The 124,820-nt window shown below is 39.8% G+C and overlaps 1 long non-coding RNA gene across 1 annotated transcript; it reads left to right on the top strand.

The window, feature by feature from the left end:
• Nucleotides 1-70,894: 70,894 nt before the first annotated feature.
• Nucleotides 70,895-92,985, top strand: LOC138741917 (uncharacterized). The gene is made up of 3 exons (XR_011343879.1): nt 70,895-70,982; nt 91,038-91,177; nt 92,899-92,985. It is a non-coding gene; the product is annotated as an uncharacterized lncRNA (long non-coding RNA).
• The last annotated feature ends 31,835 nt before the right edge of the window (nt 92,986-124,820 follow it).

Raw genomic sequence — 124,820 nt, 5'->3', positions numbered from 1 at the left:
TCATCTAATTACCAATAGATGAATTTGTTACTACATACTCTTCTGTCTTAATGACTGCTACTTAACATATATGGTTTCATACCAAAGGATACTGCTGACAATAGAGACCAGTTTAATATCTGACACCATTTTACTTCTGTGCGCATCATCTACATTATTTCAACATGTGGACATTGTGCAAGAATAATTAAATTAGTTTATATGAAAAAAACAAAAATGAATTAAGGGTTGAAACATTATACTATCAGACTGTTCCCTGTATTGACTAAACTGTTGGAAGTGTGCTTTATCTTTAAGTGCATTTATGATAAGTTTATTCAATTTTGTTGTGAACAAATACTTAGCAGTATACATTTTAGTGTGAATTATTGTTGAGTTCATATTCCCTGATAAGTAAATATTACTTCTCTTGTAAACTGAATATAATGCCTTAATGTAAGTGAATACATGAATCCGTGGCTGAGTGCTCGATGTCAGCGATTTTGTTAGATATGTGGCAATCCTTCACTGAGGATAAAATAATGAACAGGTAGTAAAAGCACTAATATCTGGTCATTAACAGTTATTTGAGCTGTCGAGATACGCATTCCTATGAAACTTGCTGCAGCCAAGGCAGTCAGTTCACCGATTTGTCCTTTAATAATCTGAAATGTTTATGAAGCTGTGATTCAATTGGTTTATGCTGAAACCTGCTGAGCCCGTCAGCAAATATCACTCAATTAACAGATGTGTTTTCTTAATCTACAAATGTGGACAAAAGACATTGCATGCTATTTTAATTTCAGTAATTTGTCAGGCTAATAACTTGCTTACACCCATTACAAAAAAAAATTACTCTCAATTACACAAAAAATGTAGATGATGGATTTACTTAAAAAAACAAACACAAATGAGTACTTGAATTTTTCCTCGTGTTTAAAAAGTATTCCAAGTGAGATTAAACATCAAGTATATTACAGACAACCTATTAATACTGCAACAAATATGCTGAAGGATAACCAGACTCTCTCATTAAGATTGATGGTGTCAAACGGAGCAAGTTTATTTGGAGGCAAATCATCCACTGAGATACATGTAGATATACTGGAGGATAAGCATGTAATCCAGATTTAGGCTTAAACACAATCTGATGGAAGAACTCAATGGATCAAACAGCAGCAGTGGGAGGAAAGTAATGATCGACATTCGGTCTGGAGCTCTGGCCCAAAATGTCAGCCATTCTTTTTCCTCCCACTCATGCTGCTCAACTGCTGTTCCGCCAACATATATTTAGCCTCGGATTTCAGAATCTGTAGTCTCCTGTGTTTCTCCAGTCTTTGGTATAATCTTCCATTCAGCAGGACTCCTCACAAACCAAAAGGCAGAAAACACTTCAGTAGATTTCCTGGCTTGAGAGCCAGGAAGTTGGTTTGCTGAGCTCAGTACATCATAGCCTGGTGCAGGTACAATGGCTCATTAAAATGAATAGGAGGAAAAAGCTACAAGATGAAATGCAAGTAAATGGTTTTTAAACTTTTTAATGTGTTATATATGTTTATCAGTGTCCATGACTGCCTGTGCCTTTGGGACAGAGTGATTTTAAATGTTGAGACATTCCCAATTCAATTTAAAAAGGCCGTTTGATTTCCAGCTTCAACTGTCAAAATGGCACAGCTGGATACTAAGTTTACAGAGGTCCTCTACTACCCTAGATCTTGTCAATAAACATCCAAATAGTAAATGACATAGAGCATGCTCAATTTAACAAAATGGCCGGGGAAAAGTGCTATGACAGTGAAAATTCGACAGCAAAGTTTTAATATTGTATCCTATTCCCTTGATTAAACCAATCATTTGCATTGCCACCTTGTTCTCTGATGTATCTTGGGCTTAGGAATAAAAGAGCAGACTTTGCCTCAGGATGTTGGAAAGAGTAAAGAAAATGAGCCTCAACTCTGACTGATATATTGAATGAAAATGCTGCAGTATTAACACGTTGTGTATAATAGGTGTTCTTGAAGTTTAACGTCTTTTGGAATGCTTTTAACGTCAAACCTTATCCACGCTGGGGAGTTGATTCGAATGCTGTTTTAGTGTTAATGTGATTTGGCCCAATGAAAAAGAAAGGGCTAATAAGCAACATAATTTTGTTTAAATCCTAATTGAATTACTTGGGTGCAATCATCATGGATGACCCAGTAAAGATATCCAAATACACTTCATGTAGAAAGAAAATACTGTAGATGTGTTTGAGGTTTTTGTTTTATTTTGACCCAATCTTAGACCTTGTGCTTCAATGAACATTAAATTAAATTCTTCAGATGCTGGCGCTAGTGAAAGATTTTAAAATGACCTGAAGTTAGTGTGGTGGACCTTCAATTCACTCATGTAATGATTGCCGTTGCCAATAAAAGCCACTAATTGGACCTCTCTCCCTCCATCTCTCCTTGTAATAGGACATGTAAACCTGGAAATTACTTTTGGCAATAATAGCAGATGAACACTTAACATGTTTGAAAGATGTTCCTGTCTGCTTCTTTGAAAAGATGTTAACCCATCTATTTTAAATGGGGTAATGCTTCAATTAAAATGGCAGACAATGGAATAACAACTGGCATTTATGTAGTGCCTTTAATGTACAAAATCGTCCCAAGATGTTTCACAGAAACATAATAAGACAAAAATTGACATTGAGCCAAAGAAGATGTTAAGAGGTTTGACTAAAAGCTTGTTCCAAGATATAGATTTTAAGAGAGAGAGAGAGAGAGAGAGAGAGAGAAAGAATTTGAATGCTGAAGGGAAACACTAAAGTTAATAGGGAGGATAATGTGATGTAGGGTCAGGGTACACGTAACCCCAGATTTAATAAGTAGCTTCTAGAGCAGATGTGGGCGTCCTTTTTCTTGAACTCACATTCCACCTTAAGTAATCCCTATGTCATCGGTGCTCTGTGATTAGTAAGAGATTGCTTAAGGTGGTATGTGAGTCGGAAGGGAAGGTTGAGAACCACTGCTCTAGACCTAATTGTTAATGAAATATCTTGCTTGAGAAAAACTGTCATTGGCCCATTTCCTTTGGAGTTCTGAAACCATGCACATAACGAGTCAGTTAGGTACAATTAAAATAGTGGTTTTCAAACCTTTTTATTTCCATCCACATATCACCTTAAGCAATACTATTCACAGAGCATATGGAATAAGGTGTGAGTTATTTTTGAAAAAAGGTTGCCTGCCCCTGTTCTAGAGGTTTGTATATATTTATCATAACAAAGTGTAAAAGGCAACAAGTCCTCAGTTGAAAGGGCCAAGTAAATAATCGATCATGACCTATTCCTGAAAACTTCAACATATCAGTAGCAAATTTTCCCCCTTTTCAATTCACTATGAACAGGACCCAGCAAGACGTGAGGCAAATCTTAGCCGGACAGTGGAAGACATGTTCAGTTCAAGTTCACTATCAATTGTACTAAGATACAGATAGAAAGTTTGTTTTGTGTGGAGTCCAGTTCGTCATAGTACATCAATAAAAAACAGTAAAAAGTTATAAAAAGAGATCAGTTAGAACAGGACATGTTCCAGAATGGTTGTACCCTTGCCTATTCATGACAACTATCTGACAAAATGGACAGAAAGCAGGTCTCCTCCAAATGTGGCCCCCCAGCAGCCTATTCTTAACTAAACCAAAGATATTAGATATCACTTTGGAGCTCCTGCTATCATTATAGCTTTGATTGAGCTTGGAGAAAAACCAGAGGCTATATTTCACAGTGTGTGACATCAAGGGGCTCTAGTTATTGCATGTCTAGTTGAACCAAACTCTGACACTGATTGGTGGCCCACACAGCAAACACCAAGAAGATTGTGGATTGGAGTTCAGTCGTGACATCTCTGATGCAAGCTACGACATTGCATCCTTTACATCAGCACTGAATTCTGCTTACAATCACTGTAGGACGAGAGTAAATGGATGCTTGACGTTCAGCGGGGCCTCAATGGGACAAAAGGCCTTTTCCTCCACACCCAATGTTTATGACACTTCATTTTAAAAACATTTAAATTCACAGTTAAAACAGACAGGCACCTTTACCTTTCTTGCAGCAGCCAATTCCTTCCATTCATTTCAATGGGGCAGCCCTGACAGAGGACAACTCTGAAGGTTGATGCCTCCATTGAAGACTCCACTAGCACAGCAGAACCACCATTCTGAGTAAGTAACTGCGCTTCAGGCCGTGTTTCCACTGATAACTTGTCTTTAAATTCCCTTATCCATTGTAGCCTCTTGACATGGATAGTGACTCTTTGAAAAAGTATGCTGATTGGTTGGTTCAATTTTTCCTCCAGATTTAATCTCTGCAATCAAGCCCTCAGCTATCCCTCCACTGCCACCAATTTTTGTAACCATCTCATGTTATCTGCATAAATTTTGCTGAATTTTGTGCCCTTCTGAAGGTACACCTCCCACTGACAGCACCTAATATCATGAATGACACCTAATAGCCTGAATACACCTGAGATTGTCTGATCTCAGAAGCTAAGTAGGGTCAGGACTGGTCAATATTTGGATGGGAGGCCAGCTAGGAACACCATGTGCTGTAAGTTTCTGTGTGGGGCGTTGGACAAAGTAATGACTCTCTGCCTTACGGTATACAAGAGTCAAAGAATTTCATGTTCGTTACATTCTAAATGTAGTATTTATTATGTGACAATAATGGAACCTTTACCTTTACTATTGTTGCCAAGAGCCATGAATGTGACTTTATCCAATGTTTTTTGTACACATTTCCCAAACTCTATTCTTGTTCATCAGATTTATTTTCTGTTTCAAATATTTTCTACCCTCCCTGCACTACCTAGTATTGACTTAAGGCTAAGAATGCAGGGTTCTTCTTCCAATGTTATTTTCCAGGATCTTACAACTATGGATCTTCTTAGCTAAACTTGAATTTCTGCAATTTCTGGGGTTTTAACACTTGGAAAAAAAGCAACATTCCTACCTGTATGCCTCACAGAGTCCTGTATCCTTTTCAACATCGGAGGCATTCTGCACAGTTAAACTCGGCATTGATCTTGTTTGGTCAATTTGAGAAAAGGTCAAAATAATGTACTTTTTTTTTAAGATTAATGCAACACTTTATCAATACAGTCAGCTAGTGGTTGAATCAAGCTCACAATATAATTAGTTTGGAAGCACAGACCAAGTGCAGGCAAATGGTATTAGTATGGATGGGCACTTGATGAACAGCATTGACATCATGGGCAGAAGTGCCTGTTTCTGTGCTGATTAGCGATACAATTCCAAAGATGGTAGAGCACTGATAAAGATGCATAACTTCAGGCAATTGTTTCAACGTTGCTTTATTCTGCACACTTTTTAATTTCTAAAGTTAATTTAATTTCCGAAGTTCAGAAGATCAGAAACTAGTTTAAAAATAAACTTTGTGTATCTATAAAATATCATGGACAGCTGTAAGTTAATTACAGGAGTAAACGCACACTTTACAACCTTTCTAATCAGTCTGTTCAGACCTTGCCATTTTAATAGGCTGTTGAACAATCAGAACAGACAACTAGAACAGAAAAAGATTGTAGTTTCTTGACTTTATTTTAAGATTTTAAATTTAACATGATTCTGTGGCAGCAGCTGCACTGCTACTGAAAGAACACACAACCAGACGGGTTGAGCTCAGTGAGCAGAACTGATTTATTGCAGGGTGCTGGGCTGGACTTATACTCCCAGCCCAGACCTGGCTGAGGACCGCGCTGGGGGGCGCTGACGTCACCCGGGCATCACATGGTCCGCCAGCACGGGCTTCTGAGCCCTGTGCTGAGAAGAAGGGGAAACCCCCGACGGCGCCATTATGGCAGGCTGCCCCGCCACGTAAAGGTAAGGCATTGGTCTGCACATTGCTTCTTTTTAAACCATTGTCAGAATTAAGAGAAGTTCATTTTGAAAGTGGAGCTTACTTATTTTTGTATCCAAATGGTTAAGTATTTTTATTATTGAAAGTAAAAGGCGTCTAATGCCTCTAGAGACAGTGCAGCCATGTACAAGTCAACCTTCTACATCTAACAAGTTTTGACCTTCCTCCATATATAGTTAAAAGACTTGTTAATTGACTTGAAGAGCCAGTATTCTAAAAGCACTTATTATAAGTCTGTGTGGAGTATTACCTCCTTCAGAATTGTATTTCCCCTGCAACAGTTTATGATTGTTGCTAATTCTGAGTTAAGTAGTTTCAATCTGAAGATAGCACAGGTTATACTTAAACTAAAGATAAAATGTTTCCATTATTATTCCAGCAGGAAGTAATGAAAAGTGGAGTCCATTATCTGATGAAAATAATTTATATAAGATAATGACAGGTTTTTGCTCCTTAAATTAACTTCTCACACTTGCTAAGGTGTTTGGTAATAAGAAACTTTGCCTAATCACCCCAGATCTAATTCTTCACCAATATTCACCAAAGGTATCTGCAATATTGGAAGATGTGCCAGAAAGGAAAGCAGGGGAAAAAATTAAATCAGCTGATCCTAAAATATTATCCCCAATCTCTCCTGAGAAAAATCTATATCTTTGGATATTGTGTAAATTATCTTAGCTTTAAGTTCCATGAGTGTCAAATAGTCTGTCAACGTTCATTAAAAACTAAAAAAAAATTGTGGAATCTGAACCTAAAGCAGAAGTTCTTGAAGATCTGTGGATTGAAGCCATGAGGAAAGGTCATTTACCCAAAACATTGACTGATTTCTCTTTTCACAGATGTTACTTGACTGGCGGAATCTTCCTGCTCTTCAATTTTGTTGCATTAATATTAATGGAGTTATGGCACCCATGGGATTGGCATCCTAGCCCCAGAAAATCTGGCAAATATAGACTTTTATACAAGAAGTGCTGGAATCTATCAGCCTATCTTCTATCTCAATTTGTTACATTCTACATCATTAGACTTTATTTTCCACTATAATCTCTCTTATGGCATCTTATCAAATGTCTTCTGGAAATCTTCTCATTCCTTTTCATCCTTGACATATGCACCCATCTTCACCACCTTCTTGGGTAACAAACTGCAAATAGCAGTATTGTTCCAAGCAAAATAAGATCCTCTCTAATTCTTTTACTCTTCCCTTTAAACCTATATCTTCTGAATTTATAAACTTCTCTGTAATGGTGAAAAGTTTTTCACAATCCACTTATTCCATGCCCATCATAATTATGAACAGAATTATGTTCCCACTCAGCTTGAAAGAAAGCAAATCCAGCCCATCCAGCTTCTCCTCACGTGAAGCATTCTTACCCAGGCAATATCCTGGTCAATTTCCTCTACTCCCTTTTCAGGCCAATCACATTCTTATTGTATTGTTAATTTGTAGTGCCAGACCCACCCTATGAGGTGCCTGAAGCAGCCCCCAGAGGTGCTCTGGAGAACTACAGCACCATTGCACCCCTGATTGAGGCGACTAGAACTGTACACCGTATTCCAGCTGTGGCCTCAGCAACACTTTATAAAGTTGCACCATGACCTTGTTCTTATATTCTTTTCCCTGCTAATAAAAGCTAGCATCTCATATGTCCTCTCTTCCCCACCACCCCCCCCCCCCCCCCCACCACCACCCCACCCCACCCCCAACACCTTCTTACTCCAAATCTACTCAAAACACAATTGTGGGGGGAAAAAAGTGCTGGGCAGTTAGGAATTTCTGGGCTTCATTTGACTTTAGTTATAAACCTGAGGTGAAACATAAAAGTCTGCAGATGCTGTGATTGTAGTCTAAACACAGAAATGGTGGAGGAACTCAGACGGTCTTACAGTTGTCCAAAGGAGATAAATATTTATTACCAATGTTTTGGGCCTCACTCATACCTTGAGTAAGGGCTCCGGTGCTACGAGATCAGCTAAATTCCTCCAGCATTTCTGCAATGTAGTTATATATCTACCCAACATCAGATTTACAAAAAGCATTTTAGCTGTTCTGGAGACAGACTTGGGTGACTTTAGCCAAGAACATGTAATTCAAATAAACTTTAAGTCATTCTACTGTGTTTGTGGTACTTTTGGTATGCCAAGAGTGGCCTGACCTCAGAAAACCATCAAAGACAAACCTCTCCTTGACAGCAGATGATGAAATTCACTACCACCTTCAATGCACTAGCAGTTTTCAGGGAGCCACAAGTTCATTGTTGAATTCATGTGGAGATCATTATGAACTAAAAAATCACTATAGCAGGTTGAGTCCCACCTGGAGAAGAAGGATGCATAAGTTTTGTATGAGGAAATCTATCACTCAACGTAAATTCTATAGAGCACTCTAAATTTCCCCATCGCCAAAACAATCTAACCCTCTTGTAAAAATATATGGAATTTGATTATACAGCAAAAGTTCTCACCTCAGAGACAATATCAGCAATTTGTGGCACTGGGAATTTAAAATTGACAAGTCATGGAAGAGATATGACATTTGCAAAGTTTAAATCAGTCAAAATATTTTAAAAGGTGTTTGGGGGAGGGAAAAAAACTAGTAGATTCTCTTACCAAGGATTACAATTTTAAACAGACTCTCATGTTTAAGTCAGACATTTACACCACAGTTGTCATTGTGGCACTAATGTTAGGATTTAATCCAGTGGAAGCTGATGGATCCAGTTAATTCAAGCAGATGCTAAAACAATAACATTCTGCAGTTTATTGGAACAGGGTTAATAGTCATTATAAACTGAATTAGCAATAAGGATTGATTATAATTAACTTTGTCTCAGAGATCCAATCTAATAACTGCAAATGTATGTCAAAAGTAGGAATGTCTGTTATATTCCATGTGGTTTATAGGCTCGCTGTGCTATATTGGACAATGAGATGATTCCTAATTTTGCCATGATGATTTTAAATATTCACCATTTTGTAAAAACTCCCTTTTCCTGTCAAATTTTCCTCTAAAAACAGGAACAGAATCTGCACAGGAGACTGCAGATCTTGGAATCTGAAGCTACACACATTACACATTGGACAAGCAGCATCACTGGGGGAGAAAAAAAAGAATGGTTGATGTTTCTGGCTGGAGCATTTCATCAAGACTGAGAGCCTTGAGAAGAGAAGCCAGTGCCAGAATGGTAACAAGATTTTTATTCTTAGCTCTTAACCTCATCCCCACTAACCTGGACCCTCTCTGCCTCAGCTAATTTCAGAGACCTCAATCATTTAGAGTGATCAAACCTTTGGCATTTCTATGTGGTTGGCAGAGCAGTAATGGGCAATACACAAGAGACAAACTGATCAGCCATCTGAGCAGCTCTGGAGTAATTTTCACTGGATTTCACGATGACATGCAAGAATTCTTGGAGGAAATTATGTCTACTTAAAGTGGATGTGAGGAAGAACACTCCTTTTGCTTGCTTCAGTGAACGACTTGATGATGGCTTGAAATTCTGGCCTCTGAACCTACTCAATCACAACTGTCTTCTAAATACTTCTGTGCAACTATTGCCATTTAGTTAAGCTTTCTTCTGGAGGGTAGTCAATGTAGTTTGAACAATTCACCATTAGTTCTGCAGATTAGCTGTACTCTACCTGGAGGTTTGTTGCCGAAGAGGATCAAAATTGCACCAAAATTTTTTTTTAAAAGAATTGAGGCAATGACAATGTTATTTGACATGAGCCTTTCTGGGTTCATTGATATGTTAGAATCTTGGTTTGCATTCCATGGTAGAGCAAATGCAAGAGAGACAAAGTCCCAGTTGATGCTTGATTAAGATAATATGGTGACTGATGTTTCTCCCTGCAGAGACCTCAGAAAACCATCAAAGACAAACCTCTCCTTGACAGCAGATGATGAAATTCACTACCACCTTCAATGAACTAGCAGGATCATTGGTCAATTGAGGAACAGGGTATTTAAAATCAAGACTTCTGACCTGGTTCAAAACTCATGGTGTGACAACCTACATCAGGCCACTCTTGGCATGGCAAAAGTACCACAAACACTTCCTCTAAAAAATTCTCCAAATTCACTGAAAGGGCAAGCATATCCATCAGTGTCATCTGCCAAGGCAATATCCCAATCACCGAGGACCTAGTTAAACTCAATCAGCTATATTGGGAAGGCCATATCATTCACACCAGACTTCCAAAATATACACTGTTTTTCAAACTATGTAATGGGAAGACATTGCAAGAGAGAGAGAGAGAGGAGAAGAGTCAAGGATGAGCTCAAAGCGTCCTTGAAGAAATGTAACATCCCTGCCAAATCCAGGGACTCCCTGGCCTCCAGCTGCTCAAAATGGAATTTGGGATGATATGGAGAACATTGCTCCTACACGAAAAACAAACAGAAGTCTGTGTAAGTGGCATACAGACCAAGTCATTGAACAACTGCCCAGTCTGTGGAAGAGTACGTTTTCCATGCTGAATTCATTAACCACCTCAGAAAACCAGAGCAGAAGTTATCCATTATCCCACGGGCGGGGGTGGGGGGGGGCTACCTGAGAAAATGGATGTTCCACATTAGAAATCCTCACCAAAAAAGAGCACCCATTAGCCTTTTCTTTCTTTTGAAATATTTTTATTGAATTTAACAAAAACCCTTTATACAAGGTAAATTAGAAGCATAGCCATAAATAATTATTACAGAACTTATTTCATTCAGGACATCAAATTCTATAAGTATAATTAAACAATAACTCATACTATCCAAAAATAATATTAAATACAAAAATTATACAAATAAAGATATTTTATACATCTCTGATGTGATCATGTTGTTCAGTGGTATGATCCATAATCTATAGTTAAACCGCCTTGCTTATTGTCTTGTCCAACTTAATTGATTTCAATAAAGTTGCCAGTGACATTTTCAAACTTTATTGTGCACATATTAAACTGAAAATTATGTTGCATTAGAGCTACAATTCCAAATACAAAGAGCTCTGTTAATTTTTTTCTCAGAAATAACTGCATCAGAGCACATTCCTCATCTTTAACCCATCAACCCACCTTCTACCTGTCTGCAACCCTCAGTTGACCTCATCATTACCTGTGCCTATGTCTTGTTTTTATAGCTCAGAGATAATTGCTACAGGCTTAACTAAACAGAGTCATCAAGAAAAGCAGATTGTTTTTCATATTTGTGGAGAAACCTCTCCTTGATAACAGACGATGAAATTCACCACCACCTTCAAAGCACTAGCAGGATCATTGATCGATTGAGGAACAGAGTATTTAAAGATCAAGAAACATACAGGTCCCTGGGTTACATCAGAGCTCCGCATATATGCATATATGGTTGACAGTCAAACTTTGCAATAAAATTATGGCTCAGCATGCATAGATTGCAATGGCTTGATTCCAATTGTTTGTGAATAAACTGACCTGTTTAGGCCTGTGAGGAAAGCATCATAGGGGAATGTGAAGTTATAAAGAATTGTGTAAAAAGGTTGCTTGGTTTGTTATATGCAAGTTATTTGATAAAATGTTAGTGAGAGCTCCCGGCTGTAGACTGTGAAGAATTAAGGGGTGTGACCTACATCAGATAACCATTCTCTGACAAAGCCCCTTTCTCTATGCCCACCTCAGTGCAAAAACAATCCCTTTGTCTTTATTTTTAAACTGCATCATGCAACTGTAAAAAGTTTGTGAAGGTCACAGTGACATGGGAAGGTCTTGATTGCAATTTCTTTCTTCTTTTAACTGCTTTATTAAATGTCCAGAATTAGGTTAGTCTGACCAGATTGTCCTGGCTTTAATCTTTGACTGGCATCAAAAAAAGTAATTGCGCTCAGGAAATCACAATGTTCAGTTAACCAGTTCTTCAGTGTCAGCGGTTTCTTCAACATCCTGTTTCACAGATTTATTTCTCTACCAGAGAAAACAACAAGTTCTCTATTTATTTATTAACACTTTTAACCCTTCTGCCACTGGATCCCCTGGGGATGACATTCCCATGTTACCATAATTTTTACATTGGGATCATTGTAAATAAACATGTAAAATTACTAATTTGTAAAGATTTCTAACACTTTGCGCCCAATATTTGTTGCATTTGTTTTGCATCATTGGAATTAAAATTAACAGAATCTGTTGCATTTGTTAAGCTAAGACATGATACTGTGAGGACATTTGAACCAATGTCAAATTAATTTGTACTTCAAAAAGACTTGTTGAAACATACAGGTCCCTGGGTTACATCAGAGCTCCACACATATGCATACATGGTTGAGAAGTCGAAGTTTGCAATAAAATTATGGCTCAATATGCATTGATTGCACTGGCTTGATTCCAATCGTTAGTGAATAATGAGGCAATAAACTGACCTATTTATGTGAGGATTGAATGGATTAGTGTTTTCAAAGGTGAGAACAAGATTATAAATCTTTTGCGAAAATATGCATTGTGTCTGTAGACTGCTAAACTATAAATTTAAATAAAAATCACACATGATCAAGCTTTCAAACAGGTGAAAGAAATGTCTTACATTTTAGAATACTTCAATAAAAACACAAAAATGCTGGAGGAGCCCAGCAGGTCTCCCAACATCCATAGGAGGTAAAGATATTTAACCAATGTTTCAGGCCTGAGAGTTAAGAGAACTTTGTGTTGTTTAGTGACAAGGTGGCTGTGCAAAAACATTGGAGATGCTGGAAATCTAAGATATAAAACAGAAATTCTGTAACTAGTGGTGTACCGCTTTTAGGTAGTCAGGGCCAATCAAATTATTTCTTATGCAAGAATAGAAATCTGAAGTATGCTGAGATCTCCTCACCTGCATTGTTCTGATTGGACTCCAGTATTTTCAATGAAGTTCAACAAAAGAGCATCACGTTTGTACAGTTTCCTAGCATTTAATCTGAGAACTCAGCCAAGTGAACCTGGGTCAGGTTAATGTGGAGAAAGTGTATTCAGGAGGACTCAAAGACTGAGTAAAGAGTGTACCCCCTTGTGAACTACCCACCTGTCCAGCCTTTCAGCCAACACCTGTCCAATCTCTGGAAGAGTCTGCAATTACCACATTGGTTTCATTAACCATGCAACCAGAAGCATTGACCCCAAAGATGGCTCAAGATGGCAAAACCTGGTAGAATGGCTCCACAACTCCATTCATTCAGCAGGGAGGAATGGCTTTGTAAGAGATGCACAAGAGTCATCTGACATCATCAGGTCAAGTAGCATCAGTGGGAGAAGAACAAGTGGTTAAACTGAGCTCTGCTAGTAGATAGTGTTTGGCTTCACATTCCAGCATCTGCCGACTCCTGTATGCCATTTCCTATCTATTCACATAATATAACTGTATTTAATTACTTTGAGTGTATCCTCATTTATTAAAGTGTTCAAAAGATGAAGTTTCCAATATTTTTGAAAAGTTTTAAAGGGTTTTGATTATTTCTGAATGCTGTGAATACCAATGAAATTCACAAAGATCCTCTGTTATTTTTTGGCTGGCTATTAGGCCTGGTTGCAGGCAAAATCTTCGCTAGGATTCTACTAAATAGAATAATACCTAGTGTCGCCGAGAATATTCTCCCAGAATCACAGTGCGGCTTTCGCGCAAACAGAGGAACCACTGACATGGTCTTTGCCCTCAGACAGCTCCAAGAAAAGTGCAGAGAACAAAACAAAGGACTCTACATCACCTTTGTTGACCTCACCAAAGCCTTCGACACCGTGAGCAGGAAAGGGCTTTGGCAAATACTAGAGCGCATCGGATGTCCCCCAAAGTTCCTCAACATGATTATCCAACTGCACGAAAACCAACAAGGTCGGGTCAGATACAGCAATGAGCTCTCTGAACCCTTCTCCATTAACAATGGCGTGAAGCAAGGCTGTGTTCTCGCACCAACCCTCTTTTCAATCTTCTTCAGCATGATGCTGAACCAAGCCATGAAAGACCCCAACAATGAAGACGCTGTTTACATCCGGTACCGCACGGATGGCAGTCTCTTCAATCTGAGGCGCCTGCAAGCTCACACCAAGACACAAGAGAAACTTGTCCGTGAACTACTCTTTGCAGATGATGCCGCTTTAGTTGCCCATTCAGAGCCAGCTCTTCAGCGCTTGACGTCCTGCTTTGCGGAAACTGCCAAAATGTTTGGCCTGGAAGTCAGCCTGAAGAAAACTGAGGTCCTCCATCAGCCAGCTCCCCACCATGACTACCAGCCCCCCCACATCTCCATCGGGCACACAAAACTCAAAACGGTCAACCAGTTTACCTATCTCGGCTGCACCATTTCATCAGATGCAAGGATCGACAATGAGATAGACAACAGACTCGCCAAGGCAAATAGCACCTTTGGAAGACTACACAAAAGAGTCTGGAAAAACAACCAACTGAAAAACCTCACAAAGATAAGCGTATACAGAGCCGTTGTCATACCCACACTCCTGTTCGGCTCCGAATCATGGGTCCTCTACCGGCACCACCTACGGCTCCTAGAACGCTTCCACCAGCGTTGTCTCCGCTCCATCCTCAACATCCATTGGAGCGCTTACACCCCTAACGTTGAAGTACTCGAGATGGCAGAGGTCGACAGCATCGAGTCCACGCTGCTGAAGATCCAGCTGCGCTGGATGGGTCACGTCTCCAGAATGGAGGACCGTCGCCTTCCCAAGATCGTGTTATATGGCGAGCTCTCCACTGGCCACCGTGACAGAGGTGCACCAAATTAAAGGTACAAGGACTGCCTAAAGAAATCTCTTGGTGCCTGCCACATTGACCACCGCCAGTGGGCTGATAACGCCTCAAACCGTGCATCTTGGCGCCTCACAGTTTGGCGGGCAGCAACCTCCTTTGAAGAAGACCGCAGAGCCCACCTCACTGACAAAAGGCAAAGGAGGAAAAACCCAACACCCAACCCCAACCAACCAATTTTCCCTTGCAACCGCTGCAATCGTGTCTGCCTGTCCCGCATCGGACTTGTCAGCCACAAATGAGCCTGCAGCTGACGTGGACTTTTTACCCCCTCCATAAATCTTCGTCCGCGAAGCCAAGCCAAAGATTAGGCCTGGTTATGTAGTATTTATGTAGAATTATTTCCAGGTTGCAGCCAGTGTAGGTGGGGGAACAACAATCAATCTTGGCGATTGACCACACACTGAGGTAGAATGGGTGTAGGTGCTGGAATCTGGAGGGGCTCAGCAGGTCAGGCAGCATCCCCAGAGATCAATGAACAGTTGACATTTTGGTTTAGATCCATTCTCAAAAGACCAATCTCAAAAAAGAGCCCTGACCAAAAACATTGACCATGCTGGGGGCTCCTCGTCTGGATAATGTGTGTTTGGGAGCAAACATTCAAGTAAAAGGATGGCAGACTTGAAGCAATCATCCAACCATCCTCATTTCACGGGTTCTGCAGAGTGCTCCAAATGTTGGGGATGAGATTTCCTCTATAAATGGTTACATAACCATTATTTTAACAGCAACTACAAAAAATGTCCTATTTACATCATGGACAGAAATAGCCTTTTCCCAGTACACTGATGGAATTGAAGCTCTTTAACAGTTTTCAATTCTTCAATCTTCCAAATGTGGAGGAATAGTTTTCCTTCTTCCAATGCTCTTTCATTAGACCCTGTGTTCAAGTAGTTATTCAAATTCTTTCCTCAACTCCATAATTTATATGAGTGGAAGAGGGATTTGCTGAATGTTCAGAAGTAATACTGCCTTTGCACAGGAGAGCACAGCCAATTCTTCTTCAGAGTTTATGCAATGTATTTGTCAGAACATAATGTGATGTATCTTAATTTCTCATGGGAGGAAGAAGATCGGAATGTTAAACAGCTTAGAAAGTTTGAGAATTTGGGCAGTCAGTGTAACCTTGGCTATTTCTGTCCTTAAAAGAGCAGAACACAAATACACAGGGCCACAGTTATTCAGTGAGCAGAATCCTTTGGACCAGAGGGTCCACATTACAGCTTTAGCTAACATGCTTTTCAGATAACAAGCATCATCTATGTTCTCATTCCATCAGGAAGGAAGCATCGCACTAGTACTGACATTGCTGCCACTTTCCATGGGTATAATTGAATTGATTAGCTCTGATTAAATTTGTCCTATTGAAAAACTACTTTGCTTAATTTGCCATATCCTGTCCACGCTTGTCATTACAATTTTATAAGTGTGTTTCTCTTTTATGTTTCAGTTGTGAGTTGGAGCAATTGAACCAAAACTGACATTTTATTCCACATTCTGTCATGGAGGAGATTAAAAGGTGGACCAAGGAAAAGATTTAAGGACTCCTTAAAAGTTAGAACATTGCCGCTGACTCTTAAGAAGGCCTGATCAATGATTGCTTCAAATGGAGAAGAATTTGTAATGGCACTGAGAAACCCAAGCCTTTGCATCAGGAACATACAAATGCTCCCGACAAATAATGAAATGAGCCCACCACAAATCAGGTACTTTCCCGGCCCATCCAGGACTGGACAGGTTGGCACGGACAAATGCATCATGAGGGAATGCAGAGATCAGAAGTGTGGGATGGAGGGGTTGAAATGACAGCTTGAGATGTAAAAGAATTTCCAGATTTTGCGGTACCTACTAAACATAGTTCCCAAAGTTATGAGCCCAGAGGACCCCAAAACCCAGCAGCAATAGATATTCACCAAATGGTTTCTTAAACAAAAGTTGCTTTTAATTATCTTTAAACATGAAAACAGGATCAAATTTTAGCTTATTACTATTAACTTAACTTAACCCCCTTCTAATTCTAAGCGCACGTGTATGTAATGTGTATAAGTTCAAAAAAAGTTCTTTAATTCACAGTCCAATCTCACTTCTCACTCCTCCAAGATCACTGGTATCAGGCAATTCTTATACTGCGCACAGAATTTAACAAATATGGATTTCATCAGGCTTTGGTGCTTGAAAGGTAAATGGTTACCGCTTGGGAAGGTTTTTGTCAGTTTTCAGAGAGATATTTGTTCATTGGACACCCACAACTGATTCCTTCTGATCAGCCACTTCAGTGTCTTCCTGAAGAAACTTGCCCCATCAGGGTTTTCCAAATGATAACCTCTTTCTTTCAGGTCATCAGAGAGTTCCTTTTTGTTTCCCTTATTTCAAGTGAAATATTAGGCAGCCAGTCCTCTCCTCTTGTATGGACCACAAGGGCTTTGAACAGGCTGAACTAAGCATTCACAACGCTTCAGAATGGGGTTTTTCCACAAGTTTGTCAGCTTGTCCTGTTCCAGTCCCAGCTGCTGCTGCTGAACTGTAGAACTGAATTCTCTCTCTCTCTCTCTCTCACTCAGAGAAAAACCACATGACCTTCTTAGAGCATCCAACTGCACTCAGACAGACTGTGGCTCTGGACCTAATCTTCTGAGTTGTTCATCTTTTGCTTTCCAAAACAATAATCCATTACTCCACAGCATGTCCAATTAACACCTATTTGTGAAGACCTTATAGGCACTCTTCAAAGTTTGTGCAAAGACATTCAGAGCCTGGACTGTCTGGCTTGAGCAGAGCCCTGGCATTTTAAATGAGATCTGTTTTGAAGTGTTTGTATGTGACCTACACTAAAAAACCTGCCACATTTTATCTCCTATAAAACATATCTATATAGAATATAAAATATAACATAAGAACATTTAAAGAGGTGTTTATATGAATGGAAATGGTCATTGCAGCTGGATCCTGTGACTTGAAGCGATTTAATTTTCATATGAATACAGTAATATGAAATTAACTTTTTCATTCAGTACCTAAAAATGGCTATTAATTACAAATTAAGATTATTGTCATCTGATTGCACAAGTACAACCCAATGAAGTCAGCATTCTCCTGTCCTCGGTGCCACGCACACAGACACACAATCAGACATAAACACACATCATATAAACAATACATATGCAGGACAAGTATTCATATATACAAATAAATACATTTTTAAAAATTGTTTAGTGAATATGAGTCTCAGATGGTTAGTGTGAGCAGTTCGTGGGAAGAAGCTGTTCCTCAGCCTGGGGATACTCCTGTATCTCTTTCCCGACAGGAGCACCTGAAAGATGCTATGTGCAGAGTGGAAGGGGTTTTTCATGCCCCCTTCAAATAATGATCCTGATGGATCCCAATGATCCCAATAGATCATGCCAATGGTGGGTGGGGGGGGGGGGGGGGAAGGGAAGGGATACTCCAGTGACTTTAGCCTACAATCCACAATCACATTCTAAATCTTCAAGGGTGGTAATTTGCCACGGTCACTGGCCTTTAATACTGATCTCATGCATTTCCAGCCTGCAAAAAGTTCAACATAAGCCTCTTAGGATCTTGAGAGTGATTGTTTCTGTTGTATGTTACGTTACCTCATCTTCAAAAGGGATTTGTTAAAGAAAGATGTTGAAGAGCATTTAGAAAGCCTGAGACGCCAGCAAACCATTGAATGATGATAAATTGGTGCAGCCAGCCTTCACTACTGAGATTTTCCATTAATTCCCACAGATAGCTTTTTAAAAAAAGCAATGATAACAGAAGCGCTTATTTCTTTGCATCATCCTAACATTTTATTCATTTCTCTGCCATGCTTCGTTTCCCATTGTAAGTGTCCAGTCTGATGAGCAGAACAAAATAATTACTTGTTCCAATGAATAATTGAAGTATAAAGGTTTCGTGCAATACGCATCATCATTGTTTATGGAAGGGTATGTCACTCACTTAAATTTGTGGATTTCATCAGGAACAATATCTTGGAGAAATTTCTGCACATCGGAGGGGTGGTAACAAAGCATTCACTTTCGCAGAAAATGCTAGACAAATTAAATGAGTTTCAAGAAGCAGTGGAGTGGGGGGGAAAGGCACGTATTCAGACCTCACAAATTATGGCAATGCTTCTTATCAAAACGTAATGTTTTTTGTTGTTTTCTAGTGGATTGCTAGCCTCCGACTGCTTGCAAAACAATTTTGATTCTGGCGACAGGGAGAAATTAAAACGGTCTTTGTGGTTAGTTTGTGGACTAAGCAGTCGTTGAGGAAGAGATACAGTTACATTGGCTGCACTGTTACACAGTGAGACTGCCTTAAATTCTACATTTTAGGTTGCATTTTATAATCAGGAGATAAAAAAAAAACAAGTAATCTTGATTTTAATAGTTCGTTGACCACAATTCTAAATGAAAAAGATTTTATCCTACATTCTTCATGAAAGCATTCACTGGCAAAGTTGTCATTTGGCCAGGTTTACCCTCTGAGTTAATCCATAGTTTAAGAAAATAACTATTTCTGAGCAATGTATTAGAAGCTTTGGTTTTTATTGCTGTCTGTTGGTTGATCCCAAAATCCACACGAGCCTTAAGGAAGTTTAGTACAAGTGAAATGTATACGAGTCTCTAGCACATCCAAGCCAAAGCTGTGCACACCGTCCAATGCCACGTAGGTTGTAATCAATGGCTAAAATCTTAACAATGCATTTTAATGCATGGACCAGTGAGCAATTTGTTTTTAAATCACAACCTAACTCACTAGTGATCTACCATCAGGCTCAAAGATTCTTAATAATCAGCACATATCTCATGTGCTTAAGGAATTATAGATGACCCTTTCCATCCAGCACACAGTGTCTTCAACCCACTGCCATCAAGAAAAAAGTCCAGCAGCACCATCATGATCAGGACTGCCAAGCTGAGGAAGAGTTTCTTCCCGCTGGCCGTGACACTGATGAACAGTATCCTGTCACTGTGTAAATCATACCAAATATTTACATATTTATTTTAATCATGAGTGTGTGAAGGGACACTGTTTTGTTTGGTTGTATATGAATCAGATATTAATAAACTTGAACTTGTGGTAATTTTCCAGAGATCAGTCATAAGGTTACATTATTTTCATGTCCTATTCCATTCAAATCTTTCAAAAGCTACAGACCAAATGTCCTTTTTGGAATCTGAAAAACACAACCTTGTCCAAGTATAAGCAATTCCTCTTTCAGATGTTACTGACAGAATTTGTACTAGTAGTTTGCAGCTGTTTAACAGAGTTAAAAAAAAGCATAGCTATAAAATAGATAACACTTTTTTTCCTACAATGTATTACAACCAGCAGTTCAGTGACTGAATTAGAGACGACCAGAAATCATACCAATTTGTGTTAGAAGTTCAAAAACATTTCCAGCAATATGAAGAGGTAGATTTTTCACAGCAGTGAAATCAATAAAAAGGTACTTTAAATGGCTTCTGATTGTCAAGGTCAGATTCAGCTTCAATGACATTAAAATTCAAATAACCAATAATTTTAATATAAAAGTCTGCAAACCCTTCACAAGGATGAATTTTTGATTTTCTGCAGTTGACTCTGTCCCAATCAGAAAGAACACTGAGAAAACAGATTACAGAAGGGCACTAAGAGTGGGAACCACCCAAGGTTAAAAAAAAAGTTAAACACTTCATTCTCAAGATCACAAGATGTAGGAGCAGAAGTAGGCCCATCAGCCAATTGAGTCTGCCCCACCATTCTAATCATGAGCTGATCCATCCTCCCTCTCAGTCCCACTACCTGGCTTTCTCCCCGTAGCACTGACTAATCAAAAACCTGTCAATCTCTGCCTTAAAAACACCCAACGATCCTCATTTCCACAAGTGAGGCCTTCTTAGCTCCATGAACATTAGGAGTAAATGGAGCAGAATTTCCAGGGTTACAAGAATGAAAACCTGCCAGATTCCATTTGTGACCATATCATATGGTGGATATGCCACCTCAATTTTACCATACATCACTCACCCACAGAGAAAATTTCTGCTCTGTTATTATTGCCAGGGCTTTAATTCCCAAATTAATGATAAAAATGGAAATAGAAACCAAAAATCAAATGTAGAAACTACATTTAATTGAGACTGAACTAAAGGTCAATAGAATTGAAAGCTGAAATCATTTTAACAGGATTGGAAAAGAGAGAAACAATAGGAATATAAAATCTGGATTTTCCAAAGATATAAAGGAGGTGAATGAACTGGGCAGAGACAAATTACTCAGCAGGAAATCATGAAATGATTAGAGGATGTAAAATTGGTTTCACAAGGAAAACAAAAAAAATCTCATTAAAAAGATAGAGTTAAGGTGATGAAAAGAGATTGGGGAAAATCCAGAAAATGGAAAAAGGAGAATCAAAGAAAAATACATTTGTAATGGTTCCAGTACTTTAAATAAGGGCAGAGGGGCTTCAAGGGGATGAAAGCTTAATTCAGCACATTTCAAACACATGGCCAATAGGCACAACCTCAGATGGAAATGTGGTCATGTCAGGTGCTGCGCCTGGGATTGAGTATAACTTCTGATGCTCTCACAGCAGAGATACTCAATTTAAAAAAAAAGATTTATTTTCCCTGTGATACTGAATGGAAATGGTCAAATTCAATTCCACACAATTTGCTCTGCAAATTTTAACCCAATCCCAAATCATAGTGCACTGCAGTTATCCCAACTGTGAGGCAAAGATCACTGAAAATTCCAATAATTGAATAATTTCACCACAGATCCTAACTTGACGTAGCTCAATTTTGTTGGAGTTTAGAGGCAACACCACTGGTTATTTTTTTGTGATCTTGAGTAAATTATGGTGTTATATTTATTACACAACACAATTCCCATCCAGCTGTTACATATTACAGTTACAGAGAGTGGTGCTTGCATGGAAAGGGCAGCATGGTTTAGCGCAACGCTGTTACAGCGTCAGTAACCAGGGTTCAAATCCTGTGCTGACTGTAAAGAGCTTTTACATTCTTCCCGTGTCAGTGTGGGCTTCCTCCGGGTGCTCCGGCTTCATCCCACTGTTCAAAACATAATGGAGGTGTAGGCCAATTGGGTATAATGGGGCGACATGGGCTCATGAGCCGAAAGGGCCTGATACTATGCTGTATATCTAAATTTAAAAATTAAGTGTCAAATTACCCACCCAAAAAGAACAGCTGGAGATGCCATCCTTGGAGATGGCTTAAGTAGGTGCAAGTACAATGCCTAATGTCAGAGAAACCACCAGGACTCCTGATTTGGACTCCTGGTCAGCATATTACATAACTACTGAACCACACAGAGGAGCAGCTAGAGCTGCTACAGAGAAACAAGTCCATGCATTGCGAGCACAGAGAAGCCAAGGTGTACAGGGGGAAAAAAACACCACCTCCTGAACCTCCTTCCTATTTGCCTCAACTGGCACCTCCTACCCCATCTGAGAAAGATTCTATGGTTACCAGCATGTCCTTAGAACCACCCCCCCTTCCCCACCCCCAGACAATAACCACGCCATCATTAATCCTGAGCAACCTGCCGAAAACTGTGTATTTGCTGGACTGCATTTAGAGGCAGAATGAAATTTGTACATCCCCAATGTGCCCTCATACTCTGATCACTAAGGTAATGAGACATGTTTGTACTTTATAACAGCAAGAACCTCAAATACATCTGCAATATAAATATGATCTCTTCCTCCTCACCAAGCTGTGGTTTTGGTTCTCTCATTCCTGCCTCCACCATGGTTTAGAATGTTGTGGTTCACTACTGTGGAACAATATTAATCTAATTAACTCAACCAGCACGCTTAATTGTAATTGTGACACTGAAAAAACCACCATGGAATGACAGTGAGGGAAAGCCCAGTTACCACAAATCCACCGGTTTCTCTTGCCAGTAATTACTGGCAACAATTAATAATGATTGTTTTTATTTCTTGCACATCTAGTAGAACCGTCAGATTCCAGATGTTTATTGCAATGCAAGAAACACTAGATCATGGTCTGTTTGTTAATGATACAAATCAATCCTAGTGAAGTATCTGGTTCCTCACTATCATTTGTTGAAGGTTATAAAAGTGCCCAGAAAGTCAGAAAAACACACTTCTACAAATGGCATCATGAAGAAAGCCTCTACTTCCTCAGGAGTTTGCAGAGGAGCTAGTGGAGTTGTTCAAGTGAACCGGTACGGACTTGAAGGGCCGACATGGCCTGTTTCCGTGCTGTAAACGGTTATATGGTTATATGGTTATGGTTACATGTTAAAGGAAAATGATAGATATTCAAATGATCTAAAATAAGGTGGATTGGCTTTTAGATCCAATGCAGAACCAACAGAAACTTCTCTTGAAAGTTTGTTTCCCATCTCTTTCATTTGGATGCTAGTGAATGCTAGAATTATACAGATAGGTTCAAAGAGATTCTATATTTGCAATAAACAAAATATATTCATATTGTATCATTTTGATCTAAATGGTGTTACCTTTTGAGGATATAATCTGTGATCTGGATACTCCATTAATTGCAGGCATTAAAGCATTGAAAACAATCTTTGTCGGCCAAACTCTTGAATTTCTTTGTTGCCATTAAATAACAGGAAATATGAAATATAATCATGCTGTTTCCAAATTTTTGTTGATATTCAGCCTCACTGAAGGTGTGAGGCAAAGAAGTGAACAATGCAGTTGAACTGAATTAGGTTTTGAAGCAGGGAACAAATCAATGGATATTTTGAAAGAAAAGATCATGACTGTACAACTCTCCAGTGGTGGAAGGGAAAAATAGCAATGAGGAAAATAAACTAATTACCTCGCAAACAAATTGGAGGATAATAACTGGGCAAAAAGCAGAAGGGTGTGAGTTTTCGAAAGGCAGTAACCTAGATCCAAAGAAGGTGCAAGGAACAAAATAATTTGTGGTTAGATTAGAAGTACCCATCAAGCTAATGAAGCAGTCCCAGGTTCATGTTGCAGTTAGCAATCCAATCGATGGGTTTGAGAAAAGCAGAGGGAGTGGTTGTAACACAACCCCAGATGGATCTCTCAGGACAGGAGGAGATTCGGAGGATGGTCTCACTTGGTTGGCCACAATCACATTTACTCTGGGATTTTGTATTCTGCACCCTCTCTGCTCTGTCAGTATATCTTCCATTGCCCACACATCTACCTTGGCCTCCTCCACCCCATGACTCTCTTGTCCACTCCTCCCTCCCCACCAATCGTCCCCTTGGGACCTACCTATGTGATCACAGGAGATGCTCCACTTGTGCCCACACCTCCTCCCTCAGCACCATTCGGGGTCCCAAACAGTCCTCCGAGTGAAGCAACATTTCACTTGTGAAAATGCAGGGGTCATCTGACATCGGAGAGTCTGGACACAGACAGGGAGATCACTTTGTTGAGCACCTTGGCTCTGTTCACCATGAATCTCCCAGTGGCCACCCATTTCAATTCTCCATCCCATTTCCTTGCTGACATATCTGTCCATAGTCTCATGTACTTCCAGACTGAGACCCCTCGTAAATTGGAGGAACAACACCTCATCTTCCAACTGGGAACCATCCAACCAGATTAAGTTAATATTGACTTCTCTGGCTTTCATTAAACTCCCCAACCCTCCCCCCCTTCCCCCATTGCCTCTCCATTCCATCTCCTTTTGCATACATATGATCAATTCTACCTCATCCCTATCACATCCAATTAACTCCTTTTGGTCTGGATTCTTCCCCCACTGTTTGAATTCTGAAACTTTCTGATATATCCTGCTTCTGCCTTTTTTTAATTTATCCTTGAAGATGGGCTCAGGCCTGAAACATCGGCAAAGTATCTTTGTCTCCTATAGACCAGCTGAGTTCTTCCAGCATTTTGGTGTTTTTTAATACATTCACAACGTCTGCAGCCTGTTGTGTTTCTCCCTATGATAAAGGGTTGCCCAGGTTTTACTTTGAAGCTTAAAGTCTGGGGTATCGTCATTAGCCTTGTAAGTTATGTGGCGATTGGTGGTGTTTCCAATCATTTAAGAGTTATTGAGAGGAGAGGGTGAGCCCATTGGGTTTGAATTTGTTCTGGTAAAAACTGCAGATGCACACAGAAGGGGTTCCATAATTTTTGTCACTGGGTAGTGCTGCACTGGCTGTCAATCACTGGACCTTTATCATTATAATATTTTCACTGTGTCCTACCACTTGAGCTCAGAGCTCTAGGGATGAGACATGGCTTCCCAGAGATGGCCATCCATGTGGTAGCCCCAAGTCAAGTTGAGCATCAAACCTCTAGAGCCAGGAAGACCAGTAGGTAAAGCAGCAAAGTATTCAGTTGTCCCTGCCAGTATCTGGATGTGATTCATTCTTGCCTTGAACTTAACTCGAACATTTGACAAGTATTAATGATGAGCTAACACTTGCCAATGATCTTTAGTTGAATGGTGGAAGAGTGGCCGGTGCAGAAAAGGGCATAAATTCTTCCCTGGTTTTTAAATCTGTTCTGATGGATTAGCTGAAGCATCATTTAGTCAAGTATGCCAGAAACTGAAGTAACTTTCTACAGTTTATAAATCTTCCACGAGTATTTTTTTTTCTTAGTTTGGCACGAGGTGTCGGCCAAATAATTATAGGCCTGTAAGCTTGACTTCGGTGGTAGGGAAAGTCATTAGCGATGGTGTGTATAAATATCTAGATAAGCAGGGATTGATCAGGAGCACCCGGCATGGGTTTGTGAAGGGGAAGTCACGTTTGACGAACCTTGTTGAGTTTTTCGAAAAAGTGGCAAGAAAGGTGGATGAAGGTTGGGCAGTTGATGTGGTCTATCTGGATTTTAGCAAAGCTTTTGATAAGGTTCCACATGAAAGGTTAATAAGGAAGGTTCAGTTAGGGATTGATAGAGAAATAGTGAGATGGGTTCAAAGGTTGCTGAAGGAGAGACAGCAGGGGGGTCATGGTGGACAACTGTCTGTCAGGATGGAACCCTGTGATGAGCGGAGTACCTCAAAGATCAGTGCTCTGTCCCCTGTGGTTCATAATTTATATTAATGATTTGGATGATGAGATAGTTAACTGGACAAAAATACGCAGACGATATGAAAGTAGGAGGAGTGGTGGATAATGAGGAAGGTTTTCAGAGATTACAGAGGGATTTGGTTTGTCTGGACACTTGGGCTTAAAGATGGCAGATGAAATTTAATGTAGAGAAGTGTGAGATGCTTCATTTCGGTAAAAATAATTAAAATAGGACATATGTAGTAAAGGGGAGGACATTGGGGAATGCACAAGAACAAAGAGATCTTGGAGTTATGGTGCAGCATTCCTTGAAGGTGGATTCCCATGTTGACAGGGTGGTGAAGAAGGCATTTGGTATGCTAGCTTTCATAAATCATAACATAGAGGAGCTGGGAAGTGATGCTGTGACTGTTTAAAGCATTGGTGAGGCCAGGTTTGGAGTATCGTGTTCAGTTATGGTCTCCAAATTATAGGAAGGATATAGATAAGATGGAGAGGGTGCAGAGAAGATTTACAAGGATGTTGCCTGGCTTAAAATACCTAGAGTACAGAGAAAGATTGAAGAGGTTAGGACTTTATTCATTGGAACGTAGACGGTTAAAAGGGGATTTGATAGAGGTGTTTAAAATTATGAAGGGAATAGATGGACTAGATGCAAGTAGACTCTTCCCCCTGAGTGCAGGGGAGGTTGAAACAAGAGGACACAAGTTGAGGGTAAGGGGGCAAAATTTTAGGAGAAACATTAGAGGATGATTCTTCACTCAGAGAGTGGTGGCTGAATGGAATAATCTCCCGGAGGAAATAGTTGAGGCAGAGTCAATTCTTTCATTTAAGAGGAGGCTGGATATATACATGGATAAGAGGAGGTTAGAGGATTATGGGTGGAGAATAGGTGGGGGGAGCTAGCAGAGTTGTTTGAGTGAACCGGCGTGGACTTGTAGGGCTGAGATGGCCTGTTTCCATGCCAAAAACTGTTATATAGTTATATGACAAGACAGGTTAGGTCAGTGTACAGGAAAAGTTATCACTTTGTGGGATAGAGCTCACCACTGTGTAGAGACAACTGACTCAATCTTCAAAATGCACCTGGAACTGTCAGTTGCTGATCATGAAACGAATTGGTTGTAAGCCTTTCACATGCAAGTTTCAGTAGCCTTCATGTGGTGCTCCCATTGAAGCAAATGTCCAAATTTCGAACCTTATAAACTAATATTTCTATGTTCCTGGCCACCAGGCTGTTACTCCAAGCCATTGCAGTCACTAAACAAAAAGTGACAATAAATTGACAAGGTTAGGAAATAGAACCAGAAACAAGAACGTACCAGCTTAACACTGAAGATCTCCCCCAGGCAAAACACATACTAATTTCAATAGAATCTTTGGATAGATAACGGGATATCGTCACCAAGAAACCATATCACTAGATACTGTACTCCATCCACCAACCTTTGTTCCATGATATCAATTTATTTCAAGCAGAGATACAAGGCATACATGCTACGCACTTGCATCAAGGAAAGCAGCACTAAGCAATACTGCTGTCCTAAAGTCTGGTTTGCGGCTACTTTACTAGATGATTCCAGAGGCCTATACCATGAGGTAAAATCCCATCTTGACAGCTGTGAAATTCATGTTAAGTTCCAATTTATTGTCACATGTACCAAGGTGCTGTAATAAAATTTGTTTTGCCAACAGTCTTGCTGGGCATGGAACATAGAACATAATAGCACAGTATAGGCCTTAAGCCCAAAATTGGTGTAATAACGAATGTAAAGCAACTCCACAACAATCTAACCCTTCCCTCCTTCACACACATAATCCTCCATTTTTTCTTACATCCATTGGCTGATAAAATAGGTCATGCAACTAGTCAAGAGGAAGAAGGAAACATGCATTAGACATAGGAAGTAGGTAACAGGAAGGGCTCATGAGAAGTTTATGTTCTCCAGGAAGGAGCTTAAGAAAGCACTTAGGAGAGCTCGAAGAGGGCATTAGATGGCCTTGGCATGTAAAATTAAGGAGAACTCCAAGGTGCTCTATGCATATGTGAAAAACAGGAGGATGACGAGAATGAAGGTGGAGCCGCTAAAGGATAAAGGAGACAACATGTGCCTGGAGGCAGAAGAGGTTGGGGAGGTCCTAAATGAATACTTTGCATCAGTATTCACTGGAGAAAAGGACCTTGATCACAGTGATGTTGAAATTGAACAGTCCTGTGTGCTGGTCAATGTTGAGATTAAGGAAGTGAAAGTGTTGGATTTAAAACAAAGATTTATGTCCCCGGGGATGGATGCAATATATCCTAGGATGCTGTGGGAAGTGAGAGAAAAGGTAGCTGAGGCAGTAGCTATGATCTTTCAATCTTCTTTGGCCACAGAGGAGGTGCTGGAATATTGGAGAATGCCAAATGTAGTCTTTTTGTTAAAAAAGTTAATAGGGAGGATCCTGGGAATTATCGACCAGTGAGTCTTACATCAGTGGTGTGCAAATTAATGGAAAGGATTATTAGGGATAGATCTATGAGCATTTGGAGAAGCACAGGCTACTCAAGGATAGTCAGTGTAGCTTTGTGAAGGGAAGGTCATGCCTCACGACCTTAACAGTTTTTTGAGGAGGAAATTAAAGAAATTGATGAAGGTAGGGCAGTAGATGTGGTCTACATGGATTTTAGCAAGGTATTTGACAAGGTGACCTATGAGAAACTCATCCAGAAAGTCATGGAACCTTGGCTGTGTGGATAAAAAATTGGCTTGTAGAAGAAAGATGACAATAGTAGTGGAAGGAAAGTATTCTACCTGGAGGTCGGTGACTAGTGGAGTGTTGCAAGGATCTGTTCTGGGATTCCTGCTCTTTGTGATTTTTATAAATGACCTAGATGAAGATACGAAGGAAGGAAGTTTGCAAATGACACGAAGGTAGGAGGAGTTGTGGATGGAGCTGAAGGTTGTTGAAGGTTACAAGAGAATATAGTCAGTATGCAGAGTTGGGCAGAAAAATGGCAGATGGATTTCAATCCGGATAAGTGTGGGGTGATGCATTTTGGAAGGACAAACAAGAAGGCTGAGTACAGAGTTAATGGTCAGTTACTTAATAGTGTGGATGAACAGAGGGACCTTGGGGGTTCAAATCTTTACATCCCTCAATGTTTCCACACAGATTAATAGGCTATGGGATGTTGGTATTCATTAATAGGGGGATTGAGTTCAGGAGTAGAGAGGTCATGTTGCAACTTTATAAATCTCTGGTAAGATGACACTTAGAGCATTGTGTTCAGTTAGGAAGGATGTGAAAGCTAATGGAGAGGGTGCAGAGGAGATTTACCAGAATGTTGCCTGGATTGGGAAACAAGTCTTATGAGGCTAGGTAAGCAGAGCTGGGACTTTCCTCTTTGGAACATAGAAGGATGCGAGGAGACTTGATAGAGGACTACAAGATTATGAGAGGCATAGATAGGGTGGACAACCAGCATCTGTTTCCCAGGGCAGGATCAGCAAACACCAGAGGAAATATGTACAAAGTTAAGGGAGGGAAGTTTAGGGGAGACATCAGGGGAAAGTATTTTTTACACAGAGAGTTGTGGGTATCTGGAGTGCCTTGTTGGGGATGGTGGTGGAGGCTGAAGCATTGGGGGCATTTAAGAGACTCTTAGACAGGCACATAGATGAAAGAAAAATAGAGGGTTATGGGATATAAAGGTTTAGAGCATTTTTTTCTCTTTTTTATGAAGGAATATATGGGTCAGCACAACTCTGAGGGCTGAATGGCTTGTACCGTGCTGTCCTTATTGTACCAGCCTCCAGCACCACACCTGGCAATGTATTCCAGATACCCACCACTCACTGTGTTTAAAAAAATTACCTCTGACATCCCCCCTAACTTTCCTCCAGACACCTTAAAAAAGATGTCCTCTGCTATTTACTATTGTCACCCCAGGAAAAGGTGGTATCTAAGCCCTTCATTATCTTATACATCCCTATTAAGTCACCTCTCATCTGTCGACATGACAAAGAGAAAAGCCAACGTTGCTTCATAAGGCATGTTTTCCAATCCAGGCAACATCTTGGTAAATCTCCTCTGTGCATCTTCGGTGCCTCTCATACATAGTACAGGAAGTGAGACAGTAAAGATGTGGTTACAGAGATAGAGAGCAGTTGGTTAAAAAGCAAAGACAATGCAATTTTACTATTGCGATTCATTCAAGATGAATTCCCCATATCTCTAACAATAATTATGAAACGTCATCATGAACCATGAAGAAAGGAGATATTGCTGCTCTTATCTCGGTGTGACTCCAGAACTACCGATATAATTGACTCAACTCCCATCCGAAACCACTGGCAAACCATTCAATTCAGAGGGAAATTTGGAATGGTCAATATTTGGCAGTGATGTGGATGTCAAATGAGCAGAAATCACCCCGTAAAAATTTGAAAATGAGAACAGGGATTTTGCATTCATTACTGGACCATCAGAGAAAGCTGATCAGTGATTTGGAGGAATGGGTGTTTTTACTAACCCTTATCATTGCAGAGTATGTACAACACAGAACTCTAAATTAGCTTAGTCTTGAGAGGCAGTGTGGTCAGTATGGTGAGTGGTGGAGAAGGCAATCGACAGAGTGAAGTCAGAAATTAAGCTGTCAGCATTGGGGGAAGGTAGACCACTGCAGAGTCAAGGCATCATAGATGGATTAATGTGGTCTTGGCAAAGGACCAGGTTGGGATAGAAAGCTCAGCTAATGGTCAAATAAAATGCCATGGTTACACACAACTGGTTTTAGCCTTAGAGGTTGATGGATTTGGGGCCAAGGTCTTGTAGATCTTGGCAGGAGACAAGAACATTTTGATGCAACTAAGCTGATGGAAGTATTGACCTGGTGAGCTTTTAAAATGACATCCTTCAATTAATTTTTACATGCTTTTGGGAAATTCGTTATTTATCTTAAAATGTTTTGTTCTGTTGGGAACTGCTCACATCATGAAGTTAGGATGCGAAAAAGGAAAATTATCAGTGGATAGTTATAAAATAATGTGCTGGGTGGCGGCAAATCAGTCCTGACAGTTTACCGAAACAAATTCACTCCACTGGCCATAAAACACAAACATGTCTGTGGCCACTGTGGAACAGCTGTGCAACAATTATTGCTGTTAATCTTTTACATTCAGGTAAATAGATCCAAAAAGACAGCAACTAAACGAAAAGCCAGCACTTCACAGAGCATCACAAAGTTTGTCACTGAAAATTTCCCTAGCATTTGTTTCTTTCAACTCTTAGAGAAAAATAAACATTTGAGTCACTTATCGTTAATTTTATTATACATCAAGACCCATTTTCATTATTAATTTTAAAGACTTGCAGCTCAGAGAACTCCATTAATCATGTATGCTTCAGCAATTTAGTTATTTCCAGAGTACATGCTCAATACCTTCAGAGTGCTGGTCTCAGTTACAATTTGTGCTGAAGCAAATGAATGAGATGGAGTGAAGTATTAACTCTAAATGATGCTGAGAATTTAACTGAACAGCCCCTGAAACGAATGAAGGGATGGTCAACAAGTACCGCACATCTTCCAGCTTGCAACAAGAACAAAGAAATTTGCAATATATGCAAAGCCATAGGCTCACTCTACACATTCCGCTTTGCCATTAGGGTGCCAAAATGTTTGGCCTGGAAGTCAGCCTGAAGAAAACTGAGGCACTCCATCAGCCAGCTCCCCACCATGACTACCAGCCCCCCCACATCTCCATCGGGCACACAAAACTCAAAACGCTCAACCAGTTTACCTATCTCGGCTGCACCATTTCATCGGATGCAAAGATCGACAACGAGATAGACAACAGACTCGCCAAGGCAAATAGCGCCTTTGGAAGACTACACAAAAGAGTCTGGAAAAACAACCGACTGAAAAACCTCACAAAGATTAGTGTATACAGAGCCGTTGTCATACCCACACTCCTGTTCGGCTCTGAATCATTGGTCCTCTACCGGCATCACCTACGGCTCCTAGAACGCTTCCACCAGCGTTGTCTCCGCTCCATCCTCAAAATTCATTGGAGCGACTTCATCACCAACATCCAAGTACTCGAGATGGCAGAGGCCGACAGCATCGAATCCACGCTGTTGAAGATCCAACTGCGCTGGGTGGGTCACGTCTCCAGAATGGAGGACCATCGCCTTCCCAAGATCGTGTTATATGGCGAGCTCTCCACTGGCCACCGTGACAGTGGTGCACCAAAGAAGAGGTACAAGGACTGCCTAAAGAAATCTCTTGGTGCCTGCCACATTGACCATCGCCAGTGGGCTGATATCGCCTCAAACCGTGCATCTTGGCGCCTCACTGTTCGGCGGGCAGCAACCTCCTTTGAAGAAGACCGCAGAGCCCACCTCACTGACAAAAGACAAAGGAGGAAACCCAACACCCAACCCCAACCCACCAATTTTCCCTTGCGACCGCTGCAACCGTGTCTGCCTGTCCCGCATCGGATTTGTCAGCCACAAATGAGCCTGCAGCTGACGTGGACATTACCCCTCCATAAATCTTTGTCCGCGAAGCCAAGCCAAAGAAAGAGAGAAGAGGTTTGGTGGTCACTGGATAACTTCCTGCTGGTGAAACCATCTCATTTGTGCAAAGGTAAACAGGTATGTCTTCAAGAGTAAAAACACAGGGATGGAGAAACTTAGCAGGTCAAACAGAGTACTTTATATAGCAAAGATAAAGATACATATGTAATGTTTCCTTTATCAAGGTATGTATAAAATGTAGTCAGGCGCCTGGGGGACAGGGGCAGGGGGAGGAGCATAGTCCCACAGGCAGGAGGTAATAAGTAGATAAGGGAGGGGGGAACATCATCCAACAGTGGAGGGGGAATGGCCCTGTGAATGGAGATGGAAGAGGGTGGAGAGCTGGGAGAATGAGTGGGAGAATAGAGAGTAGGCTAGCAGAAACTTGAGAAGTCAATGTTAATGCCATCTGGCTGGAGAGTGCCCAGACTGAAAATTAGGTGTTACTCCTCCAATTTATGGGTGATTTTGGTTTGACAGTACATGAGGCCATGAACAGACACATCAGCATGGGAGTGGGGCACAGAATTGAAATAGATAGCCACTGGGAGATCCCAATCACTGATGCAGACAGCGCAAAGGTGCTCAGTCTGCGTTCAGACTCTCTGATGTAGAGAAGCACCGGATGCAGTAGATGAATCCCGCGGATACTGGATGCAGCAGATGACTCCTGTGGAAACAGCAAGAGTGTTAAGGTAATATTGGCATCACATCTGCCTGCCCTGCCTCATTCCAGCAGACATTAGCTCTGCACATGTCAACATCCTCACTAACAGTATCTTTAGAACTCTTAAAACAGTCACTGTGAAACCACAGTTTGTGACTTCTCATGTTGATTTCTACCATCATTCCCTCCAAAGTTACTTAAATATGAAATTTTGTCTGACAATTTCAACCAAGAAGCATTTACCCAGATATTTATCCTTGATTAGGAGAGGCTGTGCATTCTATTCCACATCCAAATTCACACTAAAATCAATACAATCAACTTCGAATGTATTATTAGGAATATCCTTTCCAAGCAAAATGGTTGGGAAAGTAAGGGTGGAGATTGGAAATGCTCACCACTACTTCCTTTATCGGAGTCTAGAATATTAAAGACTTGCAAGGATCATGGGTAGGAAACCACGCCCTGACTATATCTACAATAATTGAGACCTTTAATTGCATACAATACCTGGATACACAAGCAAGGAGATGAGAGGGAGAACAGGTGGAATAAAACATTTCGATCTTCCTTTCCCTTCACACAGGGTAGAATTGGCACAGGGTCACCAAAGACACTAGCACTGGAGGAGAAAAGGTCATGCGGATGAGGGGAATAGCTCAAAGGAAAGATGCAGAACATTTAAATCTGGTGCAGAATACTAAGCACACACACACATCCATGATGGCTTCTGGAGGAGGTTAAGGTCAAGTAAACAGCTTCAGGGGTCTCGAGCCCAGAATTGCACTCAAACTTGTGTTTTTGAGAGCAAATAATTTCTAATTTAATAGTCAGTAATTCAATAGCCATGAGACATAGAAGCAGAAATAGGCTATTCAACCCATCGAGTCTGGCCTGCCATTTAATCATGAGCTGATCCATTCACCCACTCAGCCTTCTCCCCATAACCTTTGATGCCCTGGCTGATCAAAAATCTCTCAACTTCTGCCTTAAATATGCCCAATGACCTGCCTCCATGACCACCTGTGACAACAAATTCCAAAAATTTATTACTCTGGCTGCAGAAATTCTTATGCATTTCAGTTCTAAGAGGACGCCCTTCAATCCTGATGTTGTGTCCTTTTGTCCTAGATTCTCCCACCATGGGAAACAACCTTTCAACATCTACTCAGTCCATACCTTTCAAAATTCAAAATGTTTCAATGACATCCCCTTTTATTCTCTTAAATTCCAACAAGTACAGGACAAGAACTGTCAAACATTACTCATATGATAACCCTTTAATTCCCAGAATCACCTTAGTGGAACCTCCTTTTAACCCTCTCCAATGTAAGCACATCTTTTTTTTAAATGAGGATCCCAAAAATGCTCACAATACTCCAAGTGAGGTCTCACCAGTGCCTTATAGAGTCTCACATCACATCCCAGCTCATGCCCGATTCTTCATGAAATGAATGCCAGCATTGCATTTGCCTTCTTCACCACCGTCTCAACATGCAAATTTACCTTCAGGCTATATGGCATAAGGACTTCCAGGTCCCTTTGCATCTGGGTATTTTCAATTTTGTCTCCATTTAAAAAAAATAGTCTGCTCATTTATTTTTTCCACCAAAGTTCATGACCATATGCTTTCTGACATTATATTTCATTTGCCTCTCCTCTCCCCATTCTCCTAATCTGTGTAAGTCCTTCTGCAGTCTCCGTGTTTCCTCTACACTACCTGCGCCTCCAACTACCTTCGTATCACGGAGTGCATATGAAAAAAAAAGTTGTTCTATTTAGGTAGTGTAAAGACCATATTCATAATACCAAATGTATTCAGTGAGAATTAGAGTGCAAGTGTTGTAGCCCGAACAGCTAATGAAATAATTCAAATCAGATCAAGTAAAACGGATCAGAATAAAGCACATCCAAAGAATAGCACGACTAATTTGGATCTTGAGATAATCTGCATAACAAAGTCCAAATCGAGGATTGTTTCAATGTCTGAGTGAAGCACAAATTGATTTACTATTTATTCCACTGACAGAACTGAGCAAAGGAAAAGTCGCAAATGTCTGTGCCACAGGAGATTGGGTTCCTATATCACTGTCAGTTACATTAACTGACTTCCTGGATTTCAATTCAATTAGAGCAGCATTCCCAGGCATTTATAAATCAATATTGATGCTATTGCAATATATTTTGAATGTATTTCATTAAACTTTTCAGTTTAAAGATTGACATTGGATTAGAACTCGACAAGATACTACAGCATCTTCTCATTATATAGTGCCATTCCGATGACAATAGTCCAAAATATAATTGTATTGTACTGCAGAATAATGCAAGGAAAAGATTTGATCCAGATAGAGAACCTGACTGAGCAATAAAAAGAGCATCTTCGTGCCCCACGTCAGAGAGGCGGATGGTGTTAATGGCAGATAGGTCCCTAACAGCACCCCCCACCGCAATTAACAGGTACATCCACCCCCCCCCCATGTCGACAGGTAGGATTCTAAATTGCTAATGCCCCCCTCTAACATATGTTCTGGCTTTCACCCTAACCCCACTGTGTAATTGGATCCTGGATTTCCTCACCACCGTACCCCAATCAGTGCAGATTGGCAAGAACCTCCACAAGCTCCATCAGTACCAGAGAACCACAGAGCTATGTACTTAGCCCTCTGCTCTATTCACTTTACATCTAAGATCACATGGCTTGGTATGACAACAGTATCATTTACAAATTTTCTGATGATACCCACAGTAATAGTGTTAGTGGACCCAGCCCAGTACATCACAGGCAAAACTTGCCACCATTGAGAAAATCTACGTGGAAACCTGCTGTCGGAGAGCACCAGCTATCTTCAAAGATTCACACCACCCAGGACATGCTCTGTTCTCACAACTGCCATCAGGAAAGAGGTATAGGTGCACACGACTCACATCACCAGGTTCAGGAACAGCAGCTCCCCCTCCACAATAAGACTTCTAAACAACAGATTCAGAGACTCACTTAAGGACTCTTTGCACATTATTTATTACTGATTTTTTTTTCCTGTATTTGTACAACAAAAAGTTTATATTTTTTTCGTTTGTTTGTTTCTCTTTTTTGCATGCATATATTTTTCTCTAGTACAGTTTACACTATCGATATTCTGGCCCACAAAACACGAATTTCATGTACAAACTCTGACAATAAATTTGAACTTTGATTTTGACTTTTCTTTCTTTTTAAACTATTTTTATTGATTTTAATAATCTTATAATAATAAAATACAATGAGATTATATGAATAATATCATATGATATAATTAATAAAACAATCAGTATATCAAAAACAATTGTAAATTGTAAAACATATCCATAATTCATAGTACAGATAGTTTTTTAAAAAAAAGAAACTAATAGTTTAAAAAAAAGAAAAAAGGAAAATAAAATAAAAAAGAGAAACAAATCAAAAAGAAAAAAATTCAGTACCCCTCCCTAATAGTGTTGCCAGATGCTATATGATTAACGTTAAAAGAAAAACGAAGAGAGAAAAAAAATGTGAAAAAGACACAAGTCAAACAATTCAATGACATTGAAGTGAAATTATAAAATAAGAATATGAGTTCATAAATTGGATCTTCTATCTGAATTATTAACTGAATAACAAAGCTTTTTCATATTCAAACAAGACATGATGTCACGCAACCATTGATCCTGAGTAGGGGGGGCAGCATCCTTCGATTTAAGTAAAATCACACACCTTGCCAAAAGAGATAGCACGACTCTGAACCGGAGACAAAGAAGACTTATTCCTTTTCATTATTATGAAGAGGGCCACCTCTTGTAAATTATAAATTTTAACTTTTTAAAAATACTTTTTTTTATTTGTTAAATTTAAAACTGAACATAAAAGTGCATCCTTGAAAAGATAGAAGGAGTTACCATGTTCATCAGACAAACTTTATCCCTCAATCATTTGATGCTGAAATTAGAGTATTTCCAGAATGATCACCAGAATCCTCTTCTGGATGACCCTCTTCTATTTCCTTCATCACTGTATATTTTGTGTATGAAAAGATGCAATGATGAACATACAGAAGAGGAATTTCTTAAGTAGGTTTCTTCTGCATTAACATCTCAGCACCTTCACCAAATACAAGGAAGATTATTTCCATCACTAATCTTTTTGAAAATTCTGGGCTTTATCCATTGGGAAGGTTTGAACTTCAGATCCAACATCAGCCACAGAGAAACCTTTGATGTAAATTTCATATTTAGTATCACATATATGTGTTAGCCTTACAAAATATTCTGAAATAGTATGCCAATACAGTAAAACCCCTGGTATCCAGCACCTATGGGAATTGGTAGATGCCGGATAAGTGAACTTTCCAGTTGCTTGAGGTTGTGTGTTTCGTGATTGGCAAACTAACAGCGAGGCGTTCCAATATTAAACCTGTATTTTTTACCTTTTTATTTTCTGATTTTTTTTGCCAGTTGCTTGAATTCCAGATAATAGAGATTTTACTGTATATCAGATTTACACACAGAGAAAGAGGCCACAAAGGTTTTACAGGAACGTGGCTATTTTCAGTTATTAAACGTGTTTCTGAACTGAATTTTATGATGCGAATAAGGTCAATGCTTGGTCTCAACACTAAGTTAACACTCAGTGGATATTATCTCATCCACAATAGTTTCAGTGTTGTTGGAGTAAGCTCCAAAAAATATAATGCATATTGCAGTCCCTCAACATGCATTGTATATTGCATATCGTTGAGATTTGTGTACATCAACTTAAAATAACCATTAATAAAGGCAAGATGTTGTCTGAAGTCCATCAATGACCAAGTAAAAGTGATTTCAAACCACTTAATGTGCACATAGTACTGGCTATAACACTTCAACTAGTATGGTTCTCACAGAATGTATTTGCCATTGTACGCAAAGACTTAGCACCATCTTCACAGGACAATTTATTTTGACATGCATTATTTATGCAGATTATATGAAATTGAATACACAACTGGCCAAAAAGGTAATTTTGGTTCCTTCAGTCGTCTTCAATATCGCACACAAAAAACAAAACAGAAAAGGTTAAGAAAAAGAGTTTACTGACAATAACTTTCTCCAGGTTCTGAATTCTATGATATAATGTCTATGCCTAATATTAACCAGACTGCACCTTTGCAGCAATAGTTTGTAGCTTCAATCAATTATTTTGATTATTGCATATGAAATATAATGTTACAGTATAGAAACAGGGCCATGCCAAGACTCCAGTTTAGATCCACCACTGAATTTTTCCCCATCACCATGCAAGTTAATTTTCAAATGAGGAGAAGTAGTAAATAAGGATATAAAGCAAATGTCAAAAATAAAGAAAATACAAATAAGAAAAAATGTTCAGTTAATTAAATATCCTATCACAGCACATTTCAATTTACCTTAGCAGTAATATTCTTGCTACTAAAGTTACAATTTTAAGACACTCAGAACAAAGAGATTAATGCGTGCTGTATTAATTTCATGTACTGATAACAGTAGATCAAATGCAGATAATGGAGACTGCACATTTGTCTTAGTGTTTAATATTCTGTTATTGATAATCTAAACTCACATTCTACTGGGGTTTACACCCAGGAGTTTCCACACCAAGGCAAACCTGATAGCCACTACTGAATGGAAACATTTAATTCAATGTTCAAGCCAGGTTAAGTTACCAATAGTACATCAAATCCTGCGTAATACTGCACTGTGGATTAGCAGTAAAATGAAGCTTGTAATAAACACTTCTTTGCACTGTCTATAAAAGATACCCAGCCATTAAAAAGTATAGATGCCAAACTCCAAAACTGGTATGAAACCTGCATCTAATTGTACAGATTTTGATCACTGTTAATCTTCTCAATAGTGAGATTGTGACATGAGCAATTCCTATGCATAGTCATTATACTCAGACACCCATCTGATTAGTTTCCCAGCAAAACTAATAGTCATTCACATATTGATCGCCAACATATATAAGTAAAAGTAAAATAAAAAATGGAGACACTGCAGTAATGCTGGATTTAACAGCATAATCCCATTAGCTGAGATAGACAATATTTTTTAAAATGTTATTTAATTTCACATATACATTAAAAAAACATATTCATAAATTTCTTATTTGAAATTATTTTAAAAATACATAGTGATTTTAAAAAAAACTCCCCCTCCCATCCTCCCCCCAACAACCCAATAGAAAGAAGGGAAAAAAAGTAAGTAAAAGAGGAAAGAAAACATCTGGATAGTAATTATTTTTAAAAAAACTACAAATAAAATCTAACATATCTTAATTTTCTTGATTTTAGAAGTCGGAAGATTCAGGTTGGCTGATTACAACTTAATTCCTACAATTGGGTCAGAGCTCTACATAATAAACCTAAATCTAAAGTGGTAACAAATGGGCAAATATCTGAATCTTTTTCAAGTAGACAAGGATATCCATTGTCACCTTCATTATTTATTTTAGCAAAAGAGCCTTTGGCAGAATTAATTAGACTTAATAATGATATTAGTTATGTCCATGTGTTACTTGGAAGATTTCTTAAATAACCTACAGATGCAAGATTCCAATAAGAAAAGAGACTTTACTTACTGATGTCTTCCACCTTCTCAGGAAACTGCTCACACACAGACGCGCGCGCACACACACACACACACACACACACACACACACACACACACACACACACACACACACACATGCACACACACACGCACACACTCACACACAAGTGCACACACATGCACACACTCACACACTCACACATGCTCGCACACACCCATGCACACACACACATGCATGCACACACACACATGCACACACTCACACACACATGCACACACATGCACACACTCACACACACACACATGCACACACATGCACACACACATGCACACACATACGCACACACTCACACACACGTGCACACACATGCACACACTCACACACTCACACATGCTCGCACACACCCATGCACACACACACGCATGCACACACACACATGCACACACTCACACACACATGCACACACATGCACACACTCACACACTCACACATGCTTGCACACACCCATGCACACACGCACACATGCACACACATGCACACACGCACGCACACTCACACACACGTGCACACACATGCACACACTCACACATGCTCGCACACACCCATGCACACACACATGCACACACTCATGCACACGTGCACACGTGCACACATGCACACACTTACACACTCACACATGCTTGCACACGCCCATGCACACACACACACATGCACACACACACATGCACACACTCACACACATGTGCACACACATGCACACACTCACACACTCACACATGCTCGCACACACCCATGCACACACACACATGCACACACACACAGCCCACAGTGGTGCACTACAGTTACTACAGTGAGAAGGGTGTATTCTTACACAGTTACAAAATAATTAATGTTATCCTGACTATATAACATCCATCCTTCTCAAGATATAGAAATATTTAATGTTCTTTATCAGTTTCATTCCAGTGCAACTTAAGTAACTGAACTTGTACACTAGTTTATTTACACAACTATTTTTAGATCGTTCTTATCGATATCGTACTCGCAGTAGTATGTTCCTTTGCCATCTTGTGGATATAGTGTGACCATTGGGCTCTGTGTTGCTGGTACACGTGTAGGTGATGTAGTTTTTTGTGCTTCACCTGATAACGGCTGTGTTGATGTTTTGGTATTAATGGTTGTGGTCTCTTCACTTGATATTGGTGTTGCAGGCTTTGCTGGTATTAAAGCTTGATGCTTCATCACATCTTGCGTCGACTGGATGTGAATTCTGTTCCTCCACAGCTGATTGCCAGAGTCTGTCTCGACAATGTATGATCTTGGGGTCTCAGCTTCTCTGATGACCTTTGAAACATAGGCTCTTGAATATGCATATGCTGCCTTCTGAAGGGTTCTGGCAATGTTTGTGCATGTTTATCCTTCTTCTTGCATGTCAGCCAGCCTTCTTCTGGTTTCCTCCTCATCTTCTGGATTTTGCTTGGCAGTGTTGTTTTATATCTCCTAACATTTAGGTGTTGCTCGTAACTAGTGTGCGGTTCACAGTTTTTGTACTTTTGGCATCTTCTTTGTCTAGATCTCATAATTGAGAGATCAATTGCAACTCCTGGCAGCTATCCAGACCTAGTATTGCTGGTCCGTCTGTGTCTACCATGTAGAAAGTACAGAGGATGTCCTTTCCCTAATGGCAGCCATTGATCTTAGCTCTCCCTATGGTTCACCATAGGCTGTAATGTGACATTTACTGTTTCTCTTCCTTCTCTTCTTTGGCTTGGCTTCGCGGACGAAGATTTATGGAGGGGGTAAAAAGTCCACGTCAGCTGCAGGCTCGTTTGTGGCTGACAAGTCCGATGCGGGACAGGCAGACACGATTGCAGTGGTTGCAAGGGAAAATTGGTTGGTTGGGGTTGGGTGTTGGGTTTTTCCTCCTTTGCCTTTTGTCAGTGAGGTGGGCTCTGCGGTCTTCTTCAAAGGAGGTTGCTGCCCGCCAAACTGTGAGGCGCCAAGATGCACGGTTTGAGGCGTTATCAGCCCACTGGCGGTGGTCAATGGGGCAGGCACCAAGAGATTTCTTTAGGCAGTCCTTGTACCTTTTCTTTGGTGCACCTCTGTCACGGTGGCCAGTGGAGAGCTCGCCATATAACAGGATCTTGGGAAGGCGATGGTCCTCCATTCTGGAGACGTGACCCATCCAGCGCAGCTGGATCTTCAGCAGCGTGGACTCGATGCTACTAATGAACCGTCTTTTGGATACCCTTTTGTTACGTTCTCTTGGAACATCTGGCAGTAGAGTTTGAGTGGAAGGATGTTGTTTTGTGATCCAGTATTCAGATTCAGCTTCACCTTTACATTAAGTATCGTAGGCTTGTTCTGGATTGGATCCTTGTGTGCAACTCACTTCCTTCTTTCATTTCACCCGACATCTCGTGAAGGTGTCCAGTATCTGGGTATCAGAGTCCTCATTGTTGTTTCCTTTTATGTGATTGATCTTCTTGTCTTTTTCTTCACTGGTTTTACTGTTTTCTTCATACCAGACTTGCACATCTTCGCCCAGAGGTTTGCTTTACCACAGGCTCTACATTCAGAACCGTATACAGGGCATTTGTTTTGGTTAACAAAGGGGTGTTGTCTGCTGCCCTTTCTGAAGGTCTTGGGGATTTGCACTTTTCTGATTGTGTTCTTTATAGCATCAACCTTTCCTTCTCTTTGCTGTGGGTGGGTCTGTATAGATAAGGATTCCATTTGCATCCTTGTGCCTTCCCCATATTAGTTGATCAACTAATCTTTCCTCTATATCCTTAAATCTGCATTTTGCAGCAACAATTTTTAGTCTAGTGAGGAAGTTATTAACAGTTTCATCAGTCTCTTGCATTAAGCCTTGAAATTCATAACGTTGAATTCTAAGATTAAACCTGGGTTCAGGGTGAGAAGCAAACTTTGCAATTATCTGCTCTGGATCATTTTTCTCCACCTCTGTAAGCTCCCAGTGATTAAATAAGTCAAGGCCTTGCTCCCCTGTCCAGAGAAGTATAGAACTGACCTTCTCCTTTGCTGTTGCATTTTTAAAATAGCTTTTAAAAGCTAAATTGCCCTTCTGCTGAAACATTTTAAATGATTCAACAATATCTTCAACCTCCCCGTCCATCACTGGGTGAACTGCTGTTGCTCCAGCCATTTTTTTCAGTCATTTTTTTTCTCTTCTTCCCCTTCGTATTTCAGTGACTTACAGTCAATTGTATGGCTTTTATACAGCTGCCACCATGTTATGTCTCTGTGTTACTTGGGAGGCTTCTTAAAAACTTAGAGATGCAAGATTCAAATAACAAAAGACACTTTACTTACTGATGTCTTCCACCATCTCAGGAAACTGCTCACACACACACACACACACACACACACACACACACACACACACACACACACACACACACACACACACACACACACACACACACACACACACACACACACACACACACACACACACACGCCCCACTGTGGTGCACTAGTTACAACAGTTACAAAGGTGTATTCTTACACAGTTACAAAAGAGTTCACATTATCCTGACTAAATAACAATATTATAGGTTTTAAAGTAGATAGGAAAGATCATAAGATTAGTTTATTTGCAGATGATGTTATAATGCATTTACTGAATCAGAGATAGACCATCTTAATTCAAAAAGGAGAGCAAAAGGCTATTTTATGAAACCAAAAAAATAAATAAATCAACGCAAGAGCCAGGACTACTCGGCAGTGGATTGCTGTGAAAGTGAGAGATTTTGTTTGAATAATGACATGGTTAGCTTAACAATTAGCACAACACTATTACAATGCCAGTCGCCCAGGTTCAAACCTGGCGCTGTCAGTAAGGAATTTGTATGTTCTCCCCATGTCTGCCTGGGTTTTTTCCAAGTGCTCCAGTTTCCTTCCACATTCCAAACACCCACGGGGTTAGTAGGTTAAATGGTCACCTGGGTGTATTTGTGTGGCACAGGCTCATGGGACCTGCCATCCCTAAATTAAATTTAAAATTTAAATTTAAATTTTCAATGCTATTCTTCAAATAAGGAGCTCCCATGGCACAATATTTCAAATAAGTTTTCCAGATGGCTAACTGTTATATGCAAATAATTGCAGGAGACATTGTACCTAATCTATAATCTGGGCCAAATCCTGTTGGGGTAGAAGGAGCCAAAACTACAGATAATAATTAGTTTAGAATAAGAAAGTGATATCAAGACTGTTATTCAATAGTGATCACTTCAAAGCTCCTCCTATTCATTATGACAACACCATGCCACTTATTAATATGCAGCTATTTCAAAACATTTGGGGGTTGAAGGTTAATTGAGGGTATTTGGGTGGCCTGAGCTCATGGACCGGAAGGGTCTGTTACCGTGCTGAATCTCTATTTCCCCACAGTGTCTATATTATCAACCATTATTATTTATTTTCCTTTAAATATACAACACATAATTTTTTTTTTACATTTAGACATACAGCACAGTAACAGGTCATTTCGGCCCACAAATTTGTGCCACCCAATCAACCTACACCCCCCAGTATGATTTGAATGCTGAGAGGAAACTGGAGCCCCAGGGGATAGCCCATGCAGACATGGGGAGAACATTCAAACTCCTTGCAGATAGCGAGGGATTTGAACACCGGTGTCGATCGCTGATGCTGAAACAGCATTGCGTTAACCGCTACGCCAACTGTGCCCCCTCCCCCACTGGAACATTCCAGAAATATTTACGGTGACCAACCAGCCCGTTTTATTCTGCACACACTATTCATATGTTCCTCAGAATAACTATATTTGTTCTCTCTAACATCCACTAATTGATCTTTTGAAAAAGACAATCCTTGCACTAATCCATCTTAATCAATTTAAGTGTAACTATTAACTTAAATGAACAGTTTCACATAAAACCACATTCTGTCACGTATATTTAAAAACCTTTGCCCCTACCAAAAAAAAGCCCGCTGCACCCATAGCTAAACTACATTGTTCCTTTATCTCAGATCAAACGGGTGCTACAAACTTCAATTAATTTTCCATTATGAAGTGCTTCCCACTACTCAGTACTTTAAATACAGTACTACCCATTTTTTGGAAGACACCTGATACTTCCATGGATATTGTCAATAATGATATTCTTTTCTTGATACAATTATCCACACAAATTTAAGCAGTTAACAGTTGGCAATAGAATATTCTGGATAATCTGTGGTTGGGAACACTATTGTTGATTTCTTTTCTCTTATAGACCAGTGAAGTCTTTAAATAATTGGTTTTATCTCAGGATTTAGTTGTTTGGGACACATTTGGCTTAAATCCACTATACCATGCTTTAGTTAGTACCAACAAAACATTTTTATCCTCAGTACCACTCTCTAATTGACAGTTAGTGATCACACCTTCTTCTTGGACTGGTTGTCAGTGGTTTGTAAGCAAGGAAATAGTCAATGAGTTACTCCAGCTTTCATTGTATTTATTAAATATTTAAGTGACCTTCTTCACAATGAACACAAATCTACTTATTTATAAGATAAATACTAGGCTGCTTTCAATTCCCATTTGTTCCTTTGCAGTTAAGTGCAGCAAATGTTAAAAGCAGCAGTTTAGCTTTGACGTGAGAACAAATACAGTAAAACTTAAAGTTAATAGCAGAGTGAAGCTGCTCAATGGGTCGATCAAACTAAAGAGGTTAGTTGGCTTAAGATTCAAGCTTAGTTTCTGACATGGACAAACACCAAATAATTTCACTTTTAATTCCTACAAACTACATATTATTTTATTTTAAAAGTAGTTCTTCACACATTTGGGACCAAATAAAATGAACTTGAACTGCTTTTCCCAGAGGATGGTGAATCTGTGGAATTTGTTGCCCATTGAAGCAGTGGAGGTGACCTCAGTAAATATATTTAAGACAAGGTTTGGTGGATTTTTACATAGTAGGGGAATCAAAGGGAAATGGGGGGAAAAAAAACAGTAGGTGGAGATGAGTCTATCATCAGATTCCCCATTCAAGCACCAGTCAAAGCCCAATGGCATAAATGAAGGCGTCATTAATAGAAGCCAAATTCAAAGTTAAGCAAACAATTATTTTGGTTTGATCTAAATATTTAAAGGGCTTAGTATCCACCAGCGTTGTCTCCGCTCCATCCTCAACATTCATTGGAGCGACTTCATCCCTAACATCGAAGTACTCGAGATGGCAGAGGCCGACAGCATGAATCCACGCTGTTGAAGATCCAACTGCGCTGGGTAAGTCACGTCTCCAGAATGGAGGACCATCGCCTTCCCAAGATCGTGTTATATGGCGAGCTCTCCACTGGCCATCGTGTCAGAGGTGCACCAAAGAAGAGGTACAAGGACTGCCTAAAGAAATCTCTTGGTGCCTGCCACATTGACCACCGCCAGTGGGCTGATCTCGCCTCAAACCGTGCATCTTGGCGCCTCACAGTTCGGCGGGCAGCAACCTCCTTTGAAGAAGACTGCAGAGCCCACCTCACTGACAAAAGACAAAGGAGGAAAAACCCAACACCCAACCCCAACCAACAAATTTTCCCCTGCAATCGCTGCAACCGTGTCTGCCTGTCCCGCATCAGACTTGTCAGCCACAAACGAGCCTGCAGCTGACGTGGACATTTACCCCTCCATAAATCTTCGTCCGCGAAGCCAAGCCAAAGAAAGAATTCTCATTTGATCTGTCAATACACATAAGTAATACTATTTCCATGACAATTCAGTCTTTTCTGAACTTGCCAAATGTCAGCTTTTGAGTAGTGATGGTGCTTCATTAATGCCAAATCCTAGTTTGAGGTTAGTTTTTAATTGTATAATTAATGACTTAAACAATACAAGAGCATTTGAGAATCTCCAAATTCTTCTGTAGGAAAGAGAAAATGAACAAATGTAACATGGGTATAGTTTTCACACTTGTACCATTGAGGTTGAAGCTGTTATTACTCTTGTGTTCAAGGCTGTACAGATAAACATGTCCTGTGTTGAGGAGAGTGAATGTTTAAACATCAAATAGCAATTATGCATATCATAAAAAACACTCATGGTGTCAATGATCTTGAGCAAATCTTACCGTTGATTGACGGAAGCTTACATTTTGAACAGTTACACAGTATGCAGGTGTGGAGTGCTCAAAATCAAAATTAGTGCCATAAAGTACATCTTGTGGTGATTGGGTGTTGGTGATCCTCCTGACCAGTAGAGGTTGTCGGAGACAGAATGTCCCACCTCAGGTTAGATGCACAAAATGGATGTGTCCCAAGAGATCATGAGTTGATAATAAAATGTAAGAAATACAAAAAAACCAAAGTTTATTACAATAGAAGAAACATCAGCAGGAGACGTGGAAAGTTTGAAGCCACCTGATGCTGTGAATTGGTCTGGGAATGTCGACCGCGAGTGGTGGTTGTTCAAACAATGATTCATGCTGTCCCTGCAAGCCATTGGACTCGATAGCAAACCAGATGCATGGAAGATTTCACTGCTGCTTACCATGGCAGGACCTCAAGCACTGGAGGTTTTCAGAACATTTGCTTTTGCCGAGGCAAATGACCAGGGCAAATTCGACAAGCTTATCGAGATGTTCGATGAACGCTGTTCACCAAAGAAAAATTAAACATTTAATAGGTATACGGTTCGCTCACACACGCAGTTGCAGGCAGAGAATTTTTAATACTTTTTAAATGGACTCGAAATTGAAAGCAAGAACATGCAATTTTGGATTGCTGCAAGATTCAACGATCAAATTGTGTTCGGAATTATTGACAAGAAGGTGAGAGAGAGGTTGCTTGAGAGGAGCTTACCTTTGCCTGAGCTGTGAAGATATGCCACACCAGTGAATTAATTCTTCAGCATGTGAAAATTTTCAGTGAGAGTGCAAGGGCCAGTGAAAATGAAGGCACAGCCATAGCCATAATGTCTGCACATACACATAAATAGAAAATGTGACATGTGCACTTAACATGCACCAAAGCAATGCCCCGCCTAAGGAAAAGTTTGTAACAAGTGCAAAAGGCAGAATCACTATACAAAGCAATGTTTTTCCAAAGGGAAACCAAACAGAAGTGAAAGTGTGCACACTATAGAAGAAACTGTCCTCAGTGATACATTCTTTGTGGGGATGGAGGGACAGGAAGGTTTTAAATCAACAGACATTGAATAGCCAAGCATGAACAGAGTTGAGCAGGACAAGTGGACGGTGCCATTGTATACAAATGGAGTAGATATTTCTTTCATGCAGGGACAAAGACCAATTTAATCTGTAAGCACAACATCAGGGCAATGAAGATAAATCCGCACATCCATCCAAATTCTGTACAATTCAAGGCCTACAAAGGACAGAGCATTGACATGAAAGGCACATGTAAGCTCAAGTGAAAGCCAACTCATGTTTGTAGTAGTCCCAGATGGACATGACTCACTGTTTGGTTTCAAAGCATATGAAACTTAGGTCTAGTCAAGAGAGTGTACCGTATTAACAGTGCCAATGCACAGAACAGCGTAGAGAAAATACTGGATCGATTTCCAGGCATCTTCAAGGGGTTTTGTATTTCACCATTCAGCTAGTAGTCCATTCCCCAAGGTGGGTTCCAGCATCACTAAAAGACTCAAGCAGGAACTCGACCAAATGACATCACTGGGGGTCTTAAAGAAAGTGGAGGAGCCCACAGAATGAGTGAATTCAATGGTGTGCATCAAAAAGAAGAACAGTGACCTATGCATGTGCATGGACCAAAAAAGACTTGAATGCAAAAATATAGAAGGAGCATTATCAGATTCCAACCAGGTAGGAAATTACAAGTGAGATGGTCGGTGTAAAGTTTTTCACCAAAATGGATGCATCCCAGGGCTTCTGGCAATTAAAGCTGCATGAAGATAACACAAAATACTGAGCATTCAATACATTATTTGGCCAATATTCCTGTTTAAGGATGCCTTTTGGAATTTTCTCAGCTCCTGAAGTGTTCTGCAGGACAATGGAGCACATCATAGAAGCCATAATGGGGTACATGGATGACATGGTCCTATGGGAATCCACACAGGAGCACACAACGAGAGGCTCATCAAAGATTCCAGAAGTATGGATTAAAGCTAAATAGACCAAAATGTCAGTTTGAAGTCAATCTTTGCAAGACATGGAATTCCTCAAATCATCTTCAGTGACAATTGACCATGCAACAGCTGTAGATAATTCCAGAATTTTGCAGAAGGGTATGAGATTTGACACGTGACTTCAAGTCCTTTGCATCCACAGTTAGCAGAGAAAGGAATTTACATAGTTAAACAGTTGATAAGAAAGCACTAGACAGTGGCTCAAATCCATACCTAGCTCTATTGAGTTACAGAACTTTGCCACTTGAACATGGCATGTCACCCACTGAGCTTCTGATGGGACGTAGACTACACACCATGTTTCCCGACTCTGCAGAGTCAAACAAGAACAGAGATGTTGAAGATGTTGAACGGAAACAAATGCATCTGCAATGGAGACATAAAGCAACAATGAGAAGTCAGGAAGAAACTTGGGGCCACTGGCACAACATGACACAGTGAGTCTCAGAGATTCCCCACTTGGGACAAAAAGGCTACTGTTCCGGAGGAAGTAAGTCCAAGATCCTACACTGTCAGAATAGAGGATGGTCAAATACTGAGGATTCAAAAGAGTCTGGTGAAAATGCAAATTATGCTGCAAGAACGGACAAATGCAGATGATCCAGCCTTTACAGGAGCAGAGAAAATACCATCAGTGCTAGACAGTAGAGGACCAGCTGAGCCGACACAGTCATCTGTGTTGAGAAAATTCATACATTATCAAAACACCTGACAGGTTGAATCCCTAAAACAAAAAGAACTGCACACTTAAAAAGTTTTTGTTGTGGATGCTTGTGTTTATGTTTGTGTTTAACTTTAAATTGAGATGAACACATGTAATGTTGCTAGATTGAACATGTTAAGGAAAGGGGATGTGGTGATTGGAAATTGGTGATCCTCCTAACCGTGAGAGGGTGTCAGTGAAGGTTAGATGCACAAAATGAATGTGTCCCATGAGATCGTGAGTTGATAATAAAATAGTAGTAATACAATAAATCCCAAGTTTCTTTATCACGACAGAAACATCAAATCCTCTCACCAAATATTGAATTTTATAAACTTCTCTCAGCAATTATACATAATGAGAGGCATAGATCAGGACTTGTTTTCCTCAAGGGTAAAATGTCAAATTCCAGCAGACAGAGCTGAGAGCTGGGAAAGTTGAAGGGACATGAACAAGAGAATTTTTTTCACACAGAGCTGTCAGGGGTAGTGGTGTAACAAACACAATAGTAGTGTTGAAGGGGCTTTCGGATAGACACATGAATTTGCAGTCAATAATGGAACTTGTACCATGTGCAGCAGGCAAGGATATACTTTAACTTGGCCTCGTATTTGGTGCCGACATTACGGGCCAAAGGGCTTTTGCTGAACTTTGTTTTATATTCCTTAAAATTTGCAATCTTTAATAAGCACCAAAACTAAACTCTTATTAACCATAAAACCACATTTAATAAAGCTGAGAGAAAATATTTTGGTCACAGATCACTAGTAAAACAATCATTAACTGTGTTCATGATATTTTTCAACCCGTATTTACACAAATGTAATATCCAAGTTGTAGTTTGAACAAGCGAGCAGGAACAATGGATCATTGCTTGCACCTGAATCCATGAGTTGGGATCCTTGCCAGCAGCGATTTTCACCACCAAGTGCAAAGTGGCCCGTGATCACAATTTAAAAATTCTTAGCTGCTGTTTTAGAACCTACTTTGCTATGAGTTGCCAGGATTGAGTGTGGTAAAATTCCATAACACAAAATCGTGAAGTATCCTTGACTTTGAATTACAAGACCTTTTTCTTTGAAGTCAAAGGTAACTGGTCTCTGTTTGTATGGGGCCATATCAACCTCATTTCAAATACAATTTTATTCTCCAGTAATGCTCATCCACTGTCAGATAGGCAATAGATGTGGGACAGATTCAGATCTGGTTTAACCCCTCCTGATTGAAGTCAGACCTCCCATGTCAGGAGAATGGCAGTCTCATGACAGTCGCAGGAAAGCAAGGAACTACTTAGATCCCCAATGAGAAAAGAATCAAAAAGTCTCCATCCTGACTTTGATGTTTTGATCACAGCATCATTTAGTCTGATTTATGACACAAGTTATGTGTGATGTTTTTTCTTGCTGCCTCACTCATCAATCTCCACCTTACAGCAATGTGGGTCACAGGGTAGGAAGTATTGTGGGGGTGGCCATGCACACAAACAACTCCCTTATGTACTCCTCTCTGGTCCATGCAGCTTTCATGAAGCTGGTCTTTGCTGACTTTGGAAAGAATTTCTTTAAAGGTCTGTGTTGATGCACCAATGTGGCAACATTACAGTTGCTCCCATTGGGAATTGCACTACTCCCGACTCATGACGACTTCCAAGCTAGGAAATAAAGAGGAATGTTCTCTAAGAATATTTCAACAAATTCAGCTATCTTTAAAAAGGAGTCATGACTGGTGCAGGCATTGAACACAAGTTTTTGTATCGTTAAATCTATCCAGTATAATTTTTAGGCATCTAATTGACAAAGACTTGACAGATCTCCTCATTTATGCCAATATAATTCAAACACACATTAGAGACCCAAAATATGGGAAAATTGGAGGCGATCCAATACATTGCTCCTTGGCATGTCATTCTATACAACTTGAATCCATTAAGGATATTTCAAATTCTTTCAATATTACAAGAAAAATGGCATGATTTTAAAAAAATTAAGAACAATCCTAATTAATTATGAACTTCACACAGTGTTTGCCTTATGACAGGATTTTACTGACGTCACTAGGGTACAAAGGACTGTTAAGTTAGCTTGGTTTTACTCCCACTCCATAATTGCAGTACAATGTGGGAATTCCTTCAAGCCTAGATCAGTTCTATCCCAAGTAAGTGGTTCTGTGGACATCATTAATGTTCTTATTTTGATTATCAGTGATGTAATTTAGGAGCTTTCCTTCTCAATTCTATAAGTAAGTACTTTATTGTCATTGTGTAAGAAAATACAATGAACTGTGGTACTCAAAGTACAATATAGAAGAGCATATAAAACAATGGAAGGGTGTAGATGCAGCAAACTATTATTCAAGGAGGACATGAGAGAGGAAGCAAAGAATCACAGATAAGGAAGAAAGACTAATCCTCTCGAGACATTCTTAACCCCTTGCTCTACTCACTTTCCATCTTTGCACTCATTGTCACCAAAATCAGGAATTATTTGTTGACTTCAGGAAGAGAAAACCAGAGGTGTATGATCTAGTGATCATTGGGTGATCAGAAGTGGAGAGAATGAGCAAATGTAAGTTCTTGGGAGTCACTATCCCACAGGATCCTTACTAGACCCAACACACTAATGGCATCGTGATGAAAGCACCTCTAATTCCTCAGGAGTTTGTGGAGGTTTGGTACGACATCAGAAAGCCTGGCAAATCTTTACAGATATGTGGTAGAAACTGTGCTGACCAACTCTGTCACGGGGATACCAATACCCTTGAACATCAAGCCCTGCAAAAGGTAGTGGACACAGCTCAAGACATCACAGGCAAAACCCTCCCCACCATCGAGGACATCTACAGGGAACACTGCCATTGGAGAGCAGCAGCGATCATCAACGATCCATACCGCCCAGCACAAACACTCTGTTCTCGCTCCTACCATCAGAAAATTGGTATAAGTGCCAGAAGACTCACACCACCGGGTTCAGGAACAGCTGATATCCCTCCTCCATCAGATTCCTCGACAACAAACTCAATCAGAGACTCCTTTAAGCACTCCTACTTTTGCATTTTATAGATGTTTTGACTCTCTGTACTGCACAGTCAGTTTGTTTACATTTCTTTATTTTTTTACATGTGTATGTTGTGTACTGTTTTGTTGCACTACCAAAAAATTATAATTCTGTCTCACCTGCAGGAAAAAGAATTATGGTTGTATGTGATATTCTCGTATGTACTCTGACAATAAATCTAAAATCTAAAATTTAATTTAGACATACAGCACAGTAACAGGCCCTCTGGCTCACATACCCGTGCCTCCCAATCACATCCAATTAACCTACAACCCCTGTATGTTTTTGGAAGGTGGGATGAAACCAGAACATCTAGAGAAAACCCACGCAGACAAGGGGAGAAAATACAAACTCATTATAGACAGGGCCAAATTCAAACCCTTGTCATTAGTAATGTAACAACGTTATGCAAACCTCTCTGCTAACCTTGCTGCACAACATTAGAGCACAGCAAATGTTTCCCAAAAGAGGCTCTGGTCATTGGTAAGAATCTAGAATTGACATCATGTAAGTTGAAGCCCATTGCCATTCAAGACTCTCAGAATATCCTCGGAGGATAACTGAATGAAACACCTCCATTTTATTTCTTCATAATTCTGAGACAGAGCACTGGAAACTATATCAGTGAACCACGACAAATTTATAGTCTGCTTGTTGAAATCAGATTTATGATTCACTACATTTTAAAGGCTTTGGTTCTGAATGTGCACCATTCAAAAATGAATGAAAATCACTTTAAACTTAACTGCCAGCAATAGCTGAGAAAAGGGGGAGACAAGTAATTATCCAAATAAAGATAACTCGCTACTTAGTCTGTGATTTAGAGTAAGGGTATTTGTTCTTTTGCCAGATCATCAAAAGAGAGCAGCAATCACACTGAAGCAAGGAGATGTGGAATGGCTCCATTTCACTTGTGTGAGCGTGCCTTTGTCTGCACTTCCTTCAGCGATGCATTGATCTGAATGAGCCTGATTGCTGATTAAGTAGTTGTATTTATTGATTTTGAAATTCAGCTTCAGCTTCTTGCTTTATATCTAGGGATACTTTACAGCATTAGAGAACCCATTCATCAGTTCAGCTTCACCACCGGTGCAAACACCACCTTACCTCTGTTTCACATTCCACTCTCAAACATCTTAAAAGCATTTCTCAAGGCTATCATGCAGAGTGAGAACAGGTCTAAGGGGACTCATTCTTTCGTTGATAGGAATGGCTGCAGCTCTGAAAAATATTAATCTATTGGTATTTCTGCAACTCTAATGCTCTATTAATACTAGCAACGCAAAAACTGACCAGTGGAACTCGATGAATAGACTGCAAATATGAGGCAAATCCAAGCCATTAACATAATCACTGCCTTCTGCAGCTCCATGCCAAAATAAAAACCTGGCTCAAATCAAATGTTCCCTACTTCCCTTTCAGAACTGTGGGTAAAAGCAAAGCCAGGTGATTAAAGATTGAAACCTAAAGAGTTGTCTCTGGGCTTCCTTCCAGTTTTGATAAAGACAAATTCTAGGCATAGATTTTTCAGATGATTTTTTTTTTATTAACCGTAGAGGCTGGAAATCTTGAAATAAAATCAGAAAATGTTGGGAAAGCTTAGCATGTCCAGCAGTGTCTGTAGAAAGAGCAACAGTTACTGCTTCAGTTCAGGAACCCTTTAATCAGAACTGAGGGACACAAGACCTAAAACACTAACTTATTTTCATTTTCACAAATGTGTCTGTCTTGCTGAGTGTTTCCAGCATTTTCCACTTTTATTACAGGTTTACAAATTTCCCTTACAGTTTAGATCTCACAAAGGAGATTTTAATTTTGTCTGTCTTAAACTGTTACCAGTAATGAATAACAGGTTGTAGGCAATCTTTACACACTTGTTTCCTGTACTTAAGCTGCCCACTGTGTTAAAATATTCAGTATTGAATTTAAGCCTAACTTTTTTATTGATGCTTGTGTTTCTCATTTAAATCATGATTCCATAATTTGCTAATGGCCAAACATTAAATTTGCTGGTGGCAGACATTCTGGCTATTTTCATGAATTAAATGTTGCAACAAGAAGGTCACTCAGGTCAGTAATGGCACCAGAGATTTACAGTTACAGCAGGAGTCAGGAAAGCAAGTCTCCAAATATTTCATTTCCACTAGGCATTTATATTACACAGTGATAGAAATCTTTGCATTGACTCTGCTTTAAATACAATAGAACTCAAAAAATTTTGCAATAGATCACCATCGAGAACATTGCCCCAGGAAGAATCATTCTATTCTGTTACTATTTTAAAACTGTTCCACTTGTAACTTCATAGATGAGCTCCAATATTTGTTTAAAATACCAAAATTATTGGATTACAAAGAAGCATTGTTATCAAGCATCAGTGTGGTTCACTGATGGCAATTTCAGCTCTGGGTCAGTATGTTCCAGGAATGTACAACCTGCAGATTTATTGAAACATGAACCTTATAAGCTGCACCCCATGTCCCCACTGATCACATTGCTTTGATGATCACCTTGGCTCTGTCTGTTGCAATAACATGGATCACCCAGTGGCCATCCATGTCAATTTCCTGCCCCATTACCTTGCTGACATGTCTGTTCATCGTCTCATGCACTGCCAAACTGAGACCACTCACCAATTGGAGGAACAACACCTCATCTTCTGTCTGGGCACCCTCTAACCGATGGCATTAACATAAATTTCTCAGGTTTCCACTTCAACATCCCTCTGTCACTTTTGCCCCAGGTCTGTCACCGTCTATATCTCTGCCTCTCTCTCTCTCTCTCTCTCTCTCTCTCTCTCTCTCTCTCTCTCTCTCTCTCTCTCTCTCTCTTCCCTTTTCCGTCTGTCTCCTTTCATAGAGTCAAAATCAATTCTCACCTCTCCTCTTATCATATTGAATCAATACCATTTGTTAGTCTGGACTCCTCCCTCCTGCATTCTTCAATCTTTATTTTTGAGCCTTCCTGTTCTTTGCATATACCTTGAAGAAGGGCTCAAGGCTGAAACTTTACCTCCTATGTGTAGTGATAGAGTGCTAGTGATACTCCTGACCGCTAGAGGGAGTTGGAGACTAGTTCGTTGCAGCTCAGTTAGATTCAAGATGGATGCCTCCATATGGTCATGAGTTCTATAGCTAATAAAGTATAGTTGTTCTAAAAGAACCCAAGTTTCTTTATTATCATAAAAGAAACATCACATGGTACTAGGAATGGGCAGTTATCTATACATTCTACCAACATTCATGGCATGGCAGAGTCAGACCACAAGTCATTAATAGCGATACTCAAGAAAAATTGTTGAGAATCCAAAGACTGATGATGAAGCTACAATGCTATGACTTTATAACTATATAACCATATAACCACTTACAGCACAGAACAGGCCAGTTCGGCCCTACTAGTCCATATCGTAACAAATCCCCACCCTTCTAGTCCCACTGACCAGCGCCCAGTCCATACCCCTCCAGTCCTCTCCTATCCATGTAACTATCTAGTCTTTCCTTAAATGTAACCAATGATCCCGCCTCGACCACGTCTGTCGGAAGCTCATTCCACATCCCCACCACCCTTTGCGAAAAGAAATTTCCCCTCATGTTCCCCTTATAATTTTCCCCCTTCAATCTTAAACCATGCCCTCTAGTTTGAATCTCCCCCACTCTTAATTGAAAAAGCCTATCCACGTTGACTCTGTCTGTCCCTTTTAAAATCTTAAACACCTCTATCAAATCCCCTCTCAATCTTCTATGCTCCAGAGAAAAAAGCCCCAGTCTGCACAACCTTTCCCTGTAACTCAAACCTTGAAATTCTGTCAACATTCTCGTGAACCTTCTCTGCACTCTCTCTATTTTGTTTATATCTTTCCTATAATTTGGTGACCAAAACTGTACACAGTACTCCAAATTTGGCCTCACCAATGCCTTGTACAATTTCATCATAACCTCCCTACTCTTGAATTCAATACTCCGATTTATGAAGGCCAACATTCCAAATGCCTTCTTCACCACACCATCTACCTGAGTATCAGCCCTGAGGGTACTATTTACCACAACTCCTAAATCCCTTTGTTGCTCTGCACATCTCAATAGCCTACTATTTAATGCATATGACCTATGTAGATTTGTCTTTCCAAAATGTAACACCTCACACTTATCTGTATTAAATTCCATCAGCCATTTCTCAGCCCACACCTCCAGCCATTCCAAATCACCTTTTAATCTACGGTAATCTTCCTCACTGTCCACAACACCACCAATCTTTGTATCATCCGCAAAGTTGCTTATCCAATTCTCCACCCCTACTTCCAGATCGTTAATATATATAACAAACAATAGTGGACCGAGGACCGATCCCTGAGGAACTCCACTAGTCACTGGCCTTCAATTGGACAAACAATTTTCTACCACTACTCTCTGACACTTCCCATCCAACCATTGCTGAATCCATTTCACTACCTCCTCATTTATACCTAATGCCTCCACCTTTTATCCTAACCTCCTGTGGGGAACTTTGTCAAAAGCTTTACTAAAGTCTAAATAGACAATATCCACAGCTTTCCCTTCATCAACCTTTTTTGTAACCCCCTCGAAGACCTCAATCAGGTTTGTCAAGCATGATCTACCCCTGACAAAACCATGCTGATTACTCCCTAGCAATCCCTGTACCTCCAAATAATTGTAAATACCATCCCTCAGAACACTTTCCATCAACTTGCCCACACAGACGTCAGACTCACAGGCCTATAATTCCCAGGTTTACATTTAGACCCTTTCTTAAACAGCGGAACCACGTGTGCCATCCTCCAATCCTTTGGCACTACCCCCGTGGCCAGTGACATCCTAAATATCTCTGTTAATGGCCCCACTATCTGTCCACTAGCCTCCCTGAGTGTCCTTGGGAATATTTTGTCCGGTCCCAGAGATTTATCTACCTTTATCTTTTTAAACACAGCCATCACTACCTCCTCGGTTATCCTTATATGCTTCATTACCTCCCCACTATTTTTCTTTAGCTCAACTGGTTCAATATTTTTTTCCCTAGTGAATACCGAGGCAAGGAAATCATTCAAAATTTCCCCCATTTCCTCTGACTTCTCACTCAGCCTACCCTCACTATCTACAAGGGGTCCAATTTTATCCCTCACTAATCTCTTGTTCTACCACATGTAAGTACAACTAGAAAGATTATCTGTGAGCATCTGTCCTATAAACTTAAAGAAATTGGATGCATTTGTTGTTCAGGTATGCTCTTGTAATACAAGGACATTCAGAAGCATCCTATTTGGTTTCACAAAAAGCCACCAAAGTAAAGTGCAGTAAGGATAATGAAGAATTTTTATTTGAATTTTGAGCTCAACTAGAATATGAAATAACAAGTGAGAAACTCGGCTGAACCCAGCTCTACAACCTCAGCCTTCAATCAGCATGAAGACATTTGAATTATGGCCATATTTTTATATAAATTGAAGCCATAAAATGCATTTAATTTGCAGATTCCTGTCTACTGAATTCTTTCCAGAACAGAATGAAAATGAATCCTATAATTCAGATTATATTTTTTAACATTGTTAGTAATGTTTTAAAATCTGAAGCATGGCTAGTTTTAGATGAATATAAAGACTAACACATAGCTTAGAGTGGAAAGCCATTTATTTAAATGTGATATTATAGAGACTGAGTGCATAAACATTTTAAAGGAATCTTCAACTAATTTCCATCATTATGTCCCATATTTTATTTCTGACTCTTACCACAATTCCTGGCTAGATTTTGGCCAAGGAAATTAAATGTTCAAGAAGCCTTGTGTGCATTTTCACTATCAACAAAACTGGATAATCATTAAAATTTAGAGGAAATCTTATAACCTATAAATTTGGTATGTTACCGAAGACTCATGAAAACCTCTACAGATGTACTCTGGAGAGCATTCTAACTGGTTGCACCACAGACCTCCAGAGGGTTGTTAACTTGGCTTACGACATCACGGGCACCAGACCACTCCATCGAGGACATCTACAGGAGGCAGTGTCTTAAGGAAGCGGTCCCTATCCTCAAGGACCCCCACCACCCAGGCCATGCCCTCTTCACTCTGCTACCATTGGGGAAAGGTACAGGAGCCTAAAGAGGAGCAGTCAGTAGCACAAGGACAGCTTCTTCGACGCTGCTGTCAGATTCCTGAATGATCAATGAACCGAAGACACGGCCTAACTTTGATTTTTCATGCACTATTTTCATTTATTATTGTATATGAATGTTTGCTGCAAAACAACGAATTTCGTGACTTGTTCATGACAATATATTCTGATTCTGATTCTTTAGCACTCACACAGATGTGTAAAGAAACACTTTCTGCAATGTCCCCCTCCCCTGCATTAGTGAAATAATGCATAAGGTGTAAGATATCACACATGATAGAATAGATCAGCACACTTTAAACAAAGAAAAATATCCTTTCCATTGGCTCTGCCATTGGGGAACTAGTGGAGCAGATCAGAGGGTTGTTGAGAATGGGAGAGCAGGATATCAGAGAAAGGGATTATCATTGAAAATGTACATCAAGTACAGGGGAGAAGGTTGGGGATATCAGACACATGATTGGGCTGGGGGTAGGGCAGCCACACAAGTGAGCTATGGTGAAGGGGTAGGATATGGTAGTGGAAGTCTGTGGGGCAAACAGCAGTACAAAGCTACTTAAAGGGGCCTACCTGCCAGATAACAGATACCTTGGACCAGTAAATGTCAGGATGACTTCAACAAACAGAAGCAGGTTCAAGTTTCCATAATAATTTCTTGGGAACTTTTACAGGGCTACAGATTTGAAAGACTGCAACCTCTTACATTACAGCATTCTTTCAGCCCTGCACGAGAGAAAAGTGACCCTTGTCTTCTGTTCTTTGTGCATCTTTAACCTTCAACATTTAATTAAAGCTCCTGGCACCTTTCTTTCACTATCCTTTAACTCCAAATATTGCTTGTTTTTTAGTCTAGCAAAGTTTGGATAGAAGTCACCATGGTGGCCACCCAGGCTATTTTGCGTATAGCTCCTTGCAAGTTAAACCCTTTCTCTGAGTCTTCTTTACTTATGATCCAAAACTCACACCAGTGAAAATTTGATTCATGTAACCTTCCCTTTTGATAATATCATTTCCATCCTGTTTGTCCAATATGGAAATGTTTGATGTCCAACCATTAGCCTAACAAATATGCTTTGGCAAGGAAATGTTTGAATTTATCAGCAGTTTTAAAGTCATTAATAAGCTTTTCTCCTGCACCCATCAATTGAGGACAGACACTACCACAATGGAGCCATTTGTTATCTATGCAGCGACCTGTAACTTTGGTGGCACTGTTACATGGCAGAAGTCCAGACAGAAACCTTGTGTTTGATTGAAGCAAATATTTCAGGATTTCCTTTCCAGTTTATGGCTCATTTGAAAAGTACAACACTGACACCAGGTTCCCTCACAGGGGAACAAGAATTTCTTTGAATTTTCAGTAAGTTTGTTCACCATGAGTGATGCAATTTGGCTGAAGCATGACTTTTGTACTGACTGCATTTGTGCTCAAGTCTACAAAGGGCAACCAAAAGGTGAGAGTGCTATGTACCTACAGCTACCTGCACCTAGTGACATTGCAATGTTGCATCGGAGATACTGGAAGTTTCTCTGATTGCACTGTAAATTTAAATTTTACTTTTTACATTTAAATTTAGACACATAAAGCTCACAGGCCCTTCTGGCCCACGAGCCCAAATTGCACCTAATTGACCTATAACACCCCCACCTCCCCAATATGTTTTGAGGGGTAGGAGGAAACCAGAGCACCTGGAGGAAACCCACACAGACATGGGGAGAATATACAAACTGCTTACAGACAGTGCAGGATTTGAACCCAGGTCAGTGGCTTTGCAACAGCGTTGCACTAACCATTACACTGATCGTGCCATTACTTAAACCAAGAACGATGGCTTGAATGAGCTGATTGGCTGTTGCTTAAATCTTCTTCCACTTTTATATCTGAACATTAAGTCTGCACAACTTGAATCCTTTTTTCTAATGTGTTATCACACTTTAGTTATTGTTCTATTTTGAGTTTCTATACTAACAGTTATGGGGTGGGGGGGTGGTTGTCTCTGTAAGCATAACGTAACAATTGGCAAGTCTGGCCACCAGGTTCCCACAAATAGCTATTTATAGCCTTTGTGAATTGTCCCAAAGCTCAGGCCATCTATCTCAGTAACACTTATCATCCATGGTTCTCGCACCATGGTGAACCCAAGTGATCACACACACACTGCCCAATTGGTGATCATACCTCAAAATTAAGAATGAGTAAGAGATAAAGGAATAAAGGATGGGTTTGCTAATTTTATTTACACAAAATGTACAAAATTGTATCAATTGCACAACTTCATCCCCAAAGCATAGCAAATATCCTAGAATATTTGTTAATTAAAACGATCATTGGTCTGTTCAGACACATTAAGTCAATGGATGTGACATCACACATGGCATAAACATCTGTTTGTTTTAAACCCTTGAATCTTCTGCCTCATCATGAACAAAAAAGGAAAATGCATTCCATTTTCTTCAAAGGCTTACCCTCAACCTTTCAAGTGAAATCTACTGGTGGAGAAATTCAGTCAAGTGTGCTTTCTCTTTCAGCGCTCTATGTGTGAAACTCGCTTATTTTCAGAGTGGAGAACAATTAGAACATTTCTGGGTCAAATTGCAGTATTCCATAAATTCATCCAGTCCCATCTCAGCCGTCTGCACACTTCACATCAGTCCTGATACATTTCAAATTCTCCAGGCCCACTGCTCTCAAGATTTCCATTTTCTAGAAATCCCACTGCCTCTGCACAATATGATCTCCAGATCCTACTACATTTCCTCTACCCCTTCTTCCTTCCCAGACTCTTTAAGCAAGTTCTCTTACCCCCCCCCCCCCACCCCCAGCAAAGATCACCAGTCACACCTACAGGCCTGCAATCATACCAACTCTCTGCCCCCAATTATCTCAACTCACCCTCAATCCCTGGATCATATAAGGGCTCAATACAGCAGATAAAATAATGTGTGCTTTGGATAATTAATAGCATCAGAAACCTTGACCACAGCTATTACAACATTCCTGCAGTCTTCAGAATGCTGTGTAAACATCCTTGTCTTCTTTAACAGACAACCATCTCCAACTTTATAATGCAGACGAACAGAGTAAACTTGACAAAGACAATGGCAGCCAACAGAGTAAAACATCTCCATGAACTCCTCAACAGAATGATCGAGTAGAAGGACATCAAGACAGGTGACTATATAATCAGCCCTACGAAGATGGAGAGCTAAAGAGATTTGGGGAAGGAATTCCTAACCTTTGTGTCCAGAAAAATGAAATGAGAGACCAAGGACAGTGAAGGATTGACAGAAGCACAACTTCATCTCACGATAGCTGAACTCTCCAGCCAGCCTGGTCTCTGCAACATACAGGTGAAGGGAGGTATATTTGTTCCATGACAAATTTATTTTGGCAGTATCAATATAAATGTAGATAAAAATAATTTATAAGAGGAATATAAAAATAAGAACTGATTACATGACCTTAAAATGGTGACTTTGTGCTCCCAGTTGCAATCTTTGAATTTCATCTGGAAACATTGCTATTTACCTTGTTAAAGCAGCACCAAGGATCAATCAATGAGCCCCAAATAATTCATATGATTGAATTGTCATAAAGATAAAAATAACAAGAGAATAGAAGCATAAGTATGTTTTATTGTTATATTTAATGATACATAGAATCATGTTACCTTTGTCTTTAGAAAATTGTACCTTTTCATGTGAGTACTTGGAATGGAGAAGAGGGGTAATAGGGGAAGGAGTATCAGAATTCAAAAAGGTTAAGGAACAAGAATTTGAAATAAAAACTCACCAGATGTCCCATCTTCCTCAAAGTATCACAATCCTAGAGGTGGGGGGGGGGGGGGCGGGGCGGGGCAGCTTTTACCATTAACAAGACTGTTCGACAAACCACCTGGGTTTGTCTGTGGTTAATTCTTATGGTGCGTACAATCTGGTGAGGCTGGGTGAGAATGTCTTTCTGAACCACAAGGAATGAAACCAGGATCAATGCAAGGCAATCAATTACCATTCGATTTGCAAAAATTCAGAGCAGTCTATTGCTGAATATTATCTGAGATGATGCCACCGATTAGTCATCTCCTATGGCCCACAGCCACAAGCAAACAATGGAAAAGTGAAAGGACTCAGCATCCATGGAGAGAAATGAACAGTCAACTTTTCGGGTTGTGACTCATTTTTGAGATCCAACCTTAATTGTTGACTGTCCACTTCTCATCATGGATGTTGTCATGCCTGTTAGATTCCTTCAACATCTCATTATTTGCTCAAGATTGCAGCATCTACAGTCCTTGTATTTCCCACAGTCAACATCTTCCCTGCTGAAGATCTTCAGTGTTCAATGTCAGGATGGTAAGGTTAGTTTGGCAACTAGCATGGAACTGGAGTTGTACAACTTTGATACCCTTGGAATTTCTTCTCCTTTATTTTTCATAATATGAAATTGATTGGCACCTGGCTTTTAGTGAAAGGCATGGAGATTTATTGCAAAATAAAAATTATGAAAATCTTAAGAATTGAAGTTCAAAAAAGCAGATCACCTTCAACTTCTCAAGAACAATTAATGTGGACCTTATCAGTAACTTCCACCCTAACCCTAATCCTAAATGCACTAAAGAAATCATGGATACGAGTATTCACAAAAATTCACATTAATTCCAAATGCAGCTGATGTTTTGGCCCCGTGAGCAGGAATTATTAAGATATAACCCATGGAAACACACAAGAGACTACAGGTTCTGGAATCTGAAACTAAACACAATCTGATGGCCAAACCCAGCGGGACGAGTTGGAGAAAAAGCATGGTCGACGTTTTAGGCAGGAGCCCTCTACTCCAAAACTTTGAACATTTTTTTTTCTCCCGCTCATGCTACTCGACCCTTCAGCAGAATATGTTAAGATATACCCACGGTGTTTTAATAAATTAGCAGCTGATTGGTATAAACAAAAGTGTTCCCAATGGTTAACAAAAATAACATGATAGGCATGGTATGTATATTTAGCTTTGAAAAGAAAGTTAGTGCCTTGCAATTTCTTTGTATTGAGTCACGTTAATGGACTTGCTCCACGAAGGAGTTTTCTCCAAGACCATTCTTGAAGAAGAAGGATACTGTAAATATCAGCCAAGGTTTCATTTCGTATTGCTTTTCCTTCAAAGTTTTCAAAGGGTCCTTTGTCATTTCTTTTTACTGTTCCTCCCACCCCACTTTTCACTAGTTCTGATGCCAGTTGCTAATCCCCTCTTGCAACCCTCTCTTCATTTCTGATGTTACTCAGGGGTCCAGCCTCTTCTCTTTTTTTTTATTTTTTTTATTTTTCACACTATAAACCATATTGACCAAGATACATACAGACATTTTTCTTCTTAAATATATACAGTGTTGTTTTCTCCCCCTTTTTCCCCCCTCCCTTCCCTCCCTTCCTCACCCCCTTCCCCATTTATTTGAAGTTCAATCTATAAGATACAATGTTTTCATACTACCAACTGAAAACCTACTTGAAGGACAAATTGGGAAACAGTCTGAGGTTATCAGAAGGAAGCAATTTTGAATATGTGGTCCAGCCTCTTCTCCAAGCACATTTATCTACCATTGAAACATTCACAGTCAGAGTCCCATCTATTTGCATCACTGACCCTCAAAGCCCAACTTTGAACATTACAATGATCCCCCAATCCGAACTTTAAAGTCCAAAACCTTCACCCGCTGCAATCAATCTTCTCTGCCTTATCAAGTCCTCCCTGGAATGTGACCCACAACTTACCTGATTTCCTCCACTAAATCTGTAAAGGAAAATAAGAGTACATGTAACAGCAAATAAATTTTCTTTTATGATAGAATTTAACTTGAGGTAGGGCTCCACATGCAACAGGCCTGGGATTCTCAACATCATTACTGAAGAGCCAATTAATGAAGAAATCGAAGGCTGTGTAGTTAACCAGGAATCATAGCTTTTATTAGTAGAAACTCAGAAGTACAATAATGAATGATAATGGATGCATACACAGTTATGGCTAAGGGGAGTGTCTTTAGTGGTGGAGATAATACACGTCCAATGTCAGTAGAGCAGACTAAGCAGAGCAAAAGACTGACAGCATGACACAGATTCATCACAGTTACCTTAGTGTTTCTCTGAGGAATGGTAGAATTTCAAACCTGGTATTTGTAAAAGATTACTTATTTTCCATATTTATAAACTAAATACAGCGGCAGCACCCGTGTTTGAATTCTGGAAGGAGTTTGTGCATTCACCCCTTCTCTGTGTGGGTTTCTTCCAGGTGCTCCAGTTTTCTCCCACCCTTCAAAACATACTGGGGTCATGGGTTAATTGAGGAATTTGGGCGGCACAGGCTGGTGGGCCAAAAGGCATTGTTTCTGTGCTTTATGTCTAAAAAAATTTTTAATTAAGTTGTTCTTTCCAAAAGCTAGTACCAGGGATATTGGCTGAGTAGACCTGCTCAGTCAGACAAAATCCAATGAATATCCAGGCAATCTGCTTTTAATTGGCAGGTACTCTTCTGTCAATATTTGAAGTAACCTATCCAGGTGTCTTGAACTTCCTTCAATTGTCAATGCTGTGAATTTTGGCTTGCTTGTTTAAATATGTTTTCTCAATAGAAATTTCTTTGCATTACAGAAGCTGTAAATTTGGCACATGTTCACTGAAATAATTGGGTAAGAACAAATTGCAAATTTAATGCAAAACTGTATAACTGAAGATTGAACAAGCTTGTGAGCAAAAATAACAAGTGATTGAATAGATGGGCTGGGTTCTTAAAGCATAACAGTTTTACTGTAATATATCTGAAGAAACAGAGAAGGAATCAAGTTACATTTCCAAAATACATCCTCTCAAATTGGATCCAGATTATTGTGAGCAGATTTAAATCAGTTCTCCTTAACATGACGCAGAAAGATCAGAGGTTTTTATTACTGGAAGATGCATGCAAGCAATTAAGATTCACAGTAAAATAAAGGATTAGAAAAATGCAAGATTAAAGAGACAACATCTTATTCTGTTGACTGACTGAGTCTGCAATTAAATCCTTTAAAACATCAAATCTTCATTTGTCTGGAGTATTTGATATATATTTTACAACTAAGACAAGTTCAGATAAACGTATCAGCTAAAAAGATATTTGCCCTTTGATTTGAAGAGAGTGATGGCTTTCAAATTTAACTTTTTCCAAATTTTAAACATGTCCATTTTGTTCCCTTTTCCCCTCTGTAATTCTTGTTTGTTGGCTTCAAAAGGATATTCTGCGCCACGGAACTCATTCCAGTCCCCATTGGCCTCTCTCTGCGTAATATGCTACCAGATATGTATAGCTAACTGGCTCTATCAATTATTCCTGCATACACCCTGATACAGCTATAGCCAGATGCACCCTGGTAAAGGCAAGCAAGTTTAAACTTCCTAAAACAGTATTCCAATTTATTGATTATCATTTTTTTTCAAATTGTACTCCTTTTGAAGTCTTAAAAGTTAGGATTTTTAGAAATATTTATTGCTCTATATTTATATCATTGAGTGTTTAATAATAATGAATGACGTGAGACTGTACTGCTTTCAGTAAATCACATACTTTATGGATGATAATAAATTAAATTGTTCAATAGACATTTATTGAAATTATAAAATGTTACCATTTTAGGAACATTAGTAACAAAAGCTTCCACCCCCACCCCCCACTCAATCCTATTCTGTGAGTCAGTGTGATCAATGTTGGTTTGCATCCCATTTCTATATTCCTTAATAATACTGCACACAAAAGAAATATCAATCTCAGGTTGAAAATTAAACAATTTTTGTTTAGTAAAAAAGAGTTCCAAATTTCTACTTTGAAGTATTTCCTAATTGCACGGTTAGGCATAGCGGTTAAAGCCATGCTATTGCAGCACCAGCGATCGGGACCGGGGTTCGAATCCCACGTTCTCTGAAAGGAGTTGGTACATTCTCCTTGTGTCTGTGTGGGTTTTCCCTGGTTTCCTCCCACCGTTCAGAAATGCACTGGGGGTGTAAGTTAATGGGGTGCAAATTGGGCTGCACGGACACGTGGGCCGAAATGGTCTGTTACCGTGTTGTATGTCCAAATTTTAAAAATGTAAAATTTAATTAAAAATTAAAACTGCAATTTAATTTAAATGTTTACATCTGCTCAAGGGCCTTCTCATTGTTAATACAAGCACCCTGGCCTGAACTCCCAACCAACAGAAATATCTTCTGTTTGTATACTCAATCCACTCTCCATAGTGAGTTGTATCATTCTCGATCTAGCCCAGCACCTAAACCCAACACACATGAAGTCTGTGTGTAAAATAATGGTAAAGGTTCCACATTGTCGAGAAATACGACATTTAGAATGTAACATACATGAAATCTTTTAACTTTTGTCAATCGTAAGGCAGACAGAGAGTCATCCCTTATGGCGACAGAGGGCTGGTCAAATAGTAATTGAACTGAGAAAAATAAGTATCTGTGATAGTACAGATTCTATCACCAATGTGTCTATGTACATATGTACAGATGGTCGTGTAGGGTGACTGTGATGGGCTGAGAGTGTAGCCACACCTACTGGCAGGTCTTAAAGGATTGCTCCTAGCCAGACCAGGTCATTCTGGACTGGTCGACCTACTTGTGATACGCTCCAGTCTTTTAGTTAATAAAAGCCTTGGTTTGGATCAACAAGTCCTTGGTTCTTTCAACGCGCATTACAGTATCTTCTTTGTAAATCTGCATTGTACTTGCACTGACTGTGTTACTCCATCTGGGCTTTCACAGCAGGAGCAAACTTCACAATTACAACTAAAATCTTTAATATGCAGCGTTAAGTAAAAAAAATATTGAGAAACAATGAAGGGGGGGGGGGCAGCCACTCTCCCAAAAACACCTCTTTTAGCTTAAAGCTCCTGAATGATTTTATTCTCTCGCTGCAGAAACGTGGATTTGGAAGAGAAGCTCAGTAAGTGTGCAGGGCTGAGGCTACACTAAGAGTTTGGAGCTGGGGATTGTGAGGTTGGTCATCAGGACTAAAGAAGGCCTCAAGCTTTCCTGTGACACTTCTGAGATCCAAGCCGATGATTTTTAGACTGAATCAGGACCCTTTGGTTGCTGCGTTATAGAGCACAGAAATGGGTCCTTTGGCCAACGGATTAAAGATCCACTGGCCATCAAAGACCCACTTCCACCTACTTTATTTCCTCAACATATCCATCTACTTTCCCCACCCCTACCCTCCCACTCTACCAAGCCAGATTCTACTACTCATCCACCAATAAAGGCAACTTATGTGACCAATGTGTCTCTCACCTGCAAGGTTTCAGAATGTTGGAGGAAACTGGAGCACAGAGGAAACCCACACAGTCTCAAAGAGAACAGGCAAACTTCACGCAGACAGCATTGGAGGTCACGATTGAACCCAGGTCACTGGAGCTGTGAGGCAGTGGCTGCCCTCAGCAGCTGATCACCATCCTGTCACACATTCAGATAACTTGATCTTATTGGTATTCTGACGTGCTTAATCAGGATAATGCCAGTATGCATTATGGTGAACATACAGCTTAGGAATGTCATTCCCGAGTATCTCAAGGACAAAAGAAAACAGTTCAAACTGTTTTTGTTTTCTTGATATTTCACACAACTAGTACAGTAAAACCCATGTTATTCCAAATTCAAGCAACCAGTAACCTAAAACAATCGGCAAAAAAAATCATGGAAAATAAACAGGTAAAAAATAATGAAGTTTAAAATTGATGTGGTTCACCATTAGTTTGCCATTTCATGAAACAGGAAAATTCACGTATCCAGCATCTACCAATCCCCATAGGTACCGGATACCAGGGGTTTTACTGTACTTAGCATTGGTGGTTGACAGGTTGATTTGCCCCCCATCCATCGCATGCGCATCAATCCACCCCTCTCTATATGACAATCCTTTCTACTATAAAACAACCTGCTTGTTAAACTTTATTTATTCATTCAAAAAACAAATAATATATGACATATACAGCAATTAAACATGAACATGAACATTTTTTTTTATATTGATGCATCTCTAGACTGACCCCAACAGCCTCACTTTCTCGAGCAATTAAAAACAGAAAATTCTCCATTTCACATAAATAGCGTAAAGATATTTTGTGCTGTCGGCTTTATTGCTGATTAAACTGATGTAAATTCAACATAAAAATATTGTAACAAAGACTCCAAATATCCAGGAAATATATTTTAATCAAAAGAGTTTAGCATTTCCCACTTACAAATCGGCTCTTATTTTAATGAAAGTTTTGGTGCATAACCTTGGAGCAAATAATTTATTTTCATTTCAGTGGATCATTTGTTGCTTTGCTCATGATGAGTCAGCTGACATTTTATTTTAAACAACAGGTCAACTCAGTCTGAAAAGCAGATTGTCCCTCCCTGCCATCAACAGCAGAAATGATAGCCCCACACAAGTAATTGTCCCCACCACATACACACTCTGAACTCTGTCGCTCGTCCAACAGATACTAGCTTCATTTGTGAAATTTACTCTTTACCACAGTGTAACTTCATGGTTCATCATCTTCTTTACAATTCCCAATTTCAGACAGATCCCAGGAGGTATCTTAAAGAATTTCTCTTTCTCTCATCCCTCAAGAATGCCTATCTTAACCACTACTTTGGTAGCTGATGGGAATAACTGGACCAATTCCTGAATTGCAAGCAGTGATCAATGGGGTACAGCAGGGTTCCAGCCACTCACACCAAATATTAATGATTCTGATGAAGGAATCAGATATAATATTTCAAAGTCTGGTGATGGCACAAAGCTAGGTGGAGCGTGAGCTGGGGTAGGATGAAGAGCGAGTTCCTCCTCAATGATAACTGGAAGATTTTAAAAATGAGGGACTTTATGGTGGTAGTGTCAATGAATATAATAAGCAAATGGTTCCACTCTCTGTTGTAGGAGACTTCTTTGCCCTGTATGTTTGTGGTGCAATAATTACTGAAGTGAATATTATTCAAGTGAAACACAAATGTCTGCAAATGCTGTGATTGCACTACAAAACAAAGAAATGCTGGAGGAACTCGGCAGGTCTTATAGTGTCCTTAAGAGATAAAGAAATATTACCAACGTTTCGGGCCTGAGCCCTTCAATGTTATTCAAGCCTTGCTGCAAGGAGGTATAGAGAGCTTCATTTTCTGAGGAATTATGAATGGATTGAACATTATACTCAGTTATACTCATTATACTCATTATCCTCAGTTCCAACTTTTCATGGTAAGGAAAGTCATTGATGAAGCAACTGTGGGCAACTTTTTCACTCAGACTGTATCTGTACAATTACAACACTCAAAGAACATTTGATCATAGATAATAAGAGTTTGGAAGGATATGGACAAAATCCAGGCAAATGCTCACTTGGATGAGATGGGTTGAAGTGTCTGTTCCATGCTGTGTGACGCTATGATTGGGCCAAGGCCATCGCCCTGAATCACAGCTGCAGTGATGACCTGGGCTTTAATGATTGACTTCCAACAAACCATGACTTTTTCCTTTATGCGGTGCATAACCACTGGAGTGTTCTCACTTCAATGCCCATTGATTTTCTATGTTATTTGGCTTCCTGCTGTTACACATAGCCAAATGCTGCCTTGATGTCAAGGGTAGTCACTCTCGCCTGACCACAAAATTCAGATCATTAGTTTAAGTTCATTCCGAGGCCTTGATGAGATTAAGACCCACGTAACCCTGGTGAAAGCTGTGCTTGGATGCTTATGTTATTGATTAACCAGTCCTTATTGAGGGGTCAGCAGTGGAAAAGGAAATTAACTTCACATTTCAGGGTGTCAACATCTCTGAAGATCTATCCTGCGGCCTCCATGCTGATGCAATCTTGAAAAAGGCTCGCCAGCAGCTATACTTCATTAAGAGTTTGATGAGATTTGGCACATCACCAAAGATTGTTGAAAATTTCTACAGGTGTAACATGGAGAGCATTCTGACTGGTTGCATCACTGTCTGGTAAGGAGATGCCAATGCACACGACAGGAAAAGGCTACAGAGGGTTGTAAACTTGGCCAGTACCATCATGGGCAATAGGATTCACTCCATTAAGGGCATCTTCAAGAAAACAGCTTCTATCAACAAGGAGCCTCACCACCCAGGCCATGCCCTCTTCTCCCTGTTATCATCACATTTCTAAGTGGTCAATGAACCAAAGACACTACATCATTTTTTCTCTCCTTTTGCACTAAATTATTTATTTTTGTAAAATGTACATTATGGAAATTTTGTATATGTAATGCTGGCGCAAAACAATGAAGTTTGTGACGCATGCTCATGGCAATAAATTACGAATACATGGCACTCAACTGTTAATTATTGAGAGCAGACCATTTGTCCTATTTGCCAGTGTTCTAATCAAGTAACCCTGGTGGTCAGCAGTAAGATACTAACCCAGACCACAAAAAGTCATCAACCATAGGTAAGAAAATGAGATCAAGTAAAGGTGAGCTGCAACCTGGGCAGAATATGACCAAAGTTTCTCTTGAGAAGTTTAAAAGAAATTCCTGCTCTGGCCCATTGAAACTTTTGGTCTGGTGGAAAAGTCACCACACACACCACACAGTCTGATCCCAATGACATAAATAGGGCCTAATCTGCATATTTAAATAGTTTAACCCATCACTCTACCTCCATCCTGCCTCTCCCCTTACCCTCCCCCAACTTAGATGGGTGTCTTTGCTTTCTGCAATTTAAGTTATTATCCATTGGACCAGGACTGGAATGAATGGGGGAGTTCATCACTCTATTTTAGCTGCTCTCTTATCCAGTTTTTGCTACATGACAATATTAAATGTATCCCCCTTTCTTTTGCAATCCATTCATTCTTTTAATATTTCCCTTCCTCCCCCTTTTCCTTCCTTGTCTATTGCTCCAGGCAACTTTGTTAGATTTGAAGAATAATAAAGGTTTGGAATAGTAGAGATGAGTTACATGACCACTCAGTATAAATGGAGAATTAAATGGCAACTGCCACATATCGCAAGAAAATATAAAGTCAACAAAAATATTTGATAATAGATCAAAAGAACGGAGATTCACCTCAACAGCAAATTTCTCAGTGGGCAGTTACAGAAATGCCTAAGTGTGGACAGACAGGATAAGATGAAGCCTTCTGGAACACCAAAAGGGCTTCTAGTGTTTAGGCTGTCAAGGATTGAAAAAAAAGCAAAGAGATAATTATGATTCTTTACAAGATAATTGTGAAGCTACATCTGGAAATACGCATCAAACTTCGGATCCTCGCTCAAGGGGAATCACAATAATCCTGGAGATGTACTCGAATTATGAAAAGGATTACAAGTTTTTGTTATCATTAGGGTTGGATTCTCTTCAGCTGTTAAGATAAAGATGCTGATAGACATGTTCAAATTGGTGAAGGCAATAGACAAGCTGGACATTGATCATTTATTTCCACAATTAAATAAATCACTGGAGAAGCTGATGAGGAGTGGATGAGGTTGCAATTGTAATAAGAAATCATTTCATGCCGTGTAATCAGAATAAATGAATGAATGAGAATGAGAGTTTATTGTCACATACATAATTAAATTATACACGTGCAATCTTGATTGCTGCAGACATGCAGGTACTTGTACCGTATAAATTAAAATGACCACAATATGCCATGAGATAGAAAAAAAATGGTAAATATAGTTAATGTGAAATAAGTGAATTTTCAATAGTGCAGACAGATTTGTTTGGTAGTTCCATAGTAATTTGCAATTTGGGTAAGGGCAGTGGTTCTCAACCATTTTATTTCCACTCACATACCACCTTAAGTAATCCCTTACTAACCACACAGCAGCTAATGGCAGGACCCCCCCCCCATCCCCGCCATAGGTGTTCTGTGGTTATTAAGGGATTATTTAAGGTGGTATGTGAGTGGAAAATAAAGGTTGAGAATTACTGAGTTTAGGGTAGTTCAAGAGCCTGATAGTTGTTGGTAAAAAACAGTTCTTGAACCTCAGATGTGTGTACCTTCTTCCTGAAGGTAGCAATGAGAAAGGATCATGATTTGGATGATGGGTATCCTTGATGTTGTTGGCTGCCTTCTTGACTTCAATAAATGAGGGGATGTGCCCATGATCCACTTGGATAGGTTTGCCACTTTCTGCAGCTTTCTGTATTCCCTGGCACACAAATTTCCAAACCAGGCTGTGTTGCAACCACTCACTATAGTCTCCACAGTACACTGGTAAAAAGTTGACAGAGCATACAACAATATAACAAATCTCCTCTGACCTCTTAGAATGTCATCGTGTTGGTGTGACTTCTTCACAGCTGCCTCAATGTAAAGGTAAATGTTCCATTATTGTCATGTAATACTACATTTATAATGTACATACATGGTTTTTTTAACTTTTGTGTACCATAAGGCAGACAGAGAGTCGCCACTTTGTCCAGCGCCCCTCACAGAAACCTACAGCATGTAGTATTCCTAGGCAGTCTCCCTCCAAGTACTGACCAAGCCTAAGCTGCTTAGCTTGCAAGATTGGACAATCTCGGACATATTCAGACTATTGGGCTTTTGTATCCTGGCTCCAGGAGAGGTCCTCTGATAGTGGACTCCCAGGAACTTGAAGTACTAACCCTTCCCACCACTTTCCTGCAAATTAAGAAAAGTGTGTGGTCCCTTGGTCCTTCCCTTTCTAAAATCCACAATAAGCTCCTTGGTCCTGCTGATGTTGAGAAGAAGATTGTTGTTCTGGCTCCACCCAAGAAGATTCTCGGTTTCCATTCTACACTCAGACTCATCATTATCTGCTATTCATTTATAGATTGTATTGAACCCAAATTTAGCTGAACAATCCTGAGTGTAAAGTTAATAGAGCAGGGGATGAAGAATGTAGTCTTCCTGCAATAATGGTCAGCAAGGAGGAGGTAATGTTACCGATCCGCAATGATTGGTGGTCTACCAATGAGGAAGTCAAGGATACGGTTGCAGAAGGAGGAATAAAGTCCTAGGTTCCTGAGTTTGATTATTAGTGTTTGATTGTTGGTGTTAAACTCAGCACTGAAGCATAAGGTCAGCTGACAATCAATTATATCCCAGATCTTCTTGGACCTCTGCATTGGCTTGGACAGACGTAGAAGTCTGAGACAAACTGGAGATCATTGGTGCCTCAGTGTAAGTCAGCAAGTGTTGGCACAGCCCCAGTCATTTAAATGATATCACAATTAGGTAAAGGTACATTATTTTACTTATATGGTTTTATTTAGACCATAAGACCATAAGACATAGGAGCAGAAATAGGCTATTCAGCCCATTGAATCTGCTATACCATTTATTCATGAGCTGATCCATTTTTCCACTCAGCCCCACTGCCCAACCTTCTCCCCGTAACCTTTGATGCCCTAACTGATCAAGAACCTATCAATCTCTGTCTTAAATACCCAAAGACCTGGCCTCCACAACCACCTGTGGCAACAAATTCCACAGATTTTCCATACTCTGGCTGAAGAAATTCCTACAATCTCTGTTCTGTGGAAGCCCTTCAATCCTGAAGTTGTGCCCTCTTGTCCTAGACTCTCCCTTTTGTTATTGATATGGTATTTTAAATTATTTTTTAATGTTTTGAATAGATTTTTAAATATTTAAATCTGTTTTAATATTTTTTATATGACAGCCAGAAACATTTAAAAAGTGTTTTAATCATTTGTATGCTCGACACCAAACTCCCAAATCTGACAGCCCATTCCAACCTGTCACAGGAAGAGATTACCAGACAGTCAGCGAAAAAGTTTCAAGGATGACTTCAAACCTTTGAAGAAGTCAGCATCCCCACTGATTCTTCAGTATGACCTATATAAAACTTCTTTTCTTCTTCTTTTTTTTCTTTGGCTTGGCTTTGCGGATGAAGATTTATGGAGGGGTATGTCCACGTCTGCTGCAGGCTCGTTGGTGACTGACAAGTCCGATGCGGGACAGGCAGGCATGGTTGCAGCGGTTGCAAGGGAAAATTGGTTGGTTGGGGTTGGGTGTTGGGTTTTTCCTCCTTTGTCTTTTGTCAGTGAGGTGGGCTCTGCGGTCTTCTTCAAAGGAGGTTGCTGCCTGCCGAACTGTGAGGCGCCAAGATGCACGGTTGGAGGCGATATCAGCCCACTGGTGGTGGTCAATGTGGCAGGCACCAAGAGATTTCTTTAAGCACCTCTTCTTTGGTGCACCTCTGTCTCAGTGGCCAGTGGAGAGCTCGCCATAGAACACGATCTTGGGAAGGCGATGGTCCTCCATTCTGGAGACGTGACCCACCCAGCGCAGTTGGGTCTTCAGCAGCATGGATTCGATGCTTGCGGACTCTGCCAGCTCGAGTACTTCGATGTTGGTGATGAACTCATTCCAATGAATGTTGAGGATGGAGCGGAGACAGCGCTGATGGAAGCGTTCTAGGAGCCGTAGGTGATGCCTGTAGAGGACCCATGATTCGGAGCTGAACAGGAGCGTGGGTATGTCAACGGCTCTGAACACGCTGATCTTTGTGTGTTTCTTCAAGTGGTTGTTTTTCCAGACTCTTTTGTGTAATCTTCCAAAGGCGCTATTTGCCTTGGCGAGTCTGTTGTCTATCTCTTAATTGAACACTTTCCTCCCTCACAGCCCATAACCAATGTTCCCTCTAATTTTTGGGAATCAGTTTCACAAAAATCGTATGTTGTGCCATTTTTATTTCCCTGTGACAAACGTATGTGTGCATGGAATGCTTGGGCAAATGTAAACTTGAAACTGTTTCAAGGTCATTTTGATGCAGCCTATATCTCATGGCTAATAAAACTGTATCGGCATGCTTTAATATAATACAAGTATGTTTGCATTCTAAGAAGTATTTAGTTAAGATTTTTTTTTTATTTTAGGTAATTAACCTTTTGAGTACATATTCATTTCCTTTGTGAGCCTATTGCAAAATGTGTATGCACACGCACGTACACACACCTTAGAAGTAACAGTGCGATAATCCTCCATTTCTCTAACATCTACGCATCATACGCTTCATGAAAGGGAGAGGCTGCATGAAGTCAAATTTAATCCACAGTGCACAGGTAAGAAAGCACAATATATTTCCACCTCAGCTAAAAATGAGTAACTCGATCGAAATTTCACTAGCACGAATAGATAAAAAGGTAAGGCAGTCACTTCCTCCTATACCTATCATCTTATTCCTGAAGGTGTTCTTGAAATTGAAGGATTGCTCTTAAAATGTAGCTTTTATTACACTAGTAATAATTACTAAATCAATAAACAGGGATAATTTCTCTTTCTGTTCAACTTTCCTGTGATTTGCATCCATTAAATTTTAAAGCAGTAATTCCAAAAAACATCCACAAGGACAATGAATTCCTGTATTGATGTATTCAGTATAGGAACATAGGAACATGGGAAGTAGGAACAGGAGAAGGCCAAAAATGGCCCATCGAGCCTGCTCCGCCATTCAATACGATCATGGCTGATCTAATTTATGACCTAACTCCACCTAACTGCCTTCTCCCCATATCCCCTAATTCCTCTATCATGTAAAAATTGATCTAACCGAATTTTAAATATGTTTAATGAGGCAGCCTCAACCACTTCCCTGGTTAGAGAATTCCAAACATTCACTGCTCTCTGGGAAAAACTATTTTTCCTCATCTCTGTCCTAAATCTACTCCTCCGAATCTTGAAACTGTGTCCTCTGGTTTTAGTTTCCCCGGCCAGCTCAAAAAACCTTCCTACATCTATCCTATCCATACCCTTCATAATCCTATATGTTTCTATAAGATCTCCTCTCATTCTTCTGAACCTTCTTGGGTGGACTTTCAGATTTCACATTTATTGTCATTTATGACATCACATACAACCCAGAGATTCTTTTTTCTGGAGGTGAAGCAGAATTACCACTTATTGGTATTGCAAACAAAAAACTGTACACAGCTTATACCTGTAAACAGATAGCAAATGTAAACAAACTGACTGCAATACCAAGATCATTTTTAAAAAATCAATAAAATGCACAAGTAAGAGTCCTGAAATGAATCCCTGATTCAGTTTGTTGTTGAGGAGACTGATGGTGGAGGGGTAGCAGCTGTCCTTAATCTAGTGGCACCTATATCTCTTTCCTGATGGCAGCAAAGAGAACAGAGCGTATTCTGGGTGTTGTGGAGCCTTGATGATTTTGCTGCTGTTCTCTAACAGCAGTGATCTCTATAGGTGTTCTCGATAATGGGGAGGGTTTTGCCTGTGATGTCCTGGGCTGTGTTCACTATCTTTTGGAGGGTTTTTTGCTCAGGGTATTCGTGTCCTCATACCAGACTGTTATGCAGCCAGTCACCATACTTTCCACTGCACATCTGTAGAAATTTGCCTGGGTTTCTGGTGTTATACCAAACCTCTGCAAACACCTGATAAATAAATATGCTGACATGTTTTCTTCACAATGCCATTAGTGCTTTGGCTCCAGGAAATATCCTCCGAGATAGTGACGACCAAGAACTTAAATTTGCTCACGCTCTTCACCTCTGATCCCCAATGATCACTGGATTGTTAACCTCTGGCTTTCCCTTCCTGAAGTCAACAATCAGCTCCTTGGTTTTGGTTTATTGTATGTCGCTGTAAGCCTGGAATGATTTGCATTTCATAATGATCTGTATTCTTCTTCTTTTCTTCTTTCTTTGGCTTGGCTTCGCGGGCGAAGATTTATGGAGGGGTATGTCCATGTCTGCTGCAGGCTCGTTGGTGACTGACAAATCCAATGCGGGACAGGCAGACACGGTTGCAGCAGTTGCAAGGGAAAATTGGTTGGTTGGGGTTGGGTGTTGGGTTTTTCCTCCTTTGTCTTTTGTCAGTGAGGTGGGCTCTGTGGTCTTCTTCAAAGGAGGTTGCTGCCCGCGAACTGTGAGGCACCAAGATGCACGGTTGGAGGAGATATCAGCCCACTAGCGGAGGTCAATGTGGCAGGCACCAAGAGATTTCTTTCAGCAGTCCTTGTACCTCACATTTCCATCAAATATATATTTGGTAAAAATGTTACACTTAATAGAACAATAACATTTTAGTTCAATATTAAGTTCTTTAGCTGAGCATCAGTTTTGCTGGACTACACATCTGAAATGTTTCCTTCCACTTGAGGTACCAACATAAATTAAAGATTCTGTTGCTTGATGGTGAACATTGAAAAATATGATTCAGTTGTATAAATTACAGTGATGTCACAGATTGCATCAGCACTTAAGCTAATCTTGACCTTGGGTGCTGTCTGTAGAAATTGCATGTGTCCCGGTGTCTGGGTGGATTTTGCATATTAGCCCTACCAAGTTGGGTAGTTGGAGAACCAGTGTGGAGTTTTGGAGCATGAAACAATATTTATTTATTTGTATCTATGAATATTTTCCCTGCTTATATATTATTTGACTCTGTGTGTGTTTTGATTGATTTTGATTGTTTGTTTTGCACCGAGAACCAGAGAGCGCAGTTTCATCGGGTTGCATTTGTGCAGTCAGATGATAATAAACTTGACTTCACTTGATTTGAGAGGGAATAGGGTAAAGGGAACAAAGTATCCAAACTAGATTGCTCTGAGAGTTGCCATGGTATTTTTGTGCCATATGACTTGCTCTTATATCCTGAGAAATATGGGAATCTTGACTCATGACATCTCTGAAAGTCAGCATTAGAAGACTTTCTGACACCTGAGTTCTTCCCTAGAATACTGTTTTCTCTTCATATTTTCAATCCAAATTCTGTTATCATTTCCAGATTATAAAAACAGAGCTGATGGAAAAAAAAATGATTGGATTGGGATGTCATGCAAAAATTTTAAGATCTATAAAATTGTTCTAAACATTTCATTAATCCATTTACTTAATTTTGAAATTCCTAAGTGTGAAGGGCAAAAGATGAATATGGAACAGCATCCCTTTAAACCTCAGAAACTTGGACAATTGCACAGCAACATTTCTCATCTTTGACACTAAACAATATATCAAAGGAAAAATAAGCTATTTGAAAGGTGACCTTAACCTGATCCCTCTCAAAATGGCTAAATCGGCAATCCTACAATTCCCTATGGCGGATGTAGATTGTATCCAGAAGTTCAATAGATTCTGTTTTCAAATTCCTTCACCAATTATATGGCAGTATAATTTTACATATTTCTGAAAGATGGATTTTTTTTTACTGATATGCAGAATAGTCATTTATGCTGGATGATTTATCTGCCAGTAATTTAGGTCAGCACCAAACATGTCCTACATTCTGTACATCAAGGAAATCATTGGGTGGAAGATTGCTAGATTATATTCTGCATTTAATTAATGAAAAATTAATTTCATCATACATGGAATATCCTGACCCTCGTTGTGAGATGAATTTAATATCAAAGAGTATGAATTAGATTTTCATGAAAATAAAATCTTGATTCTCTTTCATTCCTGTGCCATGCCACAGAATTAAAAACTTTTTGGTTGACAGCACTCTGTAATCAAATACATAATGAATATTTCAACTGGAAGCAATGTTGCTAAGATTTTCTTAACCAAGATTTTGGAACACAGCAAAGCTGGCAAACATGTTAATTTCTTGAGGTATATCTATTATTTTAAAATCCAGACAATCCAGTTGTTGGATTAACCATCCTATTATTTTATCTCATATGTGTGGTGAAGCTGACAGTGGTTTATCACCATGCGGTAATAGTCCTACCAGTGACATAGTTCAAATACAACAGAAGTCCGAAAATCCAGACTGTTCGAGAATTGAGTCAGTTCGGATTTTCAGATTTTCCAGATTCAGGCAGGATGTTTAAAATTCAAAATTTAAGGAGGAATAAAGCTGCACTGCTTGACGCTGGAACACTTGCAGCTTTTATTACATCTCTTGCACTGCTTGACGCTTCTTTTGCTTTGTTTAAATACTTTTGTATACTGCATTACCTTGTTTACGACTTGGTAATTTCTTCGTGATAAGAATATTCTACACCATGTGTGCATCCATGTTGTCTTGCAGAATGAAGCTATGGTTCCATTCCACAAATTTAATAACCATTTCAATGGACATTTCTGCAGTTGCCATTTTATATCATAAATTGTAGACTTTCCGACATTGTGTTCCCATTATCGCTCGCACCACATTCTAATTTCTTAATTATTTCAAGTTTGTCTCTCAATTTCAAGATATTCTTCTTTCTCTTCACACCATGAAGTTTATCTACTTTAGGATCCTTAATAAGGGTTTTTAAAATATGTATGCTATATATGGTTGAAGTTGTGCTTGGTGGCACTTATGCATGCCTGCACGCACACAAAAGCCTACCAAATTTAAAAGGTTTGAGAGCTTTGAAAAAGTTCAGATTCTCTGGTGGTCTGGAATTCTGGCATCTGGATTTTTGGACTTCTATTGTAAGTCAAATGTTAGAGGCAATAGCTGATGGAATCTAAGAATAAAGGCCTGGAATTTCCTCCTAGTTAAGATCTTGTAAAATTGGTGAAGCAGTTTTAAAAATTAGGAAAAAGGTTAAGTGGAAATGAGATGTGCATGGACTTACATTGTTCCAAGTGTCTTCAATGATTTTGAGTCCAAACAAGACAAAACATGCCCACCCAAATGGTCATATTTCTCCCACTGCAACCAACCATACTTGTTTAGATGAGAGCAAAATGGCCAATCCATTTTATTTTGGTTGTCAGACACCAAATATCACAGAGAAAAACAGCTGGTCAGCAATGGACCAGGTATGAAAATGGTGCAGCTTGAAAATCTTTCCACTGAAGAATGGCAGTAAAAAATGGAAAGAGGGGAAAAGGTTCTCTGGAAACCTGAGCCCCAAGCATTTAGTGCCACATGGAAAGGTCCTCACCTCCTCTGGAATGTTCAGGCCTTGAAGGAACAGTGAGGAGGTGCCTCCGAAGCTGATTATTGGCTAGCTTTTGTGATTAATGTTTGACTGAGAATGTGAATTACTGCCGAGTGACCTTAATCTCTAGTCATCAGGTTGTTGAAGCTCATGTATTTCAAGAGCTTTGACCTTTGGACATTTTTTGGAATCCAAGGATGATCGGAACTAGATCACACATAAAACATTGGTCTTCTTCAATTACATAATGAGAAAACTGTTTGTTGTCACAAGCTTCCTTGCCCTAGCCACCAGTTACATCCTACTCCTGGCGCCTTCTCAGGGTGAAGACGACAGATGGAAAAGTCTGCATCAGTTTTGGTGATTACACTCCTGTGAAGAGCCTCAGGACATTTTGCAGCATTAAAGGCACAATTGAAGTTATTGTTGGCAGATTTCTAACCTTTAGCCGCTTACGTTGTGAATTCAGTGCAGATGGCACAGATTAACTTGGAAAAAAACACAGAATATAAACAAGTTTTCGTTCTTGTGTACAGAGGCAGCCTGGATTTATCAACTTCTGTTCACATCTCTAAAACCAAACAGGTTGTGTAGGTGCTATTTCTGCCCGCTGTATTGTACATCCCTGTGTCTGAAGATGCAATAAAACACTTCCGGCATCCGGCATCAGGAACGGTCCTGTCGATCTTCAACAGGAAGTAGCATCACTTCTGCTGCAATGCTCCTTCAAGCGTTGAGAACCTTGCTGAGCTGAATAAATAGCTCTATCAAAATTACTGCAACTTTCACGTGTAATCGAGATTTGAAACTTTTCTGGGGTTGTAAATCTTTGCATTCATAGCTTTCCCATTCTGGGAAGGACAGAGAAGTGAGTGAGACTGAATCCACTTTATTACCTGTTCAGTGTGGAGTAGATCAGCCACTCACACTCACTCCATCCATGTTTTCATATTGTGCTCTCCTACTCATATTAAACGCCCTTAATGACTTGACCAGGTTTGTTTTTAACAGCAGTGGAGTAGCCAGATCAGCAGAATTATTTCCTGTAAGGTTTTATGCATCTGAAGTGAAATATAGATTTTTTTTAAATGATGTTTTAGCCATTTTGGAAAAGAAAGAACATTGCATTTATTCAAAACTTGCATGATGATATAAGCATTTGAAAGGTTGCCTTAGTGAAAAGGGTAATTTTAAATCACTTTTCCAGAGATATAAGTAATGGAATATGTTCAAGAAAACCTTAGTAATGTTGAAAATAAAGCTAGAATGTCATCTGATCATTCTCCACTTTTATTGGCATTTAATTCTTAAGGAAAAAATTATGCTGCACAGGTGGAGGGTTAATACTGTGTTATTAAAAAGATTAGATTTCTGTGATTTTATAAGAAAACTAATTCAACCATTTTTAGAAATAAATTCTAATTCAGTAGATAATAAAGGTATTATTTGGGATGCATTAAAAAAGAGTATTTAAAAATTCAAATAAGTTATTCAGCTAAAATTAAAAATGAATATATAAAAGAGACAAATCAATAATAAAACGAAATAGGTAAATTAGAAAAGGATTTACAAAATAATCCTTCTAAAGAAAAGAAAAACCAATTAATTAATTTTAAAAAACTCCAATATAAAAAAAAGCTTTGAACTGATTGGTCACTTATACTTTGATTCTGGAGCTTAATGTTGAAAATAAATAAAATGTATTCACTTTAGCATTTGCATCTTCAGATATAGGGATGTACAAAACAGAAACAGGGACCTATTTTCAGCCTTATCACACATTCCATCTCAGGTTTGTCAGATTAAACCAGTGCTTTTCAAACTTTTTCTTTCCACTCACGTACCACCTTAAGTAATCCCTATGCCATCGGTGCTCTGTGATTAGTAAAGGATTGCTTAAGGTGGGGTATGTGAGTGGGAAGGGAAGGCTGAGAACCACTGCCCTCGACCCAATTGTTTCTGAAATATTTGCTTGAGAAAAATTGTCATTGGCCCATTTCCTTTTTGAGTTATGAAACCAGACACATAATGAGTCAATTAGGTACAATTAAAACAATGGTTTTCAAACTTTTTCTTTCCACTCACATACCACCTTAAGCAATCCTATGGCATAGGGAATACTTGAGTAGAAAAAAAAAGTTTGAACTATTTATGACTTGATACTGTGACAGAGTATATAGATATGTTTTTGGACTAATCTATCTTCCCAGGCTAGGAGTAGTTCCTCATTTACCTTAATTGGCTTAATTTTTTTTTTAACTCTCCAATAGTCATCCTGACATTCTAAACAAGGTCTTCAAGCTGTAGCACAAATACAGTAGATTCAAATGCTTTATTATTCATCCTCTTCCCCTTGTTACATGTGAAATAGCCCATTCTATAATGGTTCAGATCAATGCGAAAAGAATGGCTATGATGAAGTTTACACAAGAATTTGCTGTGTGGTTGACAGACATTTTAGTTCAGGGCTTCAGGCCTACTGATCAGACTGGTGGAGGAGCAGAATATATGGATGGAAAAGTAGGGAATGCAGATGAAAACAGTAAAATGTGAAAAATGTATTTGGAAAGGACAAACAAAAGCATAGGAATATGCCAGGAATTGTGGATTCTGAAATGTACAGCAAAAATGGAAGGACTTTTGAATGCAGGTCCACATAAGTTAGGTTAAGTAAATCAATAGAGATAAGTTAAAGTGTGATTCTGTTTTCATGTTTAAAAATAATTAAAAGCAACTTTTGTTTAAGTAACCATTTGTCTTGGTGAATATCTATTGCTGCTGAGTTTCCATTAGTCACCTCAGTGTCTTGCTGACAAAACTTGCACCTTCAGGGTTCTCCAGATCTTAACCCCTTCCTTTCAGGTTACCACAGAGTTGCTTTTTGTTTCTCTTATTCCAAGTGAAACATTAGACATCCTTTCCTCTTGTATGAACCACAAGGGCTTTGACCAGGCCATCTTTCAAATGGGCTTTCCATAAGATTGCCAGCTTGTCCTGTTCCAGTCCCAGCTACTTCTGCTGGCTGTAACACTGTAGAATGATGTGTGTGGCTCTCTCTCTGAGAGAAAACCTGTTTGATTCTCACTGCTTTCCAAACCACATGACCCTTGTACAACAGCAAGCTCTCCTCCAGACAATATGCGGCTCCAACAAGCTCTTTTATCAGTTGCCTTTTGTAAACAACAATCCATTAGTGAAGACTCTTGAGCACTCTTCAAAGCTCTTGCAAAAGCTCAGAGGCCCTGATATGTCTCACATGAGGCAGAGCTTCAGTATTTTAATTACTGTTTTAAAGTGTTTGTATGTAACCTACTCTAACAACCCATTCCCAATTTATCTCCCAAAAACATATCTATATACTCTGTCACAGTATCAAGTCATAAATAGTTCAAACTGAGAAATTACAGGATTCAGTCCCTGAAGAGCATTATATTTGTATTCTAACAAAAATCACCAATGCCAAGGTAACCAACTTTTTACAAAATATTCCCTTATTTATTAATTAATTTGAATTTACATTCCCCGACTGGTGTGATGGGATAAGAACACGTCTATGGACCAATATGCTAGGCCTTTGGATACTACTTCTATATCAACAACTGTGCTACTGTACCATTATTTGTAAAATTACAAATCAAATTTTTAAGTTACAAAGTATGAAAATAAATCCACATGTTTGCATCAAGCCCAAGTAATAAATGGGTACCTGAGGGAGAAACAAGATTAAAATACAAAGATAGGTGCCCAATGAAAGTTTATTTTCTGAGAGTGGCCCTTAATCCTTTCAGAACATTTTGTGATTGAACAAATCAATTACTGGCCCCCATTGCCAGAGGTAACAAAATTGGGAAAAATATCAATCAGAATCTGGAATGTATTTTATGGCTTCAACTCAGTGAAGTATCCAGGCAAGTCCTTTGTACTACAGGACAAAGGCAGAGTGGACGTGTCAACATGATGTTCACAGTATTCTTTAAGATCAATTTTAAAGATAGTTTATTTTTAATCAACTTCAACATGCTTAGAGACTATGAAAGGCAGTACTCAGATCCATAATTTTTGGGGCAGTTCTCAGACTGATTAGTGAATGAGGAGCATATTTCATGTGCCAGAAGCAGTCTCCAATAAGACCACAGTGATTTAAGGTTGACAACGCATCCAAATCAGGCCACCAAATATAGCCACAGCAGCTGATGAAAGCTAGTAAGATAAATTAACCAGAAATAACCAAATATAGCCAAAGCTAGTAAGATAAATCAACCAGAAATAACCAAAGTGCCACAGGGGAGCCAGGTATCACCTAAAGCTTAGCAAGCTGCCAAGGAAATTCTTCAGCCACCTGGCCAATTACTTAGCAGAATTTGGAGTTGCAAGGCACACAGAAAATAGAGAAGAAGCAACATAACAACATGAATCAGACAGCATAGAAACAGACCATTCAGCCCACTGAGTCTATGCCAGCCATTCTGGCACCCATTTACACTCATCCTATACTTAACCCATTTTTATCCTGTGTTCCCATCAACTCCCCACAGATTCTACACTCACCTACACACTGGCACCAATTTGCAGTGGTCAATTAATCCCCCTACAAACAGCATTGAATTATGTCAATGCACGACACTTGATTTCAATGTTATGGACTCCAGTAATGAAACAGAAATAGTTGATTAATTTCTGGGGAAAGTATAAAGAAATGTGCTTTGCAGCAATTTCTAATTGAATTTATCATTGAACTCCTCTGTGGTTTGGGCTTTTCCTCCCTCGTGATCATGTTTATTTACAGCATCCAATGATAAACATACAGTGGGTGGTTTAATGGTGATGTTGCCAGTGATACGATGGCACTATGGCACAGCAGTTTAGTACTGCTGCACAGCTCCAGCAAGCCAGAGCTCAGGTGCTGTCTGCGTGGAGTTTGACAACTCTCTGTGTGACCTCATGGGTTTCTCATGCTCCAGTTAGCACCTACATTCCAAAGTGCTAGTAGGTTCAATGGAAAAAGTCATCCAGCCTGTCGTTCAATAATCAGGAGATTAGATGGGCTTGTGAGATAGTATAGGTTGTAGAGAAAAAGGAAGGGGAAAGAGGCTCATTTAAGGTCATATTGAATATTTATTTTCTGTATTGTACGGTCAATTTGCCTACATTTCTTTCTTTTGTATACCTATCTTTTCTTGAGTACAGTTTTTTGCACGACCAATAAGTAGAAATTCTGCCTGGCCCATAGGAAAAAGAATCTCAGGGTTGTATGTGATGTCATGTATGTACTCTGACAATAAATCTGAACTTTGAACTTTGACTGACAGGATTGCTCTGAAAAACAGCTTAGACATGGTGGATCGAATGATTATTTCTATTTGAAATAAAGTATGAACATAAAAAAAATCACCAAATATGAAAAAAAGTTGCATAGCAGGCCTGTGAGCACAAAGTTGGCATGTTGGTAATTTGTTTGATGAACAAATTAGGTAGTGCCCATGCTTTGCTTTGGTCTAGTTACAGGGAAATAAGTGGGGAAATTGGACTGGTGGGCATGTTCAGCATAGAGTCAATTTTCATGTGAAAATTTGAAAATGTTACGTACATTTCAAATAAGGGCAGCACTGATGCATTCCAATAATGCAACTGTATGGGCTTCTGAGTCTATGATTTCCCCAAATTATTCTACGGTGTTGGTTTTATATCATTGAGTCTGTGAAGAAACCAACTCTTTGGCCCAGAGACTCGGTTGGGAGGAACATGATCATTTGACGCTGTCTTTTATGAAGATACACCTGCTGTAAAATTCCAAACCAGCAAAGATCCAACTTTATATTGGAGTCAGGAACACATCTCCCATATAAGACATGAGCCTACAAGTGGCACAATTGGATTTGATACCTAATAACAGTAGACAACAATTTTTTTTTCAAAAGCTTTTCTTCCTGAAATAAAATTGGGGAATGTGATGGACAACTTCAAGCTGAACACAAAGATAATTTCAAATTTGCTGTATCACGTAGTTGGAGAAACATTAAATTAACTTTTATTAAATTTAGCATGTTTAATGGCCTAATAATGCTGAAATGAAAATGTTCTGCTGCTGCTTTTCATTTCTACTCAGCATTTGATGCCTCTCGTGTCAGTGTCCAACAATACTTGGCCAGCATTGATGGATTCCAGCTGCCTTGAGACTGCGTATACATCAACTCGACAATGTGTACAGCAATTCCACAAGGTGTAAACCGACGTCTATAGTAGCTCAGTATAAAATACTTCGCTACATTCATCATGTTCGTCACTGACTGCACCAAGATCAGCAGGGAAGATGACCAAGTGTGAATGCTGAAAATTAATTTTCAATTACATATTGAATTTCATGGTTTTGTAAGCTTCAAGCATGTTAAAAATGTCAGGAAATCACAAAAATAGGTCTTCTTTGGCTTGGCTTCGCGGACAAAGATTTATGGAGGGGGTAAAAGTCCACGTCAGCTGCAGGCTCGTTTGTGGCTGACAAGTCCGATGCGGGACAGGCAGACACGGTTGCAGCGGCTGCAGGGGAAAATTGGTGGGTTGGGGTTGGGTGTTGGGTTTTTCCTCCTTTGCCTTTTGTCAGTGAGGTGGGCTCTGCGGTCTTCTTCAAAGGAGGTTGCTGCTCGCCGAACTGTGAGGTGCCAAGATGCACGGTTTGAGGCGATATCAGCCCACTGGCGGTGGTCAATGTGGCAGGCACCAAGAGATTTCTTTAGGCAGTCCTTGTACCTTTTCTTTGGTGCACCTCTGTCACGGTGGCCAGTGGAGAGCTCGCCATATAACACGATCTTGGGAAGGCGATGGTCCTCCATTCTGGAGACGTGACCCATCCAGCGCAGCTGGATCTTCAGCAGCGTGGACTCGATGCTGTTGACCTCTGCCATCTCGAGTACTTCGACGTTAGGGATGAAAGCGCTCCAATGGATGTTGAGGATGGAGCGGAGACAACGCTGGTGGTACAAGATAAGAAAATTTTAACGTGATTCTTGTGATCAGTAGCCCAAAATCCTTAAAATGCTCCTACAAATGTTCAGCAAGCAAAATCTTCCTTGTCCAGTGTTATCTGCTAAGGAGTGTTCACCTTCATGCTGAAACTGTCCATCAAACATCTCCTTCGCGCATTAGTTATTCAATGGATACAGCTCTCAGTTCTACTGCTTTCTTACTCACAATTGACTCATGAAGGAGAAAGATCATGAGAGGCCAGAGAGCAAAACTCCAGAAGCTCCATTTGATCAGGTAACTTACGGAAGCAGTGCTATAAGATGATCCCACTGCAAAAAAGAACTTTGAGTCAACATAACTTTTGTGAACCCTGATTTATGAAGGGATTAAATGATTGATGAAAGTAGTTGCATCCTAAGCCTGTGCTGCAGCCTTGAACTCCCCTTTCCTGCAGAAATATAATATTTTCACAAAGCATAATTTATACTGGATAATTCTTGAAAATATATTTAAAAAGTGGCATGATAGAGTGTGGCAGCTGGCAAACCCTTTTATTGTCTGGCTATGAGTAATCTCATAGGAGCTGATATAGTGTTGGAGAAATGAACAATGACTTTAGTTTTATTCTTTGTCTGAGTGCCAGATAATCTCACTGTCGGTCATGCTGACATTGCACGTACCTCCAGATTTATATCATGGCTCAGAACCATAACTGCACAATATGTATGTTTTATAAAAATGAGGCTTTCTTTACCTATGTTTCCATGGCTCCCATTGTCTATTGTGCCCAATCACTTGTGTAAAATAAGAGAATATCAACTCTAGGGAATTAAGCATGTCCATTTGAGCAGCCTTTGCGTTTGTCAACATCAAGCACCTCCAGGCTATTTACCTCCGGGCTATTTGTAAAATATAAATTATTCATCAATTAGAATCACAATATTGTTCCAACACTGAAAGAAATTATTTGGCTCATCGAGTCTATGCCAGATTCCAGTAGAAAACCATATCAATCCCATTCCCTTGGTCTTTCTCCTTAGCTTTGCAGATTATTTTCTTTCCATTGCCTAAATTTGTCTAATCCTCTTTTTAAAACCTGATTGGTTCTGTTCCCAGTATTCCTCCCTACAGACACAGAACTTCCGACCAAAACTACTCTCTTAAAAAGTTTTTCCTCACATCCCTCTTGCATCTTTAGATTTAACTTAGTGCCCGGGTCCTGTCTAAACCAGTCAATCATCAAAGACCCACATCACCCAGGACACGCTCTGTTCTCGCTGCTGCCATCAAGAAAGAGGGATAGATGCCACAAGACTTGCACCATGTTCAGGAAAAGTTGCTACCCATCCATCATCAGAATCTTTAACAACAAACTCAATCAGAGACTCATTTAAGGAAACTCTTACTTGGCACATTATTTATTATTGAATTTGTTTGTGTATTGCACAATTAATTTGCACTTCCTTCTTTTTTTTAATTTCTCAGTTCGGTATAGATATCTTTTATCTTGAGTACAGTTTTGCCGACAAGTGAAGGTTCTGGAAGAAGAATCTCAGGGTTGTAAATGATATCATGTATGTTCTGACAATAAATCTGAACTTTGAATCTCCTTTTGACCTTCTTTGCTTCATGAAGAATATTCCCAATTACTCTTTAATCCTTCAGCCATGGATTTATTTTAGGTAAATGCTTTTTTATTCTATATTCTCAGGGATCTATCTCCACATTCTTCCTAAATTCAGGTGACCAGAATTTGATGCAATACTTTAACTGTGGTCCAAACATGGCTTTGTACATGTTTAATATGATTTCCTTGCATTGTAATTATTAACACTTTTGAGTAAAATGCCCGGTATCCATAATTCAAGCACCCGGCATAAAAAATTGAGGAAAATAAATAGATAAAAAATAGATTTAAAATTGCCACGCCTCACCATTAGTTCACCATTCCTCACCACCATGCAATTTCAAGCAACTTATCCAATCCCCATAAGTGCTGGGCACCAAGGGTTTTACAGTATATGAATCCCACTAAACCATATGATTACAAAGCATTCTCTCATCACACCCTACCAATTTCAAGAATTAACGTTTCCTGGAACAGAGCATTGAGGTCCCTGTTCCTGTATACTCGTCACAACTTTGCCATTTTGTCTCTCCGCATTCTTTCCATCATCAAGTATTACAGTTCATGTCTGCTGCTTCGCTGTAAAATATACGTGGACTTTTAGTATTAGCATAAATAATGCCAATTAGATTTAAAAATGCTAATAACTAGAATTAGCATTAATGCAAGACTGAAGATGCTGAAGATCAAACTGCGCTGGGTAGGTCACGTCTCCAGAATGGAGGACCATCGCCTTCCCAAGATCATGTTATATGGCGAGCTCTCCACTGGCCACCGAGACAGAGGTGCACCAAAGAAGAGGTACAAGGACTGCCTAAAGAAATCTCTTGGTGCCTGCCACATTGACCTCCGCCAGTGGGCTGATATCGCCTCAAACCGTGCATCTTGGCGCCTCACAGTTCGGCAGGCAGCAACCTCCTTTGAAGAAGACCGCAGAGCCCGCCTCACTGACAAAAGCCAAAGGAGGAAAAACCCAACACCCAACCCCAACCAACCAATTTTCCCTTGCAACCGCTGCAACCGTGTCTGCCTGTCCCGCATCGGACTTGTCAGCCACAAACGAGCCTGCAGCTGGCGTGGACATTACCCCTCCATAAATCTTCGTCCGCGAAGCCAAGCCAAAGAAGAATAAGTCCAAGAGTCTTGAGTTACTTCAATGTGACTTCACCCCTCCCTTGCTTGATATGTATTTAAAACTAAAACTAATTTTCCTTTCTTTCTATGCATGTTTCCACAATAGATGAAACCAAAAATAATATTTGTAATCTCTTCAGATTTTAAAAAGAAAAATCCATCCTTAAATGATGGTGCCTGAATAGGTGTTTGAAGTTTGCCACTAATATCTGTTTCTACTGAGGCCTCCTTCTCCTGTTGCAAGTGTCAGTCATGCCTGGAGGTCTATGGAAAATGTTAAGGACAGGATTAATGTGGAGGCCAGAGAGTGAAGAGATGAGTGGGTAAAGAGGAAGGACACAGTCTGTTGGTATTATGGGAGAAGGATTATGTGGCATTTTCATTTGAGTTGGGGGCAAAGGATTTGGAAGTTGATGACTGCATTACTGGGGATCCAAGCCTGATGAAGGCAGTCAGGGCAAGTAATCTGTCAAATGGCCAGAGTGCAACTTGGAAATAAGGTCTTCATAGAGGGAGAGAGGGAAGGAGAAAGGGAGGGAGGGGTGCATAAAAGCAAAATCATTAGTTCAAGAGATCTAGGGAGGATGAGGGTGTGTGATGATACAACCACCAGACTGTCTGTGACTGCCTGTGCCTGACTGCATTCCTACCTGCTTACTGCAGGGGCAACCCACAGTACCTGCAGGGAGGTAACCTGGGAGGCTGGCTCCACGTACTCCATACCAATCACCGGCCCCATATAAAGGCTCACACCGGCCCTTGTGTAAGCAGTAGAGCACATGGAGCCTTCATAGTTTGAGCTTGTTCGTTCGCAAAGGTTGAAGAGAGATTGTTTGTCATGCAGGGTGGGAGGATATCAGTGGCAAGAATGATTGCAAGGGACATACTTGTACATGTCTGATTGTTATAGCACTTATGTTTGTGATTAATTGTACAGGCTCATTGTGGAGCGCCATGCAAACAACGGCCGCTTTTCATCATTGCCACACTCAAGGTCGAAGGCCTACTCAGTTGGATGCACTGTATCTATAAAGAAGAAATCCATATAGTGTCCTTAAGAAGAAAATGTAACAAAAGGTAATTCCACTCCCAATTCAGCAATGAGACATGAAGATCCAATTTCCTAAAGGCCCAACAGTGAATGAATTAATCTGATGCCTCTCAAAATGCACTGTGAATCTCACCCCAAGTAAGATGGTCACAAATTGCAATGCATGGGCAAGAGCGAATAGCTCCAGTAAATGTCCAATTAAATTACAAAATGAATACAAAACCATGTGGAAATGGGTATTAGCAGGAGGAAAAACAATTTCCACTCACATAACAGAGGAAAAAATGTAATTTCTAAACTGTACAGTTTTGCAGAACATACAAAGTAATCTAATTCATTGTAAGAACTTAAGAAATAGTACGAGTCTTCATGACATTCCGCCATTCACTAAGAGGACTTACCTTACAGTGTCCATGTTGTGGAAACTTTGTCAAACATAATCCAACATCCTTTTTTAAGTTGCTACTAACTCTGTTTCTACCATTCTAATTCAAATCTTAAAAACTTCCCACTTAAATCAAAAAACCTCATAATTTTCATGCACAGAATATCATTGAATACTTTTGAAGTTTTGGAAACAAAGTTGTCCAACGTAAATATACTTTCCTTTTAAATAAATCTCGGAATATCTTGGATTAATTTCTCATCCCCATCTCGATAAATTTGGGAAAATTGTACATAATTGCATTTTCATCTTTGTTCATAACAAGCAAAAACTAGGGCCTAGTTCAAGAACAAACTCAGATTGGTTGACTCTATAGGTTTGAGAAATCCCCACCCAATTGCAGGCAAACTAATAGCCATTTTCAGTTTGAGTCTGTTTATCTTGTAATCTTCACATTCTATCCATACCATCCTGAATGAGCACTGTTATCGAGTATAGCCTTTTGCTTGGGACAAATGGAAATATTTAACTGCAAGCAGACTTGGTCCAGAGCTCAGACAGAGCAAGACTAAAAGCACAAACCTGCCCTCTAGTGCACCTCACAAACCCTACCCCTCCAAAAACTGGATTCAACCTTTACTCTGAAAAGCCAACAAGAATGGAGGCGAAGGCTTCATTCTAACTGCCAAGAACGGGAAACCAGGATAGCCCTTTGTTGAAAAGGGAAAAAAAAGTGCAGGTGCTTGTAACTTTCTTATTTCAGTTAGGGCTCTGCAGAGAGGTATATCAAGCAGAAATGCGTCCCTGCAAAGGGAGGCAACAATATCCTTTAAAAATTATTGCAAAAAAATCTAAATATAAGGTGAACAAAAAAAAAACCACAAGTGCTAACTTTCTTACCCAGGGTCAGCAGTAGCAGAGCTGGGGGAGAGGAGAAGTGCTGTGTTTTGGAGAAGTGGCGGTAACACAGCCTAAGCTAGAGAGGGATGTTAGGGGCTTGGGAGTTTCAGAACCATTCCACCAGGATCTGGATCCAATGCAGGAAACATATGGACAAGTACATGCCTGGTGGAAAAACAAATGGCTTTCATATGTACATGTGAAAGGCCACAGATCTGGTGTCATGCGTCTCCTTGATCTCTTGCATATATGTTAACTAAAGCAACAATAATGAACACAGGAGTTCGTTAACACACACACACACACACATCTTCAGTGACTATGCAGTTCTTCAAGGCTTTGAATTTGAATAACAGTAGTCGTTCACTGTGTTGAAACGTTAAAAGGTAAACTCTGCTTCTCTCTGTATAGGTACTGCCTGCATCGCTGAGTGTTTACATGATTTTTTTGTTACTGTTTTAGCTCTTCATCAATCTCACAAAAGACACAGAGAACAGTACCTTTTTGGAAGAACTGTAAATAACAAATGCCACATAATTATTGTGCCTGACATTAAATTGATCATCCTTTTGACTTGACACCTTTTGGTCCATAGTGTCTTTTCATTGTATCTTTCAAAACTCAGAGCAGATTGAAGTAAGTGTTAGCTCATTGGTTTTGATGCCTTTTAGTGTAGGATTATGAAAGACATGAAGGGGATTACAAGAATCTTAATGAGAGTTCGAGCAAATCACTGGAAGCACAGTCCTTTTAACTGGCCTCAAAGTGCAACTCATTATTCCCGGCCTTCCTTTCTTTGCTACTCTGCACCCTTCTGATTCTTCCATACCAAGTGATGATTCTTCCAGTTGCCTTGTCCTCCCATGGCAACCTCTTCTCTTTTGCTACAGCACATTTGTTAGATTATATTCCTCATTATATTCTTCATTGATGTTGTGGTTATACCGAGGACTGTACAGTAAACCCCTGTTATCTGCAATTAAAGCAACCGGAAACTTCAAGGAACCAGCAAAAAAAAAAAAATCAAGGAAAATAAACAAATAAAAATTTAAATGAAAGTTATAATAATAAATGCAAATGTTTTCTGAAGTAACACATGAACCTTTGGTGAAGATGGCAGCCAGTGGAGTGCCTTGGCCGTGCTTTGCTTGTAGCAGCTGTTTAAGTAAAGTTGTATTTGAATAAAAAGGTGTCGCCCAGGATGCGAGCGCATCAACCTAACCCTAACCCTAATTTGATCGCTGTTCGGGTGACTCTTTTAAAGTGTCTCCTTAATCCCTTATCCTATTATCCAAGCTTAGCTAGTGTCTTTATCTTTATTAGATATATTTAGGCTTTATCTGTAAACCTGGGGAAGCGGGGGGGGGGGGTTCATTATCTGTAATAATATTGTCCATCTTTAAGGAGGCTCTGTGGAGGGGAGGTACATGTAGATGCAGCAATAGTTAAATGTTTTCAAAAATGTGACTGAAAATAAAGTAAAATGCTTTAAGGTTTATACATTCATGCAAGTGAAGTGAGTTCAGTGTAAGAAGAGGATAGTAATTTTGTCTTTTAAACTGTTTACTCTTCATGCAAGGTGTATTAAGGTGAGTCTCAAGCAACCAGAAAATTTGCTTATCAGGCATTTACCAATCCTCATTGGTGTCATCAGGCACATGTTTATGTGGAATCATGTCAGGTTTTGTCTCTGAGTATCAGCCTGCCCCCCTAGAAAGAACATTCTGGAGAGAGATAGATGGGTGCCACAGAATGAATATATGAACTAAACTGAGGCCAATATGTGTGATCCCTGTAATGTGATAAAACATAAGATTATTAATTGGAGAGGCCAGCCCTTCCTGTTGACTTGTTGAGTTGCTGTTATATGCTGATGACAAAGTAAGTATAGACCCTGATGCTATGACACAGGGGAAACAAATCATCCTCCAGATCCCAAAAGTCTCTTGTTCTGAATGGCCACATCATCAGAAAACGTGGTGAACTGAGGCAGATAAGGCTTGTCATTGGTGAGCTGCTCAATCCAATGGACCATTGTGTAATGGGGAATAACGGTGATGTCCGCTGGAAGGAATCTGATCCAACCTTCACAGGGTGCCAAGTTGTCATCCACTGGTAAGTGATGATCCCTGGCAGCAGGTCATGTACTGGGGGCTACATGGATCAGCAAAGCCTGTCTGGTGGTTCGTAAGCAGCTACAGGGTTCTGTCATAACCAGGAAGCACCTCGGCCTAAAGATCCTGGTGGGTGCGCAAGAATGTATATGAGCATCCCTACAGCTTAATATCTTCTCAAGGTTCATAGAAGATCCTCTTAATTGTTGAATCCAATGTGAAGCTTCTTCAGATCTTTTCCAATCAAATTCATAAAGTAAGAATGGCTCCCACATTATACTTCGAAACTCTGATCAGTCCAAGGTTTAAAAAAAAGTCTTATAGCAACACCCATAAATTGGAGGAGCAACACCTAATAGTCTGTCTGAGCACCCTCCAACTGGATTGCATTATCATCAACTTCTCTGGTTTCTGCTACCCAACACACTGTCCTCCCCCTTCCCTCTGTCTTCCTCCAGTTCTCCATCCTCTTTCCTCTCCATTCACAGCCACCTCCCCTCCACTCCCACTGTTTGCTGGTGTGCCCTCCCTCCCTTATCCACATATTACCACCTGTCTGAGCACCTGGACTCATCCTCCTGCCCCTCCCCCACCATTTTATTCAGGTGCCTGTCTACATTTTGCTCATACCTTGATGAAGGGCTCAAGCCCGAAATGTTGGTTATGTATTGTTATCTTTGCTGTCTAAAGTACATAGTTTGACCTGCTGAGTTTCTCCAGCATTGTATTTTTACTTTTTTTACAACATTCTCTACAATCTGAATATTTTTAGCCACATAAGCTATTAAATAAGCAAAAAACATATTATCTGACCCCCCCCCCCCCCCACACCGTGTAACAGGCTGTCAGCCAAGATATTATAACAAAGTCCCATCAGCTCATTCCAGTATATGTAAAACAAATTGCATGATTTTTTTATTTTGAAGAGCAAAGGAAAGTTCCCATGTTCTGACATATTTATTTCTCACTCAGCATTACTAAAGTAATTCATCGGGATATTATCACTGTCCTGTTGTTGGGAACTTGCTATGTACTAAGTGACTACCACACTTCCTGCATTGAAGCAGTGATTCTACTTCAAAAGTATTTCATAAAAGGCGGTGAATTTATGGAACTCTATTTTCTTTGAAGGCATTCCTGTTAATTTTACGGAGCAGACTGGACATTGTCCTGGAATTCAATTCCATCCAGCTAAAATTATTATGGGGTCTCAATGACATTACGGGACGCCAGAAGATAATCATTCAAATGACTCCTTCCTACCTTCCGAAATGAACTTTAAAATAAAATATGTCTTTGGGGCTTACTATAGTACCTGGGTAGTAAGGTGTCAGTCAGGGTATAGTTCCTGGAATACACACGAGTTAAAAATAATAAAGCATAAGACCTGAGTTGAAGTCTGAGATGCAGTGTCTGGAGAGCCAAATTGAGAAAATTTAGTTATGTGTGCAAAGTTTCTGAAATTAAATGTTATTTTATTTTTAAAATTTAAATTTAGACGTACAGCACATTAAGAAGCCCTTCTAGCCCATAACCCCATCCCTCCCAAATACACCATACAAACCCCCATATATTTTGAAGGCTAAGTGGAATGGGGAGCACCCTGATGAAACCCCACACAGACATGGTGAGAATGTACAAACACCTTACAGACAGTGCCAGATTCAAACCCGCATCACGAGCGCTGTAATAGTGTTTTCCTGGCAGATTTGTGGCAATAAGTTTAATCCTTTAATTTATTATAACTGGAAATGCAGATGGGCAACTTGTCTTGGGAAAGGGAATATCTACGTTCAATCCATAAACCAAACCACATCATAATGACTTCCACTACTTTCATGGTCTTGGAGTGTGACAGTGTTGCCCTCATTCTCTCACTTCCATTTAAGATGAGAAGCAAGTTATTTTTATTCCTACAACTGGGACTCTAAGGTTTCGTAATTGGAACATATCTTTATTCTTGCATTAAATCACTTCCACAATAATCTTCAAAGTTAACAGTACAATAGAAATGCTGAATCACTGCAGGTGGCTTCTCTGGGGGTTTTTGTGATCATGCGTAATATGATGTTCTCCTTCTCAATGTTAAAATGTTCAGCCTTTCAATCACTTCACTAATTGAAATGATAACCTCCAGAATCACTCAGTCAAAGTCAAGAAATAAATGAAATCTCGTCATGGAACAGTGATGTATCATCTGGTCCGTAAAGCCAAAGAAGCAAAATCCAAAAATCTAAATCAACCAAATATTCAGTTTTATCAGTCCTGCTCTTGATTGAGGCAAAGGGGATATTGACAAGTTTTCAGATTTGAAAATGCATACTTTCCATGATGGGACCTTAACAGCTACAATACAAGATACAGTAGAAATCCAAAAATCCAGACTGCTCAGGGATTGCATCGGTCCAGATTTTCGGAATTTTCGGATGCTTGGGCAATACTTTTAAAATTCAGAATAAAAGAGAGATGAACAGGTGAATTTTGATGGTTTATCCATTAGCAAACACAGCATGCTTCATTTATCAAAACAAGCAGTTTTAAAGAAAAATAAAGTCAACACTTGACAAAAAGCATAGTCGCTTGTTGCCGCTGTGAATCTGTGGGCCAAACGCATGCACGCACGCAGAAGCCCACTAAATTTTAAAAGTTTGAGACTATTTGATAAGTCCAGAGACTCGGGTGGTCCAGATTTCTGGGATCTGGATGTTTTTGGACTTCCACTGAAACGATAAAGCCACATTTGGAGTATAGCGAGCAGTTCTGGGGCCCTGCTAAAAGAAGGATGCTGTTAAAATGGGAAGGGTACTAAAGAAATTCACAGCAACGATTCTGGGATTGGAGGGCTTAACTTATAAAGAGAAACTGAACAGGCTAAGATTTTTAATCCCTGAAGTTTAGAGGTTCATAAAAATCATGATGGAATGATAAAACATAGTCTCTTCTCCAAGTATAGGGGAGTCGAAAACAAGAGGGCATAAATTTAAGGTAAGATGGACCAGAGAGTCTTTTAAAGGGGACCTTTTCACACAGAGTGGATTGAATATGGAACAAGCTGCCAGAGGAAGCTGCAAAGATGGATACAATTACAACATCAAAAAGCCACTTAGACATGTACATGGAGAGGAAAGGCTTGGAGGAATATGTGCCAAACACAGGCATCTGTGGGGGGAAAAAAGAATACACTGGGATATCAGGGAGTGAGTCACTTGGAGTAGGATTCCCAGGCTCTGTATGACCATTACAACCATGATGTTTACATGGCTGAGAAATAGTCAAGTTGATAGAGCTCAGCCTGTCGTCGTTATGTGGCTGTGGGATTGAGTTTCTGGTCAATGGGCCCCCAATCCCCTTCCAACTAATCTCCTCCCCCATATATTGATGGTGGGTACTCAGGTATATTAATAAGATTATAAGATATAGCAGTTATATAGGCTATACAGCCCATCGAGTTTTCCCCACCATTTAATCATGAGCTTTCCCACTCAACCCCACTGCACAGCCTTCTTCTTTGATGCCCTGGCTGAACAAGACCCTATCAATCTCTGTCTTAAATACCCACAATTGCCTGTGGCAACACATTCCACAGATTTACAACGCTCTGGCTGTAGAAATTCCTATGCATCTCAGTTCTAAGCAGAAGCCCTTCAATCCTCTTGTTCTAAACTCTCCCACCATGAGAAACAAGCTTTCTACATCTACTCTGTCCACGCCTTTCAACATTCAAAATGTTTCATTTAGATCTAAATTCCAATGAATACATGCCAAGGGCTGTCAAATGCTGCCCATATGATAAAACTTTCAATCCCAGAATCATCCTAGTGAACCTCCCTTGAACCCTCTTCAATGTCAGCACATCTTTTCTTAAATGAGGAGCCAGAAATTGCTCACAATACTCCAAGAGAGATCTCTCTAGTGCCTTATAAAGCCTCAACATCACATTCCTGTTCTTATATTCTATTCCTTTTGAAATGAATACCTGCATTGCATTTCCTTCTTTACCAACGTCTCAACATGAAGGATTACCTTCAGACTATCCTGCATGAGGAGCTCCAGGTCATTTTGCATCTGAGTATTTTCAATTTTTTCCCAGTTTTTTTAAGTCAAGTTTATTGTCATCTGATTGTACAAGTACAACCCGATGAAAAGCATTCTCCAGTCGTCGGTGCAAAAACGTGCAGACAACCAGACATAACACACATACAGACAAACAATACAGATGCAGGACAAGTATTATAATTGATATAAATAAATAAATAATTCTGTTTTGCATGAATCGGCATCTTGGATGGTCAGTTCCTTTGGTCGTTCAGCATTCTCACTGACCATGGGAAGAAGCTGCTCCTTAGCCTGGTGATATTCCTGTATCCCTTCCCCCATGTGAGCAGCTGAAAGATGCTGTGTGCAAGGTGGAAGGGGTCCTCAATGATTTTCCACACTCTCTTCAGACAATGATCTCAGTAGATCATGTCGATGGAGGGAGAGAGATCCTGTGATCCTCTCTGCCACTCTTATGGTCCTGTTGGTTGATCTTGATTCATTTCTCTGCAGCAACTGTACCACACTGTGGTGACGCCAGCCAGGGCGTTCTTGATAGAGCTCCTATAGAAGGTTGACATAATGGTGGCCAGTAGCCTTGCCCATTTCAATCTTCTCAGGAAGTGCAATCACTGTTCCACCTTCCTGACAAATGAGGAGATGTTGAGTGTCCACAATAGGTCACTAGTTAAGTAAACTCCAAAGAACTTGGTGCTCTCCACTCTCTCCACTACAGAGTTGTTGATGTGTAGTGGAGGGTGGTCGTTCCTGGTCCTCATGAAGTTCACAATCATCTCCATCTTGTCCATGTTGAGACTCATGTTGAGACTCTCGCACCATTCATGAGATTTTCCACTCATCATTCTCGCTGATGAGGCCAACTACTGTTATGTCATCTGCAAACATGATGACACTGTTGGAGCTGGATCTGGTGATGTGGGTCAGTAGCATGTAAAAAATAGTCTGCCCTTTGATTTTTCCTATCAAAGTGCATGACCATATCCTTTCTAACATTATATTTCATTTGCCCATTCTCCTAATCTGTCTAAATCCTTCTGCAGATTCCGTGTTTCCTCTGCACTACCTGCTCCTCTACCTATCTTTATATCATGAATGTCGAAGGGAGAGTACTAGGCACTTCATAGGAATGATTATTGCTTGGGCCTTCTGAGGTGTACATGTTACAACTTAACACTCAGGCCCTGCCTGAGAGTTTCCATCTCTTGCTACTTGCAGGCATGGGTTACCTCTTATGCTAAGGAGTTGCAAATGGAAATGAACAATAAGCAATTATCAGCAAAAATGACCATACAATGGAAGGAAGGTCATTGAACAAACAGTTGAGATCCTTGGGCTGTTATGATAGACCTCCATCATCCCATCATATCCTGGTGAGTTTTTCATTTGAATTCTGTCTTCTTCAAGGAATGTCAAAGGATCGTTCCTCACATTAAAATGCCACATTCAGTCAAATGGTGCCTTGATATCAAGGGTAACTACTCTCACCCCACCTCCAGAATTGAATTCTTCAATCTGTGTTGGGTCGAAAGCTGGGGACCTATAGTTTATTGCTTTGAACAGTACTCTCAGCCATCTCTCAGCATTTAGTGGAATGAATCAAATTGATTGAACACCAGCTTCTATGATGGCAGGGATCTTAGGAGCACGTCGATATGGTACAGACTTGTAACATTCTATCCAATTGTAGTCACCTGCAATTATGGTTACAATCTTATATCAATATTGTTACAAAATGCTATAAATATTCTCCTCCATTATTCCAAAAATCCCATCAGAGTAATTCAGTTCTGAAAACTGGAACAAACCTAAGATATTACTCAATCAAGATAGAATCCGACTGTAATGGATGCAGTCTTGCCAACTACACCTGAGTTGGGAATTTCTGAAGCTCATGAATTATAGAACAATAGCAGCATTAATCATCAAAGAGGATCATAATTCATAAGGATGGCAACCTGTAAAATCTATTGTATAATCTGGCTATTCTTTTCAGCATTATGCAATTGAAAATATTTTTTTCTCTTGAGAAGAACACGTTCATCTTGTATCACTGGAGAAAAATCCTGGCAATTTGGAAAAATCATACTGATCACCTTTCTTGTTCATCAAAATAAGAGCATGATAACAGCACAGAAGCATATCTTCAGATCACAGAAGCAATCAACCACCTATTTTTGCATTAATTCTACCCTATCCCATTTTATTCTCCCAATGACCCCATCAACTAAACTCAACATTCTACCACTCTTCTATACACTGATGGCAATTTACAATGGCCAGTTAACCTACAAATCTGCATGCTTATGGGGGAAGCGGAGGACCTGGAGAAATTTTTTTTAATTAAAACTTTTTCCTATATGGTCTGCTGGTGTCTATGTATGAACTCCTCACAGCCAACATGAGTGATCAGGGTTGAATTCTGGTCACCGGAAAGTGGCATCTTTGCCTGCTATTTCACCATGTTAGTTATTAATTTTTCAGCAAACAATGAGGTGCAAAAATAAAAGTCCTTAAATGAGTTAAATTGAGTTTTTTGATGAGTCTGATGGTGGAGGGGTAGCATCTATTCCTGAACCTGGTCGTGTGAGTCTTGTGGCACTTATACCTCTTTCCTGATGACAGCAGCAAGAACAGAGAGTGTTCTGGATCCTTGATGATTGCTGCTGCTCTCCAACAGCAGCGTTCCCCGTAGATGTTCTTGATGGTGGGGAGGGTTAAACCTGTGATGTCCTGGGCTGTGTCCACTACCTTTACTGAGCTACATTCAGGAGTATTATTGTCTCATACCAGACAGTGATACAGTCAGTCACCACACATCTGTAGAAATTTGTCATGGTTTCCAATGTCATATCAAACCTCCACAAATTTCTGATGAAGTAGAGGTATTGACATGCTTTCTTCATGATGACATTAGTGTGTTGTCTCCAGGAAAGATCTTCCAAGACAGTAACTCCAGGAACTTAAATTTGCTCACCTTCTCCATCTCTGAGCCCCCAGTGATCATTGGATTGAACGCATCTGGTTTTCCCTTCCTGTACTCAACAATCAGCTCCTTGGTTTTGGTGATATTGAGTGAGAGGTTATTGTTGGTACACAATTCGGCCAAGTTTTCAATCTCCCTCCTGTATATTGACTCATTTCCCCTTTTTATACAACCCATTACCCATGGTATCCTCAGCGAATTTTTAGATGATGTTGCTGTCATACCAAGTCACATAGTCATAAGTGGAAAGTGAGTAGAGCAGGGACTTAAGAATGCAGCACTGTGGTGCTCCAGTACTGAAGAGATGGAAAGGTTCCCTGATCCTTTATGAAGTGGCTATGGCCCTTCTCATCTGGGTCATTTGAGTGTGGCCTAATGGGTGTGGAATGTCTAAGTCAATGCCTCAAGAACATTATTAGTGCATAAAATGTTTACATGAGCTTATGCAAACCTATTATTAAATGAGCGCTCCTAAATGTGTATTCAAGAGAGCATATTTTCCAAGCATAATGTCTACCCAATGATCACATAGCTTATGCTTAATGAGATGCATTAGGAATTAACTTGTAGGAGTGGGGTGGGGGAGCTTCATAAGTGGATGGAGTGAAAACAGGACTGAAAAGTGCACAGTAGTCAGAAGTGGCTGAAGGTGAAAGGAAGAGCTTGCCCAAATATGGGGCCACTCATAATCTCAGCTGTTGCAAATGACTAGAAAAATACTTGAAAAGTAGAAAGTGAACCACTCAATCTATTCAGCCAGCTTCCACCAACAGCAATAAGATCATCTAGGTTTTTTTAGTGTTTTTGATTGGAAGCTAAAGATGTCAACACACTGGCTCAGTATGGCTTGAAATAAAAGGGAGTGCGTGGATGAACACAACAGCAGACATCCAACCTCTCCAATACCAGACTGCATCACCCACACTGAATTGGGTGTTGGGGATGGGGGCAGCAGGCAATAGGAAAATTGGATTGCCCAACAAATGTAAAAATCTCATGAGAATCAGAATCAGAAATTGCTGGATCCAAAATGAATCCATCTATAATGAATGCTCTCTCAATGACAGAAGGAAGGTCTGAGCCTTTAAGGAATTTAAAGGAAGCCTTTAACTTCCTTTTGTTAGGGCCTACACAAATCTTAACTTCCATAAATATAACGTAATTCTCAGATCCATTCTGAAATGAGAATACACTGCCATGAGTGCTTTGAACATCATATGATTATTAAATTAAACAACCAACCAAGAGTGAATTCAAGTTCATTTTGAGACTGATGTTTTCTCATCTCTAATGCATCCTACCTTCTCAGACAGATATTAGAATTCATCATAATCTATTATCTCATACACTCTAAACATTCCCTCGGTAAGTGATGCATAATAGTTACAGATCAAGTACAACATTGCCTCCTTCTTAAGCAACAATTAGTAAATTGCTCCTAATCAATAAAACATCAGGCAGTCACTTGGACGTTGTACAACATGAAGATATTGTTGTTGACAGGGCTTGATGCAGAGTTTGGACAGATTATGCTGTTTCAATGAGACAATATTAGAACTCAGAACTGCAAGAGTTTTATATTAGTATTCGTCATGAAATGGAAGCATTACTGACAAAGCCAGCATTTACTGCCCATTCCCAATTGCCTTCCAAAAAAAATTGGTCTTGAACTGCTGCTGTTGAAGGTAATCCTGTGGTACTTTTGGGTAGGGAGTTCCAGAATTTGGACCCTAAAACGATGTAGGAACAACAAGAGACAAAACAATCCGCTGGGGTCTCAAAATGATGACCATTCTTTTCCTTCCACCGATGCTGCTTGATCTGCTGAGTTCCACCAGAATATTGTGCTTGGCTTCATATTCCAGCACCAGCAGGCTCCTCGGAACAACAATATTTTCAACTCAGGATAGTATGTAATTTGAAAGAGAGTGGCAACTTTTGAAGGTGAGTCGACCTTTTGGTAGTGTACAGTTTATTATGTCTGACTAGAAAATCCACCCGTTCAGAGAGTAAAGCCCTTTTCACACTGCCAATTACATCTGAGTTAATCTACCAATATCATGGGTCAAATCGCGCGAATCACTCAGTGTGAAATGTCATATCCAGGCAAGGCGAGTAGATTTCAACGGGCTCTGATACATGGAGGGAGCATGTGTCAGACCCCGACTGAGTTAACTCACCAATTGCCTTCTGGCGGTGTGAAAGCACAACCTGCTCTCGCAAAGTCACCACTGGAGGCAGGACCCCTCTTAAAATCCCAAGTTGCAGAATTACCTGCAAATAATGGTATAATGGCAAGGTGCCCAGGGTCAGCTTGCACTGCAAATATTTGTATTTTCTTGGAGGGTTGGAAGTGAGAAAGGGGCTTAAGAAATGTGTAGAGATAGAACATCTTTGTGTAGGATTCTTACCCAATCTACAAAGTGCAGCATCAGTCACTTTCCCTTAATTTCAGGCAACATAATCAAGACCTTGCTTTGAATAATACATCAGTGCAGTAGTACGTTTGTCAGAACATTTGGTGTTGAATTATATTGCAAGCTTTAATGTTGCTGTGGTGGAAATTTCATGGGCTGTGGGAACACTTAAAAGGAACTATGGAATTATTTCATTTGTCATTTTTACTTCCTTTCTTTTGGTACTTTAGTTTCTGTTTTATCTCTGCCATTTCAATGTTTCCTTCATCAGTTGTTCACTGTGACCCAATCGATGTCATAATCCCAACCAACAACTGCAATAAATGTACCCACGTTAATCTTTGTAACCATTTGAGAAAAGATGCAGTTTGATGTGTTGTCTAGGGCTGTAAATGTAGAGCATCTAAAAAAGTAAATGTTGAAATGATATCTAAAGTTGATGTTCAAATAGAATTTTGCTGTAATATATATGAAGCTTATACACTTGGGTGGTCAATAAGTAATTAAATAAGGGAGGGATCTTTTAAAAGCTGTATACCATCTCATTTTGAAAGATGCCAATGGTTTCAGAATTCCCTCTCCCCTTATGTAAGAAAGACTATTCTGGTGAGAAATACTGTTATACTGAAATGGGCTTCCCATTAGACATGTGCACCACATCCTCTTCCCCAGCAAGAAAACAAGAAGCTATGATTTTGTACACTCCTTCAAAACTAGCTGTGTGCCAAGTCTATTATTGTGTAATCTTAGTGGAATGTATCAATCTTAGTATGCATGATAAGTAACAAAAAGGTTACTGACACGTGTGAAAGCATAGCTTGGGAAATCATGAATAAAAGCTGACTGCACCTCTGGATATGCATCCCATTGCTGAGTTTACATAAGATTTTAGCTGATCCACAGGTGTTTTCTGGTCCTATCCACTACCATCATGACCGACCACCTAATCTCAGACTTACAGCATTGCTGTCCTTTGGGACAGATATCCTGGAATCCCAAGGCAATTCTGTTTACACCTCCTCATGGTCAGCCATCAGTTAAGACAGTAATTCTCAACCTTTTTATTTCCACTCACATACCACTTTAAGTATTCCTTATGCCATAGGTGCTCTGTGATTAGTAAGGGATTGCTTAAGGTGGTATGTGTGTGGAAATAAAAAGATTCCCACATTCAAAGTAGAAGAATTATTTGGACATTCTGCCAAGTATTTTTTATCTTTTATTATAGTATTACTGTGTCAGCAAAAATGAAGATCAATGTCAAAGCCCTTTGGATGTAATCACTTGGCAGATATGGCTGGCTCTACCATCTCTTCAGGATGCGGTTATGAACAATGAAAGAGATGAGAATGGTTCATGAAACACTGGATCTGGAGAGTTAGGGAGGCAATTAGGCAGGTAGTGCACATCGCTAAGAAAACAGAAGCATTCTGATCCAGAAAATAACTATTGGAAATATTCAAAGAGCTTAAAAGAGCAGTCAAGTTCAAGTAAATTATCATCCAACTGTAGAAGTACAACTCAACAGAACCCAGCGTTCTCCAGTCCTTGGTGCAAAAACATGAAAAAGCACATCCAGACATAACACACATACAGTTGTTGTAAATCTGATATAAAATCTGAAAATGCTGGAAACACTCAGTAGGTCAGGCATGATCTGTGGATGGCTTCATCAGAAATGGAGAAAGTTTGGGTGTAAAAGTTTTCAGCAAGTAACATGTTAGCATTTAATTTTTAAGAAGGCAGTGGAAAAGGGAAAGAATAAAAAAATAAGTCTGCAAAAATATGGAATGTAAGAACACAGGAAATAAGAGCAGGAGGAGGCCATTTGGCCCATCAAGCCTGCTCGTCATTCAAAAAGATTCTTGCTGATCTGGTTGAAGACTCAGCTCCACCTACCTGCTTTTTCCCCAAAATCCTTAATTTCCCTAATATGCAAAAATGTATCTAATTGTGTCTTTAATATATTTAATGAGCTTCTGCTGCTTCCTTGGGCAGAAATTTACACAGATTTACTACTTTTTATGAAAACCTGTTCCTCTTCATCTCTCCTATATCTATCCCCCAAAATCTTGAGGCTTTCATAGAAACATAGAAGATAGGAGCAGCAGTAGGTCATTCGACCCTTCGAGCCTGCTCCGCCATTCAACGAGATCATGGCTGATCTTCTCCACCTTCTCTCCGTAACCTTTAATACCCTTATACTGAAGAAATATATCTAATTTCCTCTTAAATATATTCAATGAACCTGCCTCTACTGCCCTCTGTGGCAATGAATTCCACAGATTCACCACCCTCTGGGTCAAGAAATTCCTCCTCATCTCGGTCCTAAATGGTTTGCCTATTATCCTCAAACCATGGCCCCGGGTTCTGGACACCCCCACCATTGGAAACATCCCTTCCGCATCCATTCTGTCCAGTCCTGCCAGAATTTTATATGTCTCGATGAGATCCCCTCTCAATCTTCTAAACTCCAGCGAGTACAATCCCAAATTGCACAATCTTTCCTCATAAGTCATTCCTGCCATTCCAGGTATCAGCCTGGTGAATCGCCTCTGCACTCCCTCCATTGCAAAAACATCCTTCCTCAGATAAGGTGACCAAAACTGCACACAATACTCCAGGTGGGTCTCACCAAGGCCCTGTACAGCTGCAGTAAGGTATCCTTAATCCTATACTCAAACCCTCTTGATATGAAGGCCAACATACCATTTGCCTTTTTAACCGCCTGCTGTACCTGCATGCTTGCCTTCAGTGACTGATGTACAAGAACCCCTAGGTTCTCTGCACTTCCCCATCTTCCAATCTATTGCCATTCAAATAGTAATCTGCCCTCCGGTTTGTATTACCTCACATTTATCGACATTGTAGTGCATTTGCCATGTATCTGCCCAGCCCCCCAATTTATACAAATCACATTGGAGCTTCCTGACCCCCTCTTCAGTGCACACAACCCCTCCTAGCTTAGTGTCATCTGTAAATTTGGAGATATTACATCCAATCCCCTCATCTAGATCATTAATGTAAATTGTGAACAGCTGGGGTCCCAATTCAGATCCCTGTAGCACCCCACTGGTCATCGCTTCCATCTAATCTATTCCTTTCACAATGTTATGTTTATATAAGATCTTCTTGTCATTTCATAGTCCCAGGCAATTTAATTTCTCTTCATGGGCTGACCCCTGTCATCAAGGACACTCACCACCCAGGCCATGTCCTTTCCTCACTCTTAGCATCAGGAAGGAGGTACAGGAGCCTGAAGACTCACACCCAATGTTACAAAAACAGCTTCTTCCTCTCTGCCATCCTACTGCATGGGCCACCCTGGCCATTGATCAGCAGATTCATCGGCCCAGCATTTTTATTTTACATCCATAAATTCCAACTTGTAGAATCTTCTTGTAAAAACCATCCACCATCTGCCATCCATGGCTTCATGTGACCCTGACTGGGAGGCTAAACAGTAACTACACCTTGCCCAAGGGTGACCTGTGTATGCTATCGGTCATAAGGAGCACTTTACACCTCCTTTGGCAGCACTGACACCAACACCATGGGTAATTAACCTATATAACACACATCTAAGGGAGGTGGGAATAAACACCCAAAGGAAATCCACTTGACCACAGGGTAAATGAGTTAAACTCCACACAGGCAGCGCGGGAGGTCAGGACTGATTGGGATTGCTTGATTTCTGGGCCAGCAGCTCTACTAGTGTTTGTCAATCTTTCCTGACAATTATTTTTACTTTCTGTTTTTTATTTTGTGGCTCAGTCCTCTCAGTTCATCACACTTGATCTTTCCCTTCAAAATGTTCCTCCCTTTGTTACACAAACCTCAGTCACCCCTGTTTTCCATTCAAGTTCAAGTTCGGTCTTACCTTACACTCTGCTCTGTATTTTATTTCTGCTGTGCATATGTATTGAGAGACTTGCTGGATAGCACTCAAAACAAACTTTTTCACTATATCTTGGTGACAATAATGTAAACATGAACATTAAACTTCCCCATACAAAAGAATTAGTTCACCTTTGTTGATCACTATTTGTATTTATAAGCAGGTGATCAACACAACATATGTCATAATTATATCTTGCCATCCTTACACATCACAGGAAAGTCTAACCCAGATCCAGTTAGCATGACTCTGTGGAATATTATCTACATATGAGACAAAAGAAAACAAAATGAAAAAGATGCAATTACATTTTTCTCTTTGTGAATACTATCTACTGCTCTTTAGTACAGAATATTTTAAAGCCAAAACGTTCTCTATAAATTTCTATGACTTGTTCGACAAAGTATGTTATTTTGGGGTCTTCAATCACAAATCACTGTTTCTCTATAGATTAATGATTAATTCTCACCTTTTTAAATGCTAATCTTTTCTTTGATCCATCAATTTAATACTTAAAAGTTCATTACCCGCTGCACAAGTCCCTCTACATATTAAACTTTTTACCATTTTCCTTGTGATGACCCCTCAACTAGTCTTAAATGTGAAGAAAATGGGTTATCATAATGTGATTTAACAGAAATTGAAGAATAAATAAGGAACTGTATTTTGACTAAGCTGTGCAATAAGAATGCAAAATCCACTTTAAATTTTTCACTGCAAAATTGCTAATAAATGTGATCAGGAGGAGAAAAAGTGAGTTCACTTTGAACAATCACACCTCAAGAAAACTGTCAAAACCATACTACACATTTAATGAAAATTTGATGCAAGTGTAAAAATAAAATGTCTATCAGTAACTCAGCTTCTCTTTGGCAGCTGTTCACGGAAATAATTCATAGAGGAACTTGATTATAAGTTGAATTATCTTTTGTAATTTATAACCACCATATCTGATCAGAAGTTGTGTGGTGATGCTGGTGGTTTAGGTAGTTCCTTCTTGCCAAACCCAAACCTGAACAAGTGAAAGTATAGCTCTGAGTTCCAAGTTGAGAAACTGATGCTTCTGAACAATGTTTTTATATACAGTAATTCCTGTGGCTGTCTTGGCCTTCACATAACAATATTCAAAAATAGAAATCTCATCATTGCTGTTTTCCTCAATGATGCAAATTCATCAAGTAGTTTAGGATAATTGATGCCTTGTCAACATTAATCAGGGAAAGGAAAGTGGGAATCATTTGCATTCTCTTTCAAAAGCACTTTGGTGACGAAGTCACCCTGCTCAGTGAAGGGTAACAGGATGTCTTGGCCTCCAAATGAGGTGGCAGGTGATTTCCGGAGCCTGGTTAGTGAGGCTATCTTGGCAGGAATTTTGGAATTCACCCAAGGACTCATTGGAGAGCCATTGGAGAGCAGCTGAAACAGTCTCAAAGGCTTGAAAAGTGCAGCGAAGCCAAAGGCCTCATGTGCTGTAGGTTAAATGTCAAGTATTTGCACATTTTCAAAGATGGCAAACCAAACCTAAGAATTAACAGATCCTTCCCCTGCCTGTGACAACCCTGGGAGCCAGAGACCTTGTATCCGGCATGGAAACGTGCAAATGACATCAAGTATCACTTCAGAGTGATGTGTCAGTGGTGGTGGAGGGTAAGTCAGAAAACTCCAGGGGTTGGTCACCCAAGCAGAAAGTCTAGACTTCAGAGTTTTATTAGTTCCCATCTGCTGGGTGGCGGAAGGTTAAAAATTGTGTGACAAAATTATAGCTTGTTTAATGTATAATCCTGGAATATTTCTGTTTCTCATCGACCTTCTCATATATGGATATATTGAACAGCTAATGTCACATATATTAAACACCAACATTAAAAGTAGCTGATTTGAAATTATTATTGGCAATATTCCTCACAAAGTGCTCATGAATGCTCAAAAACAATTAATACTGTCACTCACCTGGTGGGAATTGCCAATTAGTTTGTGAGCTGGTGAGAAATGACTGAAATAGAAGTGCAAATGAGCCAAATGTGGCCTGTGGTGCTAATAAATAGCTTCTATAGATCTCATCAACTTACAAAGAGATGGAAATGCCATCTTTAAAATGCATATTAAGCCTTAGCCAAGAACCTAAAAAAGATGAAAATAGAATTTTGTTTGCATTTTTATTTGTTTCTTTTTGAATCAAATGGATTGGATGCCGTTTTCATTTGGAAAATGTGGGGTCAGGAAGTTCCCAGGAACTTGCTGTCTTAAATTTAAATTTTACATTTAATTTTTTTGTCTACATTTTAATTTTTTTTAAATTTAGACATACAGCACGCACAGTAACAGGCACTTCCGGATCAAGAACCTTTGCTGCCTATAATTACCGCAATTAACCCACAACACTGTACGTTTTGAAGGGCGGGAGGAAACTAGAGCCCTCGTGGGAAACCCATGCAGACACGGGGAGAATGTACAAACTCCTTAAAGTCAGTGTCGAATTCGAACCGGAGTCACTGGCATTGTAATAGCATTGAGCTAACCACTAAGCGTACCGTACCACATCTTTTGACTGCATAAATAAAAATGTTTCCGATGCTGGGTGGAAATATTCTCAAAGTGTTCTTGCTTTTCGTGTGAAAGTGGCCATTGCTTAAAGAGTAATTCTTAAATGGTGCCTGACAGCGAGAATGAATTAGAAAGAAAATTATTGAAAGACAATTGTGTTTGATGCAAGATTTTGGCAAGTGCAAACAATTTTACCAATAATTTTGTATCTGGAAATGAAGCCCTGTGACTTTAAATAGATTAATCTTGTGGCAAAATTATAGCTTTAATCATAATGATTACTTATGCCAAATGAAATACACAATTATAAGCTTAACTTGACCAATGAAGGTGGCACACAAATATACAAATGGGACTAAATGTAGAGTATTCGTAAATGAAATTCATTTTTCCAAACAAGTTTACATTGGATTAAATGTTCCCATTACACAGAAATAATAGAGCATTTAATAGTATTCCACAAAAGTCACTCAGGAAACTTTTGTGAACTTGACCAATGCACATCTTCTGAGATGTTTAGTTGGCAACATGTTTGAATTTTTCTCAAATGTTCTTCATGTTGAAGTTGTATTATTTAACATTAATTACCTTATTCAAAAGTTCCAAGATTTGGAAATCTATTGTTATCAATTACTACTGGACAGGTTAGACATTGCCCAACGTCACACCAAATTGCAGGCAGCGGAAGACATCAGGATGGTAATGGATGCAAGAAATGGGGTGCAGTCTCTGCAGGAAGTGAATTGGTTGATTTTGGCTGATGGGATATGATAGAGGACCCAAGTCTTCCTTGTCTACAAGCAACATCACAAAGCCTTTATCTGTTCCATGCTTCACAAAAGGTTCAGGAAAAGCAACCAAGTAGCATTAGAGTGAGATGAGAGGAAGCCGCTGAATCTGTATCACCTCAATAAAATCAGTCTGTGGAAAAAACTGAGCAGGTCAAGGAGGAAGGGATCTGGCCTGAAACGTGAAATATAAATTTTCTCCCACTGATGCTGCTCAACTCACAAAGCAAACAAAGCAATAAAGGGACATGGTCCTAATTTAATCCTAAGAATCTGGGATAGAGTTTTAAGGAATTATTCCCAATATTCTTGTAGTTCTGGACACTCCCAAAACAGAGAGGCTTCAAAATTTTTTACATTTATCACATACTGGATCAACATCAGGATAAAAATGAGATAATGCAAGGCTAACTGTACTCTGTAGACTTGTTTTCTGCAGTCAACGTGTTCAGAGACACCAACAAACAATTCCATGACACCTGCAACAGAGTCTAACTAGCCAGTGTTGGGTGCAGATGATAGGAAGCAGTGAAGTTGCCAGAGCTCTCTTCTGAACTACAGGCAAAATATAGAATGCAATAGAGGCACAGCAAGTACCACTAAACCTGGATGTTTAACCATCCAGCTCCAGGAAGTGGACCAAACACCCATCCCTGACCCATGCCCGTGTCACAACATTAAAGGCACATTCAATGCAAGACAGGAAGGTTTGAAGATTTTGTATTTGTAGTTGATCCATTCAACATATTTTTGATTTATGAAAGTCATATTTTGCCTTCAGCATTGGATCTCTTCTGCATTGTTAGTGAGCTATTCAGCTTGCATTCCTTACTCTTTCCAAATTCTAAAAACCTGACAATGAGGCCAATAATTGTAATCAGATTGATCTTGCAGGTGCTGGTATTAAACCAGAGTACTTATTACTATTTGACTACTGCCTCTCATGTGAACTAGCAAGGTTTAGTAGAGTTTTAATTCCTAAAGCTACATTAATAACTGATTTTTTTTCATAAAATAAACATTTTATATCAGTGCACAATCGTGCTGGAGAAACGCAGCAGGTCACTCAGCATTTCATTGGAAGGGTATAGGGTATAGGGTGACAAACATTTCGACAATGAACAATTTTCATCTTTTAATTAACTTAATTTGTGATTTAGTAAGATTGTGATCATTTATTACATCAGGATCTAATTACTCTTACATATGGGATTCCTGCCAATTAAATCACATCACCAAGTGAGTGTTACTATTTCAGAACACAAGACAATTCTAATACATAGTAATCTGTCTTAAATTTCATTCTGAATATTAAACTATAATGTTGTACTCTGTTCATTCTGTTCCAAGGGTCACCATCAGAATGATGTTAAAACTGCTCCTCTGATCACGATAATGAGTAGAACCATGGTGTGAGTGGACTGGTAACTTGGGTGTTGCCCAGTTGCTAAAGCAGAACAGAAAAGAAATCTCAAAGAGAAGAAATTCCAAAGCATTTTGAGGCCAATGTCAAAAGCTGGAGGCCTTGGCAGGCAGGGTGTCATTCTTTCGTCTCCACCTTACCACATTTGAGTTACTTTCTTTTTAAAATATTTTTATTAATTTGATAGAGAGAAATGTTAAATGTATATATTGTTTAGACATTAATTAATTGTATAGCTTTTATAATAATGCAATACAGAATATGAGTCATGCATAAATTATATGTTGTCTTATATTATTCTCAAAAAAAGTGAAAAATCTTCATGAGAATTTCACCTCATATTCTAATATTGAGATATACATTGTGATTATCTAAATAGATCAATCTCTTCTAGTTATAAAAAAAACAAAAATAAGAAAAAAAGATAAAAGAAAAGAATCACCCCCCATACTAATCCAATCCCTCCCACTAAATACAGTCACCAGCAAATAAATTGCAAAGAATCAAATATCAGCTCTCCCACATCAGATAGAAGCCCCCAGAGCACCCCTGCCAAAGTATTCAAATTATGATAATAGTCCACGAATGGGCCCCATATCTTGCCCTGATCTCTTTAATGTTATATCTAATTTTCTACGAACTCAAGCAAGACATAACATCCTGTAACCATTGCATACGAGTTGGTGCTATAATGTCTTTCCATCTTATCGAAATTGCTCATCTGGCCATCAATGAAGTAAAAGCTGCTATTCTCCTTTGAGTTGCATTCAAGGAAATCCTCTCTTCTAGAGAATAACCAAACAAAGCCATAAAGGGACATGGTCCTAATTTAATCCTAAGAATCTGGGGTAAAGTTTTAAAGAATTATTCCCAATATTCTTGTAGTTCTGGACACTCCCAAAGCATATGAATCAGAGAGGCTTCAAAATTTTTTACATTTATCACATAGTGGATCAACATCAGGATAAAAATGAGATAATCTAACTTTGGATATATATATATATATTCTTCTTTGGCTTGGCTTCACGGACGAAGATTTATGGAGGGGGTAAAAAGTCCACGTCAGCTGCAGGCTCGTTTGTGGCTGACAAGTCTGATGCGGGACAGGCAGACACGGTTGCAGCGGTTGCAGGGGAAAATTGGTGGGTTGGGGTTGGGTGTTGGGTTTTTCCTCCTTTGCCTTTTGTCAGTTATATATATATATATATATATATATATATATATATATGATGTTCAACCACATTTGTGTTACTAATATTACCGACAGCTGCAAGGCTAACTGTACTGTGTAGACTTGTTTTCTGCGGTAGAGGCACCAACAAACAATTCCATGACACCTGCAACAGAGTCTAACTAGCCAATTTTGGGTGCAGATGGTAGGAAGCAGTGAAGTTGCCAGAGCTCTTTTCTGAACTACAGCAAAATTATACAATGCAGGTCGAGGCACAGCAAGTACCACTAAACCTTTTTCTTTCCATTCATATACCACGTTAAGTAATCCCTTACTAACCAGAGAACCTATGGGATCCTATCCCTTAGGTGCTCTGTGGTTAGTAAGGAATACTGATGGTGAGTGGAGAAAAAAAAGATTGAGAACCACTGCACTAATCCATGACCTCACTGTTTCTCAGACATGACTGTTGCATTGCCTGAAAGATAAGCAAATTTTAGTCAAAGGACCAAGCATCCTTTTAATCAAAACCAAATCAGAAAATCAAACCAGGTATGGGAATAGCTGCTACTGACCCCCTCCCCCCACCACCATCAGACTCCTCAACAACAAACTCAATCAGGGCCTCATTTAAGGACACTTACTTTTGATTTGTGTTTTTTTTTCTCTCTCTGTATTGCACAGACAGTTCGTTTACATTTCTTTACTTATTTACATGTGAGAACACTTTTTCTGCACTGCCAATAAGTGGTAATTCTGCTTCGCCCGCCGGAAAAAAGAATCTCAGGGTTGTACGTGATGTATGTACTCTGACAATAAATCTGAACTTTGACTTTGAAAATGCCTGAACTTATTTTAAAAAAAGATCAAGAAATAGATAAACACCATTATATAATGGTTGGCAAGCCATACTTGAGAATGTTACAAATTGTTTTAGTTAATTATCCAGGAAAGAGCAAATAATTTATTTATCAAGGGATGGAGTAAACCACAGTCACCAGAGGGCACCCATGTCGTCACAGGGAGGATGTGCAAACACCTCAGCGAAAGCACCAGAGGACAGGATCAAACCCAGGTCGCTGGAGCAGTTCTCTTCATTGTGCCACTGTGCCACCCTGTATTTCCTATGATCCTGCATTTAGCAGTCTCCCCATGTCTCAAAGGCATGCAGATTGGTTGATAAAATGGCCAGTGTTAATTGCCCCTCCTGTGTAGATGAGTGGTAAAATCTCGAGGAGTTGATGGGAAAGTGAAGAGAATAAAATTGGATTAGTGCAAGAAATAGTCGCCGGGCCAAAGGGCCACTATCTGTGCTGTATCACTCAATAACACAAATGATAGAAAGCAAGCAGCTGGGAACTCTGTTGACCCCAAATTGCCTGTGACTCCAACCTGTCTTGGCAATTCCCAAATGAGGTTTCTGCAGTGGAGGACGAGGATAATAAATTCTGATAATGATTTTTTGCAGCAAAACCTATTCTTATGCTGTGGTATGAGTGAAAACTTCTGACTTGCTGTGTACAGCCGCAGGTACCATATTTAAAGAAGGAAGATGACATTAGGGCTTCACTTGTCAGGTTGGAATTGGCTACTTTGGAGATGTTTGGGCCTGGCGGCTTTCTCAGGCCAGAATGGAGTTCATCAGGTAGAGGACAGGCTGGTGAAAGTACCAAGTGGCTTTGCAGAAATTTTAGTTCATAACATAAAAGCAGGAAATGCTGGAATAGTTCAGGCAACATGTGTGGAGAGAGAGGCAAAGTTAACATTTCAGGCAAGCGATCTTTCATCAATACACCCCTTATTTACCTGACCATGGTGGTGAATTATGAGATCACCTGACACTAAACTCCATTCTCATGGGGCGGAAATACACATGCAGAACTATATACATATACTCATGCAGGAGGCAGTCCTCCTCAATGCATTTGCAAGATAAAGTTAATTGAATCTTACAAGATCATCTTTGAACACATTATTTCTAACTATGAAGTTTTCTCATTGCTGCAGAGATTTTTTTCATCCTACTTGAATCTACGATCTCTTGAAATAGGGAATTATTACCCATGTGCAGTCATTTTTTTAATGTAAATATGAATTAGCAGTAATAAAGGGTAAAATGCTTTGTATTTTCACTTCAGATATTTAAGTACTCCTGTGCAATTTCCCCAGCAAAGGAGCTAGTTAATTATTAAACTCATTGCATGGTTAATTATTGATGTTATTATATATTTAATAACTATGCTGTTAGATGAGTGGTCTGATCCAAGTTAAGAGCTTCTGTTACATTAAAAACTCTGGGCAGTTAGAAATCTCCTTCCATTTCTTTGATGGATCACGCTTCTTACCAATTACAGTGCCCAAAATTTAAATTTCCTTCTTTCTTTGGTTACAAGGATTATATTAAAAATTTTAAGTTTTCCAAAAAATGTAAATATGTTAATGACAAATAAGTGTGCTGTAGCAATTGGTGGGAAAATGATGTGAACATAGCTTGATCCTATGCCCACCTAGTGAAGAACGTGCTCAAGGAAACAGTTTTCAAGGGGAGTTTTTCAAATAGTGATACATCTCTCCTCATCCTCTTCCCCATAGACTTAGAATGTAGAGGCTTACTTCAGAGTTGACTCAATGTGCTAACTCCAAGAAGGATCCTCTCATATGTGGACTCCCAGAACTTAAAGGTACTATCCCTCTCCACTGCCTTCCTATCCACCAAGATAGGTGCATGGTTTCTCGACTTCCACTCCCTAAAATCCATAACAAGCTCTTTAGTCTTGCTGATGTTGAGAGTAAGATTGTGCGCTCTGGCTCCACACAACCAGATTCTTTATCTCCATCCTATACCCTGAGTCATCATCTCCAGCTATTTGGCCAATAACAGTGGTGTCATCAGCAAATTTATAGATTGCAGTGGAGACAAACGTACCTGTGCAGTTGTAGTGAAATAAAGCAGGGGACTAAGCACACAGCATTGCGTTAACCCCCTGTTGATGGTCCAGTGAGTAGGGGGTGATGTTACCGCCCATACTGGTTGGCTTCTGCCAATGAGAAAATTGAGGATCTAATTGCAAAGGTACAACCAGAGTCCCAAATCCCAGAGTTTGATTAATAGTTTTGTTGGTATGATGGTGTTAAACATCAACCTGACATCAAACATCAACAGCCTGACATAGGTGTTCCTCTAGTCCAAATGATCTAATGGAGGGTGGAGGGTCAGTGAGGTGGCATCTGTCGTTGACCTGTTGTAATGATACGCAAATTGAAGGGGTCCTTCCTGAGACACAAATTGATTTGCTCCATAACCATAGTCTTCGTCATGGTAGATGTAAATGCCACCGGCCAACAGTTGTTGAGGCAGGTCATTTTGTTCTTCTTGGGACCTTTGTCCTTTCGATGCAGGTAAGAACCTTTGTCCTTTTAAAACAGGTGAGACCAGAGCAGCAAAAGGTTGAAATTGTCTGGGGTTTAAGGATGCGACCAAGTACACCTTCAGTGCCGGATAATGATAAACATGATAGGGTGTCAATGTTGTTAGCACCTCTGCAAAGTTTCAGTTATATGATCTATAATATTTGAATATATAAAACAATATTTGAAATTACTAGTGAAACAAGAAAGTTTGCACATGCTGTGATTGTAGTAAATACACAAAAGTGCTGAAGAAACATTCGTTACATAACTTTGCCTCCTATGGACGCTGAGGGACCCACTGAGGTTCTCCAGCACTTTTGTGTATTTTTGTTTAATTTCTAGGACATGGACACTAGATTTAGGAAACAGCACAACAGCGAGGAAATCAGCATTTGAGGGCCTCCCTGCCATAGAAGTGTGGGCATCAGTTTCAGGGTTTTCTTTTCTCAGCTACCTCAAAAATAATGTTATTTTGCAGACCAACTCTGAATGGAAATATGCAAAGGTTCTGTGGATGGCTTAGAAAGGCATTTTTAAAAAGGACATTCAAATTATCATTTAAATATTTATTGACTGCTAATGTCTTCAGCAATGTAGTGTTACAATGGAAAAGTTTTAGCATTTTAGAAATATAGCCTGCAACCAATTTGAATACACATAAGCAACCTTATTGTTTCCATGGATTATATTCTCAGTTGTTTTCTAATCCTCGGAGAAGACAGCTTCTTCAACAGTTTAAAATTCATGCATAGAAAACAGACTGTCAGCAGATGCATGTGCAGCCACACCCATTGGAACTACATGACTGGTAACCTGTATCCTTGTCCTCCACACAGAATCTGTTACCAAGCAGGTGTGCAGCAGTTGTATTTTGTTAGTTCCCATCCTTCCCTCAGGCCCAAACAGATGGCAGAATGCGTTCATTATCATTTTGTTATTCTACCTCTGTCTTCACCAGTTCATTAATCCACGTGCTTAGAAAATGACTTTGGCCTAAGACACTCCTTAGCCCAGTTAGAGATTCTCAGCCCATTCACCCCCCTCCCATCACCCTACCCCCGTAGATGTGCACTTCTAATTTTATAGAATAAATTCAACTAAATCCATGTATATGCATCATCAGTTAAGTAATGCTTGATTAAATATTGAAATTTAAAATTGCAAGAGTAGCAATAAATAGAGTATTCAACTTATCTCTCTACAATATTGCACACTTCTCTCTCAACAAGTTATCGACTTGAGGAAACCTAATCTAATGGGAGAGTTCGATCCCTTCACTCTATGGATCATCCCATCTTCAATCATCAACGTGCAGTAAACCAACATTAGGCACTTTTAAGCTGCAGAACCTGGGAAGCCTTTCTGGGATCCAGGGGTGATTACTGGGGCAAAGGTGCTTCCTGCAGGGAGTTTGACTCATTAAATCGCCAACCCGGCGATTTAAGGGGGATCCCGCCCCCGTGATGATGCAGTAGTCACGCACTCATGGGAACTATTGGTAAGTCTTCCCCGCAACCCCCCCCCCCCCCCACACAACTGGCTGTCAGTTGCCCCACCCGGCTGTCAGTCTCACCCCCATCAGTCCCCACCCACTGTCAATCACCACCACCCCTCCAGTCAGTCACTCTCCCCTTTAGTCGTGACCCCCACCATCACTCAACACCCACCCTACCCATCACAATCGGAGTGGCGTTTGCAGCAGCAAATTTGTGGTCCCTCCCCCCAACAACTTTTGTGTCATTGCAAACTTGATGGCAGTGTTGGAGCTGAATCTGCCGATGCAGTCATGGGTTGGTAGAATGACAGGAGCTGGGTGAGCATACAGCTCTGAGGTGCGCCAGTGCTCAACATTACACTACCCCCCAGTCAAGATTCAATTACAGAGAGTAACAACCTGTACAAAGGTGATCCATCTCATTCTGTTCTTGAAAGACTTGCTGAATCCTTTAAGCATTCTGTTTATTGCAACACAACCTAGTTTCTCTTTTGCCTTATAGGAAAAAAGGTCAAAATGCTTTTTTTCCCCCCCTAAATGAAGATCAGCTAATAGTTGGCTTTGATGGGTCAAAGTCATTAACCAGTCAAATACAGTAGAACTTCTGGCATCCAACCACTACGAGGATTGGTAGATGCCGGATAAGCAAGTTTTCAGGTTGCTTGAGACTGCGTGTTGCGTGAATGGAGAACTAACAGTGAGGCGCACTGATTTTAAACTTCTGTATTTTTTACCCAATTATTTTCCGTGACTTTTTTGCCAGTTGCCTGAGGTTGCTGGTTGGTTGAATTCCAGATAACAGGGATTTTATTGTAAATGGAAAAACAGAAGGCCACCCTAACCTGAGCCGAGCATAAAAACCTTTGCTTAGCCCATGGCAACCTGTTATGAGGATCCAGCCATGAAACATAAAAATACAGTCTGTGACTTCCCCAATAATTTGCTGCAGAGCAATTGACACCCTTGGAGTGAGTGCTGTTTGGCGCAAAATATTGAAAGTCTATAACACCATAACATTTTCCATGTAAGAAGCGTGTTCCAAAGAAGTCCAGATCGAAAAAATAAATCATGATAGACGCAGAGCCTAAATCACTCTTGATCTTTCCAACCACTGGCTCCATCTGTCGCCATGTTTCAGAAGATAATTAATAAATAAACATATGCATACATGTTATTAACTTGAAAGGATTGTATAACTCACACAGAAGTATATAAGTTTTTGCCTGAGGGAGCAGTTGAAATGACTGAAGATTTATGTTTATTCACAACAGTAAATGAATTGAATTTCTACATTGAAAGAGTAATTGACAGGTACATCAGCATGGATTTACAAAAGTGTTTTACAATGACAGTTAAGGAAGCAATAATCAATAATGTAGAAGATACTTCATGAGAATATTCAGTAATCACCTAAGATTGTTTACTGTTGTCATAAACCCCAGTAAAACTGGGCATTTTATTATCTTATTGACGTTGTGGATTTGGAAAGGTTTCTTTAAAGGAAAGATACAAGAGTTGTCTTTAAATTAATTAAAGCAAAAGCTTTGTCAACTTTTGTCCAAATCCTTAATAATGGAAGCAGTACATTTTTAAAAGGCTACATTAATCTCATAATGAATAAAGTCAGAGAGTTCAATTGCAGCTCAGGAGTTTTATCCAAATTTCAGGAGTTAGTCATATTGGAAATAGCCTGTGATTTGTGGGTGGTGGACACTACAGAGATAATGCAGTGGTGGTGGAGGGAATGCTTGAGAGGGTGGAGAGAAGTGGAGTGTTTGGATAATGCAATCAAATGGACTGATTTGTTCTCAACAAAGTCAAATCTTTTGAATGTGGTTGGAGCTGAGCTCATTCCAGTCAATACAGTGGACACTGCAATATTCCTGATTTGGAACTGGTAGAAGAGCTTTGGGGAGTCCTGAGATGAGAAACTAACTAGAAGATATTTTGATTAGTTTTATATGTGGTTGATCCAATTACACCTCTGGTCAATGATGGCCCAGTGATATAGATACTGAGGGCACAGCAATGGTAATGCCTTGAGCATCAAGGGATTCTGTCTCTTTTACTGTGAGGAATCTTCCATAAATATGAAGTAATGGGGTCAGAGACCAAAGATCCTTGTTCTCTTTGGCCCATCCTGACCATGTAAACCATGCTCCCTATCTGAGTTGGTCCCATTTGCTGAAATTTGACCCATACCCCATTAAACCCTTTCTTGACCCCGTATCAGTCTAAATGTTTTTTTTTGTGTTATATTTACACCCTCCTTTACCACTTCCTCTGACAGCTTATTTCATTTAGACACCACTTAGGTTCATTTGAAATATTTCCCCCTCTGTTTAACCCTATGCCCTCTAATTTTAGACTCTAGTAACTAGGGAAAAGATGGTGATTTATTCACCTTGTCTATTCATCTCATGATTTTGTACAAAGTCACTCTCAGCCTCCTATGCTCCAGGATAAAAATTCCTAGCCTATCCAGTCTTCCAGTCCCAGACATATCCTCATGAAGTTAAGCAGGAAAGACTGCATATGCTGTGATTATAATTTAATGCCCACAAGTGCTAGAGTAATAACGTTCATAGAAAGCAAAGATATATAACCAACATTTCGGACCTGAGCCCTTCATCAGGGTATGAGCAAAAACAGGTAGGCGCCTGATAAAAAGGTGGGGAGGGGGTGATGGAGGAGGATAGAAGGGTGGGGAAAGGAGAAAAGGCTAATGGTCAAGAAAGAGGTCATTGGTGGATTTGAATTCCACGCCCTATTCCCGTACTAGCACATCCGTCCATGGCCTCATGCACTGCCAAACCAAGGCCACCCACAAATTGGAGGAACAACGTCTAATATTCCGTCTGGGCACTGCCCAACCAGATGGTATGAGCATCCACTTCTCTGGATTCCATTAGGCCTCTCCCCTATATCTCTCTCTTTCCCTATCCTGGTGTCCTTTCCTCCAGTTCCCCACTCCTTTCCATTTCCATTCATGGATCTATCCCTTTCCCCATCACCTCAGCTTTTTTCTCTTCTACCCTCCCATCCCTAGCCACCCATGACCTCTTGCCTATTGGCCTTTGCTCCTCCCCTCCCCTTCTTTCCTCCTCCGCTTTTTTATTCAGGTGTCTGTCTGCTTTTTGCTCGTACCTTGATGAAGGCCCAAAATGTTGATGATGTACAGTATCTTTGATTCCTATGAACGCTGCGTGATCCACTGTGCTTCTCAAGCAATTTTGTGTATTAATATCCTTCTGAACCTTTTTTTACATCTTTTCCAGTTGAATGACATCTTTCCCACAACATGGTGACCTAAATGCACACAGAATACTAAATTTGGCCTCACCAACATTTTATACTGCTGTAACATGACATACCAACTCCTATACTTTATGCCTTGACTGATGAAGGCTTTCCTACCCTGTCTTTGCTACCCTGTCTACCAGCATTGCTATTTTCAGGGAACCAGGTCCATGGCCTCATGCACTGCCAAACCAAGGCCACCCACAAATTGGAGGAACAACGTCTAATATCCAAGTCTCCTACAATACTCCTAGGATCTTGCTACTTAATGTGTAATTGTACAGTTTAAGCAGTAACCTTGCACTCAAACCTTGCAACAACATTAGCAAAACTAAGGGGCTGATTGTGCACTTCAGGAAATCAGGAGAACATTGAGGGGTCAGCATTGGAAAAGGCAAAGAATTTCAAATTCCTGGGTGTCAACTTCTCTGAGGATCTGTCCTGGGGCCTCCATGTTGATGCAATCATGAAGAAGGCTTCCCAGTGGCTATACTTCATGACCAGTTTAAGATTTGGCATGCCGTCAAAGATCTCGCAAATTGCTACAGGTTTACCATGGAAACCATTCTGACTGGTTGCAACACTGTCTGGTATGGAGGTGTCAATGCACGGGACAGGAAAAGACTACAGAGTGTTATGAATTTGGCCAACGTCATCATGGGCACCAGTCTCCACACCATTAAGGACAAGAGGTGGTATCTTAAGGAAGCAGTCTCTATCCTCAAGGACCCCCACCACCCAGGCCATGCCCTCTTCACACTGCTACCATCAGGAAGGAAGAACGGGAGCCTGAAGATGAACCCCCATCAGATTTCTCAATGGACAACAAACCACAGACACAAACTCTTACACTCAAACTCTTTCTCTTACATTAATTTATTTATAATTTAAATGTCATTTATAGCAATATTGGCATCTGCAATGTTGCCACAAAACTATTTGTGGGATGGCTTAATCTAAAGCTACTAGGCCCTTCTGAAACAATTCAATGGTAAGGCAATAATTGTAGGATAAGATACAAGATAATACCTGGCACAACCTTTAGGGAGATAAAGAATAAATTAGTGCTGAAAGGATTTAACTAAAACCATGCTTTTTTTTTACAAAATATTGAAACAGAAATGTTGTTTTTCTAATCAAATCACAGAGGGTCCTAATTGTGCACAGAGCTAGGTATCTTACGTGGTGATAATGCCCTAAGAGGTTGTTAGGTTTCATAAATAAATGTGAGATAAGAAAACAGCAGTTTTTGCCTCATTAATACGGAATAACATACAGGTCAACCTACATTTGTCTGATTGGCTCAAACTACTTTAATATTGGCTAAGTCCACTTGTTTTCCTTCCTTCCTGACTCTTGATTTGTCTTATGGCACTCGGAGATTACCGACTTTGTTCTGTTTAGAAGCAGCCAGCATTTCTTACGAGGTTACTGGAGTGAATGATAGTGGCGGCATATCTGTTCTCCTGGGCTTACATTATTCTCCCCCGGAGAACTGATTAGATGGATATTACTTCCTTTCACAGAGCTATGATGAGCTTTTCAGAACTGTCTAGTGTATCAGGTGATCAATAGAGGTGTTGTTTGCCTCAAAGAAGAAAATAAATGCTACACTTTTTAATCCTCACAATTGTGTAACTCCATCAACATGTGCAATGTTTGAATTAGAGTAGTTCAATTTTTCATTTAGCAGTGATTTTCTGTTATATAACCTACAACACTAAATGTGTTAAGGTATATAGACCGGGCTAAAAAGCTCTTTCATAAGATTAGTCTCAGCAGTAAAAGCGGCAGAGATCCAGATATTTGGAGATGTGCCAGATTTTCAAATCCCCCCTGGCACCTGTTTCATTCTTACACCACTGGACTTAGTAACGGGAAAATGTTTGTTGCTTAATTTTATTTCTATGGACCTGAAGCTCACTGGGGTAGGTGCATATGATGAATTGAACAGATAGTCCGTAAGTAAGATTCAGTGTTGAGCTTAAAAGGGTCATTTTAATTGAGAAAGAGCATCATTTTGTTGACTATTTAAGACAGTTGCCTTTCCCTCATGGAAGCTGGGTTTTTTTTCCAATAGATGTCAGGTAGTTCTGTTCACGAATCTATCTATATAGATAGTGAATGACACTGATCCATTCAGCAAAGAAATGTACTTGAGAATTGCGCAGCACCTCTCTCTTCATTTCCCATGACATTTATTAAATTGATTCAAAACTATGAATACCTGCAATTGATATTCAGGCCATCAATCTGTGTACGTTGCAAACCATTAAGTTACTTTGAAGCATATTGTATTTCAGGGCAGAATCTCCCTTGCTGAACCCTGGAGGTATCTGGGTCTGTGAGGCAGGGGCTCACATCAAACTTGTGTAAACATCTTTCTATGCATTCTACAATGCTTTTGAGTGGTAAATCAAAACTCAGCACATAGATGAGGAAGGTAATTTAATGCAATACCTATAAATCTATGAATTGACTCAGGACAGCTTATTAAGATAGATTTGCAGGAAGGAGGCAGTTACTGAATTTAATTCAGGTCATCTTGATCCAAAATGAATACAATTTTGAGTGGAGCCAAAGCTACAAAAAGTCCGGAAGTACTATTTCTTTTGATATTGCAGGTGCAAACGCCACAAGCTCCTAAAGGGATCTATGGTATGAATGGTATTTCAATGAAATTTTTTTTCTGCAACTTCTTCAATTTAAATATGAAGGGCTTTTAGAAGAATCCAAACATTGAAAAAGTATGCCAAAAGCTGCTAAAGTTTATGTTTTAAAAAA

Source organism: Narcine bancroftii, chromosome 8 (genome assembly GCF_036971445.1).
Source record: "Narcine bancroftii isolate sNarBan1 chromosome 8, sNarBan1.hap1, whole genome shotgun sequence".
NCBI lineage: Eukaryota > Metazoa > Chordata > Chondrichthyes > Torpediniformes > Narcinidae > Narcine > Narcine bancroftii.
The sequence above is the reverse complement of the archived record's forward strand: the minus strand, read 5'-3'. Positions and strand labels throughout refer to the sequence as shown.